The sequence below is a fragment of the Falco biarmicus genome, chromosome 12 (assembly GCF_023638135.1).
Source record: "Falco biarmicus isolate bFalBia1 chromosome 12, bFalBia1.pri, whole genome shotgun sequence".
Lineage (NCBI taxonomy): Eukaryota > Metazoa > Chordata > Aves > Falconiformes > Falconidae > Falco > Falco biarmicus.
Window position 1 is genome coordinate 30,700,112 of NC_079299.1, and position 144,179 is coordinate 30,844,290.

The window sequence follows — 144,179 nt, forward strand, 5'->3', positions numbered from 1 at the left end:
CCTTAGAAGAGACCAACAGCAGTTACTATGTAACAACTCTGTCAGCGGCCTACATGAAGGAAGTTTTCTGGTTTGGGTCCAATTCCTATCGCCCAAGTGTTCACACCACAGAAATTACCATTCTGAGTGATAATGATTAGCATCCTTGTTGGCAAGTCTCAAATAGCTATGGATTGACTGGGCATGGAGAACGAACAATGCTGTCAGCCCCATGTGGGGTTACTCTGGGTCAGGCTGGAGGCTCTGTGTATCCTTTATCAATTTACAGGTAAATGGAGGTCATCAGCCTCCAGGGATGTCAATCAGTGCCTTTTCTGAGTGTGGATTTCACATTTACAGCTGGTTTTCCTGACCTCTAAGAGCCCTAAACTTCAGGTATTCATATGAGCAAAATATTGCAGAGAGTAATACAGGTCCTTAAAGGGGTTTCTGTTGTAAAAGTCTTAAGTCTCTGGCTGTCATAGGGCGCAAATGATGCTGGTATTGAGACTGCTTTTACAACAAGGATGCCCTAAAGTGAATGTCATTTCAACTATAGTTTCAGAACAGCGTTTTTAACACTTCCACTTGGGAATTCATCCTTCAGATGAGTCCTTGTGCAAGTTCAGGCCCTTTAATGCATACTTGCCCCAGCCTAAGCTACTGATTTTGTTGGCATTGGTGTTGACCAAGATTCTTCTTGAAAGACACTCCACCCCCTGATCACCACTCATGCAGCCCTGAGAGTTCTCCAGTGACAGCTGAGAATCAGGGCTATTGTCTCATGGTGTTTTTTAAATTCTTTCCCAACAGCTTTCATATCAAATTAAAATGTACAATTAAAGCTATTATAATATATAGGCAGAGAATTGCATATAAGGGACCTGAAAAATGCACTGTACAAGACTATATTTAAAAAGTAGTTACATAAAGACTCATTGCTACAGCATATTTTCTTCATTATTTCTGCCTCATTGTATGTGAAACTATATTAGTATAATGAAGTGAGAAATAGTAGGATATTGGATATTATATTTCCTGCCTAGCAGTTTTAGAGAATTTAGCTCAAGGCAAGAGAAAATGCAGCCTTTCTGCCCTGAAGAATAAACAAGAACCTGTTACAGAAATAAAGGTGTCAGTAAGAAATCAGGTGGTCTCTCCACATGTATCGGTGCATATTACCACAGCTTTATAGAGAATGGCTTAGGGTTTAGTTTGGTTTGGTTTGGTTTGGTTTGGTTTGGTTTGGTTTGGTTTGGTTTGGTTTGGTTTAGAAACACTCATGCTTCTTATACCAGGGTATGTACTTTTGTATATCTTTCCTCTTTATAAAGAATGGAGACTTTTGGGATGTTGAATAATCAATCTGCCATTTATCAAACTTGAATGTCAGAGGAGTGGGGCACTGTAAAGCTCCCTGCTTCAAGACTTCAGGTCCCCTAGATCCCAATTGAGAAAAAAAAATGTTTTCCTCCCTTTTTATCCCTGATGCTTTATTTTTCTTATTCTATATGTAAGATATCTGAAGTTTCAAAATTTGATGTTACTCTTCCTCTTATCTATGTTCTCTTTGGAGTGCCATCAGTCAGTCTTCAAAGAAATAATTCTTACTCCATGTAAATAGTAAGTTCTTCACAGTCTTGCCTGTCAGCTATTTTGCTTGCTGAAGTATATGCTATCAGGAAGAGGAGAATCCCAAATCTATAGATACCAACATTTGCATTCAACAATAGAAAGATACAGGTATCCAACCTTAAACTTATGACCATTTTACGGTAACAGAGCTAGATGTCAGTTATAGAGGTTTCTGGATTTCCTGATCATTAAAGTATTCTGGTTTTACAGGAACACAATAGCAAATTTATTTAAAAGGACTTCATAATTGTTAGACAACAGGCTTATTCAAGAGCTGCTGATTTGTGATTTAGGAAATAGTCAAAGCTATCTCTATGAAGTAAACGGAACTCTTCAGGAAGACAGAGCATACAAAATAACAGAATATACATATATACACTTATATAACATATATATGGCATGAGATACAGCATCACAGACACCATAGTAGACATTCACCTGTATCATAACCAATAGGAACCAAATGGCTACATTCCCGATAATTGCACAATTCTAGAAAATTGCATACTAAGAAAAATGAAAGCCACAGAATAGCAGAGAAGCCAGTGTTTCTGGGATGAATCTTGGTGGACAGAAGTCCTGCTTCTAACAAAGACATCTTGCATTCTTTTTACATAAGCAATTTTTAATGTATAGCACTGGTGTGTACAGCAGACTTACTCACTTAATAGGTTCAGGTCAGAGAGTTACTGTATTCCAGCAGCTGGTGTTCAGAGATTTTGTAATTTATGAAGCTTATTAATTTACCAGGTATTTGTTTAAAATGGCACTTTTCCCTTTACCAGGCCTTAGCAATTAAACTGTCTTCTCAAAACAGTGGACCTTCAAAGAACTTTCCACATTATTATGCAAGAGTCCATAAAAATAGACAAAATATCTAAAAATAAAGTTATCAAAAATGTAGGACTTAAAGGTAAAAGAATGTGAAAAAATAAAAAGAGAAGCATAAGTGGAAGACTGGTGAAAAAAAGAACGACAAAAAACCACAGAAATTTTAAGACTGGATGACACTGTGTAAAACAGCAAGATGTAGTAGCAATTAGGTACCCAGCCAGCACCTCATGAGAGTGAAGCACAATATAAAGTTGCATTGCAATTTGCCTACTTGAACTTTTGGAACCAGTTGCTCCTGGTCTTACGCAAAAAGAATTGTAAAGGACTGATACTGAAATAGCCTTTGAGGACATTATATCCTAGAGGAGGCAGGAAGAGGTAACAGTTTCAACAAGGATTCTGCATCTCATGCATTGGCTTTAGAGACAAGCCTGCTGCCCTCCTTAAAAAGGTGTGACTGCCATTAGCTTAGCAAGCACAATGCTTTTCATTATAAGGATACTCACCTCCCACTTCACCCCTCAAGGCAAAGCAGCTCTGGCTGTTCCGGAGGACAGGGCTGTACCTCCCCGGAACGATCTAACACCTCTGCTGTAGCCTTGTAAAGAAGCATTATGTTGATCTGAACCTGAATGCTCTTTGTTTTAACCTTTCTTCAGGTGAGATTACTCTAATATTCTTAAATGTGCATTGCTTCCAAATCTGATTTTGGACTTTGCCAAACACACTTACTTTCTAGTAGGTCTTGGGCTTGGGTATGTCAAGGAAGTGTACCTATAGAGGTACACAGGTGTAAGTCTAGCCTTTTAATTGAAAAGTCACAGCTATAAATAAGTATACAGTACTCAGAAGTCAGTAAGGCAAGTAGCCCATGTCAGAGGTTGTAGCGAGGCAACTTCATTCCACTTCCATTGAAGGTACTGTAATCCCAGTGTGGCCTGCAAAGAGGTGTCCCTGTAGCAGCAGTGATGAAGAGCTGCTCTACAAGATCAAGTGCAATCCTTTTGCTACAACCACACATACAAAAAAACCCCACCCAAAACAGAGGAGCTACTGAGTATTGTCACAGTACTGTGACCCCCAATAGCTGGCACTGCTCAGACGGCAGAGGGCTCGATACTGTTACTCAGTGTTGCTCTGAAGTAACAGAGCCCCTCTGCTTCACCATTCCTAGCAGCCCTGCTTTCTCCAAGTGGAAAGGAACATAAAATGCTTGCAGCTTAGACAGCTTAGAGGTAGCACCATTCTTTTTTTTGTCTCTGGAAGATGATGTCCACCCAAGCTGCTTTGTGAACCTGGACTTCTTCAACATTGCCTAGTGATCTCTGGAAGTTCCTCCTTCCTTCCTCCCAGCCCTCTCTGCCCTTCAAAAAGGGAGATTCAATAGCTGCTGGAATTGGATCTCCTCTGCTTCACCTCCCTACTGCTAGGTACTTGCACCCCCCTTATTCCCATTCGGACTGCTACAGTGAGACAGGGGGGCTGACAAGAGCTCCCATTGCATGGAATTGACTACTGCTATCACTGGCATAACTTTGGGCAACTTAAGATGAAAAAGGGGCTGTTCTTGCAGCTGGAAACCACAAAGAATTAGAAGTGCTTCTGTAATGTTGCTTTCCCCCTGGCATTTCTTCTCCAGAAGCAATACCAAGATATACTCATCCAAAGACTTACCACTTATTGCTGATTGAGGACATGTTTGTGCTATTAGAGAAAAGGAAAATTACCCTAATGAAGGCCAGGTTCCAGCCCTGCATGTCTAACTTCATTAATTCACATTAAAGCAGTTGCATATCTTTCATATCAACTACCATTTGCTCTCATTTCACCCTGTTACAAACAGTTGCCTCTGTATTACACCAGAGCTAGTAGTTACTTCACTGGTTGGATCTGTCACTTGCAGTTCCTTGGTGAATTTACAACGTACCTTGTACCAAAATCACTTTATTTTACCTTAAAGCCCAAACTAAATTACTTTTAGTGAAATTTCCCAGTCTACTCCATTTTTTAATTCTGTCCAAAGGAGGATAGCACTTCAGCAGTTGTCAGCAAACTCCATGCTTTGCATACATCTCAGAAAGCAAGCTTATCCTAGGGGTCAGATGATCAGTTGCACTGGAAAAAGCGATTTAGCCTTCAGCTAAGGCTTTCTTTTCTATCGAGCTCTACTGTGAATTGTGTTTTCTTTCTGATAACTTTTCAAATTGTTTTATATGACATTTCTGTATTTTCTTCATAACACAATAATTCTATCTTTGTTTCAGGGATAAGGGCTGTAATATATTCTCATGTTTGCTACAGAGCAAGCACAGATTCATCTAAGATATGACAACCAGCATGCTTTCTTATCTACAAAGAGGGTCATCTGTTCTGCTTAAGAATATGGTGCAAATGATTGTACCAGTATATTGCTAATGCTTAAATCTACATTTCTATGTAAAATTAATTTTCTCTTTTGTCTGTAGTTGCAACTTGGAATGCTTTCCTTATATGCACTATAAAATGTTAATAGCAAAATTTACTGTGACTTTATGACTGTGGTGTCATTTTTCTCAGCTTGATCAGCTCTTTCAAATGGCATCATTATGATCAAAGTTGTTTACAGTAATAAAGCAAGAACAGTTCCAATAAAATAGTAGGTGCCTTTACAGTTAAAGAGTAGCTGGCATTTAAGAACACAGCAGCTACTCATTCTGTGGGTGCCAAATCACAGAAGTCCACAATATAATAGAGTTAATGCATGTAATTACAAGATTGCCCCCCTCAGGATTTGAGGGCATTGAAAGAGACAACAGGAAATACATTATGAATCTGAAAGGGGGGAAAGTAGCAAAATTGCATATATTGACGAGATAAGGAAAAACAACTATGCATTGAAGCTTTGAAGTCTCCAAAATTGTGGATTATTCTAATACATCACTCCTCACGAGTAATTTGTCAACAGTTATGGATTTTTGAGAATAAAATGGTGACACTTTAAATTAAAGTACATTTATAAATATTTTACTAATGTTACACGATTAATAGAAATTACTTTAAAACTAAATCATTGTAGGTATGCTTTAACATGTGGGAACACATATGGGTGATGTTTCAAAAGATGTTTAATAAATGACGTTCTAACTACCAGCTATAAACATTAATACTCTGGGACATATGAAATCATTTATAAACATGGGTCTCTATAAAATCTTTAAAGAAACTTTGTAGCAGTAAGAAAATAATCAGTGATGATGATTTACACCTACTTTACCCTGCGTAAAGCATAAAGCTGAAGCCTGGGAAAGCAGGACTCAAGGAATGTAATGTGAACGAGATCTTACAGGATCAATCGCAAACTGGCAATATCATGGTTACAGTAATAGTTAGGTGAAATTTCAGGTCAACAGTTGCAGTGAATAAGATAATAAAGAAAATAACAAAAATTTGTTTCAATGGAGCAAAGAAAAAAGATCAATGATTCTTTACTGAAGCACTACCTGGTACTTCAGAAGACACGAGATTAACGCTCACCTCTGCCACATACGATTTCTGTGACCTCAGGTGAATTACCTGTACCTCGATTGCAGAAAATGTGTGATACCATCCCTATTCACAGCAGTTTTATGCGCTGACTTCTCACAGATTTAAGCACGGGCTTAAAAGGTGAGCTAGAGCTATTTTTCTAAATCAAGACCTTCAACTCTAGGATTCAGTGTCCACTCTGTAAAATGAGATTAATAATACTTTCTCTTCTGCCTCTTTTGTTTACCTGTAGAGTATCTTAAGGCCCTGCGTGTACCAACAGTGTCTGCAACCTCTTTCCTCCATGTCCAAAGTCAGCTTTGATGCGGTGCAGCTGTGTAACCTTGTATTTGGCTGCTGGGAAAACAGCTAAGTTGTGAGAAAAACCTACAAGAAACCTCACAGGGGGCCCTGCCCTTTGGCTTGTAAGCTGCATTTAAGCTTTGACCATTTCACTTGGCCCTTCTCCAGTCTGAAAGCTCCATCAGGACAATAATAATAAGTGATATTTGCTTGGTTAACAGCGATAACTGGCAAAGTTTGGATCAAGGTTAAACAAGTGAAAACTCCCTTCAAATGTTCATACCCTGGTAATAATTTATTAGCAAAGCTTTTACCTGGGACAGTAACAAGTAAATCCTAGACTGATCATTGCTCTCCTACAATGAAATTTAGTAACAGTACTGATTCCATTTGAAGGCTGTACTTTCAAGATTGCAGGTCCCTGACAGAGAACTGAGTATGTGATTGATTTACATGACACTGTTTTAACTGAGAACACCACAAAATAATTCAAAACCCGTTTGACATCTTGGAAGACAACCTTATATTAAGAAACGTCAAGATTGTAGAGCACAGAAAGAGAAGCCCATGATATATTTTTTCAATGAATAGCAGAAGTGGTAGGGATGCATACCTATAAAACTCCTGAACAATGTGTTGCAGCACATTGTATCCTTGGAAAGGCCAATCAAGTAGCACATTATATGGTACTTGTGAAATGTTGCAAGTCTTGGAATGAGGAACAGAAATTTGAAACAGGCATATAAATCTGAGTCACACTGTTAGGGTTGAAGAATTTTCTTTTATCTGGATTACCCTGCTGCTCTTATTTGATGTTGAAAGGTGTTTATAACTGTTAAACTGGGAATGAAAAATATAGGCCAAGATAATGCGGTGCCACATTCACCCAGAAAGAAGGCTCGCTGAGGAAACCAAAGTTATCTTTGACTCACGGGATAAGAAAAAGAGACCTATGCCTGGATAAGGGCAGGTTCTTGTGTTTTCACAGGAAGAACAGCCTTTAAAAAATGATTGCCTCATGCTTTCTGTTGGTAAACTACATCCTTATTACATAATTGATTTTTTTTTTTTTAATCTACAGGACCACGTTCTCCTTGTTTCATCTTACTGAAGTTGAATGACTTTCCCTGCCTTTTAAAGCAATTTTAATTACTAGAGACTCATGTCTACAGGGTACATAACACTGGTTATAGCACACTATGCCTAGACAAACACTGCGTTATTTCTGCTTCATCTTTCCTATGCAAAGAGAGAATGAATTCAGTTCTGATCCTTTAGATGCTCATTATCAGAGAGATTTATACAAATGGTTGTCTGTACACACATTGTCGGCAGTCCCAGTGAAATCAAGAGAGTTGCAATGCAGAAAGTTAAATATATGCATGAAGCTTTGCAAGATTTGGGACATAATAACAAATGGGCTCAGTCTCTATGCATTCACTGCGGTGTTTTCTCATTTACCCTCATCTCAAAGTGACAGTGCATTTATATTGCGTGCTGCATTTTAGGAACTCTTTCCAGTATAATTTATTATACTTAAGACCAAAAATTATTTTAATTAGAATTATTTCTTTTCCATCTTCTGCTACTTTGTCAATTTAATCTGTCCAAAACATGAACATAGGATAATGTCCACTTTACAGATCAGATAGTAAAAGAAATTTTTTTGGCCCTAGGGTACACTAGGGTGTCTAAAATAGCACCAAATAAGTATGTTTATATAACTGGTCCCAAGGTTGAAGACAATTAGGGTCCCAACCATGCATCTGCTTGTGAAGCAGATGTCTTATTCCCATCCAAAGCCTTACTGAAGTCAGCGAGGAGACTCACGTTTAATTTCTGTTTTAAAATAAATCTCATTTAATTAGAAGAATTTTCTCCACAGAAAAGAACATCCATTTCATCCAGTCGTTGTCTGAGAACATTTGTTTACATCTCTTTTCCCTCATTCAGCATTATTTGGAATTGTGTTGGGGTACATTAGAGCTGCAGATGCATTCAATCCCTTCACCTTTGCCCCTAAAAAAAGCAGGTAAATTTTTTTTTTTTCTACACAGCGTCCTGATGCCCTTCTGCATCAGTCTGAAACATCAGCTGAAAGGTTTGGCAGCGGAATGATTTTTCCCTTGTCACAGAACATGCAGGACTAGTTGAAACATTATCCACCAGCAGACACGGTTAAGTGCACAAGAAAGTGTGCTTACAGCAACTGTTTGCCTATTTGTTGCTGTCACGCTCCATGGCTATACTCTTTTTACCTTTGGTTGGGTGGACTTCCCAGTTGGGACCTGATGGAGTTGAGAAACATACAGAACCAAGAGCCAGTTTTCCTTTCTCTTTGCCCTGCTGTGTTCTCTCTTTTTCTTCTCCCTCCTTCTTTCTCTTCTGGCTTGCACAAGGGTGGAGCAAAAGGGCATATCTGATTAATCCTTTTCAGACTGGAAGGCTTTGCAATTTTATTACAGGACAAAATTATTATGAACAGCTCAAGCTAGAAATACTCTTTGATACAGAGAAATGTATTTAAAAGTTTGCCTGCAATGCCTGGTAAGACCAGAGCTAGAATATTTGAATAAGCCCTTTGAAGCTTGCAGTTGCCTGAGTTCATTGTCGTCCAGAGCTATAGTCCAAGATGACTGGAGCTGCTCCAGGCTTTGTGAACTTATTACAAGCATAGGTGAGTTGCTGTCATCAAATTGGAGTGTCCATTAAAACTTCAAAGGAGAAGCTTGATCTAAGTTTTCCTTGTCATAATGTGTAATACTTATTACAGAGAGATTTATTAAGCTTCTCTCATTTTATAGGTTGAATCTAGTGTAGGGTCATGGAACATATTAAGGTTTTGACCAACAGTAAAGAGCTGAAATTTTCCTATTTTGCTATTCATGACCTTGGGACTACCTAAAATGGCAGCCACCTTTAATTCAATGCAATTCTGCCTAAGCACATCTGTACTTTCACTCTATTGATGTTTCAAGAGACAAAAAAACCATGAGAAGATGAATGTTGAGTGGGTTTAGGAGGCATTTTAAAAGCCAGGCACTATGCTAGGCCAGAAATGAGGGACCCTGCCATGTAAAATAGTCTTACACTCAGGTAGTAATGCTATAAATTGAGAAAAAAAGATACATAATTTAGTAAATTAAGTTTGAGTGCTGTGTCCTATCCTGAACTAAGTCTGTGTCACTGCTGCACATTAAAGACCTGTACTGTGTGCCTGAAAAATCACTGTTAAAACAGTTAGGTTTCACACATACTATAATATTGCATTCCTCTCTACTGTGAGTGAAATTATCAACTGGCACAGCACAGCTAATCTTATTTTTTCCTAACGGCACCGCGCAGAACTACAATGCAGATGAGAGAAGAGTTTATATTGCTTATGCTGGTGTAAATCTATAGTAGCTTCTGGAGACTGAGGAAATTTGGAAGGGCCACATTTTCCCACTGTTCCTTTATTTCTTTTGACACTGTATTTGCAGACTTGAGGGTGCGCTTCATCTGGCTAAGAACAGCCCTGACATCAACTAGACTCTCTTGGTATAGTTAGTTCAGATCTAGTCAAAGGAGCCTAAGGCTCAGTTTGTTTCACCTTGAAGTAAACTCTAAAATAGTTCAGTTATGATTTTTCTCTGTTGACCTAAAAGGGAGCTTTGTGTGCAATGGGTACCTCATTATAGTTATCTAATGCTTGTGCAACAAATATCTTCATTGCATTTAGTTTTCAGAATTTCCAGTGCTCGCTTTCATCATTTTTGGTCAGCATTTCAGACAAATGTGAAAGTAATAAAAAAAAATAATCTTAAATTGATAGAAACCCTGTAATACTGGATTCCAATTACATCATTTAGTGGATGGTGTTGTTTTCCATGTATTGTATTACTACAACTAAAAGTAAAGTTGTTAGATAACTTTCAAAATTAACTAAAAAACCCTACCCCAAACCAAACCAAACAACTGGATTTCTTTCCTTCTTAGGTTCTTCACGGTACCTAAGAAAAACCCAATAACAAGTTTGTTTCTGCTTTAAAAAACCCAAAACATTTGCAAGGGTGTAAATTCCATCAGGTTAACGGGACAACCACTCTACTTGTCTTGAGCCACTACACACAAAGCAGTTCTCAGCTATGATAACAGAAGATCGTACTTTCACTTCACATACTTTAAGATAATTCTTTTATAAACTAAGTGAAATTATCTTGTCTGGAGTTAGTCTGGAGTTACAATAATACAAGTACAATGTGAGCATGAATTTGTGTCTTATTCCATTGTTATATGCAGTTTTCACAGTTTTGTTTTTACGTAATTTGCCACACTGGGAGGGCCAGTGGTATGAATGTGGCAGGGAACAGGGAAGTATTCATTCCTCCTGATATTTGACAGTAAACTGGGAACACTGTCGTAGTGAGGAGGCTCGTCTCCCACAGCTTCCTGTATAACCCATGCAGAAAGAAAGGCTCCTCCAGAGCGTGTCCTCAGAGCACCTGAATGAGGCTTCTGCTCTGAACTGCTCTGTGGAGGGTCTTTTCACTCTCGTCATATATAGGGAGATTGCCTTCCCCCCAATATACATTGGATGCCTAAACATAAAGGAAGGTGAAGAACCTCCCTGGAGAGTCTGTTTTGTGCATGGATTTTTGTGCACAGACTACATGACTAGTGGGAGAATTATTTTTATTTTGAGGGGTTAATTTGGACTGCTGTACAACTGTATTTAAATCTTTTTGCAAAGAACAACCTTTTGCCTACTGTCCTAAAGAATTTATTTGTTTTCATGAGTTTGTCTCAACCTTCAAGTTATTGTAACAGTTTTGTGTATTTAATATACAGTGTGTGTTAATATCACAGACAGTTTTATAACAGCATTATAACATACACCATTCCCTCCAGCTTTTATGGACATCTACGCTTCTGCATTAAACTATTGTAGCTTGTGGAATTTACAGTAGAAATCAAGACTGAAGCCTGATGAAAAGCCTTTTAAATTGTGTTGTATACATCCACTGCATCCATCTTGCAAAAGGACTAAAATGAAGAGAACTCTTACATGATAATTTCTAGCATCATATCTTAGCAAGAGTACAGGATTACCATTCTGCTAGACAAACCATAAAAGAAAAAAAAGATTACAGTACGGTAGGAAGGCTAACTTCATCTTTTTATTTGAAGTCAAGTTTAATTATTTATGTTTTCTGAGGAAAATAAAAACAAAATGGTAATTATGCATTCTTAGTTTAGTAGAGGTCTCATTTTAGATTCTGCAGCATTAAAATACAACTAATATATTCTATCTAGAAAAAGAAAAGCAGAAGAGACCCAGGGGGTGGTGTGGGCGGGTGGAGATAGAGACACAGACAGACAGATAATTCGCTCCATACCTCTGCAAAACAACTGAGCTAAATAATAAGGAATTTTATAATTACAAAGTAGTCTATTTACTGTACTCTGAAGATACATTAATTTGAAATTTGAGACTTTCTGTATAATTTTTAATGTAAGCTTTATGTAAGTGATGGAAGTTCTTATTACATAATGAACAAAAAAGAGAAAGACACAACAAAACTGGACTGTTCTTTTTACCTTAGAAATGCTCTGAATTTCTACTGAAAAATGTAATGGATGACACAAGTTATACTTCACATTATCAGTAAATACTACCATAACCTCACCATGAGGCAACACAGGTTGTCATATCTAGTTACTATTTTCTCTAGGAAATAAATGACTTCTGGTTATCACAGGCCGATGTGACATGACAGTGTAAAATCATATTCCAGTCTGTGGTGAGCAAGATGATAACATATGTCACCACTCTACTAAACCTGTGAAAATCCCTTGGAATTTCTATTTATTAAACCTCATGCTCACCACACTGTACAGTATATAGCTTCTTCACTGGTTACAGTAAAGACCTGCTTACTGTTAATTGCTTCTGTGGATTCAATTTCAATAGCAATCAACCTTAAACAACCTAGTGAAAACTCTCCTTAAAGAAATACTATAAGCATTTTTCAAATGTACTTGTATGCTACTAAATTAACTCAAGGACAGCTCTTTAGCAATCTGTGTCACCCATTTGCAGTCTACTAATTCAACTAAATTTAGCTCACAATTAAAGCACAGCTGACCCATACTAGAAGTACATTACCTGCCTTTAGGTTCTATTTACATAGTAGTTCTTACCCTCTTTATCACTCTATTTCTCAATTTTCCCCTTGTTTTTCTCACTACATATTTTATTATTATATGTATTATTATATATATTATATTATATTTACTTATATTATTATTACTATATCTTAATGGGGAATTATCATCCTGAAGAAATACTCTGAGGAAAATTATGATTGAACAGTCTATATATAATAGAAGCAATTCCTGCAATTAGCTGTCATTGCAAAGCAAAGAGCAAACTGAAAAAATAAACCTCAGAGTTTAAGACCTCTGTGTTCATATAAATGTCCAATCCCTCTTTGACTTCTGCCAGACTAACATCCCACAGCAAGAAGATCCACATTGTGTGAGAAGTATGTCTTCTGCTTTAAATTTCACTGAGTGTTCTTATACATGACAAGATCCTAACCATCCTTATCAAGACATTATTTCATAGCTTTTTATCACATCTACCATGTAGCCCTTCTGTGAAGCTGGTGATGCCAATTGTTTCACTCTTTTCTCGTTATCCTCTGTCATTCTTGCCAGATAGAACTGAGCTGCTCCTAATTTTGCAAAGCTTCTGTTTGCAGCTGGTGACTAGGATTGTACACAATGTTTGAAATACAGAGGACAAGTGATTTAATGACATGAAAGAGTTTTTTATATTATTCTTCCTTCCTGTACCAAAACTTTCTACTACAGCTGCATGCCAAGTGGCAGACTGCATTGCACTCTTGACAATGCTATCTAGGGCCTTTTCCTTTGGTACAATTAATTTAGAACTCACTAAGGTGTAAAAATAGATGAAAAAGATTCCTTGTAAAGTACATTAATTTGCATATATCAACATTGAATTTAATCTGCCATCAGACTGATCATTCACCTAACTTGTTTATTTTCTTCTGAAGTTTCTTATTACCCTCTCTGGACTTGATTAACCTGAATAATTTTGTGTCACCTGCAAATTTTATCACCTCAGTGCTCATCCCTTTTTCCAGTTCATTAAAAAAATATATTAAACTATGCCACTCCTGCTGCAGAATTGCATACACTTGGATGTCAAATTCTACTATGGTGAAAACAGAATTCACTTCTCCCTCCTTTTGATATCTCCTAGTTGGATTGATCAATGACAAAAACTAAGTGAAATCTTTTTTGACTGATAGCTATGGAAGTTTCTTGGGCATGGAACTTCTACTTCAGTCCCCAGCTTTGTGACTACTTAAATTCTTTAAATTTTGTGAGGGTTTGAAAGGCTAGACTTAAATGATTAAGCAGTTTACCTTTATCCACATTTTAATGACATATCCAATGAGTTCTAATAGATAAATTGGTATGTGAATGTCCTGTTGTATAAACAAAATCAGAAAAACAGGTTTTGTTAACCAGATCAGGTTCATTTAAAAGTAGTATTTTTACTATACTAATTCTAGGGTTTATTGTTCTGAGAACTTTGGACATTTCAACATGTGTCTTTATTTAGAATATTTGTCTGAAGGGGTTAACTGAATTCCTTCAGAATGTGTGGCTTCCGATATTTGTTATTTATGTTAAGAGGACACTCAGCACACTTGAAGCCTCTTTTAGCCCTGCAAGGTTTCATTTTCAGAAGCAAGCAAGCAACCTGTTTCTCCACCTGACACGTAATTGCTCCCTAGGACAGTCTGGCAAGCAAAATCATTACCAGTACTGAGAGGCTAAGTTTCTCGTTCCTGCAAAGAAGGATTTGCAGTTGTTAGTTCAAACATAAAAATTCTCTGTATTTCTAACTAGCAGATTTCCTTGGTTTTCTGTCCCTTGAGAGTGAGTTATCAGTTCAATGAAGACCAAAGAATGGGCCATGCTACTACTCTGAAAGTAACCAGACTGTAGGCAGGTATGTCAGTGCTACCTGTCTTCCCCTTGAATGATGAAACCTGTTTAGCTGGTGTCCTCTGCCTGATGATGAAAGTGTAATGAATAGCAACACTGGAGCCTTTCACTGTCTGAAACAAGAGGACTTTTCTGAAGCCCGACAATATTTTGGAAGGTGAAAAAGGGAATGAATAACAAAGGAGAGAGGGAATTAACTGCTGACCTCCCTGAGATATCTTGGGAAAAGTTTATTGAGTTTACTAAGGATTTAGTAGAGGTAGGTGACTGGAAGCTACAGAAGTTTCACTGATGCTTCCCTAAAATTGGAAAGTAATCCTCAAAATTATATGAATATTTAATTCCACAGCTTGATGCTCTGTAATTCCTTGAAAAGGAGTCTATAGTATTTTTTTCCCAGGAACATGGTTATATGGGATTAACATATCTTTCTGGTAATTACATAATCTGCATGTAACCCACGTCACAGAATTTTTTTCTATGCATTAAATTTTCCGAGCTTTTTGAACACCTGAGAGCTCAATATGCAGATTAGAAACATTTTTACACAAAGGATTCCTTTCGCAAGAAGGAGTCCCTACTTATTTGCTGGATTATCTGTTGTATACAAGACCACTGTTAGAAAAATTCTAGTGAAAGGATGGCACACTTCAATATTTTTGGTTCTAAATTCCTTGGAAATGTATATTACTTTATGCAAACAGTTTCAAGACACGTAAGCTGATATTTTTTGGTGGTCTGATGACTTCAGATCATCTCTTCATATGAGGAGAGACTCAAGAGAACTGGGACTGCAGCCTGGAGAAGAGAAGGCTGATGGGGATCTTATCAATGTGCACAAATACCTGACTAGGGTAAGAGCGAATGCAGCATAAGACTCTTCTCGGTAGTGCCCACTGACAGGACAAAAGACAATGGACCAAACTTAAAAAGCACGAAATTCAGTCTGACACAAGAAAACTTTTTTACTGTGAAGATGGTCAAACACTAGAACAGGCTGCCCAGAGAGGTTGTGGAGTCCTTTTTGGAGATTCTCAAAACTTGACTGGAAACAGTCCTTGGCAATCAGCTCCAACTGACCCTGATTGAACCAGAGGGTTGGACTAGATGATCCCAGAGGCCCCTTCCAACCTAAACAATTCTGTGTAAATGTATAGAGAATATTTAATGATTGTTGTTTAAAATTATTTAATATTAGCTATACCTACTAACAGACAGTTTAAACACAGGAGCTAATTAACAAGTCAAACAGAATCCAAACCCAACCAAACCAAACAACAGATGAGACTAGTTCAGGTGAAGCTTGGAATTTCCAAACCACTTAACTTCTGTGATGCTTCGATACATTTACAAAATTTATTCCTACTGTCTCTTCTTTGTGGATAAAATTAGTCTAATGATACAGGTCCAGTAATGAATATAAACTGTTAGAATTTCAAAACATTATCAAATCTATGCACCTCTCTCTTGTGAAGAAGTGAGAGAAGTGAAAAATCCACCCTTTACTGATTCAGCCAGTAACAATTCAGTTTCCTGTTTCAGTGTAGTTAAATCTCCAAGACATGATTTTATGGGTGAGAATGTAAGAAATGCTTTAATAAAAACTAATGCCTCATTATTTTTTCCCCAGTAAATTCATAGAGTACTAATTAAATTATTAAACCCTTATGCTCTTTTGTAGATACTACCCTTTTTTGATAACACAAATGATGAAAATGTTTCAACAATGGTACTTAAAATATTTTCAAAGGAATCTTTATGCCATTATTGCACATTAGACATGTTTTAGGATACGTTAGTGTTTAGAGTATGAAGAAGAGACTTCTCACTTCTTCCAAAGCAATATAAGGGACATCTTGAAAACAGAACACAACAGAGACAGGAAATGTTTACGAGTTAGAGGAGCATGTGCTACCACAGCCAACTTAAATAAGAGGTATCAGGTGTTTCTGGTGATGAAAATCTTTGTGTAAGGTGAAATGGGCTACATTCGGTTTCTTTTATTCCAAAGATGAGATGGATTTGAAATACCTACCTGGCTCCTTGATGCAAGGACTCGCCACATGAGATAATCTCCAGCACATTACTATTGGCAAGCAGATCTTTCTCCCTTTTTTCTCCATGCATTACAGAAAATATTAAATCAGTTTGGTGTCCATAAAAACTTTTGATCCTAGGAATAGCCTAGGGTACTATCATTATCTTCAGGAGAACCATTTGTAGATCTTCAGTAGGTAGCACTAATTTAATTTCTTTACTAGAGAAAAAGTGGCTGATTTTCTAGATCAATATTTGATTGAATATGTTTGAAATGTCAGCAGATAAAGGCCCCTTTTTCTGGCCCAAAGAGTTTTTGAACCACAGAGGTATACTGTTCTAGCTCCCCTGGGATCTGACTGCAAGGAGGTCTCAAAGATCTGTTAGAAACATTCCTGCTGATCCTTGTGTTCTTCCAGCAAGACTTTCTAAAGGTTGAGATGAGAAGAAAGAAGATCAAGAACCAAAATGTCTTTGTATCAATTTTTTAATCTTTCCTGGTGCTTCTCTTAACTAAAAATAATCGTTTATAACACCAGTTTACAAAAAAACTCCTGTAATAGGATCATGTGAAAGAAAGAAAAAAAAGAAAGTGAGGGCCAGTCCTTCAGATTTGCTTTAAGAAGATGCTCCAACAACTTTTGCAAGCCATCGACATTTGAAGGGCTTTTTCTCTTTCATGACACTAATTAAAGCAGAATATCAATGTATCATCATCTTGAAAGTGATCTATTAAAGAGATATGCTCAAGGCTGAAAAACCAGGGCAATGGACATATGTTTTAGAACTTCAGAAGAAAAGTTGCCCAGTTATGTTAGATAACTATAGAAAAGCATAAAAGTGAAAAGATATTCTTAAACAATGATAAGAGATGCTGTTGAAAAATGTCATGATGTGACACCGTGCGTCAATATGTTCCATATAAATTCATGCGAAATACATGCACACACAGACATCCCCCTCCCTCAGCCCCATACATAACAGTGCTCATGTTCATACTGTTCAAAGGTTTAAATCTTCAGGACCTAGACGTACATTTCTCAGAATGAGACAATGAAATATTATGGATGGAAACTTCTTGTAAAATTGATATAAGAAATGCATCTAAAGAGTAAACCACATTGCCTACTTTGACTACATATATAGCTTGATGTTACATGATTAACAGTATATACTTCTATATAATAAGATCCATTCATCTTAACATTAACAACTAACGTAAATAAGAGAAAACTGATGGTGATTTGCTTCATAATATTCTACACTTTGATTTTATTTTTAAAAGTAAGCATGTTTAACTTGCTAATAATGTCTTTGCATGCTTTTTCAATATACAAATTAGAAAGAAAACTACCAAAGCTAGCGAAAGCATGTGGTACCCTATCAGTGCTGATGACAGCAGTTGTTACTCATCCACTGCAGTGTCTAATATCAGTTTTCTGCCATCTTTATAAATATTATATTATTTTCAGGGATCCAAAGTCCCCTGCTTTAAAAATGCCTTTTCAATTAACAAGGATTTGAGCAACAGAGTATACTACTTTGATGTATTTAATTGTGAAGTAAAACATATTCCTATAAACCAAAACCATGTAAGATACACCATTGGCTGGTTTCTATGTCATTTCAGTGACCCTGGGAAAGACTTTCAGTCTTTTTGTTTCTTTTAGAAGCATCAAAAATGCATGAATATTTTTGTTAATCTCTTGGGAAATACAAGATAAAAAAAACCCCACTACCACTCTTGCATCTACCACATAATTTAGAAAGACGCTCTAGTAACTCCAGTGCCTTGTATGCAAACAGAATGTTGGTTGCTCATTACTACGTAAAAAAAAATAATAAAAAAATTAGCAGCTTTGCCACCCACTATTTCTGCATCATACCTAAATGACTAGATTATATCAAAAACACCTCATCCAGTTGCTGTACCAGGTTCTGTTAACCGAAACCATAAGCCTCCAGCAGCGAAGTCAGATACCCAATAGTCTCTGCATGGATCAAAGTAAGCCAAACAAAATCTATGTTTTGTACCTGCTTCCAATATGTTTGGGAAGCACTGTTAATGAAAAATGAGGTTGATGTACCTATTGCACACTTTTGGATTATTGTTCACTACCATCAATCTGAAACCTAATGAAACAGAGACCACCTACAGTGGAGGGATATTGTGTCCATCTGACAAACTGTATCCAATTTACTAACTGATGGGATGGCATAAGCTGCCACTGGTCATATGATTTTCAGCTTCTGATTGGTCATACATTAAGCATTAGTAATGGGGCAATGCCGTTTCCACTATCATTCTCTGGCAAGAGTAAAAGTATCACACAGTACACTATAATTCTGTGATAATGATAGCATGCAATGTGCTGTTTTCTCCCCACTGCGGACACAAAAATTGTAGGAGACTTGGCTTCTCCAGACTGTCTTTATGGAATTAACAAAGAAATACGCTTGCCATGACATATATTGAACCTTTTCAGTGCATTTCTGGGTAACTTTATGGGCACATGTGTTATGTATGTCACAACCACACTCTGCAGGAAGAGATAAAATAGTGCACATATCACACAATGGGTATAAACAATGGGCAACCTAGGCTCCAACCTGCACAGTACAAAGAGTTTTTTTCGAAGAAAAATGCTGACTCTAAATGGAAGATGCTTTTGTTTCTGCACCTGTTTTGCTCAGTATCTTGTTAGGCTGCTTCTGCGTCTACTATATGTCATACTAATAGGGAGAAGCAAAACAGGGAGAAATTATGATGGATATTAGTTGATCCTCTTGTTATTGCTAGATGTGATTATTGCTTTTTCCTGCTTGGGCTCACTCAGTGTACTTCTAACAGAGTGCAGCTTATTAAAAAGCTCTGCTGTTTAAGTTTTACTAGCATAATAACCAGTTCTCTCTTTATGGTTGTTCTGAAGTCAATTCACTGGCCACCTGTCAGTTTGTGAAATAAATGTTAGGCTTTCCTAATGACTATTAAGGTTTTTCATGAATTTTTCTCCCATCGTATCTCTCTGAACTTGTCCAGTGCTGTGTTCATGCTTGTGATTTATGCTTAGCAGGTGCTTGTTTGCTATGGGTTTCTAAATGTTGGCTTCCTACCGTAAGAAAGGCATGGGAAGGTGGGAATGGGTTTATTGTATTCTGTATATTGTTCCACAACTATGAAATGGATTTCCAGCTGACACTCTATGTGCTGCTACGTATTAAGCCACAAAACCCTATCTATATCAGCAATATACCAGCTAATGCAAGGGAATTCACAGTTAAGACTGAAGCTCCATTATTAACTCACTATGTTGTGCCTAGGTATTGCTGTACATATTGTTTTGAAATATACCATGAACACTGCAATAGGTAAACAAAAGCAGGTGAGCTCACAATACAACTTCAGTCCTCACTATGGGATTCTGTGCTGTTTTAACCAGACCTTTTATATTTCCTGAATTTTATCGTTTGCTATTTCGGGTTTTCAACTTTAAAATGGCTGTGTGATCCAATAGAAAAAGATCCTTAGAGCTCTCTTGCATAAAAACATAAAATGTTTAGCTAAATTCTTTTAAAAGACATTATTCACGTAATAGTTTGGAGCTACAATGCTAAAAACAACTGCCATTAGCTAGATTAGAACAACCTGATTTTAAAATGTGTATTACTTACCTGATAAATTGTAAAAGCTCTTGTCAGTGATTACAGGGTTTGTTATCAATACTTGTTTGCCACTAATTCTCACAGACATTATTCACTTTAAAGAGGATAACTGCTGCTGTGAAGTTGTGGATTGTTAAACATTACTAACAGCATTGAGACTGTTTTCAATACTGTACCTATATAAATGGTGGAATACTGCAGAAATCATACCTTTCCTTAGTCTGCAAAAGCTTCTGAGGCTACTTCTGTCACCTGCAGGACCATTATCCAAAGCCTCCCACGTCAGCAGTAAAAAAATATTATTCCCTTCAGTGGGCTTTGGATTAGTCTACATTTTAATATACCTTTCAAAGATGGGGTTTATACATGCACAGCTTCTCTCTTTCCCCAAAGGTAGATCCTACTTAGCCTGTGAGTCATAATTTACTTATGTCCTCAATGGGCTCCATTGCATTTTGGTTAGCTTTTTCCCCCAAGTTGGGTCTTCTTTTTTCCAGTGCTGCTGGCTGAGCATGATTTGGGGCTTCCTTTTATTTTACATTCTCATCTTGTCATTCAAGTCACCCAAGTAGTCACTGACATAATCTGTACTAGATTCTTACAGTTTTATAAAGTTTTGACTTTTTTCCTGGTGACTTATGACACCGGTATGCCATCAAGGGGAAAGAAGATATAGCTCAGCTTTCTCGAAAAAAATATGAACCACCCAGTTCAAGATACTGCAAAAACCCACAACTGGTTATCAAACTCAGTACTGCAGGTAGGCTTTGATTCACCTTAAAATTATTATTATAGAGGTTAATATCAGCATTTCACTTGAAATTAGAGCCTACAATAAATAATGAAATCTTAACAACAAAACCACTATACTTCAGGGTGTTTGTAGGACTCTACAAGAAATCTACATTTCAACTAAACCTGGTATCTATCCTTTGGAGGAATTTAGTTACTGGTCTTTATTCTTCAATCATTCAGTGTGCTTGGGAAGTAGTAATGCATACAATTTTATTTATCGTATAACTTTCCTTCATATCATTGAGATATACACTAGAGCTAAGATTGGCTGTCATTTGCCAACAAAAGGTTGTTATTTTTGTTCTTAAGTGTCTGCATGCTGTTTTGACAATAACTCTTCTGCTTCCTTGTCTCCTCTGCTTAAACTTCATAGCACACACTAGATAATTTAGAAGATCTTCTGAAGACTGCTACTTATCAATACGTTAGCTCCATTTTGTAACTTTCATTTGAGGAAGGTGTCATTTGATTTATTTCTTTATTTGGATCTTTCCTACTCTATAGTAAGAGTACCCAGTCAATGCCCTGGGCTCTACTGACAACCTTTTAAAAATATGCACATAAATAAGCAGAATTTCCATTTGTCACAAGATCCATCAGAGAGTCCAGCAAGAAAATAGATATAACAAAAATAATTCGTCCCTACAAAGTGACTGATAGTTCCAATGACCTCACTGGAACAGAAGCTGTATATCATTACCACAGTACCATAATGACATCACCAATCCTTTCTGCCTGTATTCTTACGGGACAGGGAGAATGAATGGGCCAAAGATGAGAAAACGTAAGTTTTTTTTAAAATGAGGGAAGGCACCTTGTAACAGTTCTAAGAGGAACACTTCTAATACTTGTAAGACAACTTAAGAGAAAGGAATCTGGATGTAAAAGATCCTGAGTATATTAATTTAATCATTAGTCTTAATCTGGTACATCAATTTCTGTGGATTTTTCCATAATTTTATTGGCTTAAAAAGAACACAGCCAAGCTTATAATAGGCCTAGTTAGCATTACAAGAATGCTAACACAAACTACCTGCCAAATGGAATCACATATACATGTGTGTTTTTGTAATACCTGAATTCCGGTATTGTACCGCAGTGGAATCCTATTTTTCTCATCAATTCTGCAACAATGCTGTATAGCTTTTGAGAGAGGAACTTTTTTATATAGTGTTTGAATCACCTTCCCTTTAAAATGCTGCTAAGTGTGAAATTAGTGTTGTCCCTCAAAGTGCATGAGAATAATTGTCAGTAATTGAACACAGTTTGGGGGCTAATTATATAAAAATTGATATTAAAAGAATACTACAGGATTGATTGAATTTTGTAGTTCGTATTTAGTTTTCAAATTACTAGAGTTGAAAGGCTGTGGTAAGAAACAATAAAAATCCATTCAAAGCTGCTAAAGCAAATTAAGGTTTACTAGTCCTTTGAAAGACAAATGATCCAAGCGAGGTAATGTAGGGAGGGCAGTAAAAATATTCTTGACATTTACCATAGATTTAAAATATCAGGTGTTTGGGGATGCCATATGTTGAACACATTTAATTTTTTCACTGAATTTCTGCTTAAATGGTTGGGATTTCTGTTTTGGTTTGTGTTTAAAAAGGGGAAAACTCACAATGTTGTGGGAGAAATGCCTTCTTTAGGTGTATAAACTCCAGAATTTTGTTGAGGATCCATTAGAATCAGTACACGCTGAGATGTAAGAGGAGCATAGCCTGTCATGACCTTGATCTATACTTTTGAATGGGAGCAGTGAATCAGTTCTGGGGAGAATTTTTAACCACTACTTGTTCTAATTATGTAGTGTCAGAAATAAATGGGATCTTGACAAAAGTAGAGCAAATGAACTTACCAGTGTTCCTCGTGATGAAAGGAATTTGCAATCCCAGAAGGAGCTGAAGCACTCCCAGATTTTCCTGGAAGAACTGTAAAAAAGTAAGACAGAAGGGGGAGAAATCATGTACACTGTTGCATGTCATACACCCAGAGTGTTTCAAGACTTAGTGTATATTTCTTTGCAACCAGCAATAGCTGGAAATCACTGAACAATTAAGAAAAAAATGTCAAATAAACATTGATCTGTACCAAAAAGTTATTGGTACAGAAACATTTCCTTTTTAAACCACTGGAGATATTTTGAACATACTTGTGACAGTGTAGAATGTTTTAGATGTGAATACTACTCATGGAACATTCAAGACTGGATCAAGACTATTTAATTCAGGGGGTTTTCTAATGAAAGTTTGTAAGTATTGTGAGGAAAATGATACCCTTTTCAGATTTGTTTATTTTATTATTAAACTGTCATTCCCTCTTTATCAAAAAAATCTAGAGGTTTGTAAGAATGATCGCTGATTTTTTCTCTTAATGAAAAATGGTAACATTACAAATAAAAAGTATTACAATAACATTTTAAATAAATACATGCTAGCTAAGTATAATATAAATATATTTGTAAAATATTTTTAAAAAATTGATAAATTTCAGTTTCCATTTAATTGTTTGGATGGTGACTATCTTGCTAGAAGTAGTTATTTTACTGGATTATTTTTTCAAATAATTTGGATACTAAAAAACCCAGTGACTATTTAGATTGATAACAAAACCACCTCTAAATGAAATAGCAAGTTTTAGAAAAATAACTGAAATGTATCTGAGTAAAAAAATCTATTTCTCTCATAAAAGCACAGTTCAGGGCTGAACAATTAAAAAAAAAAAATCCAAAGAAAAGGAATCACACCAGGATGAAGAGATATGAGGAAAGACTTGCAGCCTCTAAAGATCATAAATAAGGAATCAGCCCCTGATGAATCGTAAGATTATCATTAAAGTCATTGCTTTAAGGAAAAAACTTATTTTTTACTGTTAGTCTAGAGAACACAAAATTTGTGCTTCCACAACTCTGCTTACAGCCACAATGCCATCGACTTAAGCTGCTCTAAGCCTTTTAAAAATAGTCATGGTATCTAGAGTGACATCTCAAAAATTCACGGCTTTGGCTGGATACTAGGTATACCATGAGAGCATCCATTCTGCAAAACTGTTTTATGTCCAGCAAAAACTTAATATTCACAAAATCAAATTACATACCTGGGCATACACTCAGAGAGCAAACCTTAGAGGGTCATGAAGAAACTTGAATTAATTATTCTGTTTCTATACAAACATTCAGAACCAGACCCTTTCACTAATAGTTTGTCACACTAGAAATAAAGGCAACATGCTGTAGTTCTGGAGGTTGTGTGAAATGTAAAAGTGGAAAACATATGCAGAAAAACTAACAGCCATCCAATACTCAAATACTAAAGTACTAAATATGATTCATTAGCGAGCAATTAAAATGTTAAGGAGATGAAGCCAGACTGTTCCTTCTACAGAGGAGATGCCACTGGCTAAAGTTACAAGCAGTGGAAGAGGAAACATGCTTAGCTGTAACAGCCAACTGCAAATGCATATTATCAAACAAATTTGTCTACTGAAATGGATGTAGAAACTACAGGTAATAAATCTGATGAAGTTTTTAATGGATTGGGATGCATTAAATCTATAATATATCACATTGCTATAGGCCCCAATGTGTTTTCTGAAGTAGATGTGCCACATAAAACCCAATTAACTCTCAGGGACAGAATACAAACTGAACTGCACCAGATGGCTCAATCGTTTGGAGTTCATTCAGACAGTACTGACTGGGTTAATAGTATGGTCACTGTACTAAAACAACCAAAAAGTTATGAGAACTTTGGAGATAAGAAAAGACTTGAATAAAGCAATCAACCTGAAGTAGTTTTCTGGAAGAGTAGGTGAAGAGGTCACAACTAGACTTCAAAATGCCAGAGAGCTTTTAGTTTGGGATGTCAGACAAGGAGCCTGGCAAGTCTAACTCTATAAAGAATTTGTTCCTTTGACTCTTTTCAGAAGACGTCTGCAAGAATGAGTATGTTTCACAATTTCTTCAGCACCTGATTTTTAAGAGTATCTTGTCACAGATTTTGAAGGGTGTGGACACCATGGAATCAAGTAATTACTACTGACCTGCTGGGAAGTGAAGATCACCTCCCAAATCAGAATGTTTAATTCTATAAAGGAGAAAGAACATTAGACTGAACAGAAATGCACTTCTTGTTCAGCCAGGAAGAATTTGGTTACGTAGAAGAAAACAGTGACAAAGAACCAGACTTGACCCTGTAAAAATGGATTTAACTGTGTGAATGGAATATCCCAGAGAAGGGGGGCTGACATACATTCATGGGCTTCTTCCTGTACCTGAACTAATTCATCCATAACTTTTTATGGTTAAGTACTTCCTTCAAACAATACATAATGACAGTAGGTTGAATGGCAGAAGTAAAGCCTTTGAAATACATAAGACATTATTCTACAAGTACTGGAACTATTTTGAGATTAAGCAAGGTCCACAATCTCAACTGTGTTATAGACCATTTTAGTATTTACTCACATGTGCTTCTAGCCCTATAAAACATAACAGGGCACTCACACTTCTTTTAGTTCAGAAAAAGTCTCATCTAATGCCTAAGAAATCAGCATCATTTAAAAATAAAAAAATCCCATATACAAAACATTGTTTTCAAAAAGCCTGCTGTCCTTGCTGAAGCCTTATTTTATGCTAACACCTCTGTTTTGAAAAATAGGTGAATTATTTTAATTTTTCTACCTATCACTATCGCTGCCATTTCAAGACATGTTTAATTGAGATTTCAATGTTACATAGCTGGCAGGAATCTTCACTGCTGTGAATATTCCCTTCTCTTTAGCTGCCTTAAAAATGCAAGTCCAAGGTCAATCTCAAAACAGATTTTCCTTAAAAATAATTCTTCCTTACAAACAGCTCACACATATTACTGAGTAATACAACATAAACAAAACATTACCCAGTTTCACCAGAAAAATCATTCAAGCTTTCAATGGCTTCAAGGCTATATAGTTTGAAAAAGGAAACTTCAAAGCTCAGCCTCAAATTCTAGTCCTTCTATATGACTGCAGTCTTAGTAAAGCCCCTCCCTGTACTCTTTGTGATCTTTCATGATTTAATTAGAAACATCTTTAAAAGGCGCTTTCTTTTTTTTTTTACTATAGTAGTATAACATCTGCATTTTCAGCAGTATGCTATTTAATCACATTGGGTTATAAAGTGAAATTCTTAGTACTTAGTGTAATACCATGTAGAACCCATGCATTTGGTCTTTTAGTGTCCCTGACTCATCATCTTATATTCTTTCATCAACATCTTAATAGCCACTCTTAAAAATGTAATTTGATGGATAATTCTCTAAACCTGTTTCAGTTTTGTTATTTCTTTAAAAAGTTATGTCTCTGCACATGTTGGGGTTTTTTTTTTCTGTGATTACTGCACCTGAAACTAACTCCAAGCATTCAAGCACACAGGCTTAAACCCAGGGCTAGCATAAACTCAGAAGCCGAAAGAGCTGTGCTAGATTGTGTTATGCAAGACTCTGATTCCCAGGTAAGAAAATTTTGTCAGTATTAAGAATTTTACTTTTAGTGTTAATTGAGACATGTTTATCTACTATATATCTAATGTATGGTATGCAGTGTAGTTTGAGTTTAAACACCTGAATTCTGTTTTAAGCCTGTGTTTAGTCCCCATGATGCTTTATTGGCTCTAGCACTTACTGTCTACAGTTAGTCCTCTGCTCCAGTGTAATTTAGTCAGTGACTCCAAAAGTCAACTATCTGCAGCTATTTTGCAGCAGACTAACTGGGTAGAGCGTTTATTCACTTAACTTCTTCCTTGTTAATTTGATGAAAATAAAACCCCATACAGTAAAGTGGGCTATGAATTTCAGGGAATTTTGGATCAAAGCTTCCCTGAGGATAGTATCTACTTAAAACCATACCTGATCTGCACAGCTCTGAAATAAATATTTATGTTAAATATTTACTTAAATATTTTTTAAATGACCCATCTTTCTTGAATATGGAGGGTGAATAGTCATACTTATTTCCACTGGACTATTTAACTTAAGCAAGTTACCTATGAGAGTATCTGTTCCTTTCTTCCCTAGCAATTCACAAGTAGTTATCACAGAAAACAGGGGACTATGCTGACTGTAAAAGCCCAAAAGAGAGTTCCACTGCCATATTTTTTCTTTGACAGATTTCTGCTGTTCTTTAAAGTACTGGGTAACAGCAAAATTCAAACTACTCCCTGGACTCTCTGAAAAAAGCCAATAAGGATAAAAAAAGAAAGAAAGAAAAAGACAACACAGAACTGGTATTGAATTATTGGCAAGATCTAACATAACTGAACTGCATAAAGTTAAAAAAAAAACCAAAAAAACCAAACAAAAAACCAAACCTACCAAGCAAAAACCTTTAAGGTATCTGCCGTTGTTAAGGAAATTCCAGGAAGATAAATAGCTTATAAAAAAACAGAGGAAAGAAGATGTGGATGCTAAATATCTGATGGGGTATCCTCACCTAAAACCTGAAAACGTACTTTAAGTTCTGGTTTGAAAAATGACTATGCAGTACTGATACTTGCTTATTCAATGGCTGTGTGCACTATGGAAGTCATAGGTACCTACTTAGCTTTCTTAAACCACATTCTGCAAAGTGCACAAAAATGATACAGCATTTTCCTCCTATGTGTTTATAAAAAAAAACAAGAAACCTGTATAAAAATCTCTACTACATGTTTTATAACACACCCAGAAAACTACTATGTTTCTATAGGAATAAGTGAATGCACTGGAAAAAAAAAAATCTAGATTTTGTCTATGGAGGTTTGCCTCACTAAACTGCATTAGTTGTTACCCATAGACAAACTTCCCTAGGGAATAACACAGAGCAAAAGCCTAATTTTAAGTGCTTTGAATTGCTTTTGGAAGGGTTGGGTTCTTGCTATACAGCTATTGCTTGACAATGCTAAAGTCAGCATATGTGGACAGCCCCTAAAGAACAGGATGGAAGCACTGAAACTCCAGGGCAATATCTCTGCTCTCAATCTGGTTATTGAAAATAATCAAGTCTGCAGAAATGTGACCTTTGCAGATTCTGTATAGTGTACCTCCCCTCTGGAGAATTCCACCAAACCTTGTAAACTGAAACCCATAAAAATTCTTAATACTTCTACAGCATGCCCACAGAAAGAAAGTTAACCTTACCAGTTACTTGGGATAAACAAAATCTTTTTTGTATTTATGTAGGTATACGTTATACCACGTGACCAGTCCTTACTTCCAGGCAGTGTTGCTGAAGTCTTCATGTCTCGATATGCCTACCTCTCATGTTCTTAAGGAAAATCTTTAAAGCCCTTCAGTCCTTGAAGCAACACTGGATTGAATATATGCTTTTGACCCACAAGTGATAATTATGAAGCCTTGTTTCAAAGGTGGAAGTACTCTGTATTGCAACTTACATTACTAGTTAGTCCTTTAAAAAGTAATAATCGGAGCCATTGTCTGAATTCAATTTCATTACACCTGAGCAAATCTGGAATAAAGCTACTGCAGTCAGGTTAAAGTCAATGAACTATATCAGATTTATATTGGCTCAACTGAGATCATAAATTGGTCCCATAATTGGATCTTTAGTTTTAAATATAACATTTACAACTGGCTTGTCTGCTCAGGGAACGGACAACTAACTGTATTTTAACAGAGTTCTGAACCTATCAGAATGAGCTGGGAGATGGTGACTACATGATGAACATCTAATTCTATAGAAAAGAATAAGTAAAACTAGAAATATGGAGGTGCTGAATTTGAAGTAGATTGTCTTTAAAAGTTGTGTCTGCATTAGCACTCTTTATACAGCAGTAGGAGTGTTAAAAGCAAAATAGGTGGCAATTAAGGTGTGATGTCCGTGCGATTTTTTTTTTTTTCTATTTAGTTTAAAAAAGCTGTAGTTTGGTTCAGTTGACTGAATGCTCATTTGCAGCTGGAGTGCATTAGATGCATTCCAGCACTTTCCACTTCAGTTTAAACCAAAAGGAACTCAGTTCACGTGCCTCAATACCACATCATGATCCAAATCAAAGCACAGAACATCGGAACAGTAACAGATTCACTTCAAAAGCACAGTGCTCATCTGAACTAAAATGACACTAAAAATATAAGAACTTCCAGGTACAGAAAGGTATTTGTAGGCTTCGCTGAAGACTGTTTATACACTTGGTGGAAAGAGTCTTACAAAAAGGACCTGACTGAATCCTATCCGTGTTCTTTCCTGAAGTGGGAAGACAGGGCAAGAAGGTCTGTGAATGAATTGCTTTTTAAACAATGAGATAAAATGATCTTGTCAAGATCAAACTATGTTTGCTGTTTTTTAGCCAGGTAAAACTAATCACGTCATATAAAAATAAAATATAAGAAATCTCTTAGGACTGAATTGTTCCTAAGAGCAACTGTCTGGAAAGGAGCAGGGACTTACTGAGATAACATTAACTCTTCTGCTGACCTTTAAGAGAAAACATCAGTTGCAGCATACTTTTAGCCCAAACCAGCTAACCTGGCTAAGTTAAAGGCTGAAATACAGGCGCGCTCACTTTCATGGAACATCTTTCAGTGCAGATGAAAACCCTCATGTGTTGATAGTCCCTTTATGCCCTTTCCACAGCTCACCCTCATGGGCCAAAAAGGTGTCTTGCAAGTCAACTTGCAGAAGAATCCCATGTTACTTGACAACAGGTCACGTTCAGGGGAAGGCAGAAACTGTGAGGAATCCATCATACAGATAAGGCCTGACAGCAAGGATGCTCACATGATGACTAGACCGTCTTGCTTATGCACCTGCAGCAGCCATCTCCGCTCTGGATTTCTGCTTCTAGAGCTCTTCTGGAAAAGGCAACATAATCTGCCTCAGCTGCCTTCATCAAATAGTTATATCAACCTGGAAGGCTTTTCTAGAAGCAGAAGGATACACTACATTCCCTCACTCGGACTGATCAGCTGAAGAAGCATTTTTTGGCATGGAAGGAACAGTCAGGTCAACAGTGTCTTCAGCATCCTCAACCAACAGAGTTACTCATGAAAGGAGTATCTGTTCATGGCCTGACACTGGGGTACAAATCTGCAAGTCAACTGTACACTGCAGGCACAGCCCATTTGTAATTGGTTCTTTTGTTTAAGAATAAACTGACTCTAACCACTTTTTGGGCATGTGGTTCCTTCAAGACAAAAAGGCAAATAACTCAGTTACATTTAGAAAAATGGCTTTAATGAACAGGAAAATGGCATTTAATCTTTTGGTGCATCCTGCATTTTATGAGTAAATTCCGTGGGAAACTGTGTAAATGGAACATAATTATTTTTAAAATAGAATCCTTTGTTATTAGCTACATAACTGTCATGTGTACATAAAGCACCCTGCTGTACAGACAAAAGACTGGAAAAGTTTCCTGGAGAGTTTCTGCTATTGAAAGAATAAAAATTGAAGCAGTGGGGTGAACTTTTGGTTCACAGACTCAAATACTGAATGTTAAACCTGGCTGAGAGAAAATCACTTTATTCTGATAACCGGATTACTTAGAACAAAAATAGAGAAAATTAAGAACTGAAGAGCAGAAAATTAAGGTGGAATGCAATTTAAAGAGTAAGTAGATGATGTAGGCTTTCATTTTCATCCCCCCCAGTGTCCAGCTAATTAAAATTACAATCAAAATGAAAGTCTAAACTTGTAAATATCTTTAGCTAATGATTTTGTCTTTTTAATCATCTTCACATTCAAAGACTTTATTTTATTCATTTAGAGCTTTACAATAAAATGAAATTGTTTTTCTCTAGTAAAATCCTTTTAATTTTCGTTATCTGTTTCTTTTTACATCATACATTATGTATTTTTCTTTTTTCTTTCTAATTTCTGCACAGTATTCTCTACTTTTGTAGTCTGTGCTCCTCTTACACATTTACTTAAAACTATTATGAAGTTAAATGTCATAGAGTTCTAGAATGTAAACTTTTTGCTTAGCATAAAATCACTAGGGTTGCATCTACTGGCTTGAAAAGTAATCTAGAGAAACACCAGCTTTCTTCATAAGGTGCATATGCAGATACAATGAATTTTTAAGGCACTGATCACATGCAACTTTAAATGTAGACAGAACAGTAAGTGTTCATCTTCTTTGTTTCTAAGACAAAGAATGGATATGCCCCAATTTATGGCCTGCTATTCATGAATAATGGCTGTTTTTTTCTGTGAGTTTCGAGGCCACTCTTTTAAGTGGTTCAAGAGTTAGAAATAAGTAGAGGCATTTATTAATGTACTGTGCAGCAATGACCCACCTTTCTGACCTCAGTGTTCTAAAGATTAGCATTGGCTGTGAGTATACTTTGTACTTCCCAACAAGCTGGGAATACGGAGTAATTTTATCATGTAAAAATGCATACAAACTTAGATCCTTCTTGTTTTATGTGCTTATGTCCCCATGACATTTATAAAAGAACATACTTAGTTTTGCTTAAAAATTTGCTTTTATTATGTAACTTTTCTAAACTGTGGTGAGGAAAAATTGATAATGCAGGGAAAATGATGCTCAGTGATATGTCTTTGTCTAATGACTTCCCTCCTTTTGGATAATTCAGGCATTTTATTTTATTTTGCTAGACAATATTGAATTACAATGGACACTAAGGTTGGAACTTAGCTAGTCATAACAATATACTTTAACACCATACAAATACAAGATTTATTTAGTAACCTAGTTCATTTCAACCTCAGCGTTACTTGCATGATCCAGCTACACTGTGAAATCTGAAGATTCTGAACTGGATCCTGGGAGTCAGGCTGTGGATTCCAAGCTATGCTTGAGAGATGGTTTTGTATTCCTACGGTATTTACGGAATGCCACAAAAAGGCAGTGCCAGCACTCAACTGAAATACCATAGGTTCAAAATACTTGGATTCAGTGGCTTGCTGATGGACAAAAATTCAGTGTGAACACATCTAAAGGTGCTAAGCCTTTAACTTCACAAAAAGATATTTCTCAAGTTCCACATCTGTAACGACTGGCCTGGATGCTACACATTTTGTGTATATAGGAGATCCTATTCACATGCTAGCACAGACCATGGGTGCACTTGCAACTTTTTAGGTTTTCAACCTACCTGGGAAGATTTATACTGTTAATCATCACTCATATCTGAATTATCTCCAGGCAAAACTTATTAGCAGCACAAAAGACCCTCAAAGCTATCACAGAATGGTTTTGGTTGTAAGGGACCTTAAAGCTCATCTAGTTTCAACCCCCTCTGCCATGGACAGGGACACCTTCCACCAGACCATGTTGCTCAAAGCTCTGTCCAACCTAGCCTTAAACACTTCTAGGGGTGGGGCATCCACAACTTCTCAAGTTGTGAATTGTCATCAAGTATCTGACAAATGTTTTGGGAGTTATACAACTTCTAGCTGGAACAAGACAGTATTTTTATTTGTCTGTGATATTTGCTTCAGTTTTCTTAGGAATTAACAGGAAAGAGGATGTTAGTATTACAATCTATCTTGCAAGATAATGATCAATTTTATATGGGTGTACATATACGTATCTTCACTGAAATAGTCTCACTTTGGTAAAAGCAGTGCCAGATTTTGGCCCAGCATGTTTTGGAATCTCTAGCAATATACATTTCCTGGTTCTGAAAGGCAACTTTCATCTGGCTGCTTGGAAGATCTCCAAGATTTTGTGCTCTGCAAGGTTTGAAAGGGATTAACTGCGTACTCTTGTGCCTTTAGAATCAATATAACATATGGATTGGCCTCATCTTCTTGAGTTGCCGCTGACTGCAAAGGGAGTATTTGTACAATTCTGGGAGATGTAATTGGGCTTAAAGCCTCTGTGTTTTTTATGTGCAGAAGTTAATTTATGTGAATGCATTAATGTTCATACATCAGTCATTTTACTGGGTCATCTGCCAAAAAGAGTGCCAAGATTTTGCCTATATGTACAAAGATGAACATGAGCTTCGAGAGCCCTCTAGACCCAAGACATTTTAAAATATCCAATGCTGACTTAATCATTTTATGCTGTTAATAGATCAATCAGTGTTCTTGGTTTTGGTACCAGCATATGTTTTCTAATATTAAAGTTCTTAAATACAAAAGAATGATTGCATTAAAAATCATCAGAACAGATGCATTTGCTGCTTCTGACACTTTTGTTAACAGCTGCACTGCTTGGTACTGAGGTATTATAATGGAGATGTCCAGAGTCTCCAGCTGAGTTTGTGAACTGTTAATGATGCAAAATGGCTTTCAAATAGCCAGAAATAAAAGTACAGTGTAAGACAATTTAATGGAAATCACTAGAAGTATTTTGTAGCAAAAATGTCTTGGGTAAAACAAAGGAAGGAGTATACATGAAAACTGTGCCAGTAACAGGCTGTGGTGTGGGGGATTGCAGTAGAAGGGGAAGTGTGGTGATTCTCATCTGCGTGCTCTTCCAGTGTCTGGTCTGACATCTAGCTGTTTCCAAAAAGAGTGGTTTGGCTGGGGGGCGTGCCCTCCTGGTGCTTTCTTCTTGTCAGCTCCAGTGCTTGTGTCACAGCTTCAGCAAGACCGGCCAACCTAAAACTAATTCTTCAGAAAAGCAATTAGTTTTTGGTCAGTGAACAAACTGGCTCAGTTTACAAGGGGATAGATCGGAACCAGAGCTGGCATAAGTGAGAAGATGGGTCTGCAGAGCCAGGAGCAGGGAGAAGGGAAGAGCACAATGGTTCTTCACAACAACAGTGAGCCAATGAGTGGGAGCAGTAGTACAATAAAACCTCTTTCAGATGATAACCATAGCGTGCTGGTTTAGTCACGTAACACTATCTAGTCCCAAAAGCTGTTGGTGTGTCTGAGCTGTGCTTTCAAACAGTGGAAAACTGAACCTCAAGAGGGAAGCTCCCTAATTAGCTGAGGACAAGGTTAAAGCGTTATCTTTTGTCTGGGACCTTAGTTTAAGTTTGCCAGGTTTTCAGTATGTACACCTCTGGTGTAGCTTTGAGGCATAAGCAAACAAATTTACCTTTAGAAAATAAAGGTACAACTGCATACTATCCAAAGTATTATTTTCCTATATTTAATTATGAGTCCTTTAACATGCTTTTACCTTTAAGAATTCATTAGGGCTGGAATTCTTAAACTGTGGTCTATGGTGTATTTTGCAGAGGCCGGTGAAGTTGTTCTGTGTTTTTACATCTGCTTAAAAGACAGCTAAAATATACTCAATATTTTTCTAGTGTTGTTTTTCCTTACAAACAACTACTGCTTTTATCACCAGATTTTGTGATCACTACGTAGATGAGAAACCACCTCAAAAGAGAGAAATAAAATGTTCTGTATTAAAAATTTTAAAAATAACAAACTATGAAAGTTTAAAAAACACTTGATCAATGGCTTTGCACTCTTAGTAACATTGACCTTCAATGGCTTTAAGTACTATTGTAATTTTTCAATTTGCTATTACAAAACCCAGATTTCATAAACATATTATTATCTTTCCATTATGATTACTTACTCCCTCTAAGGTCTACAATGCTTTTCTATAACATCTAAATGGAAATGGGATTAGGATGAGATTCTGTCACTCAGGGGATTTGTAGAAAAAGGTAGGGATACACACAGAAAAGGTCACTTCTTAGGAGCGAGACAAATAAAATGACACTGAGTTATGAAGGAGGACAGCAATAACAGTATTAGCAATTTTGCATGGTTTTAAATTGATTTTCTTACGTTGGAGATATTGATGTTGGAGAACAATGCAGTTATTTTCTTGCCTTTCATTAATACCTTAAAAAAAAAAAAATCAAGCTCTTAAGAAATCTACATTATTTCAATGATATTTTTTTTTTTTTAGGTTACCGAGTAGTTTTATGTGATTTCTGTCTTCTGTGAAAGTATTTGCTGTCCGACTGTTTGTGGGATAATTTTACTAACAAAATCCAGCCTGGAAATTGTCACTTTCAAGTGTTTAGTTTGCATAATGGTTGTTTTGTCACCGAAGTCATGATTATTTTTTTTTTGATTGCTTAACTGGCTAAATATATTTGGATGGACGAATAATTAATAACAAACTCCATTATGATTCTTCTGGTAAACAGTGATTTTAATTAAATTAGTAAAGGTGGCCTGTGGCTGAAAGATCAGATCAGGACTCCTTTAACTTAAGAAGTACACCTACCAAACCTCTTTCTGGCTTTTATTTTGTTACTTTCCTGTTTTAAAGATACTGAAGTTTGTGTACCAAATCAAAATAACATGATGTTTCAAGTAATTGCATTTTTATACAAAGTTTAAAAGTGTGCAGAATATACAGTGTAAGATAATGATTAACATTCTGTGGGTCACAGTACTGAAATATTGTAGGGTTCTGATGTTACAGTATCATTATTCAGATCCATTACTCCTTCACTGCAGTTGACTAAAGTAACTTGACATTTCTTTTATTGTCAGAGACTTGAGGTAAACATGGCCAAAAGATGACGGAAAAAACCCACCTGTTTTCAGTTGTGCATTTAATGTAATTGAGAGAATCTCTGTAACTGGTGAAGTACAGAGATACTTCACAACTCAATAAGGTAATTTCTAGTGTAATTTCTATTGAGGGAAAATAGGTCAAGAAAAGAAAAGTTTTGATCAAAATGAAATTAATAGATAATATGAAGGACCCAATTTACCATGAAGCATTAGATTAATTGCTCAAGGTGAGCCATGCCGGAAATTGGAATGCACATGAACAGGTTTAGGGGAGCAAACCATGGGCATACAGGTTAAACACAGTAGTATTTAAAACCTGTTTGTGTATATATTTAGAAAATGTTTCTTGAATTGGTAACTGAGTCTTTCATTGTCCAAAGTTCTGTGGAGCAAAAAAGAGTGACGCTACGCTCCCACAAAGAATTGAAATGCCAGAACATGTCTTTCACAGGTACATTGATAATTGTCTAGAAATCATCAGTGACACTTGCAAAGTGTAAAAAAAATATGTTATTCAGCACTGAGGATATATTTTCATTCCTGAAGATCTTACTGTGATGAATTTAAATGGCAAACCTTTGGACTCTTTCACATCTCTAGTCACTCTTGGGGCATTGTACGCCTGATGCTTGGACAAACCATTGGCAGAATTTGGACAGAAGACAGAGGAACTCTGGCAGTATACAGAAAGAACACAGAATGCAACAGACTTCAACATCTAGCTCAAATGAGCGAACAAGGCTTCACGTTCATTCCCTCACATAGTAGCTGTATTTCTAGTAGCCACTAGAACAATATAAAACTGCAAAGGGTTAGACCCCGTTAGACTCCTCATGCTATCCTCATGTACAGGTCTCCCAAGCTAAGGGAACAAGATCTAGCTACAGGTGTAAACATTTTTGTTGTTTTCTTTGCTTCTCTTTCAATTCTCTCTTGTCCTGCAGGTATTGAGCTGCTGCAAGCAATCAGAGGCTGTGGTTCTCTGACTGCCATAAAAACTTGCAGCCACTTCCTAGTTTCCTGGCCTGAAGCAGCTGAGGTCCCGCTAATACTGCCTTTTCTACATTTTGCTGAGCCTTCTGTACTCACTTCCATGTGAGAAGCACTGGTTTAAAGATACGAACAATTAAACATGTTGGGAGAAATAACCTCCTCTATAACACGAGGTAAGTAACTAGATAATTTGACAAGATTTAGCTACTTTAGTCATTCATACCATGTCCAACAGTGGAGGGCTTATCAGCTGGCCAGTAAATAGGGCCTTCTACAAATTTCAACAATATATTGCATGCTAATCAGGTCTAATTGTGGGATTGAACACAAATGTAGCCTCAGGGATTCTCAAGATTCAGTCCCAAGTTCTGCAACACACCTCTTAGATGTCCTTAAGTTGTCTACCCCTTTGTAAAACCATGTTTTCTTTCTCAAATGTGTCTATTTAGGCAAAAACTTCCTCTTCTGTGTTTTGCTGAATGCTCAGCCTTAGTGATATGCAAGGTCTTAAGGCCTCCCAAAACACACATAATAAACGCTAAAATTTTAAGTCTCTCTTCTCAGGCTTTCCCAAACATGGTGACTGTCAGGTCCTTGAGACAGCCCACCCAGAAAAACGAGGAAGATGTTTATCCTAACACCTGCCTGAAAGGGAAGCGCTTTTATCACCCTAAACGTGCTATGGAAAGAAACACTATGATTCCCAGAAAAGCAAAGTGTGAATATAGCCAGAAGTAACCTCTTGCCTTGGGTGGCACCGCAGTCTGCTTGGTGCAGCCGGCTGCATATGAAGAAGCTTGCTCGACGATTCTTCGTAGTCAAGAGCGCTTGTTCCTTCAGGACGTGCTAAAGGGTGAGGAAACGCCGGGGCTGGCCCGCGGTGCCGCTCCCGGGAAGCTGTACTCCTCAGAGTTCCAGGAGCGGCTCCCGGCCGCGGGACTCTCCTCACAACTTCCCGCCTCAGCGGCCAGCACTTTCCCGCCCTCGCGGCCGCCCCGCGCGCCCCTCCCTTCACCTCAGGCGCGTGCGCCCGGCGCGGGTGGGGGCGGTGCCTCAGCGGATTCGAACGGCGGTGCCGGGCGGGCGGGAAAGAGTGACGCGGCATGGCGGGCTCGGCGGCCTTGCTCCGCCACTGCCCGCTGCTGCTGCCTCAGAACCGGCAGGGGACGGCCTACGAGGGCTTCGTCACCGCGCAGGTATCGGGGTCCCTGCGCCACTTGGCCGGCGGCCGTTACTCCGCGTCACCGTCACGCACGCCCCCACAGCCCGCCGCGCTTACGTGCGGCCCCGGGGCCGGGTCCGTGAGGGGCAGCGCTTCCCGCCTCGCCGCTTACGGGGCTGGCAGCTTCCCGGCCGCGCGCGAGCCGCCGGCTTTGCGAAGCGGGAGGTGGCGGGGGGCGTAGCGGGGCCCGCAGCTGGCGGTGCCGCCCCCGGCCGTGAGGGTGCTGGGGGGGGGCGCCCGCGGCGCGGGCCCGTGGCTTTGCGTTGCTTGTGCACGCGGAATTGCGCTTCTGTTGGCGGCGCGGGCTTGCTGGTGGCCTGAGGGCTGGATTTGTTCTGCTGGCAAATGTGGGTGGATTTTTTTGTTTTGTTTTGTTGTGGGGTTTTGTTCTTGGTGGTTTTTCTTTTTTTTTTTTTTTTTTTTTTTGGGGGGGGGCGGTGTACACTCCTGTCCTAAGGTACAGGTTGAAGCAAATGACTTAATCGTGGGCGTTTTCCTTTCACGTACTGTATTTGTGAGGTTTCAGCTTAAGTAGCTGCACCGTCTGTCAGAGGATGTGGTGAACTGCTGTGCAGGGAGAAGAGCAGCACCTGACAGGCTGAGAGTGGGTGCTCTTAAGCCAGCTTTGCCATCAGAGGCACTGTGCAGTGATGCTGCAGCCATAGTTCGTTAAAACGTCACATATGCATGTGCACACAGACTACAGGAACAGCTCTCAAGAGGTGTATTTTCCTTTAGAAATAGCGGTGGGATTTTCCTCCTATAAAATTAAGTAAAAGTCAGAAGACACAGGCTGTGTCACACTTGCTTTTTCAAAAAGGTATTTTTGCAGTCAAAATTCAGAAAGTTTTTTGGGTGACTTTCATATTAAACTTTCACAAGATATTTGCATGTGTATATTTATATTTGCATAACTCTTAATAGCTGCAACTTTTGAAATGCTGTGCGTGTTAGAGCACATCCTGGAGGTAATGGGAACGTTAAGATGTGAGTGTGAGCATCTGTTCTCAGATACGACTTTTTGATTAGAGCTAAGGCCATAATGTAGCTAAGTCTGGGGTTATGCGCTTAATTTAAGCGTATGATAAACATCAGCTTTGGAGGCATTTGGAAGCAACTGACGTGACAATGGGCTATATTCAGCTCTGGAACAGGTATCTTATTGTCACTTGTGAGCATCACAGACATATACAGGTTGAAAGTAACCTCTGGAGGCCCTCTAGCAGGGTCAGCTGGAGCAGGTTGCTCAGGACCTTGTCCAGTCGGGTTTTGACTATTTCCAAGCACAGAGACACTGTAACCTCTTGGATAGCTTGCTACAGGTTTGACCACCCTCACTGTTACTGAGTTTTTTTCATTGCATTTAGGTGAAATTGCCTGTATTTCAACTTTGCTTCTTGTCCTGTCAGTGTGTGTCACTTTCTTTAGTTCTTTTCCATCAGGTATTTATACACACTGGCAAGATCCCTCATGAGCCTTCTTTTCTCCATGGTAACCAGTCCCAGCTCTCTCAGTCTCTCCTCGTATGAGAGGTACTTCAAGATCTTGGTCAGCTTCATAGCTGGACTAACTCCAGCACTTCCATACCTTTCTTATACTGTGGACCCAGCACTCCAGGTGTGCCTCACCAGTGCTGACCAAATGGGAAGGATCAGCCCCCCTGACCTGTTGGAAATGTTCTGCGGAATCCAGCACATGAGGCAGCTGGCCTCCTTTGCTGCAAGGATGCATTGCTGGCTCAGGGTGAACTTCATGTCCATGAGGACCACTGGATCCTTTTCTACAGAGCTGCTGTCTAGCTGGTCAGGCACCAGCATGTGCTGGTGCATGGGGTAAAACCTCTCCTGGTGCAAGATTTTGCACTTCTTTAAGTTTGTCAAGTTCCTGTCAGCGCATTTCCTCAGCCTGTTGAGCCACTGAATGGTGGCACAATTGCACAGCCTGTCAACCATTCCTCCGAGTTTTGTATCCTCTGCCAACTTACTGAGTGAGGGTGCATCCTGTCCTGTCATCCAGATCGCTAATGAGGGTCAGATAGTGTTGGCCCCAGGACTGACCGTGGCATGCACCAGTAGTCGGGGACCTCCTGCTGGACTTCATCCTGCTGATCACAACCCTTTCAGCCCAGCAGTTCTGCAAGTTTCCAGCCCACCTCTCTGTCAGCTTATCTAATTCATCCTTCTTCAGTTTGGCTATGAGGATGTTAAGGGAGACAGTATTAAACACTTTTCTGAAATTGAGATAAAGCATCCACTCCTATCAGTCACCTAATCACAGGAGGAAATTGGGTTTTGTTCTGAACTTCCTGCTGAAGTAATCTCAGAATTTGTGGACAGAATTTGAGGTATGCCAAGCTGGAACACAGTCAGGAGTAAAAGTTTTGAGATTAGTTAGCTGCCCTTTTTACTTCAGGGAGGAGTTATACCTTCTTGCAAATCTTCTTTATTTCAGTTTCATTTTGATAGTCCCATAAGAAAGTAGAAGGACCACAATTTGGGACAATTACTGAAAATACAAGTAGGTGGCATTTAGGAACTACCCCATATGGATTGCACTAAAAGGAAAAAAAAAGTGCATTTGTTTTATTTGGGACCATTTCTGTTCACAGTTTCTAAAACATTGCTGAAATGTGTTCTGGATCAGTGCCCAAGTTGCTTTTTAGTATAATAGTTTTGTGAGTCTGTTTTAACTTCTACTTGAATTAAAGACAGACTTCAATGTACTTCAGCGTGACTTGGATTAAATTCTATTTCTTGGTTTTATCTGGATTTGGATAATGTTTTTTTTCTTATAGAAGGTGTTATTTTTGCTTTATGAAATGTGATGCACTAAGGAGTTTTTACTGAATACTGTACGTTAGAGGTCAAGAATCTTTCAACTTCAGCATTATTTCTACCTGCCACTCATGCTGCTTTTTTTTCCTAAATAAAGAAGTTCTGAAAAATAATCCTGAAAGTTGTAGGACAAACTTTCTTTTTCAGTAGCTGATCTTATGGGGAATATTCCCACAAGTGTAGTATTTTTCTTTGCTGACCTTCCTATTAAATAAATGTTTATTTATTTTCAAGGGTAGAGACTTCCATATCAGGATACTGTTACCAATGGATTTTCAACTGAAAAATGCAAGGTAAGATAGGTTTATGAAAGCAATTTGTGAGTCCATGTGACAGAAGTTTGTTTTGATAAAGGCAATGATGGATATGCATACGATTTTTTTCTGATATCAGTGTTGGTAATTAATTCTCACTGATTTAAACTTAACCTTGCAAATAAATTGTACAGCATCAGTGTTAATAAATGCTGACAATAAACATTGCCTATATCAAAATATTTTGTTGTTAATTAACTTTGAAACCAGTTTTAGTTAATTGGTTGTATTTATATATAAATCAATGTACTTGGAAAAAGATGATAATTTAAATCAGATTATTTATATGTCAACATTTGGGAAACAGAAAATTCAGTGCGAAGTTGTAAATTTAAGCAATTACGTACTTGATGGTTAGCATAGCTTTTTTTTTTAACTTCATTTTCTCTTTCCTGTTAATTCGTATTAATTTGCATTACCCAACTTTTCTTTAAAAGCTCTGTTCCTATTACTGTGATTGTTTATCATAGTAATATGTGTGGGTGTGGGTGTATTCTGTGTATTCTATACTTCTGCCTAGGCCAGCCTGCTCTGAACTGTGAACAGAGATGGTATTCGATAGCTTTATTACATTCTGGTTTGGATACTTAAAACTGCATTATAGGTAACTGACATTTTCAGGATATAATTTTTAAATACTGATATATTTTATGAAGTCGTACTGGCTTGCAAGAATTATGTTGTTGTTTTCAGCAAAGAATGGGCTTTTGTAGGTAAATGCTTCATTTTTAATGGGCTCTGGGATAGTGACATTTGGAAGTTTTAAATAACTGATGTGAAAATCAAAGAAACTTTGAAGTGTTGTTTACTTTTTTTCTGAAGAAAAACTTATATTGTTGTGTAGCAGACTGATCTTCTAAAAATCATGCACTGTGAATTTAAAATTTATACAAAATATTGTTTGTCTAGGATAGAGTGTAGCTGGCATCTTAAGAAAATACTGCATGGATATCAGCATATTTTAAAGCAGGTATACAACTTCTAAAACCATTTCCGTTAAATGTATGCTTACAGTAATTCTGAAAAGCTTATACTCATGCATCTATTCTAAAAGTGTTAAAGAACTCACCTTTCATTGTATAGCTAAGATTTACTTTGAAATGCTTGAGGATTTGAAGGTCAATATAAAGACATGGATAGAATTTTGTAAATAATTCTCTTTAGTCAGGCTTTATTTTTTTGAAGATTGAGGTGGAACAGTTTTTAATAAATGATTGCTGACACATTACTAGAATTTTCTTTTAATCTTTCAATTAGAAACAGATTTTGGTTTTCCTTTTTTAAATTTACTTTTTTGCAAGCTGTTCATAATGCAAGGAAGAGAATGCACATTAATTAGTGCCAGAAGTAGCTCATTCTGTGTTGTCAGCAGTCAAAGAATCAAAGTTAAACCTTCCGATCCAGAAGAAACTTTGGAGCAAGTGTACAACATCCCTGCAGTCATGAAGAATGTTTTGTTTCTAAGGTGGAGTCTTTGCCAGGTGTGCTAGCTGAGACACCATATCTCGGGGACTGTGCACCCCTTTGTAGAGCAAGGGTTGTGACTTGGGAGTAACCAAAAATACAGAGCTGAGGAAATGGAGATGTAAATACGTGCCACATCTGAAGGTAGTCAGGGATCCTTAGTCATGTACAGCATCTAAAAGCAGACTGGTCAGGAGAGTTTCTAAAGAAAAAGTAACCAATTAAGAAATGCTTTTGAGTGATTGATCTCATTGGCAAAGACTAAAGCCTTTGTAAATATCTTCGTAAATACATAAAGTGTAAAGTCTTCTTAAACTATATAAATGTGCAGTGTGACATGATGTGACAAAGGTGATGGTTAATTTTCAGTAAAGTTTCCTGTACTCTTGGAGACTTGTTCTGTAACTGAAATATTTAAACATGTGGTATACGCTTGGGGTTCGTTTATCTTACTTGGTTTGACAATACTAGAAAAAAAGACTGAAATTGTTTACTGCTGAAAGTTATGAGTTGAAGACAACGAACTGATACTGCGTTTCCTCCAGAGGTTGCACAGTTGTCTGGATCTTGTCAGTTTTATGGTGGAGCTGAAAACTATTTTGGTAAGTTACAGAATATATATGTGGAAGATGGAATGTTCATATAGCTTTGGTTTTCACTTTGTTTTTTACAGTTTGCTGTTTGATAGATGGATTTATTTTTTGTTTGAGAAGAGGTGATTTCATCTGTGTGATGTTTGTGTAATTGTCTAAATATCCTTTAGGATTTTAAGTGACTGTACTCTTTGGAAATTGGAGTGTTACAGAAAAATTAAAATCCCAGCAAGGGATTTCAGTATAGAGCCATCCCCTTTATGACTATTTTCTTGGAATTCCTGGTATTGTCCAGATGGCTTGCAGTCATACAAAGGATTATACAGTCAGTGGACTGCTGAAAGTGCTTTCACCTGTGTGACAGCTTGATCAGTAAATGCAGAAACCTTTTTTTATAGTTTGGAAATTGCTGTTTGTTCTTTTTTAAAAAGCTTTTTCTGATGTGGGATTGAAGAGGAGCAAAGTCTTTAGTTGACGTGAAACTGACAATTTCTTGTCTGTTAGTAAAACAGTTTTTCATGAGCATTCTTGGCGAGGGATACTTGTGTGTAACCTACTTAGAAATCAAACACCGTATTTATTCTTCAAAACAATTAAAAAAGTACCCTCCTGATGTTGCAGTACTGCTCGACACCAGGAATGCCTTTGCTCAGTACTGTTTTAATCCTTGCCAAGCCAGATTACACTAAACCAGTCAAAGGCACTTGGAGTAGGACTGAGTAAGAATGTCTACATGTGGCTATTTTGGAATATGACACAGTAGTTATTCCAGTCTATTTGCCTAGATACGCAAGCACTCAGAAAATGAGAATGCAATGAAAGTATAATTTATTCAAAATAGTAAAATATTGATCCTCAGTGCAGATAGTAAAAGCAACAGAAGAAGCTGCAGGAGAACTAGGCAGAGATCACCGTTATACTGATTTTATTAATTATATTTATTATTTCATTTAGTTAAAAATACTTTAAATTATTAATAATTTTATTGTAAATGTAACTTATTTAATTATTTGTCCTGTAAGCATAATTTTGACTTAAATACACTTTTAAAGAACCAGTAGCATAACACAAATGTGGGATGTATGGTTTGGTTTTGTTTCTCTCTGTATTGTGGCATCAATCTTTTTGATAAAAATTTGTTTTTGAGGCATTACAACGTACTTGATGACTGCCTGTGCCAAAACTTACTCTCTGGGATCCTATGATGTTAAAACTGAGAAACTGATTTTTATTTTTATTTTTATTTTTTTATTGCTATATAAAGTTGTATATAGCTACTTAAAAATAATATGGGCGATTTCATATATGTCTTTTGTGGCTGTGGAGCCCAGGAGACAGCTGTGGGCTTAATAGAACCTTCTTTTCAAATGTTCTTTCTATCAAGATGCTTGACTTCAAATTTATTAGCTGAAAAACATGCACATTTGATATTTGCATCTGAAGACTATGTTGTCAACATCTGTGGGGTTTTTTTTAATTGCAGATGTTTTCATTACTAGTTTCTGAAGTAATTTAGCAAACAGCTTCTTTGTCTGCTTTAACTGGAGGCTATAACAAAACAAATGCAGTGTACAGTTAATTTTACATAAGCTTAATATTTTTGAATGAATTGCAAAAATCACATGACTAAATAGATGCAAAAATATTGAAATCTTTCTTAATGATGTTTTTAATGTTCTTTTAAACAGGAAATTGCTTTAAAGAACACGCAAGACCTGCATCTACCACGGCCGCCAGAATACTACTCCTGTCTTGTCAGACATCTAGAAATGCTGGGTTGGAATAAGTATGTTTATTTTATTTCTTAACAGACATTACCTTCAGAATATCTGTTCTTTTTTATTTGTGAGTTGAACATAGCAAATGTTCTGTGAATTTACCCTGTTCAGAAACTGATTTTGGTTTAAAAACTCTACTGCTTTTTCCTTATAAAAAACCCAACAAACCTGCATCAACTGAAGGTATATTTTCAGTCTCAAATAACTGAGCTGAAGGGTGAGATGCTACTACTGAGAAATCAATTCTTTGACCTATAAACTGCTGGATAGTAAACATATTTAATACAGCTTTTTATAGTTCTCAGTTTTCTTCCTTCTTTTCCCTACTTCATACAGCTTTTTTTGACTATTCCTGTATTCTGTGGTTGATCATAGTGTACCTTTATGCTTTCATGAAAACAGTTCATACATTAGTTTTTAGAACTATAATAATTATTTTTAAAGAACAGTTCTATCTTACTCTCCATAGCACAAGGATCTCCTTAGACAAAGGAATAACACAGTCCACGAAAAGGTAGATCTTTGGATTTGGAAAGCTGTAAATCCAAAATTTCAAAACAGCCAGCTCTTTGCAACGCCTGCAGAAACTTACGTGTATTTTTTGTGACCCAAGTGGGCTCAAATAGAGATGAGGGCTGTTGAAAAGCATTCCTTAGTCTCCAAAACCTGCAAGCACAGCATGTTTGGGAGAGCAGGGGGGTATTTCCAAGTGGGAAAAATACTGGTTACTGCACAAGGAGAGTATAAGCTTGTCTCACCTGAGGATGGGGGCTGAGTGCACCCAAGAACATGGTTTCATGTATATCCTGTGCTATAAATTGAGTATCTGTGGAACAAGAAGTGACGGTTCAGGTGGTCTTCTGGGGGAAAGAGAACTAGAAGTGAATCTTTACACCCCAACTAAAATGGGTGGTTTAATAACATGGGAAAGAATGGCACGTTAGGAAAGGATACTCAACTTTGAGGAAAGAAATGTACCCATTGCTGCCTCTCGGTACCTTCTTGTTAGAGTCTTGAACGAGTGCAAACGGATTGTTATTCATAGTCCCGTACACTCTCAGATGAGCTCACAGAACAAATTTAATTTCACCCTCCTAATGAGGAAAACAAGGTTGTTCTCATACCTCCTATAGAAACCTGAAGGAACAGAGAGTTGTGATCAAGTGTGCAAGGTCCATGTAGAAATTTTTCAGGAACCTGTAAAGCTTCCTGTTTTGCAGACTTACTTGAAAGGCTTTAATTGCCATCACGTGTGCCACCACTGTCAAGTTTTCTGATACGGGGTCTTTTACTCCTCCAGCAGAGAGCCTGGAATGGGCTGATTTCTATCCTTTCTGCTAGAACCTTCAGGAGATCTCTGTGGAGTTGAAGAAGGTAGTTGTTTTTGTGTAGGGAGGAATTAAGGAAATGTGTTTGAAGGCTGTCTTTAATAATTCACAATCTCACGGTACCTTCTTTCAAGGGGTTAAGACGAAAGGTTTTATAGGATGCTGAAGAGTTCTGAATAAGAAGCTACGTTTTAGTTTAAAAAAAAAAAAGTTAAAAAAATGTCTGTTGGTGGTTTTCAACAAGGCAAATCTGTTTTTACCTTAGTCTTGGATGGTAACTTAACTTTAGCGAGTGTTTATTTTGGTAAATGAAATAAAGAAGCCTTGGGTTTAAAACCAGTTTTGAGTTCTCACCTGATTTGTATGTCAATAAATAACGCGATTAATATTAAGTAGGAATTAGCTTTGAAGGCCCACTTTTATTTAAAGATGTAAAACATCCTTGTTAAATCAACTGAAGTTTTTTCAGTGATTTCCATTATTAAGTATGTAGTTGTGTCAGCTGATGACAGACTCTAGTCAAATTTCTCAGACTTAAGTCTGAGAATATTAGTTAAAATTTCTGAAACACATGGGAAATAAGCTTTGAATCATGGTTGCTCTCCAAAAATGGAAAAAAACCCCAACAACAAAAGCAAAAACCTTCAAAAAGCCCATACCAACAAAACTGACACAGACATACAATAAATATATTCTAAAGATATAAATCTTTAAATTGTACTATATTTATAATTTGATATATAAATATAGTATGTAGCTGAATTTAATAAAAACACACTTTAAGAATGCAATTTAGCAGCTTATCTCAGAACTGATAGTTCTTCTGACTTGATATGCATACAAAACATCCAGTGGTTTTATTAAAAAGCACATCAGTGTTTTATCAGGGAGCGTGCTTCTAGAGCAGAATTTGACCTGGTTTCTAGGCAAAGATGGTCTTCATATAGACATACGACATATGCTGTGCTCTTGCCCAGTGTAGTCATGTAGTTCAGTAAACATGCACCTCTAGAGTGACATACGTTACAGATAAGGTATATATTTGGTAGAGGTTTTTTGGTTGGCAAAGTCAATCGTTAATCAAAGGGCTAGGCTGTACATAGGGGATCATATCTGGTTTACTGTGAGTTGGACGGAGAATAACCTACAGTGGCAATTCGAAGTACATTAGTAAGTTACACCTCTAATTTTAGTGTGTTTTTAACAATATAATGAACTACTAAGAAGGCCTCTTCACATAGACTGTTTTTGAGTTGGAGGTGATGCATATTTGTATGTTAGTTATAAACATCCTGGTATAGTCTTTCAGCACTAAACTATGTATTTAGTACTAGTAGTAAGGATCAATAACTTGAAAAGCCTCCAGCTGTACTTACCAGTATTTTTTTAGAAAAGAACTGCCTGTTGTGGACCCTAGATTTACTTTTTCCTAGTGGGTTTTGGTCATGCTGGAAGCTGACTGCATCCAAATCCAACTGAAGAACTGAGGGGTATTTTGTTTGAAAGAGAATCAAAGCAATAGGCTGTGGTTCCTTTACCTCTGAAGTAAGTTAAGCAGCTCTCAGGTATGGCACAAATCTAGTGTGTTCTCATGGCTTTTATCTAAGGAATATGTGAAGTTTCTTAGAAGCAAACTGCAGACGTTATCTGCAATGATCTTGTACCTCTCCTAAAGCACTGAAAGTACAAACAGTAATGAGGATTGCAAATGGTCAGGCTGCTGCGATTAGATATAATCACTTTCTCCATGATACAGAAGACTTGATTCTTTGACCTAATTTACGTGTGGGAGAGGGTGCATATGCTTTCATATTCAAATACTTGTACACAGAAGTCGCAGTTCAACAAGTTAAAAATTGTACTGAATTTCCAACACAGTGCTGTACTAATGGCTGAGCAGTTCAAAGGAGGATACTTCCTTCATTTTAAGAACATGGAACCAGCTCAAATCTAATCAGCTGAGGTGGGAGATAGTACATGTATAGTATTAAGCTATAGGAAAGGCTCTTCTAATATTATCTCATAATCTGGCGAGTTGATTCAATTGCAGTGTCTTGGGAATGTAAATTATTGACTATAAAACATTTGTAGGGCTCTTACCAGCCTCATGTGGATTCATAAAGGTTGGTAGTATCTCTGAAGTCCGTGGTGTGTCATGATCTCTCAAGTCTCAATGCGTTTCTGCTTGATACTTGCAAAGTTTTTCATAGAAAGCATCTTCTCTTGCCTTCTCCATTTCCAAGGGAATCCTGCCTTGTCATGTGCTCTCAATCATTTGTGTGTTATGCTGAATTACGGTACTTCAGAGGTTTAACTGAAGCTTTCCATCTTGATGGTCATTCCATTTTTTTCTGTGTGATAAGATGTTGGAGCCTACAGAGGAATAAAGGTTTATATAACTGAAATACCACCTATGAAAACAATTCCTTATTTGATTATACAGGTTTATGAAGAAGCTCATGCAACTTTTACAGTATTGTCCAACTTTCTTTAGTCCTGTGGAACTGACTGTTCCATCTCTTCTTATCCAAAGAAAGATAAGAGTGATGTTAAGAACTGGTAGCCATGAAGCTACTGAGTTCCTTTGTTCTATCCTAAATGAAAAATTGGATCCTCCCTCATTCCTGGAGGCAGCTTACTGTTTTTACATTCTGTAGAGAAGAGGGAAGGCTAGCTGTGAATTTTCATTCTGGGCATTCTTCAGCCCTGTATGCCCCTTGTCTGAGGAATTCCTTATTCCTTGGTGTTCTGTTTGTGAAAAAGCTTGAAAGGGAAGAGAACATTTTACTAGAAAACCTCTCAAGTATGCATTTTTTAATACTTCAAAGGTATTGTGTTGCCTAGCTTGAATACTTGTTGAAGTCAAAATTAAATAAAAGTCATAAGAATCTCCAGGTTGGTCTGGATTGTAGTGGTGTTTTGTAGCAGTTGACGATCTACGGTTTTTTATAGTTTTTTTTCTGTTGTCTCCAAGCTCAGTGCAAATTGCATTTTAAACTGCTTTGGAAAGATGTTGTAAAGATTCTAAAACTAAAAATGTTTAAAATTGAGTAACAGACAGAACTTGAAAATTATTTAATCATGTATCCCTCTCTATGTAATTAAGCAGGTAATTATTATTAGTAGTTTTTCCAAATGCTTATTTTTTTAAAAAAAAAGTTTGTCCAATTTATGCTGTCAATAATACTGAGTGTGAAGGTTCTTTACAAATATGATGGGATATAATTGTATCGTCACTATATTTTTAATATAATGGTGTGCATATACTTACATTTTAAATATATAAATGGGCATGCGCATGTGTATATGTTTATTTTAGAGGCTATCGGGTTGTTAAATGAATTGTAAAAGGACTTGACCCTTAATGATTTCAGAAATAAATTTTAAGATATGTACATCTATTGCTATCTAAGAAATAAAAACAATATTTTAATCTTGTTCCCTACCATCCAATATAGTGTAAAGAACTGCAAAAATGTTAGCATTTAAACTGAAATAATCTGTACACCTTTCTGGCACCTCAAGACTGAAGTTGAAAGATAACCATTTTTCCTAGCGTGCTGGCTTGAGAGTGGCTGGGCTGATATGCAATGCTTTAAAAAAAATAGAATTGTTATTTTGGACAGCAAGCAGATGCCTTCTTTGAATTCTGATAGGTCTTTCCATCAGCCTAGGTGATAAGTTGTACAATGATCTTGGACTGCTTTTTATTTTTGCACAAGAATGACATTGTAAAAATGCCAAAATTTTCTCATACCCAGCTTACTGGTAAATATATGGAGAAGTCTGAACTTTTTTGGCAGTTGTTGAAGCTACTCAGCAGAACATATTTCTATAGAACAATGTATTTTACAATTGTATTCATCTTCATTGTTGTGGGAAGCACAAATCAGTGACATCTTAAGCAAAGAGTCAGTGATTATGTCAGAAGTATTAAAACTTATTTGCATTTAGTATGTACTTGTTACTTGCTTGGGTGCGTGTATGCTGTGTAAAAATGTCATGAAACGAAGGCAAATCATCATAAATAACTCATTTTGTACTAGTTTGGGTACTATTTTCTGCAGAAAATCAATTTCAGAATATGAACCAATATCCACTGAATTTTCCATGATATTAGTATTGATAATAAAAGAGAACTTCATTGAAGAGAAAAGCAAATCAAGAGCATAAAAGTCTCATACAGTAAGAAACTGCAGAAATGGATCAAAGATTTGACAGGAAGTTTAATGTGTACATAAGTAGAGGCTGACAGGAACATGCTGTGTGTGTCAAAGGTTCCAGTGATGGAAAACTGAAACACAGTGCTCACTGACCACAGCGTGAGCCTTGACACACATTGTAAATAACCCAAAGATATATGACTGCATTAAGCAGTAGACTGGTGTATTAACAGCAGTAAATCTAGAACAGCAGAAATGGTTGGCATATAGGACTTTCTCTGATTAATATTTGTAACAGACTAATAAGAGTATTGCAGATGTTTCAAACTGTACTTCTTACAATGCTGTTAAAAGTTTTCTCTTCCTCTTCCAGAGTCGTGTATGTGGATACTGGGCTTGCCACAATCAAGCTAAAAGCTGAAGATTCTTGTGGGCGACAGCATCTCATCACTCTGAAGTTAAATGCAAAGGTGAATTAATGTGGGAGAAAATACCTTAAGGCTTCCTTGAAATAAATGGATTTTTCTTAATTCATAAAGATTTTAGAGAGTTGGTTTGTTTGTTAGTATGTCTGTTCTGCAAGATAATTGTGGGGTTGTTTTTTTGAGATATGTTTTTTAAGTTAAAGTTTGAAACCTATATATTTAAAATTAATATTACATTATGGCTATCTGTAAGAATCTTTTCATACAATACTGCATCACATGAAAAACACTTTATGATATTGCAGTTATTTTACTAGATTACAAACAAAGCCATCTGGGAGATGTTTCATTTATTATTGCTCTCGCCAGTGACTATGCATATAACAAGAATTAGAGGATGTTGAGTTACTTCTTTAACAAGTCTTACTGTTAAAGTTATAGATAGAAAGATTTTTGAAAGACTGACTACAGAAGTGAGTTCCTTATGTTAAAAAAAAATTCTTTTTAGTCTAAATAATTGGGTGGTTTTGACAGTGCTTGCAAAGCGAATCCATGGCATGTGCAGAAGGAGAAAAATTATAATTCTGCCTCATACTTAGAACTGAACTCGAATGGTGGTATTTCTTCATAGAATTTCTCATTTCAAGGCATAAATCTCTTGAGAAACTATGAAATGTCCAGGCTGTGTGGTGACAATTGTATGGTAATAGCTGTTGTTTTCAGAAAATCAGTCTAGTGGGGAAAAGTGGATCTGAAGGTGTCTAAATGTTGTTTGGGACTATCCTTGGTCGAGGCTCTGGAATAATAATCTTTAAGAGATGAGGAGTCGGCACGGTGTTGTAAGAATAAGTTTCACCTTTACAGACATCGTACATTCCTGTAAATACTGGGAGTTTTTAGTTTTACATCAGACAAACTGATTTTACCTTAGGTGCCAAAAAAGAGCTTGTGGAAAAAGTGCTGTTTGGGAATTGAGGTTGCTACAGTAGATTTTAAAAAAGAATAATGCTATCCTACATGCACAGAGTAATGAATGCATAATTAATTTGCTAGTCAGTCCATTACTAAATACATCGATGGAAAAAATTGTTTATAAGGAGGCTGCTATCCTGTACTTAGCATGACACTGAAAATTAAGTGCAGCCTCTTGCCCCTAAGTATTTTTTTCTGGATTTTCGTGGTGACTGAAGTATTGTAACTATTTGGAAGTATAAAAGTGCAGAAAAAAAAATATTAAGTGCAATATCCATTTTTACCAAGCAGCTGCCATGGTCAAACCCTATTACACTTATGCATTGGCTGTTTCTGGTTAGGCCTTAACTTTTCATTGTTCTAAAAGGGGAATCGAGCTTATTGGGTTTGGTTCTTTTTAAAACTAGTGTATTTTCTTTATAAAATATCTGAAGGTGAGACTCCTAATAGCAGAAGAAAGCACTGTCTAACAAGTAAAGATATAGCATAATAAACGGACTAGATTATCCAACTTGTCTGTTGTAACAAGTAATCATCAATTTTATTTTTTTTCCCAAGTGATTTTAATGATGAAGGATCAATTGCTTGTCCTTTTTAAACCATGTGTGCATTTATACTTGCCACAAGAAAAAAATTATATGTGAAACATTGTTTTAGTGACATGTGGATTTGATTTTTCTTCATATGTATGTATCTACTACATTTGAAAAGACTTTGCTGAAGTATTTTTTGAAGGCATTTCTTTTGATAACCTGCTTTAATAAAAGTTTACCTTTGTTATGCTGTTTCTGTGATTAAGGTTAGTATGTGAGCTAAACCTCCTCCCCAACATACTGCTGGCTCTTACCTGTATTCTAGCGGATGGCTTTGTTCAGCCTTGTCCTCATGAATGCTCTACATAAGGCTGCCAAAAATGTTTTTGGGAAGAAACTCTTCAACAATTGATTTGGGAAATTCTTTTTCATGAGATTATCATGTGTATTCAGATAATCCCCTAAATGTTCCTCTGCTATCATTCTTAAAGTTTTGTGTGTATTTTGAGGACTTTTCCTTAACGCTGTCAATGTTGTCGAATGTTTCCGCTTGTTATCCTTGTCTTAATGTGCTTTGTGTTAGGAACTGTCCTTTCAAAACACTGGGTGTCTCTAAACGGCATTTGTGAAGTGTCTAGGAAACTTGGGGTGATCAATTTACACCTGGAAGAACTGAAACTAGTTAAGGCATAGTTAGGTTTGTTAGCCAAATCACGTGCTACACAGTTTTGACTTTGGTAAATGATAAAGTTTAAACTTCATAAAAGGATACATTGTTCAATGCTCACATTAAATTTTGTGAAATAGTTTTCCAGTTTATTTGGTTGAAAATGCCTGGTCCAGAGATCTTTATCCGTTCTTTGTTTAAACAAACAACTAGAGAAGTTTTCTGAAAACAAAGCATGCATCTTTGCAAGTATAACAAACACAATGGGTTTCATTTATCAGATTTCATTTTGTATTGCATGTGAAATGGGTTGGGTGCTTGTCATTTCAGATCCCAAGAATTCAAATAGGCCACTGCAAGAATTTGCATGCCATGTAGTAGTAATCAAGGTGCTATTATCTGAATGATTTGGCAAGGGTTATGAAAATATTTTTTCTAGGTAAAGATAGCTGCATGCGCAAAGATACAAATATTTCGTTTAATGCTTGCTTAAATTGTTCTAAATAATAGGATAATGTATTGCATATACATTTGAATGTAACTAATAACACGTGATATCATTGATATGCTCTGGAATAGTGTTTTAAAATACTGTCTCCTGGGGAATCACTCACCTTTTATTTGTATAGGATTTCACTGCGCAAGGTCTAAAAACATTACGTACATATGTATAGAATCATTGTTGCATAGTTCTTGGCAATTATCTGGTGCACAGTACAATACTGGGGTCTAAAGAAAATTTGACTAAAAATGAAGGGGAAAAGTGCTGTAGGTTTTTTGGTTTGGGGGTGGGGATGGGGGTTAAGTAATACAAAGTTAGTAGAATCTGTTTGCAAGCACTTATTCCAAGGCATTCTACAAAAGGCTGCATAAAATGAATTTACTTACCAAGAAAGTAAACATATAATTGGCTAGTGCTGTTGGGATTTAAATGAGGTAGTCCTAAAACCAGTCCTATGGAAAAATTGTTCTGACTTAGTTTGTTCTAGGCATACTTTTATACACTGAAAACAGGTTTGCGTCTATGCAAGCATTGAAGTATTTAATGAAAAATAATACTGACAATACAAAACCAATAGCACTACAATGCCTACAGTACACGAACAGTAACACTATAATAAAAGAAATCATAACAGCTTTTGTGGATGTACATTTGTAAGTTGTAACTGCCTCCTGTCCAAATTAGTTGCTTCCCTTCTCTTGGTCTGTCACTGTTACTTGTCTTCCACCAAATTGATAAAATGGTGAAGCACAAGATACTCAAGTTGTAGGAGTTGCCTTCAGAAATTGGATACCTACAGAAACCACAAATGAAAGCAAATTAAAAGGCAAGTTGAAACAAATTTATGTGAAATCCATTAATCCACTAGATCATTATTAAAATCAGAGCAATGAAGAATGGGTACGCTAGGGAAGCTGTATCTCTTTTTTGCTCTTTGCCATAGAGAACAATTTGAAACTAATTACTGTAGAATTACATTTTACATAAATAAAGACACATTTCAAAAATTCTTATCAATTGGTTGACAGACATTTGATAGGTAGGGACAGTGTCTGTGTCTTCTGTGTCTAGAGGTTTACATTGGATGGAGAATGGTTATGGGAAGCAGCACAGCTAAACTTCTACTTTGTCTATAGCTCTTTTTAATTCTGTGAGGAAGCTGGGACTTTTTTTTGTATGTCTCCCCAAATAAGACTGTGTGTAACATTTTCTTGTGTTGGCAGTTGATACAATAATAATATAATTTCTATAACTGCTGTGTACATCACTGTTAGAATTTGAAAGGTTGCATAGGACTAAAGGAGGCAGATTCTCAGGTGAATAAAATTTTGGATAGGTGCTCTTAAAAAACATACAGTTCATTTGTAATTAGATGTTTCTTTCCGTTTCTACTTTATTTTTCAGAAAATACAGTTTTTTTCCACAGATCTCATATTGGGTGCTAAACAGCAAAAGATTTACAAGTGTAATGAATAGTCAGTGGTTATCTTTTGAGTTCTCAAACTTTTATAACTTCAGTTTCCTTAATACAGCTGGTTTTTTCTTTTCCTTGTTGGTACCTTTTCATTCGGGGCAGGGAGTTGTTTTAATTTTGCGCGTGTGTTCATTCATCTCTTTCTAAATAGTTATGTACTTTGATTACTTCCTCTTTCAAAAAACAAAAAAATGTTGCCAATCAGAGCAAATAGTCTGGTTTAAATGAAAATTAGTTCTTGACTCATGAAGGGTTTATTGGAATTTTTTTTGTTTTTAATAGTTTTTAAACTTTCCTATTCAGTACAGGTAACTGAGGAGAAATAGTTTTAAAATATTTGTTGGTTTTTTGTCTTAAGTTCTTTTTTAATGTGTCTTTGTTAACACTGAACACAGAAAACTGATTTTCTTGCCTTTACTAAAATTTGATATATAAGAACTCTTTACAGTAGATTTCTTCTTTAAATGATAATTAACATTCATAACTATTTATGAAAATGCTTTACATAGTGTTTCCTCTAAGAGCCAAGTTCTCAAGATGCTTGAAGTGCTCGTATTTCGTTATCAAATTTGGCAGCTGAGTATTGGTCTGATTTCAAATTATTTAAAAAAAATAAAAAGAAAAGAAAAACTGTATTTCCTTTCTTTTTCTCAGTATCCATCAGAACCACCGGATTGCCTTGTGGATTTTCCTGTTCAGTTTGCTATTTCTTGGATGCCACAGGTAAACTGCTGTACTATACATCTTTTTTTAATAACTAGAGATACCTGTGCAATACGAAGGTGGTAATGAGGGGTTGGACTTCTATTTATTAACTCCAACTTTTTTCCCCTCTGTGCATTTTACTGTTACACGTGCTTAAGTAAATGTTATGATGAAGTTTTAAATATTTTCCTTCACATATAGATAGACTTTGCGTGTTGTATGCTTTGCAGTCATACTGGCTGTTTTTTTCTTAAGCTGTTCATACAGCTGAAATATCTTTTAGAATTATATTGGGAAAATAAATGCATGAGAAATGATTATCTAACAGAAAAGAAGCACTCTCTAAAGTTGACAGACACAAAAAAAAAAAGAGGTCTCCCCTAGATGGTTATCATGTATAGTTTTCATAACAAAACTTCTGTGGTTACAATTAAAAGAACAACAGGAAAGAATGTAATTCTGATTTTCTAGTTTAACTGGTATTGTTAATAGAAAGAACTAAGAGCCGTTGTCTTTTTTTCAGTCTCTTGCATTATTTCATGTATCTTTTTTTTTTCCTTAATAGAGCATGTGTACTTGATTAAATGGATTTAAATGTGACCACTTAGATGTAAGTTAATTTGAATTGTCTCTAGAAAATAGTTGATGTTTAATTTCATTTAATTCAGGAAAATAGATTTTACATAAATGATTGCATTTCATAATTCTAACTCTCGCGAGGATTTCTACCCATCAATAAAGCCTGTCTTTGCGATACTAAATTTACATAGGGAACGTGGCTGAAAGGTTGCAGCAGAAGGATTTTAAGACAGACGCATGATTTTGACTGCAAAGCTCAGGGTTCTGTGTGTCACCCTAGATCCTATAATATGAGATCATGAGGAAATAACTGCAAGAATGGACCACTGGAAATGAAAAATATATTTAGTATCACATGAAATTTTCAGTTTTGATCCTCTGGTATGGTTTGGAACAATTTGAACAGATACTGTTTCTCCCTTAAATTAACTGGTTTCCATATACTACAGTCAGGATTTCAAGTACTGTTTCTAACCTCAAACTTTATGCATAATTTTAATAGTATTTTCTTAATTTTACAGCCTTGCAATTTCTGTTGCCTCAAATTAACAACATTTCAAATATCCTTGACAGTCATTGCTTTTCTGTGTTTACTGTTAGTAATTTTATAGCTACTAGCTGGACTTATGTTTTAATAAAACGTTCTTGAAAAACATGCTGTGAATCAGCTGCCTTTGACAAGTTAAAGATGGGAGCGAATTTATTAATATTGACACTACAACCAAGTTAAAAAATTACTATTAAAAATATGACATTCTTAAAACATTTTTACATTTAGAATTACCTATGGACTGTTTGAAAACATGAACAATAGACATTTGGTTGTAACGGAAAACCTTGTTTTGAAATCATGTGATACTAATTCTAGCTGTAATACTGAACCAAATACCAGCAACTTGTGTGTTGTGCTCACAGAAACGCTTTAGTTGTACAGTCTTTTTTGAAAATGGACCTTATCTGTGTGGGTGACATGAACCTAACACTTCTGGGTAAAACTGTGTGTAGTGATTCTGCAAATTGTGTTTATTATGAAAATGCATGGAAAGCACTGCAGTGAGCAGCCTTCATGCCGTGGTAAAATAGGGGTTAAGCTTCGATCATGCTGAAGCACCACTGGTAGCGGAATTTAGCAGGTCCTAAAGTGGTTGAAAATTTTGGTTCATAAAAGGGAAAAAGAACATGCTGTACCTATTTTCTAGTAAAATAACATGAAGTTTTCATACTGACAGGTCTTTAATTTTAATATTTGCTGGTCATTGTTAGTGTAGAAACTGACAAGGCTTAACTAAATGTGCACAGTTGCACTATTAGAATATAAAATCCTATGCAAGAAAATATGAATAGATTTCAGGTGATTGTATTTTTTTTATTTCCCCCACCCCCATGTGTGTGCTGTTGCCTATTTCAGTGCTCATGGACTTTAAACTTGAGGGGTTGTTGGGCTGTTGTGTTGGTTCCCCCCCTTCCCCCCCCACCCCCCCCGGTATAATAATAGACATGGCTTTATGGCATCCATATTAAAAATGGGTAATTTTCCTTATGGTCCCTGTCTTCCTGCTGGGTTGATAATGTTTTGATGTATTTTTCTTTTGCTCTGATGAGAGGTCTGCTGCTGCTGCTCTGACATATTCATTTGGATGAATAATTATAACTTGCACAATGTCAAGCTGAAGATGGTAGGGTTTTGTGCGTCATGACAAGCCTAGTAGCCAGTGCAGGTGTCTCACAGCATGATCAGCAACAGCCAGTGTATTCTGGCTCAGAGGAGACATTTTAGAGTAGTAAGAAATCAGCACCAAGGGCAATGCTGCTGCTGCTGCTGCTACTGTTACAAGTGCCAAATAAATGCAGAGTGCTTCTCAATGACAAGTGCAAGAACATCTACTTATTTCGGTTATATTCTTTTTCTAAATAACCAGATAAATGTGCTGTCTCCACATTTTAGCATACACTGTAAGTATAGTTCTGTCGTTTCAGTGCATCTATTCTGCTGCCCTCGCATCAGGGTATTGTTTCTGTGCTGACCACTGCCCACCTGGTTGGCTACATGAAGGTCATGAGAGTGGAAATTAATGACTAATGAGGTCATGCAGCCAGCCAACAATGAAACAGTAGTACAAGATTTAGAAGATACAGTGGTATGAATGAGATTATTCTTTAGTTATTTTGATGAAAACACAATAAAATGCATCATAATTGTGCTTTTTCTTAGAGCTTCACAGACACCAGCTTTATATGCATCTATAAATACAAAAAATGGAGGTGGTTGACAAGACACTTTATAAAGATTTCAGAGTGTTGTGTCTCAGTTTGATTTGTGCTAAGGAGGGGGAGAATTGTTAGAGTACTCTTCATGACAAATAAACAGTTTCTAAACAAATCTAAAGAATCATAAATTATTTAGGTGATACAGGTGATCCATTTTCCATCTTAACAACTATACGCTTTATTAAATTGTGTTCTGTCTACAAATTCATAAAGGGCAAGCACATAACTGCACCTAGAATTTAGGCTGCTGTACCTTTTCCATTAGGATGCTTTTCAGTTGTGTTAAGTTGGGTTAAGCAAATTCTTTGTTTTTTTTTTAAAGGAAAAAAACCTGATCTTTCATCAGTTGTGCTGTATTTACCTTAATTAGAACTTTCTTACTACTGTTCAATTAATATTTAGTTCATCCAGGATTTAGGGCAGGTGTTTGAAATTTGGCAGAACAGCAATATAGGCATGTAGCACTTCTTCAAAGTAACTGGAAGGTTTCATGGATTTTATGGCAGGCACCGACAGACTTAGGACTTCATTCTTCCCAGCCTCTATGGCTCTAGAAATAAGAACCAGGAGTAGAGTGACTTTTTTTTTCCATTCCTTCTTATATCTTTAATTGAAGGAAAGAGTGTATGGGTAATAGGGCTGAAATCGGGGAAAGTGTTTGAACTAGAATAAAGTAAAAAAAAAAAAGGGGGGGAAGAATTGGCCTGAGGAGCTACCAGTGATGAGACAGAGATGAGGGTGTGGAGGATAGAAATGGAAACACAAGTTGCAAAACTACACGAGAGTCTTTCCTGGTAGAAGAGAAGGTATGTGCCACTAGGAAATGGGTAGGTCCAGAATATCTGATTTTCACAGACTGAAGTGTGTGCTTCATCTCCTACCAGTGTTGAAATGAATGGAGGATACATAGTCTGGTAGCACAAAGGTAATGTTCGGGTCAAAGTTTTCTAAAACTTCCGGAGAATCACCGAAGTTGATATGTTTACATGTCTGTCATGTCTGTTTCCTGTAAAATAACCAATTTAACCCAGTCTCTACACACACCTGTTTCGGAAGTTAAGATCACAGAATCATGCCCTGCAAATTAACATTTCCTTGCTGTTCAGTCCAAAGGAGACTGTTGGTATAGCTTGTATCAGTGTATGTCAGGTGTTTGCCACATAGAGCCTTGAACAACTAGGACTTTGAGGCTGAATATATGCTTTGTTGAGAGAGAGAACAGTGCCAGAAGTCACTTACAGTGACTTTCACAAGTCATTCCTAAGTAGTCTGTTTTCTACACTCACAACTTGAAATCTGAAAGATCTGGAGAAGTGTTTAGTGTTTAAAGCTTTAACTATGGTCACAGGAGGTGATGCTCTGATAAAAACAGTCCTCTAGCCAGATGAAAGGATCGCAAGCTGAGTATCCCAAACTAACATTTTCTCTTGTTTTTCCATATGAAAACTCAGAGTGAGGCCATCTATTCTGAAAATATATTTTGATGATAAGCTCAATAATATTTTTGGGCTGCTCAGTTGCGGTGGTGGTCATTATAGAGAGCTGAAGGGAATGGGATCATTAAATCATGCAGCGTAGCTCTGTCAAAAACTTACCAAGCTCCCACTTGCAAGTAGTGAGGTGACCGGGCAGTGTCAGGTGTTCTCGGACCTCAGGCTGTAAGGGACAGCAAGTGAGCTCCAACTGCTGACTTTGTAGGAACTCAGATTTGATGGGTCCTTTAACGAGCCTGAGCTCTAGGTCTAATCTCCTACGGCTGCTGTAGTGTAGATAATAGTAGTTAAGAATCACATCTCCTCTTACACTGCTTTGCTAGTCTAAACCAGTAAAAGTTTTTTGGCCTTGTCTAATGGTAGACTCCCCATTCCTCATCTTAGAAGCTTCTGTCGCAGCTGTGGTTGGTCTGCTTGAGGAGGTCTGGTCAGAATCATGCGCAGTGTTTCAGGTCGGACCGCGCCCTCCCTGCTGCCTCCTGCACAAGATCAAGTTAGAAAAGACGGTGGTTCCCAGCTCAAAACCCCCGCGTTAAAGTGCTGTGACTACTCTAGTCCTAGCATTTCCTTACCTCGTTACTACTCGTATGGGCAGCTGATGTCGCGGTCTTCAGTAGTCGGAAATAAAATGCAAGGTTCATATTATATGTTAAAAACACCTTCATTTTGTTTTAGGTTGTTGTGAAGGATTAAATGGACACAGTGGTCTTTGGTTTTATAATGTGTGGTTTTTTCTGATGAGCATGGAAACCTAACGGATACAGAGGATGGAGTAACCGGTTTGGTTTTGCAAGTGCTGTTTAGAGTCAAGGCAGCCAGCGATAAGATCCAGGACTACGAACATCTTCTTTTCCAAAGAATCATTGGCATATTTCATGCAAATTCTAACGCATTTGTACCAAAGTGATCAAGAAACAAAGAGTTTGTGCTGTTTGACATTGTTAGCAACTATCTGGGTGTAGCGTAGACAAACAAAAAAAGCATGACGGCAGTCTTTTAGAGAAGTGTTGGGCAATGACCAAAAATTAGTTGGTTATTAAAATAAAAAAGGATGTTATAGTTTCCATGGTTTGCATGACAAGCACGCGGTGTATGTAAATAGCTAGAGATGCATTTATGTATATAGCAGGAGACAGCTGGCAACATCAGTGAAGCATGCAAATAAGATCAAATGAACAGTACGTTTAAAAAAAAAAAAGATTTAACTACCTTTTTAAGGAACATCATTGAAAAATTACAATTAGTATTAAAATTAATTGGATTTTAAAACTTATCTGTGGGTTATAATCCCTTGATGTTTCTTTTTTCTAGTGAAACCCTTTGAATTCCCGGAAGATAAAGATAAAAATGATTATTAGAGGATTTATCTGTATGTGATATAGAAAAATGTAAAAAATCAAAATGGAAAGCAACTGTTGCAAGTACCAGAAAATTATGCTATTAATTTAAGTGTCATCAGAGCACAAAAGATCACATTTCAGGACTGTGTGGAAATTATTAAAATACTGGAAATAATAGTACTTAAGATGAAGATATTATACTCTAAGATGTGGTTAAGTGACTGACACTATTATATCACTTCAGGTATTATGAAAGTAACAAAATGCTTTTAAAGATAATAAGCGTTACATTTTGAGATTGGCAGTATTCACACTTTTCTGCTTAAGTGCTTTCCTACTTTAATATAATCTAATAACAGCGGGGAAAAGGTAGCATTTTATTTCTGAGCTACACTGTTTCTTTCTAAAATACGTATGTGTAAAATGTAAAAACTTATTACATGTAAAAATCATGTTTCTTCATCTGAGAATGTTAATGTAATTTGCTTCTTTTTGTCCAGGTGAGGAGGAAGGAACATAATTACTAAACATTAGAGGAAACCATTCCACATGTATTTCGTGTTATTTACAGAAAAATGCCTCTTTAAGAAGTGAACCTTCTTAAGGAAGGTTTTTCTTTTCGATCCCAAGAACTTGTTCCTGGGCCAAAAGATACCTGAAACCTGGCCCGTGTTACATCTTTCTTTGTTTTTCAAAGCGTACTTCACAATCTCTTTATCCGAACTGAAGTCTGGTTAGTTCTCTCCTGTTTGTCCTGCTTTTGACTCATGCATTTAATTATTCAGTTGTGTTCTGCGGAAATGATTTCAGAGTACCCTTTGGTGCTCCCAAATGATTCCTCTTCTTCCACTCGTGAGTTTCCTGTTGCTGAACAATTTGAGCAAGCAAGTTATGAGAAAGTCTCCAAAACTCTTCCCCCCCGGCCCCCTTTGGTCTCCCTTCGCTGCCGCCTTTGTGGTTTCTTCACACCTTCACTTTTTTCCTGCCATAGATCACTCCTCCCCACGAAGCCCTGTTCTGACTGCTCCGTATTCTCCTACTTGGCTGTTCATGACACTTCCCAGTTCCTCCACCGATTCCCTCTTGGGTCAGGCCCAAAGCCCCTGTGGGGCGCTACTCCAGACAGAACTGGCCTCTCTCCTTTTCGTGCATTCTCCATTTGCTTTTGGTTCCCTACATTTGTGTTTTGTACCCTCTGGACATCTGCATGTGGAAGGGCTTTAACTTGACTGCTGACTCTTTTCTCTACTTGAACTAGTCTTTCCCTGTAGAACTAGTAACTTATATTGTGCTCACAGATGATTTTAAAAAGACTTCTTTTGCGTTGCTGTTCTGTATGTTGTCCTGTATAATGAAAGATTTTTTCTGATTCCATCTAATCCACTCTCAAATACTGAAATCCCTTGAGTGTAATCCTCTGATTATTAGATGGCTTCTCCTTCTCTTGCGGTATTTGCATGGTTTGAAATCTAATGTTAAGTACCTGTTTTTATACTGCTCAATTTTGAGATAATTATGGCATGTGGTAGGCTATCTTTCTTTAGAGTTGTTAAAAAATAAATAAGCTACTTTAGTTATGTGGATATTTCTGTGTATTTGTATTTGGTGCCACTGCCGCGGGGCTCAGCCAAAGTAGAGACAAAATCTTAAAATGTTAGAAGTTTGATAGTAGATAAATGATTTTTCCTTTCATTTTACAGTAGTTGTTACAAGTTACAATGCAGGTTAATAATTGTTACCAGTTTTCAGGGAAGTTTTCTGAAAAGGAGTATATAAAACACCATCAAACGCAGGTATGATGTACGTATATCACAACATGTTAGAACTATCAGGATTAAGAGTACTTATTTGTACTCTGCGTGTAGCTATTCTCTCGTTGGGTTGCTTCAGTGGAAAACCCCTGAGGTTCAATGTTTTAAGCTACTGTGATGCAATCGGATACTAGATTTTAACGCTGCCTATATCACATTGTATCACCTAGTTTGTTTTTTAAATATTCTGTGTGTCTGTAGGTGGAAACTATATGAAATTTGTTTAAACTTCTTCTTTTCTTAGAACTCCTTAGTAGACATTTATAATCAATTCCTGGTGGCATTAGAATCGCTGAAAGAATTCTGGGATGCCATGGATGAAATTGATGAGAAGACATGGGTGCTTGAGCCAGAAAATCCCACCCGGAGCGCTACAAAAAGAAGAATCGCAATAGGTATGAAGAGATTTGAAGGAACACCGTGGATTTGAGAAGCAGAACCAAGGGTGCTGTTTTGCTTTGCTTATCTAATCAGATGGTGCTTGTTGCAGTTAGGAAAACGAAAGGTAGCACTGAAAACCAACAAGACGCAACTCTCTTACTTCGTGTATTTATTTTATTTTTTTTGCGTATATTTTGTGTATCCTCAGAATACTCAGCCTGTTTAGAAAATCAGTTACAACTTTGTGGTGTTCCAGAAAATTGAAGTTGCTGCAGGCAGTTTTTGTGTATTTCTGAACATGTGACTGTCATGAGGACTTGCATAGTAACTCTAGAGAGAAGATCAGTATTTGTAAGAACTCAGCTTAGATGAAGCACTTATCTCCTTCACAAATTCCGGATTTTTTAACAGAGTATTGCTTTAGATTGATCCGGTCCTGGAAGAGTGAAAGGAATGTTAGAGTACAGTCAAAAGTGAGAAGAAAAGGGGGTTAAAAGAGGCAGGTGGAAAGGACAGAGAAATTAAGAGAAGAGAGGAAATTAGAGGCTTACAGTGTCAACCATCTGAAAAAGTACCTAATTCATACGCTGACGTCTGGCATTTTAAGGTCTTAATATATGTAGGGTGAGGAGTCTTGTAATGGTAAAGGAGCAGCTTGCCCCTGTCAGAGGTCAGAAATGCGGGGAACTGTTATCTTTGAGAGAGGAGTTCTGATTTGTAGCTTAAATCCTAAATACCAACAGCGTAATTGCAGAAGTGGGCAAATGTGCAGGGGACCAAAGCAGAGCAGTTGTCCCCAAAACCTGCGGAAGGGCTGATCACCTGCAGAGGGAGGCAGGAAAGGAGCTGGTGGTGCTGAGGCTGCTCCCTCTGCCCCCTTGGCTGGGGTGGAGGGAGGGACAGGACAGAAAAGGTTCAGCAACTGGCTAAAATGCCGTGGGTTGGACAACGCTGCTTTTGTGTGTGTGTCTGCAGTCAGGATGGCTTTGTCTTGGTCCTGCTGCACTTTGACACAGGCCAATGAAAAGGAAAGAAAAGCCTCAAAAAGCGCCTCACATTAGTTCAGGGGAGGGCAGCCCTGGGCTTTGAGCCCTTTGTTGTCGGTCACAGACAATCTTCGGTTATGACAAAACTTTGATTTCATTCATTCCAGTTTCTTCGAGGAGGGAAAGCCTAACGTACCTCTTAATTACAAAAAGTGTTGGGTATCGCCTGGTTTTGCTGCCAGGTTTTTAACGTACATCCAGAGCAGTTTTGAGCTGTTTACCCCTGATGAAGAGCAGACTTTAGGGGGATGATGGGATGCTTTGCAGAAGGAAATTATTTGCTATTTCAAGAATAATGCCACTGCTCGCTCAGTCCGGGAGCATGCTGTGGAGGGGACTTTGACTTCTTAATATTGTCTTTATGCTTCTCTTTTTGACTGCAAAAGGCAATGAGGAATTAGTAACAATTGATCTCTACTACCTTTAAAATTTTGCTAGGATTTCAAATGGATTACATCATCTAGCTTGAGTTTGATTGTTCAGAAATAAGTGTTAAGGTTAAGACTAGTCTAAAAGGAAACTCAAGACTGGCAGGTTTTTTAAATCAGTTGCTATTTGTAATTACAGTCCATTGAAATTTGAGTATTTAATCTATACTGATACTTTGTACAATTTATTTGGGTACCTACCAACTTTTTATTATTTATCATAATGAAAACCAGCCTCGATTAACCAATTTAAAAGTGCTTGTAAAAAAAGGTTGATGCTTCCGTTCTCAAATAACTGAGTGCGACAAAAAGCTTCCCCTGTGGCTTAGTTGCTTTCTTGTTGTAGGGAACAATGTCTCGGTGAACGTAGAGGTAGATCCTCGGCATCCAAACATGTTCCCTGAGTGTTATTTTCTTGGAGCAGATCACGGTAAGGCAGCAGACATGCACCGTTTGTTTCTCTTCTAGAATCTGAGCTGTGGTGAGCGTGTGCTGGTGTCAGCGCTGTCAGCTCCTGGGGTACACTTCACTTAGGCAGAGCCAGGAATTCGGCTGAATACATGTGTAGGAGAGTTTTACACAGTAGATGCTGGGGGTTTAACAACCTAAATCCATAGCATGCTGTTTCCCTGTCTGAGTGATGCTATTTTCCAGTGCTTTCCTAGCATAGTTTAGAGGGAACCCTGTGTCCTACAGATGGTAACCCAATCGTGTTTATATTTTTATGTAATTTTCTTTTGAAAAAATAAGAATTTACTACATATGTCCTAATAGCAGGTGGAAATATTTTTTACTCCATGTTCTACAGCTTCTTACCAGTTTTTTAAGGTAACTACGATCACTCTTCAACAGAATAATATTTTAAATATTAGCGTAATGAACTCCTCACAGCTAAAAACCAAGAGCAGTCACTGACTTAAGTACTGTAAATAATTAAAAACTCCCAGCCCATGCCTCCTCCTTGAGTGCTGAAATCTGAGAGGTTGAATTGGGTGGGGAGGATCCTAAGGATGATGTAATTATTGATGTACTTTGTTTGCAGTGGTTAACCCTTTGAGAGTTAAGCTGAACGGCAATATACACTTATGGTAAGCATCCTACAGGCCTGAAACTGAAATGGTATTTGCCGTTCCCAGTGTTGACTTTTTTTCTCCCTCTCTCCCATCTGCAGGGATCCAGAAATCAGTTTATTACAGAATTTGAAAGACCTCTTGGAAATTGATTTTCCACCTCGTGCTGCGTTAGAAAAAAGTGTAAGTTGCTTTTTGTTAATGATCAGTCCTTATTTCTGAATACGTAAAACTTAAATGGTCGCTTTATAACTGCCAGCAGAAATAAGAGACTTGGAAGAGAGGTAATTGGATTAATATATTGTCATAGGGACTTCTGAACTTCAAGCAACAATTGTCAGAGCTTGTTAACCTTTGATTAGAGGTGCACACTTTCCTGTGGCCTTCATAGCAGTAAGGCGATTAATAACAGGCTTCACTATTAAAAGGGAAGGAGGAAGTTCCAGAGTAGCTAATGAGATGTGGAAAATCCAAACATTCTGTTATGGATGTTGATGACTTAAGTTCTAATTAGGTAGAGCTGCTTAGAGGGGACAAGAGGCCATCCAAATACTGATGCATTTCAAACAAACTCGGAATTAATTTTTGACAATGCTGTAACACTGGATTACTAGCTTCGCTTTCACTTGTGAAATTTTTAAATTAATATCTGACGGAGGTCTTGCGTCTAATGTCCAACTGTAATGACAAATCATTGTGTTTAATAAAAAGGAAACAATGGGGCCCAAGAGCATGAAAATGCTTGTCAAACCAGATGCAATTTGGTGAGAGGATAAAATATAACAGAGTGTAAAGCCTGGAACATCTGGCAACTAATCTCACTCTTTATGCCATAATGGCATAAACATATATATTGAAGGCAAAAATATTTAGTAACTCCAAGTAACAAAAAATGCAAAAGCAAAGACAAATAGTTGAACGTGGTTTCTGTGCTACCAGCCCTGCCGCGCTGTAAGCTAAACCGTGTTGTGTTTTAAGGATTTTGCTAAGGACTGTGGAATCTGCTACGCCTATCGCCTCAACGGCAGCGCTCCCGATCAAGTGTGTGATGATCCCCGATGTGGACAACCCTTTCACCAGGCTTGCCTGTTTGAGGTAAAGTCATTAGCAGGGCCAACTTTGGTTTTTCCAGAAAATCAGCGTTGCCCGCTTAAATTGCAGATGAAGCAAAATCCTTTAAGGGTGCTGCAGCAGTCACTGTGCTTCCTCTTGTCTTCTGACCCCAATTCACACAGAAGCTCGCAGTGGAAGGGAACCCACCTCCCTCTGTGTGTACACAGACTGATGTGACCCACGCCACTGCCAGATGTTGATCTTTTGAAAACCACCTGGGAGAACAGATTGTTCTTAAATTCAATACGAAATGAATGTGAATTTTAATCCACTTCCTTCTATTCCAGTGGCTACAAGGTCTTCCTTCAAGCAGACAGAGTTTTAACGTCATCTTTGGTGAATGCCCGTATTGTAACAAGGTAAGGAAAGCCAGCGACAATGATTGTAACAGTTTTTTTAAAAAAAAAACAGAATTTGAGGCTACTATCTTCCCTTTAAATGTTGGAATTAAAAAGAGGAAGACTTTAAATTCCCATGCATTTAATGCATCAGTATTTAACTAAAGTTTTCTGAAACAGTGTAAAGATGGCTGCATGCCAGTTATCCACGTACTGGTGTCCATGTAACTAAATTATACTTTTTTAATATTGTAGCAAAGGTCCAGTTAAAAAAAAATAAAAATGAATCCAAACATTTGTAATACAAAACTGCCTTGTACAAATAGCTTACTCAATGCTTATGTATGCACTACACATCTGGGAAATTTAAGAGAACTTGCCTGTAAGAGATAGGTATTGACAGTCTTGTTTACAAAAAAAATAATCATCTTTTTCAAGCCCCTGACACTGAAATCTTCAACGAAGAAACTCTGAGAAAAAACCTGCGTGCTGGGAACACCGCTGCACTTACACTGAAGGCGTGGACACAGTGACATCAAAGCAAATACAAGGAAAGTAGTATTAGTGGCAGAAGTACAAGTATAGCTATACTGTAGTGGTATGTTTCATCAGTAAATGCAAGCCTAAATAGGAGAGCGAGAGAAGGACGGATGATGTCAGAACTGGTTTCTTCTAATGATCCTGGATGATCTGTAGCTAAGGGTTGATCTTGTTTCTTTTGGGGTTCTAAGAATGTTCCTGGGGGGTTGAATGGTGGTGGTTCTCTTGCAGCGTCTTTCTGCAGGGGAAAAAAAATAGTAATAATGAACTTAATATTGAATAACTAAGATGTGAATTGGAAAAACAGAGATATCAGAGATGACATCTAGGTATTTAAGTTATCCTAGAGAGAAAGCAATACAAAACTTACCAAGTCTTAGCTCTGGCATGTGTGTGTGTACATACCTCTCCCTCTCTGGGATAAGCAGGTATAAGTATATTGTACACAGTAAGTGTATAACATTAGGTATGATTAAACACCTAAAGAGACATACTCTTCATTGCTGAAGTCAACAGCTGAAATTCTTCTATAACTTGTTTCAAAAAATGTTAATTTTAGAAGTCTTTATGTGTTCTTGCCAGTAAAGTTTCAGCCTGGAAACCCTAGACATTACTCTGGAGTTTGATTTGCCATTTTAGTTTGTACAAGTTTTTGCATTTCACCGTGATTGATCACAGACAGCAGCAATGTGCTAGTAGCCGGGGTTTGTTGTGGCTGGAGGGGGCGGGTGTAGGGCTCCAGCAGCACTGTCATCCTCACCTTACCTTGCTGGTCTCCATCTCTGAAAGGAATCCCCAAACACTGCCAATCTGTTTCTCATATATTCAGGGCTTGACCGTATTTTCCACTGTCTCTTAGAAAAAAATGTCACTTTTGGCTTCCTTTCTGTGCCCCCATTCACAGGCTGTTACGCTTTACAGTATGTCCCACTCAATTTCAACCCTAGTAGTATCGTTTTCTTGGAGAAAACTAATAACCTAAATTGTAGTTCCTTGTCTGTCTTCCTGTTTTATTCCTCTTTCAAATTAGTGACAGGCATGCCTGTTTCTTTGCTCTTGATTACATATGGGCCCCATCTGATAGAAAGGTGCTGTTCTGTCCGCCACAAAGGCAGCTCAGAGGGTTTTCTTCTCTGCTTTTTGTTGTTTCGATATTATTTTCTAGATGTTACTTCTTTCTCTCTTCCCAGTTTATTAGCTGTCCTGTCTCTCACACACATCCTGCTCCCATCAGCCAGGTGTTCCCCTTTCAGCATAAAAATGTTTCTCCTTTTAATTTATACCTGAAGTGTAACTGCTTTCCAGGAGCATCTCACTGCGCCAGCCCGCTCGTTCGTTCATTGTCCCAGCCAATTGGATGTTTTTTCTGAATTTACTTCCCCAAAAGACAAACCAAGGAGCAAGAACCTTCCCTCCTAGTTCTGTATTCAGACCCTTAACGGCCTCTTCTGTTAACAACAACAGGGTGGCCATCCCGGCCAGGTGACGGGGAGGTGACCACAGTTAACTGCTCCAGGCAGCTGCCTAACCACAGTGCTTGGAACCGCGCTCGGGAGAACGCGTGGCAGTCTCACACCACTCCAGTTCCCCCCCAAACCGCTGGGGTTTTTCCCCGCTTTTGTGCCTGAAGAATCCTCCCGAATTTTCATAACCTTAGTACTCTAAAATTTCCAAGTTATAGTTTGTGTGTGTATATATATAAATACATATAATAATAATTTCTAAAATATACAGCTTTCCTTTACCAGTCTCCTAAATTATGTGAAAGGGAGTGAGAGGAAGTCTGCAAAATGGAACGAATACAATCCTGCCTTTTTTCCTTCTCTGGTTTCTCGTTTGAGTATCTTAAATGTTATCTGACACCTGTTTTAGCTCTCCCCTGTTAACACAGGATACTCCACCAAACTAACAGTGCTGCAGCTATGCAGAATAATCATATTGGAATAGCAGCTCTTTCTTTAAAAGAGACCAAATGAAAACACAAATATAATCTAAATACCAGACCGGTAATTGGTCCCTGTTTTATAAAAATGTAATTTTCCTTTCCTCCTCCAAAAAGGAAGTAAACACAGATCCCCAAGTTACTCTCTGGTGTCAAGATCTATACTCCACCCTGTGCACTTGCTGTTCACGTGAACAGGGGAAGTTACTCCAGCATGATTCCTCCCCTCCCCCCCCCCCCCCCCCTCATGTTGGAAACCTAAATGTGGCTCTCTTTCCATAGCTACTTCTTTCTTAGGACTGCAGTTGCTTTTACACAAAATACAGAGGAAGGAGGTGATTTACTGTTCAGTGGTTTGTGGGGGGTTTTTTTGCTAATATATTTTAAATTTTACATTTGAGGACTAGGAAGTGGTGCTGGAATATCTTCATGTTGCAAAGCTGCATTTGCTACTTAGAGTCACTGAGGACTCCCGAGACGCATCAGAAGCTGTCTACCTTGCCGTCAGCCAAACATCACCAAAAATTGTTCTGCTCACCACTTTACTGCCTGATGCTCTCAGGTACAGCTGTGCTTTTTCTGCTTTACTCTCCTAGCTTGTACCGGAGTCTCCAGGCAGTGATCAGCAGACTGCTTGAATCAAAGAATTTTGGATTAATTATAAAGCTGTCTTTAAAGTTGCGTTTTTGTGTTTATTAGAAATTGTCCTCATTTACAGAGTTATTTTTTTATATGAAAGAAAAACGGTAGAATCTCTTTGTTGAAACACACTTAAAACTCCACAGAAAAGGAGCACAGAGTGATTACTAAGATGTATTTTATTCTGCATTATTTTTACTAAAACCTTGATTAATTTTTTCATCAATTTTTTAATGTACAGTTGAAGAGTAAGACTGAATACATTCATTCAACCCTTTTATGCAGTAAATTACCAATAATATTTGAAATGATTTAACTATTGAAATCCTCAGATTAAAAGGTGAGAATTTAAGAACTTTATAATTAAAGAGTGCTATTTCCCACTATGTAGAAAAGGAAACTACTGAAGTTAAGTTTCTACCAGGAAAACAGTGGGGTCCACAAAGGGAGTTGTCATTTCCCAACACTGATCTGCCCACCTGTGCCGTACTCAAAACGCAGGGCTTTACTGCTAAACCGTAAAGAACCTGAAGTGCTGGTTTGCTAAGACCATGAGCAGGCAAGCATCTAGTCTGCATACACTTAGTTCAGGCTTTGTTTTATTTTAAAGACTTCTTTTTGGGAAAGCTGATGCTTTCAGAGGGTGCCAGGACTCTTCTCATGTAACACCAGCCTCACCTTTTGTGGGCGGTCGGGCTCCTGAACCGCAGTGTAAAAGTCAACGGGCTTCTCTTGTGGCTGGAGCTGCCGGCGGGTTACCCGAGTGTGGGGCCTGCTGAGGCAGGTGTGTCCTTCCTCTTCCACCTTGCTTGGCTTCTGTTGCAGCGGTTTCGGTGAAGGCTTCGGGAAGTGAACCTGTTAATGGAGAGACAGTAAGCTGGGATGCTGCAGAGAAACCAGTAACGTTCAAGATAATCACAGGTACCGTCGCGATAGGTGGGCCTGTCAGGTCTGAGGCAGGAAAGGGCAGTGCCCTCTTTGCACTTGCTCCCTGCCCTTACAAGAAACTCGTAGAGTTTTATGTTTGGAGTAATAGGAGCCTGTAAGCACATGCCAGCTTTGGAGTTTGTGAGGTAGTGTTTGCTTTTTTCAAAAGGCAGACGGTGAGCTAAGAGAGCAAACTCCCAGGAGGTGCCATGCGTTCCTGCAGTGCCCGGCCCTCACCTGCTGAGGCTCTGTGTGGGGAAGCATCCTGTTTAATTTACTTGGCTTTTCTTCATCTTGGAGTTGTTTGCCTGTGGCCCTGGTACAGGCGTTGTTGTGACAGATGTATTCTTCACCTTCTGCCGCCTTTTGCTTCTGCTGAACTGGTTTTGGCATAGGCTTTGGTATGCAAACCTGTTGATGTACAATGAGCAATTTTGTTAGTTAAAAAAAGTATTTCAAAAAGAAAAATGTTCCATCTCCAGTACAGAGAGCAGAGAATGAGAGTAAGCTTTTATGTTTCTCAAAAGAATTGTTTTCAGCATTTTAATTACTAATAAATGTCATCTTCAAACAGTACAAAGTTAGAGCTGTGCTGTATTTGGGAAGTATCCTATAAAATTAACTTCAGTTATACATTTCAAAACGTTCACTAATAACCTGTAGCGGGAACGATGCCAGTAAGTCACTGTTCGTTTCATTACAAGTAGAGCCGAGTGCATTTTGTATCACTGGACCGAGTCAAATGCCAAACTCTCAAGGAAGATAATCACCGAGTCTTGTGACTCTGGTAGTCTAATGTAAGTGTTAAGGCTTATATTCTTTTACAGTCTTCTAAAAGGTAAACAGGCAATACACGGGGAGTAGTTGCATGAGTTAATGCAAGTTTTTTTCAGCGCTGCTCCAAGCACTATGTATCAAATGATGTCTGGGTTTGGCTTTTGTAACTTGGAAGACAAATGTAGCCCAAACACAGGCTGTATGCCACATGCCTTTGGTACTTCTGGCACACTAATAACTCTGTAACTGTAATGTTTGCATATGGTCCTCTACGCAGCAGCTGCATCTGAATATAGCAGCTAAAAAAGAAATAATGGGCTGCTTTTTTATACTGCAAATTAAATACAGGAGATAGAAACTGCACAAACTAAATACCGCTGAAATTGCCAGGAGGCACTCCGTACATTGTTTAAACCAAAACACCTTTTAAGAATGTAATCCATAGTTAAGTTCTGTGAAAATTACTAATGCTTAGAAAGGTAAAGGTGTATCTGTTCTGAACAGCAACGCCAAGTAGTTTCAGTCAGTCTGCCTCAGGACGTAACACTCTCGAGAGCCCCGAGAAGTGGAGCTGCACAGGGGAGGCTCAGTGCTTACCCCAGTGCGGGGGCCCGAGCTGTTTTCTCTGCACCACAGCACCGCACAGCGCCACGCAGCGAACTCTGCCATCTGCACAACATACGCGTGCCTTAACTGACTGCATCGCTTTCAAAACCGGACTTAGCAGCACTTGTGAAAATACTTACTTTTATGCCTAACAATTACCATACTCCATACGATGAAAAAACTACAGTGATGTAATTATTTAATATAAAATCTACAAAGCCTAGCAAGTCATCAGCTAGCCTCGCCATACTTCACTTGGCCCTACCACTAGCACTTTGGCTGTAGTGTAGGTGAAAAAGCTGAAAATAGTTATCCAGTGCTAAAAACTGGGGTGAGCAAATTTGAGAATCAACACAATATTTTATCACCTCTGTTAGTTGTGGAATTGAAACAAAGAACCAGGATGTTCAATTCAAAGCCACTGTTACGCTTTTTATGTCATTGCAAGATTAGTACTATGCAGGGACCCACATCTTCAAATTCACATTCCGTAGCAATTCCTCTTCACATCACGAAGCTTCAAGGAGCTAGCGTTACAGGAGCCCCTGGCTGGTACTTACGGGTGTCCACTGGTCTTCAGTAGTAGTTCAGAAGTAGTTAATTCAGAAAGGAATTAACCCAAACCCCCCTCTTTCCTGTGTACCAAACTGGTACAGGTGGAATCAAACAGGTCACGTGGAGTCAGATTCTGCTTATAAGCAAGAAGTGAGGAGACAGTGGCTTGTGTGTAGTGGCTCCCACTATTCTCAGGTTGCCTCTTTAATGGGAGGAGTGTTTGGTGAATAAAAGGAGAGGTGGAAAGGGAATACAGAGATGAAAAGATCCAGACCTAGGATAACTACTGACAGTGCCGTGAAGAGATGCAGTGGGAAGTGCCTGTCTGTCATCGAACACTTTGTCAGGACTGTAACACCAAAGTGCACCAGGCCTTGAATGTCCTCCACAGCTGCTAACCACGGGCTGAAAAATCAGATTTTTCTGAAAATAGCAGTACATTTACAGAAAGTTCCATTACCTGCTCTCTCTACTTCTATTTAAGTACTCCTTAACTCCTTTGAATAACCCTAGAAATTTCCTTTCTGCAGCTGTTTTGCAGCGATTATTACAGGGAACGTGTGCGCATAAGCAGCAGAACTGGCTGAAGAAACATAAGTAAAAAATAGGTGATCATGGGAGCAGTGCTCGTATTCTTACTGTTCAAGAAGCAAGACACTCAACGCTAAAAATTTCTCTGAAAAAGTGATGACAGGTGCCAAGATTTAGTAATATGCAGACATGCTCTCTCTCTCTCTGATCTTGTTCTTGGCCATCAAAACCAATTCTGCTTAGTCCTACGGCACGAGAGTGGCGATAACTGACACTCCTCATTCATGGATTTTTCAGTGGGGTTGTGCACTTGCAAATAGCAAGTGCTACAGCAGCTTTTACAGCTTGGAAGGTCAGGATCATCTTTTATGCCAGTATACTGTCAAGTCTTAGGCCAGGCAAGAAGAAGAAGAAAATAGATTTACTATTCAGTATCTGAGTCTAAGAAATCAAAGACTCTTGTCAACCAGAGATCCAACAAGATCAGCTGGAGATGAGTTAACAGCTAACTCGTATTTCAATTCAGTTCAGAAAACAGTACAAAGTTAAAAAAAGCTGTTCAAATTAGTGAGGAAAAAGCGGTCACCATCATAGCAAAATAAGTACTGTCACTGAAATAGCTTTTGGGCTGGTTAGAAGAAAAAAGTGTGATAAAAACAGTAAAGTCAATAAAATTGCTAAAATAAGTATCTGTAATTACCAAGATCAAAACCCAGCGCCTTTTTATTAAACATGAACTTTTGTTCTGCCTTCCATAATACGTAAATAGTGCTGACAATTGGTTTGTGAGGCACTTGCTACAATAAAATGTAATTGTATCATGAGAGAAAGGTGACAATCAGGAGATCATGAAAAAATTACATATTCTCACTGGTGGTTAATTAGCCATGCAAAACCCCCTCAAACAGATATTCTCTTCTATTAGGAATGATTACTATGCAGGCCTACAGATGTCAATACCACAGTCATTCAAATACTTCTTTCCCTACTAATTGAAGGTTGTAAAGCTCTGGTGCCAAGGTTTTGCTTCCAAAGAGCTAATTTATGACTAGAAGGATATTTTATGTCTTCAGTTGCAGCAGCTACAAAACTCAGCAAATCAGAACCATCTGTGCACTGATACTTGAATCACCATTCATCTAGCAGCCTATCAGTCACATTAGTTTGCATCCTGCATTCTTGGCTCACGTACACTTACGATGGTCCAAAGTTCACCAGAAATATTAAAAATGAATGGTACCCTGACCCTGCCTTATTGCACAGGCACCAGGGACAGAAACGGGGCTTTTGCATACGGGGAGTTTCGAGGCAGAGCTGTGGGAGGACTGACATTTCACAGCGAGTCCAGTAAGACTGCTAACTGCCTCAATCTCCACTTATCAAAACATGGGTTTATTAGCTGTATAGTTTCAGACTTAAAAGTGAAATAGGAAAATACAACACGATCGCTGTCACTTTTAAAATTCTGTGTTAGCGCATCACATAGCACCGTGTGCCAGTAACACTGATAAATCCCAGAATAACAACTCCTCCACATTAGTGGCTGCAGGAGTATAAAGGCAAATGACAAAGAACAGTTTGAAAGCGAGAAAATGAATTAAATGCTTTCACTAATAAAGGTAACTTTGCTTTTAATCTGGAACGAAGGAAAAACCTGGCATTCAGGCTCGTCTTCAAGATGTTAGTGAACAAAGTCCTTGACTTCCCCATTATTCCTGAAAGTAAATCATTCTCCTCAGACCTACCACTTTGAAGTGAGAGGCTGTAGGTCAAAAGGACTCATGACAGTTCTTCCTCCTTAAGGGTTGACATCCCACTTTTTTGCAAAGGCAGGGGAAACAGGAATTAAACATGGTGTATTTAAGGCAAAAGAACTGCTGTGTCAGTCTCATTTTGAGATCTAAAACTATTTCCTCTTCTACAAAAGAAAAGGCAACAACCAAGCAGAAGATGTCAGAAATAAAATCAGAACTGTCTGTCTTACTTTTGACGTTTTGGCAGCACGGTGGTTTCGTGTGCACGCTGCAGCGGAAAATTCCAGAGGGCCATCGTAGCGAGTTCCACTTGACTCCAGTCCATCCAGCAGGATTTTCTTGAGCACTTGATACTTTGGCTTCTCATCATAAGCTAAGCCACACACACATGCCAAAAACTTGGATACTTCACCTGTAGAGCATATTTTAATGCAAATTTCACTTGGTGTAGACCTAGAACTTCAGAAAGAATTTAATTCCAAAATGGATGCCAATACAACATTGCCAGACGAGATGACACAATTTCAGCTGAAGACACACTCAAAACACAGAACTGACAATATCTTGTCCTTTTGAGATGAGAAAAGGAAAAGATTGACTTGGATAAACAAGCAAACCCTTAAGTGCTGTCTCTCATTACAGACATGCACTAATTCGTGCAGTACCAAAAGCTAGCTAAGTATAAAAATTAATCAAAATGCTTTATCAACAAATACTGATAGCTCTGTGCAAGACAGAAGTATTTTCTATTTGACAGATCATAATACCCCTTTAAATACTAACTACTCTCAACAACACTATTTTAATCTGCACAGATGTTATATTTTCAATGCTTTGGGAAAAAGCATCTTTTTTTTTTTTCTTTTTCACCTGTAATACTTGGGCAAATACTGGTTTTGAGATTGCATCCTAAACCAGTCTTAAGAGCAGTATTATTTTGCTATCATTATTCATTGGTTCTAGAAGCAGGGAAACCACTGAATGGGCAGAAATAATGCTGTTAGGAAAAACATGAGGGGGATAAAACTTTTCAGTTGAAGACCCAAGTGCATCCTAAAACTGGAGTACTACACCAGATTAGCATCTGGTAAAATCCCAGGAGTAAATATTTATTAAATATGTATACACATCACGAATATATTCTATGTAATACATAATGCATTCCAATAATTCCAATACCTAAATGCTATGAAAATAAGTGAATAAATCAGAAATAGATACTGACCTTTGAAGGAAGTTTGGTGTTTTCCCTGGCTTACTTTTGTATTTCGGTGAAGAAACATACATATGACAAGACAAACCGTCCATTCATTTGCTTTTTTAAAGTCCGAATACTAAGCACTAAACCTCTTGTAGGCAGTTGCCTACTGTTGCCATACTAACAGCCACTTCTGTTGCTAAGATAGGCACTGCTTCCTAACACCTTGGATTACATACGGCTAAGATCCCTTATGTCACTATGTGGCATACATCACAGATGAGACCGATCAAGATTTTTATGCTACCACACACCAGGGTTGGAAATTTAGCCCTCAATGTCTGTTTCATCTACTTAGTGCTTGTTTATGGGATAATGCAGGAAAGCAGCAGAAAAAGAGTTCCTGCAATAAAAGCATGAAGTATCCCGAGTATCCTGTATCGGTGAGCATCAAGAATCATTTATTACAGAGTGACCAGCATCCGACAGCATCCAGAAGTTTACTTTCTGCCCTTGCAGCAAACAAGCCTTTGAGCTAAAAGTGATGAAAATATAATAAGCTTGTACATGAAGGGCCTGATCCAGTTCCACTGAAGTCAGAAATATTAGTTCAATTAAATCGCACCCTGAATTAACGAGCGTGACGTATCACCTAATGGTGAGTATTACAGAACTACTGCATTATCAGCTAAATGCAGATATTGCAGATTGAATTATTCTGTGGGATAGGTATGCATAAGGGTATTATCCACTGTATTTTCACACAGGCTTGACTTCAAGGGGTTAATTCAAAGATGACTTCTGTTTGCACACTATAGTTTGCCCTTAGACCTGAGCCCCATCACACTGCATGGACTCAGGCCCGGTGAAGGCATCTGCCTTAAGGTGCAAAACTTAGCAGTTGCATTTAATTCTTAACGACTTTGTTAAATTTGTGTTACTTTTACTTATCTTCTGCTTCCCCAAACAGAGTGAGACATTAAGTATTTTTTGTTAACAGGCTGAACAGCTATGCGTTACATAGTGCAAGTACACTTACTACAGCTGCTTCCAGAAGAATCCCATTCCATCACTGAATCTGGGAGCTCATCCATAAGTCTGAAAAAACATGAGAGTGCAACAATTTAATGTGGTTTTGGAGCAGGTGATTCTTCAACTGGGATTTAGGAAGACAGCAAGTCTCAATTCCAAAGGGAGTGGACCTCCGGGATAGCTAATGATTCACAGGACTGCTTTTAAAACAAAATCTTTTCTTACCAGCTACATTTTTAACTCTTTGGAGACTGCCAATTGCACCAAGACCAGGCTTTCAGCTAAGACTGCACTTTAAGTTTTTCTTTGCAAAAAAAAAAGAAAAATCCTTTGAAATGAAATGGCTTGTTCTGATTTCAGCTTAATGATTAATATTTGTATTTCGGAATTTATGAAGCAGTTCTGGCCTGCCTACTAGTAGCTTAGCATCAGGTTCTTTTTGCCATGTAGCTCACGGGCAGCTGGGTGATGGCTGTCAAAATTACAAGCAGGCACAGCAGGATCAAAAGGGGAGAGGGAGGTTAAATGACCTAAAGTCCCATGCACTTCATAAACTGAAAGGCAGGGGCCACAGGTGTACTTTCTGTCTATCCAGACACATAAATACCAAAGGACGCTGGAGCTCAGAACTGATGACACCCTAAAATCAGATGAAGTAAGGCCGGCTCTGATCTTCATGCAGGCATGAACCAGGATGATTTCCTAGCACCTGTAGGAACCTGCAGCTGCACAAGCCCCCTTGCCCTGAGTAAGTGAAATCCATTAGTTCAGTCTAGCTGTTAATATTGTTAAAGAATCAATTTTTTGTTTTTTTTGTTTAAAGGACCCATAAAGCTCCACCAGTAATAGGATATGTTCTCAAATGCATAAAGTTAGGGTACGCAAACGAATAACCTTCAATTCAGTGATTTGTTGTTTAGTATCAGAAATAAGGGAAATGAAACATATACACATAAACATTCCTGTAATCTATCTTCAATTCCAATTCTGATGGAGTCTCTCCTCCAGTTATGGCATGGCACAAACATTTCAAAATTAAAACATACCAGCAGTCCTTCAGCATCCCCTTACCAGTGGCCAGAGCTTTGGCAGAGTTGCCTCATTGCCCCAGCATTACTGGGCATGAAAGGCTATAAGCTGGTAGTGAAGAGATGAGAGGATGAGGGTTGGAGTTTCTGCTCCAGCTGCTGCCTTCCAGCTGCACCCCACCTTCCGGGGCCAGCTCCTTCTTCCTCACCATCACAGGCTGCAGCCAAGGACTGGCACACTCACAAGCGATTCAGCTCTGCTGCTTAACATACTTATTAACTTACAAGCAACTGGATACACACATATACGCAGATGTCTATTTCTGGCCTTTGAAAACAGTATAGGCACTGAAAATTAAGATAAATAAAAGGGGGTGACCTGAGCGAGTTATCCAATATCAAGAACGTAATTCCTTAGACTAATAGGATATTTCTGATAAATGGAATCTGTATCATTTTCTGTGCATTTCCTTGAAGCATCTGTTTGCTCGGCATCCTGAAAATGCTAGCAATCTAAGGGTTAACCACAAGAGAAGAATTAGTGAAGCAGCTTGATTGATTAAATTGATTTAACATTGAATTGTATAAGTGTTACCTTGCAGGGGGTTGTGTAATGATCAGAACTTCTAAAGGAGAAATATTAAACATAACATACGATGTCAACATTTACAGATGCAATCTGTATTATCCACAGTCTGCAGGCTAACCTTTTTCTCTGTTGAGAGCCGATGCCACACTGCATTTGCAGATTGATTTCTGCGGATCAGGTATCCCTATTGTGTACCTCTGTTGTGACTTGCCCTACTTAAAAGTTTGCTGCCTTCTCCAATTGTGATGTTACATTTATGGGTAACTACTCTTCTGTATAGGCTTCTACAGGCTACACTGTACCACATGCAATTAACTCTCTCAAGTCCCAACTGTGAAAGCAGAGAAAGAAAACACTAATACACTCTGTTGCTTTAGTAAGCTCTTAATGAGTCATGCTGGGAAAAAGGAAAGATTTTAATCAAGTTCCTTAATATTTTGGTATTTAATTGTTTGTAATGGCAGTAGGCTTATATAACATTAAAAACCTACAGAAAAACATCTGAAAAATAGGATCATACAGAAAGTTAAATAAATTGAATGCACGTGTGGAAAAACTTTCAAGAGATATTTGCACTATAGTCTCTACAAAGCCCCCATGAAGTTTAATGGACACACAGAGCAACCTTATGTATGTGCAGTAAGGCCTGCACTTATTCACAAATGTTTTCTTTAAGAAAAAAGAAAGTTTAAAAAATACACAGCACAAAAATGTGCGTACTGTGCGTTTGAATTTATCATCTCTGTACAGCAGTACATACATAAACATGTGGAAGAAGGTATACATGCACATAAGAGGTCACATTTTAAACCGCTTCTAACATCCCTGTTAATTAAGGAAAATTGTTTTAGTTTTCTCAAAAGATGCTATTCTACAGCATGTGAAGCTGTCATTTTCAGACCTGTTTTGTAAAGTGATGAGGACGTTGCAGGGTTCTAGGGTGGTATACATGTGCAGAGGTGTACATGTGTGTGGTGTCATATTTTTTACTTTGTTTTCGCAGCCTGGACAGCCTCAGGGTCCTTCAGGTTCTGTTCCCAGGGCAGCTTCCCACATAACCATTGCAGCATGCAGTAGCCAAGGATTTCAAGGTCACCTCGTCTGGATGGGGCTAAAATGGGGGGAGGGAGTGGGGAAGAGAAAAAAAAGAAAAAGATGAAGAATAAGAACCTCTTCTTAGGAAATAGAAAAGACTTTGATTGAACTAGTGTTGATGAAATATGAAAAAGCCAAATGGGCAAAGTGTTTTGTTTATTCAGCTGTATTAGACCTAAAACGCCCCGGCATTTGGCCACAGTCCACAGACAGGCAGTGACTTGTTACTGTTGAAGTAAGGGTCAGTTTCCTCACCTCCTCCAACTTCATCCTTCCTCAGTCTGGCCTGTCACATGGACTTGATCCCCATGGCCTCTGACATGATCCAGACAGCCCATAACTGAGTACCAACACTTTCTCAAAGAGCCAAGCAGTAAAACAAAGAAATAAATGTCTGCTGCTAAATTGCTAACACATGTTCCAGGAAGTCCATGGGGTCCACATTGGTCATGCAGGGACCCTGTGAGTGCAGACTAAACACTGATGGCCTTTCCTGTTCTCCTACAGAGCTATTTGAACTTGGAAGATATGACAAAACTGCCATCTAGTGTACATTTATACACCAAAACCATCTGCTTAGCGGTACCACAAACTGTTTGTTTAGAGAGTCGTAGCACAAGCTAAAATACACTTGCCGTTTAGCAAGTCCTGTGTAAACTTACCACTACTGCTTCCAGAAAGGAAGTTATTTCACAGATTTACTCTCACTCTGTGTACCTCAAACAGATATACCAGCAACAGAATACAAATACAATAGATATAACTCCATCAAAAATTAACCCCATCTCCAAACATCATATATGGAGAAAACCAGGAAACTGAAGTTCATCTATAGATTGACTGTTCCAAAAGAAAGAGGGGAAAAAAGCGCAATACTAAGAGAGCTGCTATGGCTTGCTGCTCTTCAGAGGAAACCAAACTTGAAAAAACTGAACAAGCAGGACTGCTGCAATACTTCTTCACATGCTTTTGACTTGCAGCCTATAGTTTGCAAGTCAAGATCACATGGAATCTGCAGAAACAGAAATTGTCAATCATGATTAAAGATGGGCAGATGTAGAAGTTGAATTTATGCTTTTCCAAAATGATTTTGCACTTTCCAGAAAGGAAAGAAGATTGCAGGTTTTGTACTTTTTGTCTAGCATAAAGAGTAGTAGTTGAGCGTAGTGCTGTTAATTCAGCTGTAAACAGATATCATATTTTATGGGCCTTCATTAAATAAATTCCAGGAAGTCACTCAGCAAACTTATCTTTTAATTTAAAAAGTCATCTGCTAAAAGCTACGGTGCCAACACATCATAACTGTTTCTTGTTACCGTACACACATTATTGTAAAAGCAGAAGATTAGTTCTTATACATTCTTTATCTTAACTGCTATTAGACTACGGGATTATTGAAGGCCCTCCAATCTAACAGAATGCTACACTATCCCTTGGGTGTCATTTATTTTCTGCACTAGATTCAGCAACGTCCTAATGCAAGACTTGGCTCTCATGTTAAAATAAAAACACAATCTCTACCACTTGCTGTTCTGTAGTGATTTCTTCAGCCATAAATCTCCTGTTAACTGTGGAACAACTCCATTCATACACATGTGTTCTCAACTCCTTTTTTCCATTCTGGCAATTCCAGATTATAACCATATAATTCAGCACTTTTGATTGCAGATCCTCCAGTTTTCACACAATGCTTTTCTGGCACCTGCTTGTGTAAGATGGGCTACAGAAAGTGGCATTCTGAGAAAAATTGTCAAAATAACAATGGACCACTTTTTTCCACTGAGGGACTAATTGATATGAATCTGTAAACTATGCTAAGTCAAACAGATTTCAGAAGCTCACCTAGGACAACTCATTTTCTGACAAAACTGTCCCCCCAGAGAGTAGAGTTTACTTTGCAGTTAACAGTTTGACCATCACTAATTACCCTCTCACACACATGCAGATATCTTCCAGCCATTTCCTGACTAATACTAGAGCAATGCCTTCAAAAATAGGGAGATAGGTGCAAGTAAGACTTTACTGTAACAAGTAGTCAGCTAGGGAATAAAAAAAAAAAAAAATAAAAAGTACATGTAACGAAGCCATACATCACTAAAAAATAAAAGGGGAAATGTTTTACAGAGAGATGGTAAACTCCCATATCACTTTATCTCCCAGGTCACTGCAAGCGTTACTACATAAAGACATTTACATGTGTTTTTCATAGAACCACATGAAAATGTCAGCGTTTGATTATTTGACTGTACTAGCCTATACTTTCTGTCTGCTCTTTTGCCAGCTTTGTATTAGAGATGCTAACCTAAATCATTTACATTCTTATTAAAAAAGTATTCAACTAACTAATCTTTAATGAATTAATATTATCTATGAACAATGGAATAATTAATTTTCACCCCAAAGAAAGCACCAATACATAAGTTTCTGCTATATGTTTACTTGTAAAAATAAATCTGCTAATACAATTGACGTTTACAAGAATTCTTGATAAACATCAACTGAGAGAAGTCAATCTGGCTTCATTTTAAATGTGATAGCCATGAAAAAATAAAACAATTCTGCTTGATAACTTGTCACTGCTACAAGAGCATACATTCAAAATAGTACTTATTTAAATCAAATTCTCTTTACTTCTCTGTAGACTAAAAACTTTTTTTTTTTTTCTGTAATAGATATTTGGGTTCTGCGTTTCTATTCACCAGGATTTTTTTTATTATTATCTTAGTCTCAGATGAAATACTATTTAATGAGAACATGTTGGTGACATTTTATTTCACAGTATTTTTATAGTTTCATTTTTTAATTTGAAGATTTAAGGCCTGATTCTGTCCTCAGTCCTGCCAAGATAAATCAGGAACGACTCCACTGAAGTTAATGAATTAACAACCTGTCAATGAAATCAGTCAGGCCACAACAAGTTTTATATACACCACAACCATATACTCAACACGCAGGCACAGGATTCAACGATAACTCAGAACAACATAACTGAAGCAATTCACTCTGAGAAGAAAATACATTATGTATCACTGTATACTGGATTTGGCAGCTATCTGAGCCCTAATTTATATTCAGATTACTATTTCAAAATAGATCATAAATGACATCACACTGGCCACAATATGCTCTCAAAACTACACCGCTCCCAGGAACTCATCTGAAACTCATGTAAAAATGGGAGTTTTCCTTTATGGCCCTTGTTAAGCTAACTTTCTCAAGCCTTTGCAAAGATCTAGGAGACTAACGAGTGACATATGAAATGTTCTTCTATTATTTTTAATTAGCACTGTTACATTATAATTTCACCATTAGTGTTTCTTTAGATTGGAAGCTTTTCATTAAAAGGATCATTTTAGTTGCTCATATTGCATCTACATGCAGTAGAACCTCCAATTCTCACTGGCATTACAGCATACAAATTAATGTTAATTCACAAACAAATATAACTCATACCACAGTCATTAATCCAAAAGCCCATAAAGGAAAGGAGTGTTAACATGACCATGGAGAAATATAATTATGTTAAAAATATATCATCACAATGTTTTAATAGATGAACTAAAAGTGATAGAACTTCTTAGTTCAAGATTGAGATGATAAAAAAAACAGGCAAATACAAGACTTGTCAAAAATCAGTGCCTCTATTAAAGGCAGGGGAAAGGAAAAGACAAAAAAAAAAGGCTGCTAATGAAGCATTGCTTCCCCAAGATACTGGTCAGTCTGAGAGTTCACCGCAGCAGGATAGCGACTAACTGAATAGAGCGGGTGGCTACGGGGAAAAGGTTAGACAAATAGAGTTACATTTACAATGAATGTTAATGCTTGGAGGCCATTCTGTACAGAGTTATCCAGTCTCAGGCAGGGCAACTGTCAGCAGGGGCCAGGAACAACCTCCCCTCCCCTCACACACAGTTCTGCACCATTAGCTTGGCATGTTGCTGACGTACTCACTGACAATAACCACCACCACAGAACGCTGGAAGGAAAAACCCAGTGCAAACACGGTCTCACCACAACTGTACTACAGCTCTTCCAGAGAACTCAGTCTGGGACATGGCGACAAGCCACTTGTCCGGTGCCAGCTATGGGCTCTCTTCTAAACTTGGACCTTACAGCTATACTCAACTGCTCATACAGCTGCTCGGCACGAAACATACTGCAGCACTGGCAGAAGTTCCCGCAGTTGTTCCCAGGGGGGATACAACTGTCACTCTCCAGCACTGACCTCGCCTTGGGCAGTCACAGAGGTGCCGTGCTGACAATACTGGCCTCACAGTCCTGAGGACTCGCACCCTCTCAAAGGCAGCATCAAAGCTGGCAACCAGCCCAAACATCAGCATGGCTCTTGTCAGTCATGGGATGCAGTCCCAGCACAGCAGCTGGATAACTCGTTTCAAAGCCCACAAAAACAGCAACGCTACTGCTGCTGTCCTGATGCAGCCAAACTCACAAGCACACAGTGAGCCAGCAGGTCTTAAAGGCCAGAAGTTCCCAAACTGTGATCCTCAAACCTCTTCACAACAGCAGAGCTTTCCTGGACAATCACAACCGCCTAATGTGCGGGTGCAGGCACGTGCACAGCAGCCTGCAAACAAGCAGTTACATGCACCCACGGACCAGCAGGGTGTAACTGCAGAGCCTCCCTGTTTCCCCACTTGCTCTGCTGCAGCCATAATCGAAGAGTACAGCCAGCTGCAGGATTCTCCTCTAAACATGAAGAGAGAATGAATAATCATCAGGATGGTGGAATGGGATGTGCTGAAAGGAAGAGGGCTGGGGTCCTGATTTGGTGGGGAGACGTTTATGCAGTGGGAAGTTTAGAAGATGCAAGGGAACTTCACCACAAGATCTGAGTGGGAGATAAAATAGTGGTGGCAAGAGGTGCAGATACCTGGTTGGAAGTAAAATGTTCCAAGCTTGCAGCGAGGAGAACGTGTGGCAGGAGAGTGGGGACAGGAAGTTTTACTCTTCTTTCACATCTGTGTGGCAGAAAAAAAATCACAGAGGTAAGGGGCTGACAGGTAGGGGCTGACAAGCAGCTGTGAGATTCACTAACTTTTTGAACTCATGGCGTAGAGAACAACAACAGCCAAAATTAAACAGCCAATTCCCAGCCACACTCATCAGTTCTGCTAGAAAGTTGTGAGGCTCATCATCTTATTTTGCCACTTCTGGACATTCTTGGCAGGACCCAATAAGCTTACAGAGGTGGTTATAGGAACCTGTTCAATCTTATCTTCACAAAAGCCCCTCTTCTTTCACTTACAATGACCTCCTGCTCCATCTTCTGCTGGGCGCATATTTCTAATCAAACACTCAGAAACGAAAATATCTTTTTATTTATTTTACACTGCAAAGTTCCACCCATTTTTTGCCAGACCAGTTATATTTTCCTTTTATTTTTAGGATTTACAGTTTGTCCTGCACACAGTCTTTGGGAAAGACATACCAAACTACAGCAAATCAATAATTCATTTGACCAACAAAAAAATCCAGCAGGCTCCCTCTGAATCCTAACTATACATGGACAGATGCCAAATAAACCTCTTGATCCAGAGCCATTTAGAGCTCTGTTCTCTGGAAGCCATGCAGGCTTAGAAAGGGCGTGTTTCCAGGCATTGGTGTTTGTATTCTTGCACATCCTTCCTCACAAAAGGAACTCCGTGTATATTCTAGTCAACTCCCGCATATAAAAGAAAAAGAAAAACGGACAAGCATCGAGCTATGTTCTTAATAGCAAACTGCAACAGTTTTGTCAGACCAGTGGGGAAAATAAGAAAAAGAACTGCAGAGCCTTCCCTACAATCAGCCCAATGCCTGCATTGCCCTGTACAAACAGTGTACAAGCATTTGGCTGGACCTCCAGGAGCACATGTTGCAATGACCCAGTGTGAGGGGCACAAAGAACTGGCTGAAAAAAAGACATCAAACATAGCTGGAACTGCCTTCCCCTAATACTGAAAATGAAAACAGGCACACACTCTTTTGCTTGATGAAACCAGCTCAGACAAAACATATTCACCAGCTACCAAAAAGTGACAACCAGTAGGAGGCAAGCATCATCAGATATTCTACTTCTCTTTAAGGCTGTCAGAAGTCCCACCGCTGTCTTAAGCAGCCTTTACTATTCTAGATGTAAATAGAAGACCTGCAAGGATTTTGGTAGGCCCTCTATCCAATGCGAGAGATGGCAAAACTGCTAATAGTTACTGTGAACCATCGTTAAAAGGAAGAGGAGAGTCATCTTGAAATCGATGGCAAACACAAATATATGCTGGAGGGAATTCAACATAGACAGTTCATATTCTTATGTTCATCAATGATAGCAAATTAAAACTGGTCTTATGCACTCAATGCACAGGACTGGAGTATTTAAAAAAAACTCAATATGTTAAGCGCAGTATATCTCCAGAGAAATTAGGTATTGACTGCATGCCTCAGTGAGTAGAAAATCTACAAAAATCCATAGGAGACATTGATCCAAATATTACTTTTTAACACTAACTATGTAACAATTTTTTAAATGTACACTGGGTGCAGATATAATTCTCTTTAATTATCAATCAACAAACAAAAATGTAATACTGTTTATACAGTATGGTCTTTAAAAATGAATACAATGAATACACTCAAATACTACACTAAAACTAACAGTGCAGCTGTGCTACATGAAATTTGCTGCAAGATAGAAAGGTTTTAAATTTAAAAACCCCACATGCTGGTTGCAGTGAGATCCAGCCACCACATACAGAAAAGCTGATGGTGTGGGTCAGATCACGTGGCAAAGGCCAACTCGGGTATCAACTTGGTTCAAAGTGAACCCAAGACACAGACAGGGGATGTAACTGTCTGGTTGTGATGAATACTTGCAGACACCCGACAAGTCTGGAAGCCTCCGGGCAGCACTACAGCACAGAAGAGCCAGCCTGTGGGGCCCACATGCGCTGGGCAGAGCACAGGTGAGCCACACAAAACTAAAGCCAGAACCAACACAAAATGCTGAGGCATGAGGCAAGGGAGCTGCTCCCATCATTTTCCAGCACAGGGATAATTCCTTTTCAGTTCCAGCACAAGGTCAAAGCCACCAGCACCACCAGCATACACTGGCACATGCTAAAGTACGTTGTTTGAAGGCAGTGATTCGTCATCAGCTGCCACAGAAACGGCACACTCAACTCAGCCCTTATCAGCTGTCAGAAGAATATGGACTAATTCAACCACCCAGAAGTGTCACCACACAGTGGCCGCTAGTAGGAAACTTTCTGGATCTCTGTGGACTGCATAATCTCTACACCTGATGAACTCCATAGATAGCTTGGGGAATAAATAGGCATGCAGCTGGGTTAAACTCTCGATTCAACTAGGGAAACACCAGTGTTGATTTAAATTAATGGGAAGCGGTTGCATTTGATTGGCTTTATGCAAGGGGGTTATCAGCTTCAAGTATTGCCAAGAGCCACTTTTGAAAGCAACAAATTTGTAATTTTGTTGTAAGTTTCAGCATGTACCTCCAATAGGTGTATATATTGAGGCAGCTCCTTTATGAGCAAGTCAAAATGTTCTCATTTGTCTAGCTCAATACAGTGACTGGTATAGTCAAGGTTTCTGAGATTGGAGATATTTATGTTGCCATGTATATTCAGGAAATGACCTCTGGAAAGGACCTCATTTATATAAAATAACATTTAACAATTAGAACTATATTCCAAGAGTATTTAAATAAAAAAATACTCTACCGGAATGAATGCTGTCTATGCAGCTTTTATTTGCCAACAGTGAAGCTAGTCTTCAAACACTTTTCGTAAGCACACCCCACCTCACTTGGTACATGGGATTGTGCCGAGACTCAATCACGAGTTGGGAGCACAGAGATTGTTGAGCAAAGCAGCCCTTTGCTCCAGCTGTTGGAAGTCTTTCAGTATCCCGAAACATCTCCACAAATCTAAATCTCACAAGAGATGAGATGAGGGAAACCAGTCACTGTGTTCTGCCATCCAGACCTGTGCAATCTCCAACAGAAGTCGCTGCAGATGCATATTTTCCCTGGGATGCTGAGAGACCTGCTGCAAATGGGAAACACTGGTGACTTGACCTTAGTGGATTCAGGCTGTTACAAAGTCAGAGCTGAGGCATTCAATGTGAATAGCTTGGATTGTCTGCAACATACCAGATACCACATCGTGTTCTGCAGGCTTTTCCAGCAGAAGCATCAGAAAAATCCATGGATTTTCTGTTTGCAGCTACTAACAAGCAAAAAATTTTCTAGTGTAAGATGGGGGTAAGCTCACCCAAGCTATCCTTCTGAATATTTTGTTTTCTGGAGTCCTCTGCTTTTCGCCCATTCTGTCATGGCTTTAGCTACTTGACCGGGTGATCTATCCCACAGATTGCAGAAGACAACAACTTAATTAACACTTGCATTGTGCACACCTTTTGCACAATGTTGAAAGTTGAAATATTTCCCTAGACTTTCAAATAAAAGGAATTATCTGTCCTGTAATCACATGCCCATCAACAGATACCTGCCCACGAGAAACAAGCTGCTGTAACTATCCAACTGTCAAATCGCAAATACTCCAGCTTCTACCTGTTCTTCAAACACCATCCACATCAAACACTAGTACACAGCCACATTGCTCACGCTACCAGGGAAAGCAGCCAGCCAGATCTCCAGAAAACACACTGTATGCTTGGGAGGGCTAGAAGAGTCTGAAACAGATGCCCTCTTCACCACAGAATATTTTTTAGCAGGTGAAATTGTGCAATTGTCTTAGTAGCAAATACTTGACAGTCTTATTTCATTTTTCCTAATGACCAAAGTTAAACGACTGCAGGTTTTAACAGCGCCGGCAAATTATCAAGACCCTCTACATTACATGGTCAATGGTCCTTTTAATAGAAAAAGCAATAATATACAGTTGTTTGTGCCAACTAAAACTCATTAGAAAGTATTAGTTTAAGGTAACAGTTCAGCAGCTATTAACAAGCACAAATTTCCACAGTTATCGCTTGTGACACTATGATACTATCAAAGCTGGCAGCAGAAAACCATTCCTTTTGTTTTAGAAGATCTTGGTAGGGGGGAGAGAGGGGGGAATACGGGAAAGAAAAGTTAACAAAAACACTGTTTCATAGCAAGAGTCGAAGTTTTTCAATAATCACCATTTTTTTCACTAGCATAACATTAGAATTGACTTTTAGTCTTGCTGACATAGCAACTAAGAAAGTTGTGTTGCATTGACCATATTGATTGTGAACAATGCAGCCATCAGTGGGACTTTGCACCATATATTTTCAATATTGACCTCCCATTCCCTTTTCCATGGCTCTATGGGTCTGCTATTGGATTTGAACTGCAGTGTAATAAACAGCTAAGGTTTAATTAATGGTAAATGAATACAAGACATAGGTTATGACTTTAACTAATTAGGGAATTGTTGAATTAAGTCTGCCTTGGAATGCAAGGCAGTACAATCAATATCCAATAAAAGGACTATGTATGTAATTTACCTGCAAATGTGTTTCCAATACCATCAAAGTGAGTTTAAATAAGTAAGATATATGAAAGGTTACTGGAAAAAAGATTTCAAAAAGTTAACACTTTATGGCTTCCAAAAAGGTTTTTCTCCTTGCAGAAGGAATGTCATCTTGAAATATCCTCTCATAACACAGATGGTGACACTCAGGCACAGCTCTCCCTAAAGGACAGTGCAGACTCAAAACATTTTTCCTTGACAATGCAACATTAGTAAATATTGCCTCTGCCTCTACAGAGTATAGCAAACACAAACCACTACTCCCAACACGAACCAATTAAGTTTAATGGCAAGCTCTTCTTAGGGTCCACCTTCCAGCACCATACATGCAGCAGCCTTTCAGTTTTAATCAAGCTGGCCCCCTTCCCCCACCAGCCCCGGAGAAGCATTCCCAGGTACAAGAAGAGGTCATCACACAAGGGTCTGATCAACCCTGAGCAATACCCAAGACTACTACTATTGTATACATCAGCTCACACAGCCTGATTACTCATTCTGTAATCACTCCTCTGAAATAAAAAAAAAAAAAAAAAAAAAACAAAAAAGAAACCTACCTACTCCCTTGTGGGCATCTACGCTGGTAAACTCTATTGTCCCATTATGGCCCTTCCTAGGATTTTCCTGATACTGTTTGTGGTTCCCATTGGGACAATATCTGTAGGAAAGTCCATAATCTGCAAGATAAACCTGGAAGACATGAACAGACAAATGAATAATGCTTTTGTCCTTTGAAAGTATAACCTTTATAATTAAGTCTTAAGAAACTGATGGGTTAAGGACAGCCTTAGATCTAAATTTTATTAAACCAAATGGTGCCTCAGGATAAAATATGTACAACTGGGGGCTATAACAGCTGCCCTCCCCATTTAAATCCTTCCACTACTATACTCTTACCTTATTTCAGAGTTGAGGAGAATTTCAGTCTTTTTATTTTGTTCCTAAGCTCTCTCCTCTCCAGGTGGGCACCCTAGACATCATAAACTGCAATATGCCTTTTATGTATCCTCACGTTGCTTTTGGGACCCCTTCCCCTACTTACTTAAACAGGCACATACACACCTCTGTTCAAATTTTCCATCGGCTGAGACTGTGCAATTTCATAACAGCAGTGCAACTCAAAAGCCAACCAGAGGAAGTGAGAGGCAGCAGCTTGCAGCAAGACTGGACACAGAGCTCTAGCGCTAACAGGGACCATGCCCACAGGGCTGCTGGGCATTAGCCTAACTATAGTCTCATTGTTTTGAATGTCAGTCAGTAACTTCACACTGGCAATGACTATTTAAACATAAAGTGTAAGATAAAGCAAAGCAAAATAAATTGCCTCCTCCCCACCCAGAAAGCAATCTTAGGAAATCACTCCTGAATTTACAATACATTTTGAAAAGGCACAGAGCCAGATTTCACTCTCAGTTACTCTGAAGCATGGAGCTAAATCAGTGTAAGAGAAAAAAATTGGGTCCCTACTTGAGCAGCAAGCTCATGCATTCTGCCACATTTACCCTTCCATCCTGGCACAGGTGATTTTTTTTTTCTTTCCCCAAGATGCTTCAGTATAGCTACCTAAAGAACCACAGTTCTGAATGACATATCTGGAATACGCACTTGCATAATCTTGGGACTTAACTGCAAAAGTATTAAGTGACTTTAAAACTTAGTCTTGCAAACTTTTATGGTATTTTGAAACTGAAAACAGAACAGCTCAGGACAGCTGAATTTTACTTTCTGTTCTTCTGCTTCCTGTCAAGACAAACCTGAACATGCAATCTGGCTCCTACCCCTCTACTTCTCTATAGACAGTGCATGCAGTACTGCATCCGTGTCAGTTCTGCCACCCACATAATTTAGATTAAGGGCACAAGTCCACTCCATGAAGTTCAGATTAACACGTTCTACCCTCCAACAGGGGTAGACTTACTACATTCACATGGTCAATTACTGCATTGCAGCCGACGAGCAGTAACTTGTTGAAAGCAGTGGAATCTAATCACTCTGTCCATTCCACAATATCCCACAGGTTATTTTCTCACTTCAGCCTGGCCTTTGCCCCTTACATTGACCAGTTCTCACATCAGGTAATTGGCCTTTTTTTTTATAAATATCCAAGTATGGTACTTCCACTTTAAAAAGAAAACAAAGAAAAAGCTACAGATTGCTCCTATATTGCCAAAGGAACTGATCTCTGGGACAAAAGCTACATCATACTATATTAAAAAGAAAAACTTCTTCTTATTCAAACCTTAGTTTTGTCTCCTGTCACTAAAAAACAGCTTATCTTATAAAAGTCTAACATAAACTCTGCTGGCACTTACTTGTAATTTAATTATGTCACTCCTGGTAGAGGAAACAAACAAAAAATCCTCAAGAAAATTTAACGCATTATTTTGTAGCACATTCTGTTGAACTACTGATTCCTGTTTGTGCTCCAGGCAGCTTCAAATCCTGGGATGGCTGGTCTCTTGGTTTTACTGTTTCTGCTGCAGGATCTGTGCTTATTTGGAGCGTGTAAGCTGGGATGCAGCCCTCACTTCCTGCAGGGTGATGGCTTTTAAGATTACCGATGAGGTTTTTCACCTGACAGACTATACAAACTGTGAGACAAGATTAAAGACTGTAGGCACATTTAGAAAATCTGGAACGAGGCAAAAACTTTGTTGGGTTGACTGATTTGATTTTCTCCTGCATCTGTTCTCCAATGTATTCCTGATGCTCTGGTACCTGTCCTAATTGAGCCCACAGTCAGTGTGATAGAACTAAGTTGAACTACCCTAATACCAAGTTTTCAAGTCTTCTGCATCCTTTGTGGGCTGGGAAGGACAGAGCAGGCTAGAAGGTGTATTCTTCCCATGCTAAGTGGTGCATTTTGGATTTTGCTTGACTATAGATTTCTGACGTACAGTTGACCAGAGTAAGACGAAAATCAGAGCGGATTTCAACCTTTAAAAATTGAGGCTATGCCTTATATTAAAATGAGGTTTTTAACTGTTAGAAAAAACAATACAACAAAAGCTTCTCTGCCAGCTCTCTGGTTCTGCCTGGGCTGGGAACGCTAGCTAATGTGATAGACACTCCCATATGGCAGCCCAGCCTTGGGGGTCTTTCAAACTATATTAACAACAGGATATCTAGAAAGTAGCTACAAATATTTGCTAGTCAAACTTGAACTATGTAAAAAAGTTACCAGTTATCCTGCAGATGAATCATAGTAACTAGGTACTCTTAATCCATTGTTAAGCAACAGATTTGCTTAAAATACTTTCTGTAGTAGTATCAGCAGAGCAGTTTTAAATTTATACTGAAAAAAAACTTTTAAAAGCAAGAGGTAGCTTTAGGTTATCCTGCCTTGACTGATGGTGGCAAGACCTGTAAACCAAGAATCAACCACTTCTTAAAGCCACTTACATGCAATTGTAATAACATCTATGACTGCACCACAGTTTGCTCCCAAAGTTGGTCATGAGTGTCACTGTTCAGCTTACTTCTGGCTGTGCCATTTATCATTTCCACAACTTTTGCATCAAATTTTTTCCACAAACATGCAACTGATGGTAGCCTCCCAAAGAAAAGCCTCTTGGCTACCAACAAAAGTCAATCCCCTTCAGCTTGTACAAAAGCAGCAATGCACTATTACAACCTTGTCACAATCATTATCAGAATGACTACATTATTTTAAATTACCATTAATTTCATTTCATCAATTCTCATTATAACCCTTTCATCATTAAAAAGATATATAGTTCTTTATAGCTAATTGTCACTTTTTGATAATGTAACATAGTATGCCCTTCCAAATTTGCTCAGAACCAGTGGGTAGGGGTAGTTAATGAATTTGTAGGTAGGTGGTTGCACGTTTTTTAAGGGTATAGGGAGGGGAAAGAAGATGAATATTAAAGAATATTGAAAAAAATTAAGTCAGCATTAGTCTGTTTTTCCATACCATAAATATTTTTCATCTGCATGCTTTTTTTTGGAACAACAAAACAAATAAGAACAAAAAGAGAACAAAACACACCCGGAGCAAGATAAACAAAGACACTTGAAAAAAGAAATGGTAACATGGATGATGAAGGTGCAAGGGCAAGGCAAGCCTAAAACAGCTGGGTTTAGCTGTGTTACATTGTACATCCCTTTCCACACACCTACTTAACACTTGTTTTTGCTCGTTTTCTCTTTTTTTACACACCCCTGTCCGACTAAGCAGTTCTTAGCACAGTGAGTTATTAATAGATTTTGTTATAGATTAGGAGCCAGATTTCTTGCCTTCACACTTAATTTCATGCAAACATGAATGTGCCCATCTTATTCAACCCAACAGCCACACAGGCGCAAATAATTATGTGCACAATCAACCAGCTGTAGATTCAGCAGTCCTTGTCCTTTCTGTGCAAGCCTCCCTCGCTGTGCTTTGTATCTGAAATGCTAAATATCTGCTAAACATATAAAATTCTTACAACCTGTAATACATTATAATATATAAGTGCACTGATCTGGGAAGTTGTAAGCCTGGCACTTTGGATTCTCACAGTATTTTCTTTATCTCGAAGTACACATAGCAGGAGTTATCGCTGAAAGGGTAACAATACAGTGATTTTCTTTGTACATTTTCTTTCCAGTGGTTCTGTTACTAGGCTTATGTAATGCACGATAAATAAGTAGACACCTTCTAATAAGAGGCAGATTGGTTGCTAATGGCCATAGTGCTGTCAACTTCAGCTGCACACTACACTTAGAAAAGGCTAAAGGTAAACTGAAGTCCATCTTGGGATACGAAGTCCAAAATGTAGTGTTTGGGACAAAAATAGCATCTTTCACAAAATAGAAGCCAAGGTAGAAGGAAAGCAGGTTAAAACAAAGGACAGAGAGGAAGAAATCTTGTGTGACTTTGGTGGCAAGTCCCAATGCTGGAACCAATTGAACCCCAAGGTATTTGGGCCATTACTACAGGAAGAAATTAAACCAGTGTAAACAGTTCTATCCACACAGAGCAGTAGGACTGATGAAAGAAAACTAAGGCCATCTGATTGAGAAGTTACATCTCACATCAAGGGGCTAGGCAGCATCCGTAAGTTAAAACTCAACTGTTTCTGTATAGTATCTCTGCATGCTGCATCCTTCCTAAAAACATGCAAAGGAGAACAGAAAAGATTTTCACTTCTCTAGATTCATCTGCTCTTTAGCTAATCTGTCATACAGGACTAATGAGCAGGAATCACAATGATTCACCTCGCAATTAAAAATGGCTTAAAGTTGGAATTTTTTTCATGCATGTTTTTCCCACATGATCAGTGTGTGAGCTTTGTATCTTCTATACTGGTCCACTGAAAGCTGGTCTTAAAAATGTAACAATTTGAAACATTTTTGTATTCTTATTTTTTCCTTTTCACAGTCAGGGCTATCTATGATAATCAAGTCTGAGTTTTATTCTATGACTACCTTTTCTAAGGAACACTTAAAATCTAAATCAGAACTGAAGTGCAAATGCAATGAAAATCTACAGCTTAAAAACCCAAATCGTCCACTTCTGGTGCAGACTTGAGTCTGCAATATTGCAGCATGTCTGCCCATATATTCCATGGGGGAAAAAGAAAATACTACAAAGTAATTGTTTTGAAGAGGCATTCTTCCAAGCCTCATTTCATTTATTAAAAACTCTGATTTTAAGCTTTTGTCTGATGACCGCTTGCCTCTTTTAATAGTAACACAATTTAAAAGGGTTTAATGGATTTGAATTTCTTTTTTAGAGTCTGTATCAATAATGTTTCTTCTGCTTTATCATACAGTTGCTACTATGCACCAAATTATCTTTAACTTGCTGCAATACAGTGCTTCACTTGTTCTGTAATTTATAGGTATGATCACTTCAAGTTTTCTTTCAGGCCTCTCCGAGATTCATGGGCTATGTACTTCCCTCAGTACATCACTCCTATTCTGTCAGTCATTGTGCTGGGCCCATGTTCAGAAACATATTGACTAGAGAATTGATCTTTTGACCTGTAACTCACTGAATGGCCTCGCTCCCTTCTATTGAATAGATCTGCAGCAAGCTGCTCTTTGAGGTCAGTTGATTCTGATCTTCTAACCATTTCTAAACATCATTTGAAGGTCACAGAGTGACAGGACCTTTACTTTATTTGTTTCTCTGCCTTGCCACAGAAGGTAGGGGATAGCAGTATGGATTTCACATGTTCTTTCAAAAAGGGGACTACGATATTTATTGGCTGTTGTGTGAATTTACCAGGTTAATTTACAGAAGGCAGAGAGTAGCAGCAGAAAGTCTAAGATAGAAAAATGATCTTTTTTGAAACTGCAGGAAGTCAGCCACAAATTTACACATAAGAGTATACATGAACAGCCATTAAATGACAAAAAAAGAAGTAAAGTTGAGTATAAAGGTACAAACGCTTATGTCTCTTCACCAAAACATAATATGGAAATATATTTTGAACATATACCTATATATAGTTTTTAAGAGATTCGCAATGGGTTTCTTTAAAAAGAACATTTCTTATTTATTTTCTCTTAAAATCATAGATCCTAAAGAACAAGAACCCACTAGCATCAAATTCTTAAAAAAACCTCACCACAGAAATCGTTAGGTCAGACAGCTTTATTATGCCAACTCCCAGTGGAGCTACAGGTCTCTCAGCTTGCATTCCTGAGCCTGAGTTTGCCACTGGCTAGATGCTCTCACTCCCTATTTATGAGATTAGTTGGATCACTTTACCTCCTTGTCCGTTGATTTAACAAAAAACAAGAGCAAGGCAATCTAGCCATCCACCATTTCAGCAGAGAGAGAAGGCTGGACAAAACACCTCACAGGCATTTGGTAGCAATAACAGTGTCTGAGGTTTTATCTAAAGTGTTTAAGCTTACTAGAAGATTGTCAAATTAAAATACAGCATCTCCAACAACAGTTTAGAGGATACAGGACAGAATATTCCATATTATGGTCTAAATATTTAGTCAGTGGTAATGCTCCACAGCTTCCCAAAATACCGTTCTGGTAAATACATAATACTTTCAGCTCACCAGCATGTTATAAAGACAGCCTGATTTGTAGAAAAGGCTGTTGCAGCATCACCAAGCCTTACATAGGAACTGGACACATTTGGAATAGGAAGAAGCAACTTTCACGGCAAAATTACATGCAAATTGATGGCACATGCAAATAGCTAAGACATGATAAATGCAAAATTGTCTGTGCAAGTACACATTTACAGTTCTGAATACCTGAATCTAAGCACGAATATTGTCTAGTACTGCTCCTAAGCCAGGTAAAGAACATTTATTGAAGTATAAGGGCAGATGGCACATCAGAGGCAACAATTCCAGGGGAATTAGTGGCATATGTAGAGCCGCCAATTTAGAAGTTTTAGCTGTGGTGTTGGTAAGATCATCCTTTCTTTTCATGCCCCAAAAGACACAAAGCATACATGTTTCAAGATATTGTGCAACCTGTGTCCAGAAAATATTTTTTTATTGAGCCAGAAACAGTCCCACTAAGCCATCTACCCTGCTGCGTAACCTAAATATAGTACACATTACCTTTAAAATATATTTAGAAATAATCACCACTGTCTACGTGATTGTAGACTGGTATGGTATAGTTATCACAGCTTCACTGAAATCAGCAGACCTGTGGCCACTTGCAGAATTTCTGAGGTCCGTGACCAGGAAGTTTATCTGATCAGCTCTAAGTATTCTTAAGCATAATAGAGAAATGAAAGTTTAATTCATACCTTACAAATATTAGACATTCTCTTCTGTTAGCTCTTCAGAATTAGAATGTGAACTTTTAAAAAAGTTTTATAGAATACTTTCAGTGGAGAAGGAATTTTGCTGAAAGAAAATTCTACACAAAACCTCTCAACAGTAACATACACTTCGTACATATTTGTTTGTACTTCCTTTGTAAGTAGCTCCTAGCTACTGGATACAATGGAATATCTATTGATTTCTTTTATTTAATAAATATAATTTAAATTATATTTCCACCTAAAGCCTCTGTCCAGTAACTCACCTTATTTTTAATCTGGCAATGAATTTACTACTCACGAAAACCAAATACTAGTATAGCATGATCTTCATGCAGACAACATGAAAAACAAAACAGAAAACCACCCTACAGTCTGGCTAGTTCAAAAGCAGCTGATCAAAGTCAGCTACATGTCTTAAAATTTTATGATTACTGTAAATGGACACTTCCAAAATGATTTCAATGTGAAAAACAGCAGCATATCTTGCTGTCATAAAAATACACAATAGCCAAGACAAAAACAGTCATTTGAGTTATGTTAAGGGGTTTGGGTAGCATATCATTTTGCCTGTAAACAGCTTCCCTCTTTGGATTCAGCAGGCTGGTAAACACCATAAACTGAGATTATGTACTGGCTGCTACCACTGTCTAAAACCGTCGTTGTTTTAAACAGCCATAATAGTTTTTAAACTATGTGTTCTAGTTCATATTCGACTCAACCATTTAACTTGAAACTTGTAAAAAAGCAAATATAGTTCAACAGTTCAACTTCCAATGGCAGTGAGCTGTTTTGCAAGACCTGTTTCTTCATCACTGCAGCAGAAAAACAAAAATTGAAGAAAAGAAGTACTGCTTAGAGCTAATTATAGTTAAGTGAAGTTAAAGATGTCCTTTTTTTCTAATTTTTTTTTTCCAAGAAAAAAGCATACTTAGATTTTATCAACTGAAGAAAAAAGACATCATTAGAGTATGTGAAGCGTGACAGAATCAAAAGGTTTATTTCAAAATGTTTCACCAAAACACCTCCATTTCAAGGCTAGTTTTAGGCTTTAGAGTGTTAGAGAGCAGCAACCTTAATCCTACTTACCTGTTATATCCCCTACAACGAGCAGGACGTAAGAGTTAGTGGCATGGAAACACAATTCATTACTACCTTTGAAAGCCAGAACTCCCCAAGAATAAAAATACAACAGGCCACATCCTTAAACTCTACTGATACACTTAAACTGGCATAACCTAGAACAGCAATTATGTCCTCCAACTTAGCCTCTTGATTAGTTTACCCTTTATTAATGCAGAATATAAATAACTTAAAACAATTAAACAGTTATAAACACATTAGAGTAACAGTGTAGAAAAGTTGTAAACATGCTTACCTCGTGTGGATTGGTGTAGCCCAAAAGTAGATTTGCTGCTTTAATGTCACCATGAACATACTCATTTTCATGTATATATTCCAAAGTATCCAACTAGGAAAGGATTTAGAACAGTAAAGAAAACATCATCATCTCCTCCACTCTGCTCCTAACCCTACCACCAAATATTTCTCACTTATACAGTGAAATCAAGGGCTACACAGACTGAGCTGACAAATTTGTTTGGAGTTAGAGCACTAGGATTACTCATTCTGTCCACAGGGTCTGTTCCCACCAGGCACATAGCTGATGGGAAATCATAAACAAGCCATACATTGCCATGAGTTATCTCTGTGTAACTGCCTGCGAGTATCAGCTTCTAAGGTCACAAAGCAAGAACGAAACTAGTACTTTATGCTAGAGGAAATGCTGAGAACACCAAGCTCTTACAAAGAACATACTCAATCAGCCCTGATTTATAATACATTTGATCCTGCCAGTTATTATATGACCTGCATTTCATATCACCAACCCCTTGCATCATCCTCCTTCTTCAGCTCCTTACTGAGTTACTAGAGCTCTAACTTACTAAAAAACACGGTTGCACTCAGCAACTCATAAAAAGGACAATCTAATCCTGGCTTTTGGAGTGTATGAACACGCTTACAAGTCTGTCAATTATGTGAATACAAAAGACCTTCACTTTTTTTTAATTATTAATATTTACATTAAAAGGAAACTTTGGAGGTGTCCAGTCTAAACCCCCTGCTTCAAGCAGGACTAATGTAAGTTAGATCACGTTGTACAATATATTGAATGGTCAGGTTTTAGAACTCCCCAAGGATGCATGTTTCACAGCCTCTGAGAAGCATGTTCGAGTGCTAAGGTACTCTGCAAAAATTTTTCCTTTATACTCAGAGTTCCTCTTCCTGCAACTTATGACCATTGTCTCTACTCCATTTGCTGTGCACCTCTGCTCAGTAACAGCAGTTTTTCACAACACAAATGATACTACAGAGGAGCACATATACAGTCTTCTGTTATGTGCCAGTCTACACACACTTGAAAACAAACCAGATAGTTTCAGAGTAGCCTAATCCTGGTCTGTACAACCAGTGCACTCAGCAAACACACTGAAAATTTTGCATTCAGGCATGCAATTGTGAACTTTGACAAATATGGATGTCTAATACAATACCCTTCAGACAGTGGGGAAAGAAGTAAAAATCAATACAAGTTGAAGTATATGAGAATAGGCTTACACATCTCAGTCTAGACACATTTTTAAGTGTATGGTTTATGTTTTTACCTATTAGAAAAAAAATTGGCTTGAGCCCACCATCTTCCAGTCTGCAGGGGTGGTCTTGGTTTTCTACTTAATACTCATCTGATGTAACAAAAAAAAAAAAAAAAAAAAAAAAACCCACACCAAAAACCCACAAACAAAAAAAACCCCATAGCATTCATATGTTTAATTCTAAACTCAAGAACTCAAGAGCTATCTAAAGGAACTATATTAGAAAGGTAATTTTCTAGTTTAACTCGGCAAGTTTGAGACATAGCAATCTCCTCTCTCTCTCTGTACATACCATTCGTGCCCCAAGTTGCAGAACAGTCTCCTTCTTAAATCTGCTTCCACAATCTTCAAAGATTCTTTGAAGGTCTTCTCCTAGTCTCTCCATGACCATGAATCTATAGCTACCAGGAAATATATGAGGGATGAATCCTTTAAGACAAGACTGAAAGTTTGTGTCAAATTGAAAGGACTTATCTCCATTTTGTTGAAAAATGGATCTTCAATCAATTTGAGGCTTAATTACAATTAATCTTAGTACCTTTTCCCCTTGTACTCAGCCAAGCCTGATCCCCAAAACACTGGAATTCCTAAACATCTTATTTTCTTGAGATTCATCCATTTTCTTACTGTTAACGATAAGAAAAAGATAACATTGGTTTAAAGGTAGCTAAAGAATTTCAGGTTTGGTGTGGAGGTTTTTTGTTGGCTTTGTTTCAGATATCAAGCCAAGACTTTGAATGAAACAATGAAACAAATAAGACCTGTTTGGCAGTTTGTCTAGCAAACAATTCAGATTGTAACTTTAGAATAGAGTTCTTGGCATTCTGCAAATCAAGCAGCAGTGTTTTGTTCTAGCGATGTAGCACTTTGTTCCCTTAGAAGGCAGGTAAGAAATTATCAATAGCTGAAGAAATAATTCCTTTAGAACAGGGGTCCTCAAACTTTTTAAACAGGGGGCCGCGTGCGTGGATGAAGTGGCAGGCAGCCATCTGTGGCTGCTTGGTTTCCCCTCTCAACCACTGGGGGGGGGCGGGGGGGTCTGTAAATACCGGGGGCCGGATTGAGGCCCCCAGACCGTAGTTTGAGGACCCCTGTTTTAGAAGCTCTACTTTATTTGAGACAGAATGCTTCAAGCCATCAAAAGCGCTCAAGTCTACCAGCAATATAAGCCATCTGAAATTACCATGAATAAATCACACCCATGCTTAAGTGTCTACAGAATCAAGTGCCTTGATTACTATTAAGTCTTGTGTTGATTACACACTTTTGGCTCTGCACATGGAAACAGTTACTAGCAGAAATACTGTCACCAATTAGTCCATGCAGTACCTCTGTTCTAAGGCTGGCCTCTCTCTGGAGCCCTTTCATTGTTGTGCACTCTGAAGTGTGCATGTAACAAATCTGGCATGCTTCTGTTCTCCCTTCTGATCAGAAAGGACAAGCAAAGAAACCTATAGCAATCTAAATATACTACAGCACCAACCAGGACTCTTTCAGTGTACATGAAATGAGTCAGCTATCAAGCTCTAAAGCAACAGTTTTTATTAGCAGTAGTTAAACCCAAACTTGTTCTTAAATCTCCCTGAATCAGAACTGGTATATTACTTACTATGCTCTTGTTTTGCAGCCCTCTGGTAAAATTTCAGTTCGGAAAATAAGGGGCCGTTTTCAAGATACTCCTGTTGAGAAATAAATAAACTTAGTATCATTAAATGCATTAGAAACACAACAGTTTCTAAGGAAAATTGTATGAGACATTTTTTCCCCACCCCCCATATATCATGACATCTGAAATGTAATTTTAATAAGTAGGTAAAAATGAAAATGTGTTGCCAAACAACTTTTCTAAACGACACAGATTCTTTCAGGAATTATTTAAGATACTATTTTCAGAAAAATTGTAGATCATGTATGTTTAAGTTCACAGTCTGATTTTCCTTACCAAACTGCTGAGGGCAGTAATCAAGGAAAGGAAAGAATCAAGTCAAGAAAATACTGCGTGTCATGGAAATGCCAAATGTACTCCCTAGAGGGAAACTGTATCAAGATATCAAAAATAGGGAAAAAACCAAAAGCCACAAGCCTGCAATACAGACCCAAGGCTCAAAATAAGGATAGATAATTAAGAGAAAGAACTGCATACAAGTTAACAATTTAGAAATGAGATTACACATTACCACTTTAACTACATGCGCTGCATCATCTTCTACAGGAACATGAGTTTGAGGGGAAGCTGCAAAAAGAGAAAGAGATGGGGATCAAGCCATATGCAACAAAATGTAATTGCAAAGACCAAGATAACACTGCATAAAGTGACCAAAAAAAATACATGACAGAGATACACAACATTTTGTCTGAATTCTTGTTTTTTAAAGGTCAGAGTTTTGCCAAGTTCACAGGAAAACAAAATGAAAACACTACACACAAACAGAAGTTTCAATCAACAAGTACAGAAGCAGTTTTAACCCACATTTTCAGAACTCTGTCAATGCTAATTAAGGAGTAAGCAGGATGTCCCCATTGCACGTTTGCACCACAATGAGGTATTCCATTATAGCAGACTATGTTAAAGTCTTTCCAGTCAATTGGATAACCTCTGTATTTGGTTGCTGTCAATCCACTGTCGTGACAAAGACACCACTTAAAAGTTATGACCTACATTATGCCTCTAGACAGGACTGTCTGCTTTCCTCTATTACAAACTAATTTGGCCCCAGAACCTTGATCTCTATTCTGACATTATTTAGACACTGGCCTAAGTTAGGGGATAGCACAGCCACCACGTGCCTAAAGCGGAGATGAGGGATTGTGCTTAGTGCAAGTAGAGATTTCAAAACAATAATTGACCACATGTGCCAATTACAGCCCAGGAGACAGAACCTCTCTGCACAGACAATGCAATCCTATTTTCTTCTGACCCTGAGAGAACTATCAGTTCTCTCTGATACTACTGAAGCTACATGGAGCTACGCTGGGATTAAAATTTAATGAGACTAAATCATCTTTTAGAATCATCACTGAAAAAAGCTAAAAAGAATACAGTTCCTAGGAAATAAGTGTCCCTTTCAAACTTCTTATAATGATCAAATACCAACAACAGTCCAGGTGTGAAACACTTCAACTATCAGCACAGACAAAAATAGACTACTTTTATCCACATAATAAAAATCAAGGAAACTTGGATCTAATCAAACCATCCAAGCCTACATTTTTTGATGGTAAAGGCATAAAAATATTTTTACAACGAAGAGACTCCTTCAGCTGCCATCGTCCTTCAATTCTATTTGGGATCTGGGTTGAATCTGGCAGCATACACACCCCAAAGACTTGCAGGGTCCCCACTGCCTTCTGCCTGACATTTCCCTATGTGAATGTTTCTGTGCTAATAACACATTAAGATAAAATTAATGTATCCTAAAACAATAGCTCTGGAAGGTGTGAACTATCCATAGACTCTAATGAGCAGCAGCCACATTCAGAATACAATTTAAAACTACAGTACAACCAGTAAGGAAAGTTTGGTAAACTTTGCTCTTACCATATTATTGTACCAAACTGGGAATTAAGACACAGGTGCTTAAGTCTTTTTCTTTCTCTGCCACATGTAGACTATGTGTTAATAGTTGAAGACACTAGTTTAAAGGAACATATCCCATGTGTTTTCATCATATTCAACAACGTCACATTACCCTAACAGAATTAGACGTGCTCCCTTACTGACACAGATCAGAAAAGAACCTGTGTATCAGAAAATGTATTTCAATATCAAGTTATTTTAAAAAGGTTTGATCAGTATGGAGAAGTATCATATTTAAATGTATTTGAAAGAGTCTGATCTAACTTCCCTGTAGACATCTTGACATTTTATAAAGAGAGGCCTCATACACGGTAATCTGGAACAGACAGTAACAGCTGTCAGGGTAATGAAGAAGAGCAATTAACGGGAGGTAACCCAGCAAAAGGGCCTAACCCCCATGGTTCTTACACTATGCCGGTGTGGATGCGTTTTGGAGTCACACTGAAAACACATCCTGAAGAAAAATAAAACCAAAACTATCAGGCAACTGTTACAATGTGAAAAGGGAGAAAAGTCAGATAAAGCTTAACAAGATACAGAAACAGACTCTCCACAAAACGAGTAACCTGACATTCAAATCTCCAAGAGGAGAAATGGTATTACTGTTTTTACCACACATACATGAAACAAGGGATAATATTCACAATAAATAACACTAAACTTCTTACACAGACAACGCCTAGAAAATTATTCTCACACCGATAAGCAGAAGTTGCATGTGTACCTACTGTTACATCATTTTAATTAACCATTCATATATCAGGCAGCAATACTTCAGCTGCAGCTCAGAAAAAGACAGACTATTTTTTGTCCATAAATAAACATAAATGGTTTTTTAAAAATTGTCTCATTACTATGTATAGTTACTTAACAGACTGGAAAGGCTCCCAAGGTTTAACAAACAGTCTGATTACATACCTCATAGACCACCACCACATACTCTCCTGCGAGTTTAGCTCATAGTTAATTACTGTATACTTGTAATTAGCCATGTGCTAGCCTCGTTCTGTGTGGTAGCACATGGCTATTTATAATATTACAATCAGTTAAATGCTAGACTGTAGGACAGTAAGCAGAGACTCTGCAGGAGAGCAATGCTGATAGGCAGGAGGTCTCTGATGGCATATAAGTACACACATAGTGCTCCTGGTACTCTATATGGCCAGATTATGTTTGCAAAGGGTATCTTAAAATAGCATAACAAGTGTGAGAGTTCCCAGTTTACAGTTTATGTTGCTTTTCTCAACTAGAGATGCACAATCTCCTTACATTTGGGGGGAGGGGTGTTGATGTATGCACACAATCAAAACCATTGTCTGCATAATTGTTAACTGGGAACACTGGCACAAGATGAAGCTGTGTAAGGGGCTGTGACTGTTTCTATCTCATGCCAAGATGAGTCTCACAAAACATTTGCAAAGGCCACAGCTCTATCTTCCCTTCCTCCCCTTCATCCCACAATTGCAGCTACCATGCTAGTGAAAAGCATACACATTTAAAACACACTCTGAAATAAAGCAGTGCAGTAAGATTCACATTCTTTGCCAGAATTTCCAACTGTTGTGCCTATCCAACAGAGCAAATAACTTACCTCAAATTATCCCATGTCCAGAATTCCCTAGTTTCACCCAGGCACAGTAGTTATGGTCTTATCATCCACTTTAATCGTGAATTTCATCTGTTTTGTTGCTGAGTGCCACAACCTTAATTAATGTAGCTTTCTAAATGTTAATAAGACACAGTAACAAAAGGGTGTTTCTAGATGAACTGCGATTTCCTACAACCACACAGCACAATTGCATGCAGTCTGACAAAGAAACGTGCCAATTCTATTTGCCAGTTCAAACGTGCTTGTTGTAGTTTTAGCAGTTAATTTGTGGCAGTCACATTTGGAATATGGTGAAATATTTTCAATGGCTCTCACAGAACCAGTTTTGTTGACAAAGTTTACACAGTGGAAAAGAAAACAACATTGATTTGGCAGTTTGGAAAAAACATCCCTGCTCCTGTCCACAGCTGGTGTCTTTGCTACTGCTGGATATTTTCAGGATATATTTGTTTGGGAAACATGAATAAAATTATTTTCAGAAGTTCTTGGGTTGCTGGTATTTTAGTTTTGCTTTTTTTCATTGGTTAACTAATCCTGAAGAGTAACACTGTCAGCTTAGGGTTTTTTTCAGAAATAAAAACTAACCTCAAAAATACCACACTTCCAAGTTACCAGTACCTATAAAAAAAGCTGGAAAAGTTCTGAACCCATTTAAGTCAAGCCAGGAGCTGTTAAATTCAATGGCTAAAAACCAGAGGCGAGTGTTGCTCAGAGCATCTAACAATAAAAAAAGATCCAAATTACAGGAATATAGTTACTCAAAGCAAAATGCGCACAAATAAATAAAAAAAAAGTAGCATCTGCTATTTAACACACAGCTTCAATTTTTTTCTACGTACAGAGGGTACTAAGGCAAATATTTAAAGGTGAACAAAGCACATTGCTTCGCAATATCCAATATTTCCCAAGAACCCAAACATTCAGCACTTGGAGGGTGTTTACAGTTCAATTCTAAAATAGCCTAAGGACGACCTGCTTCTCCGCTCATGTTGTTACTATCAGGGCACATCAGCATTTCCTGGACAGACTTTTCTGCGCAGTCTTTATGAATAGTTTTCTTCTTCTAGGTTCTTCTTCCAGGTAGCTTCATGAACGTATGGTGTTATTATACAAATTACAAACACATAGCCCTCTGTACCATGCTTGTGAAACCATCTTCCACAATACCTAACTAAACTGGTTTTGGTTGAAAATTGTGCTTAACTGCTAAACTGTTTTGTAGATAACTGCAAATGCCTCCAAGTTAATGACATTAAGTACTGGTAGGAAGTTTCATTATGTTTCTTACTCATCTTTCTATGAAACCTTGATCTTGATTCACTAGAGCCAAAGTTTTGTATTCCACAGCAATGGAAGCCACTGTTTGACTTTCAAAGTTAATTACTCTAAGCTGGAATAGGTACTACACATCCTTTAACCCCAGGCAGAAAAGCTATGCATGGTCTGCTCTTACAGCACTCTCAGATGGAAGTCCAGGCCTCTAATATTTAAAACTTCATGCACAAACTGTTTTCTGGCAAGATTCTGCTCCAAGCCATCTGCTAGTCTGATGTGGTGCCCACTCAGAAGATACTATGCCAGTTTCAGTAGGGTACAGGTGCCAAAGACGGCTGAAGGGGGTGCCCTCTATAAGGCAACAGGTACCCTATCTTTTGTCCAAAGCTCTTCCTTATTACCGTATAACACTGCTCAGAAATACATCCCCTCACTGCAAAACAAAAAAATAAAAATCAAGCCTGCTCTTTTGACTTTCTAGTTTTATTTAGCATGGCACGGTCTCAGTCCCTGACCAGAACTCTCACAAGTTAGATGAATCAAAAGCACAACAACGGCTCCCAAATCACAAGTCCGTAAGCATGGGAAAAAAACCCCAACCACCCAACACATTATGTGGCAGAACACTACAGTGTAATAGTAATGATCTCTGCAGACTTTGTAACAGGCTTTAGTCTACTGTGTAAAAATGAGTTATGCTTTCAAAGTTAAGACTTCTAGCCTAGAGGGGACCACAAAAAGAAGAAATAGGGAAGATTTCAAGAGGAAGCAGTAATCAGCAAGAACTAGATAAAGATAAAGAATATCTCCTCTTTAACAGATGGTGCAGGCTGATCTTGTACCATGCAGCCAGCCCTTAATAACCACCAAGTAGCAAAATCAAGCTAAATTTTTTATTTAGTTTGCCTATAGACAGGGTGAAAAATTAGGTAATCTGCTTGCTATGTCTATATTTATACAGTTTAATATTTGTAACTACTTAAAAATACTCTTTCCTGAAGTAGTGTTTCTCTGCCAACAAATTTATTTTCACACTGAAGTTCACACCTGCAGGTACAATGAGACCTTTGCTGAAAAGCATTTTAACATCTGAAGGTTAAGAAAAAATCCAGCCTTAATCAGACAGCTACTTGCTAGTGCTATTATTTACAGGGGTTTGCTATTAATATTCTTCTTTCCTTTGAGTTTCTAAAAATCATGCTGAACATGTATCTTTTGGTATAATTTTTACTGCATTTTTAATTAGGTTGCTACACTACAGTAAATATTTTCAGTGAAGTTAATTTAACCAACTGTTACAAGTACTTCGTTTCTCTAGAACCAATTGCTAAAGCCAGCTTCCTAACACAAACCAAGGAATGAACAGTATGACCACTGAACGTGCTTTCATCAACAGTTGTCTTCCTTTACAGGTGTATACCTTTGTTGACAGCTATACAAATTATCCACAGATATTACTCTTTCTGAAAACAGAAAGATACTTTGTTTCACACCTCAGCCTGGTTCACAGAACACCAGGACTCAGAATATCAACGGCAGAGTATACTATGGTCCAAGCTCAGAATCAGTAAGGGCCACAACCAGAACTTTTCCCTACCTCCACCAGCAGCAGACCTCCCTGAGCTGCTAGTATTAACAGACAATATTCAACCATTTAATAACAGTTTACTACACAAGCAGATATTCTTTGCATTTGATTATGACTTTACCAATACGTGCTTCCCATATTGTAATAATGCATGCAAAAATAGCAAATGGCAACATATAAACACATGCTGCAAAGCCAGCTATGAAAAAGTTTCACAATTCTTAGTTTTCACCTATCACTTCCAAAGTTCCAATACAATACCCATGCATAACACAATTAAAATACATTTAGCATAATAAGTTCTACTTTAAAAGACGCCATCTAACAAATATGTGTGTATATAAATACAAAACCTCAAATATTTTGCAGAAACACCAGTTTCCACAAGGAAGAAGCCTGCAAGTAGATAGTGCTGTGTACAGCAGACTTGACTGTGACAGTGGAATCTTAGCAAAACATTGCGTGACCTTTCTACATTTAAATTTCAAGTCCAAATTGTGGATTAATAGAGTGCTTGCAGCAGGACTAGAGAATGATTTATAAAAAAACTGGTGTTAATTACTGACTGTGATCAGGAAGATAAATGAGAGATTGTAAGGCTCTCAGTAGCTACCTCTTCAACTCAATTTTCCAACGTACTGCCATTGTTCTCCACAGGGCTACAAACTAGTCATGAGACCACCAATATGCCATGTTCTTCCTCAGTTGCTGTCCATTCTGCTCCCCCTTACCAAAGGGATAACAGTTCCATCTGAAGTGCCTGACAGCAAATCAGCACCAGTAACAAAAATAAAATAAAACAAAACTTCTAACATACAATGGCATGGTTAATTCTCACTTATGATCCATCTTGCCCTCACTATGACAAAGACAACACTTGAGAGAACATCTCTAGATAGTTTCTATTGCTTCTGGCAGCAGAGGAAGCTCTCCTCTTCAGGACCATTGACAGGAATCAGTATTTGTAAGCTGCCTGCTGCTGGATTTGCTCTGGTCAAGATTAAAATGCAAAGGGAATCCAAGGGAAGGAACAAATCAACAAAGAAATAGACAAGATGTCACAGATGGGAAGAAGACAGACTAATCACAAAACCACGGAAAATGTTTGTGAGGCAGAACAGAACTTATAGGTAGTGGTAACTTTCATGTACATAATGAGAAGTTTAGAGGCCCTGCACCTTTAGAGACTATTTGCATCCCAGGACTCAGGATCAGTAAATGGCTCTCAGCAGTTTGATTTAGTGAACAGAACTTTCCACAGAATGCATCCCTTGTAAATATATTTTGCAGAGATACTGTAAAATTTCTCAAGAACGTTGTTACAGATTAATGGAGTATGGAGTACCCTTAATGGGAAATTAAGCTATAACAACGCACATCAAAATCTTTACACTGCTACTGTAAAAATACTTATTAAAAGATATAGCCGGTAAAGTTAACCTTTACTTTTATAAAAGGGCTGTGCTGTTCATATCTGGCGGGCAGTCAAACCTGTCTCCACTCTCTTTCTGGGTTAGTTTCTCACTGAAAGTTTAGTGATCCTCTCACATCTTGCTGTATATGCACTAAAAACTAGCCTAAACAGCACAAAGAAAGAAGGTGCCTCTCAGCACCACGGATCCATATCTTACTCTCAAGGTTTCTCATTTAATTTACTCCCCTTGACTTTCAAAAACAGCTGAACTCTTGTAGGACCAAACCCCAAAAAAGCTACTAAATGGTATACTTTACATAATATAAACACATATCAGAGATAAAGAGGTAGATAAAACAAGGAAACTTCAGTCAGTGTCAATACTTAAGAGTTAAATCTTGCCTGTTTCCTCTTTTACTTGTAGGATGAGCTACAAGGGCAACTAAGCCTTCAGTTCAGTGCTATGTGTAACATTCACCACCCCTCTTGAAAAAGATTAAACACAAATACAATTATGAAAGTGGCAGGTGTATTTCTTCAGCCATGCTGTCACTTACAAAAAACCACAGAATAGTAATACCAAGGGTCCAAGACTGTATTCTTAATCTCAACTAATACGCTGACTGCTTTCCACCTCAGTTCGATGGGAGCTAAACTGCAACAAACACAATATATGAAATCACCTCAGTGGTCTGCGTGATCAGGCAGAAAACTAATCAAATCTGCATGAAACTGACTCAATCCCAGGTGCTATACCACTCGCAAGGTCCGGTGTATCCGAGTAAAACAGAAAATGATAAAGCTGTATTCTGAGTGATTCAGCAACACTACACAAGGTCATAATAAGCAATCAGATATATCAAAATTAAAAAGAATGTAAATATACTGAAAGTACGCTAGCATTTGACTCCTCTATAAACCGCAGTTGAAGCGCCTATCATCCCCACTGGTTCAGTCTGCAGAGCAGTTCGTCATGTGTGAACTGTGTGAATTCCAGAAGAAATCAAACCAGAAACTCCACTACAGGAACCTATCAGATGCACTCCAAACTACTAACAGCAACATAAGGATTGAAATTAGTTCCTTCACCAAGCCTCAAACCACATACTTGGTGAGGAAATTCAGCGCAGCAGACCACACCAAATCTAGCTCAAAGTAAAACAAACCCTCAATTTAAATAAAGGGTAGATGTAGGGCCATATCTACCAACTGTTGCCATTTACTAATTACACCAAACTACTTGTAAACATACACAGCCTTAGTTTTCTCCAGGTTTTTCAGTGACTTGTGTTTACTTTTCGGAAAAGCAGAAGCAGTGGCATTTAGGTTGTCACTGAAATCTTTTTGCTTCATTTACCCAGGCATTCAGTGGAACAAAGTGCCAGTTTACACCATCCCCCACCCCGCAAATTTCTCCACTGAAACCTGAAGTTTACATACAAATTAAGACCAGGTGCACAAGCAAGACTGTCCACCCTCCTGTAGTTTACAGCCACACATTAACTGCTGGAAGAACAGTACAACTGGGCAACCACTTCAGAGAAGCAACATCTGACCACATATGGGACTATCACACCATGAAATAAAATATGAGTCTTTAGTTGCCATTCAGTTCTTTGTGATTAACCATAATGGACATGAGGAGGAAAAGAAGAGGGAGAGGAAGAACACTTCAGTGCAATAGAAAATGTTCCTGAACAGCTGAAAGCAGACAAGCACCATGAGATAGCCAGACAGATGTAACAAAAATCACAGTATATCTGTCACCAAGAGACCAGTAGCACACAAGTGCTACATTTATGTCTGCAAATACGAAAAGAGCAAACATACTAACCCTTCAATAGAAAAAGCACCTTTTCTTTATACAGTAGGTGCCTGATGCTACAGTTTGACACTGATGGACAACTCCTTCAGTCACATGAAACCACACTGAATCTAGCACAGCTCTGTGTATTTGAAAGGAGTTATTAAAGACAGGACTAAGAAGGTGCATGACATATGATATCTGTTCTAATAAAAACTTGTCTCATAAAAATCTGGAGATCACACTAAGTGGAAAGCTCATGCTGTATAAGAGTATATTAACAGATTATTTTCCAACAATTCACTCAATATGAATGAAACATCATTAAGAGATCAACTGAAAAAAATCAAGAGTGGGAAATAATCACAAAAACTGTTTTCCATGGCAGAAACACAAACAAATAGTAAAAGCTTAAAAAAAGAAGGTACAGCTGATTTATGCATAAAAGGAAGTAAATTTATGTATAGGAGTCACTTGCTTATCAAGTTTTAAACATTAATTCTCCAAACAGAGAGTTAACATACCTCTAACTTAAAAAAATCATGTCTGGCTCCTGGGAGGATATACTAAACTGCTTCTGGATAATTCTTTACTGCTGTCTTAATACAAGCTCAATTTAGTCCCTAACAGTCACTGTGGACTAGTTGCCTGTATATGTTTGCCATGCAAAAAAACCCAAACCCTAAACTCAATAGTATTGCCTTGAAAACAGGATTGCTCTTTCACAAAGACCAGCAACAGTAACATACATTATATCCTCTCCAGTGACCTAGAATGCTTTACAAGTCTTTCAGAACTATTCAGTCCTTATAAGTGAACTGCAGCAGCTTTTTTCAGAAGAAAGCACAGAAACACATCTAGGCTAGAGCAAACAACGAAAAGCATTTCCAGCACTGGTGAAAGTTTTTAATTCAGAGGCAACACCCAGCTAACTATTGTTACTGTTAACATTTCTTGGATGAAAACTGATTTAGTATTGTCCAAAAGATAACATTTCCAATAAATGGAAATCCAAAGAGCACTCCAGAGCACATGACTGGCATAAGTCCAAAGCAGCGGCTAACGAAAGCATCACCATTACTTTTAAGAGCATTGCCTGGCAGTGCTCTTTGGTGGTCTTTGACAGCAGCAGCACCTTGCCTACACCATCCAAGCTCCATAGAAAAGTGTACTCGGAGCCAGCAAACCGGTCTGGACACCCTCTAGAGAACACGCTGCACCACCAGCAACGCTTTCAACAACAAGGCCATCTACCAGGGTGCTGCAAACATCAGAAAACCACACTTTACAGATGACCACCAGCATGTAAACAACAGTAACTTCTCAAACCTATTCTGTCTTATTAATGTCAAAACGGTACAAAGACAATTACAAGTCACCCTCTTCATTACCACCAGTATTTTACCTAAATAGATCAAGCCAAATCCTCCCTGGCCGATTTGACTGCCCAGCCTCCAGACTTTTCCTTCGGTGTCTTTCAGGATCATGTCTCTTGGGAGAGGAACTGGCAGCTTGCCTCTGCCGCGACCCCTAGGCGGCATCGCGGCTTGAGAAGGGAAAAAAAAAAATTAAAGACAAAAGTTGACTTTCGTCAGAAAAAAGCAATATCCCTCGATGTCCTTTGCCTAACAGGCACCGAGCAGGGCCCAAGCTCTCCGCGGCCTCCCTCAGGACAGCGGCCGGGTGGAAGGCCGGGGCGGCTCGTCCGCAGCGGCCTCCTTTTCCAGCGGCCGACGGGACCGGACAGCAATGGGCCGCGGTCGGGACGGCCGCCCGCTCCCCCGACACCCACCTCCGCAGGGCCACGGCCGCCTCCCCTCGCCGCCGGCCGCAAACTTCCCTGCCGGCAACTTCCCGTAGGCCAGGCCCAGGCGGCGAGCGCCCGGCCGCAACAGGCACAGCCGGCAGGCTGCCGTGCTCCCGCAGGAAACCCCGGGGAGGGGAACGGCCGGGCCGGCCCCGCTGGGGACGCGGGCTCTGCCGGCCCCGCCTGGCCGCCGGCGGGGCGGGACTCCCTCGGCGGGCCGGCTCCCCTCAGCCAGGCGGCGCGCGGCGGTGGCGCGCGCGGTTTCCCGCCTCCCCGAGCCCGCCGGCCGCTCGCGCAGCGCTCCCTCATGGCTCCCTCGTGAGGCGCCGGCGCTCGGCTTCAGGGGGAGCGGAGAGATTCGGTGAGAGCCTGAGCCGTCGCGCCTCGCACTCTTTCAAAGTGGCACTTCGCAAGCGAGGAATTACTCCCCCCTCTTCAAGCGCTTTGGTGCATATAGAAGTAGTTGATCAGACTGTTTGCCGGCTGGGATAAAAAAAAAAATACCTTACAGAACTTTTGGGGTGCAGGGAGAACACAGAAGCTGTAACGAAGTCACAGAACTGTCATGGTGCAACCACTCAGAAGCCTTTTTTTACCTCAGAATCTTCCTGGCATAGGTTGAGGATCACTTCTATGGATAGCTACTCATCCAGAACAGCAAGAGACACCTCATGTGTTCACCGCAGGTGAGGCAACAGAAGCTCATGCTACCAGGAATGCTGCGAGCCATCAGGAGCCCCACAGGAGAGTGAAAAGAGGTAACAGCCACCTCACAGGCTGGTCAGCCATTGCAGGTAGAGGGCAGATGAAGCTGACCGAAGGGTAGATCAGCCCCATCACCACCATGAGCTTGTCAGTGGGTAATGAAGGACACAATGAGATTTTTTTTTTAATTCCCCAAATTCACAGGGCATACCCCTGATCACAAGCCACCATCTTCTGCAAGATCTGCTTTATTAGGGACCTCACTGGGGACTACCATGTCTTCCAAGCAATGACTATAAATCCTTTACCAAAAAAAAAGAGGTTTGAGAATAACCAAAATCCAGACCATCTTCTGCAACTAAATAATTTGCAAGTGACCTTAGAAATAGTAACACAAATTATAACTGCAAAATGTATATTGCTATCAGTAGAGTAGGCCTTAACAACCCTTTCTGTTTCATCAGTCTTGGAGGCTTTATGGTTTCATCCTTACTGAAAGGGCCAGCTAAAGAATTGCCAATAGAAAGATCAGCCATAAAGCAAGTAAATTCAAGATTGCCATAAAGCATTTCATAGGGCTTCCCTCCTTTGCAACAACTGTTAAAATAGGCAGTGGAAGCATGGTGTTGAGAATGGGGGATTTTGTTCAAAAACAGCCGATGCCCAGCACTGCTTCAACTGGAAAGAGCTAGCACCTCTATTCACAGAGACCATTTGTACAATGCTCTTGAGATTATTTGTTACTTGGGATGAGAGCCACTATTCTGACATGGTGAAAGATCATTTCAGAAGAAAGTTATCTTCAAATAGTTGCCTGGGAATCAGAGAACCAGCCTCTGTTTAAGGAGAAGGCTTTTTTGCTCGGCTGTTGCAAAGAGGTATTCACATAACTAAACTGAAACAAAAGCATGTATTAGAGGGCTTACTGCTTCTGAACTACCTTTCCCTGCTCACAAAAGTATATTAGGATAAGAGAGTGAAGCAAATCAGAGGAATTTGCATCTGTCTTCTAAACATTTAGCAAATATTACTGATAGCATTATATGCTAGACTGCTAAACATAACCTACATTGTTACATAGTTTAAGGCTTGCTTATTTTTTTTAATTTTTTTTTTTACAACCAGGAGGAACCCCCATAAATTAAGACTCAAAATTTGTAGAAATCATGTGGAGAAAAGAACACATTAAATATGAGTTAGTAGAAATATACATGTTCCTAAAAAACCTAAAACTGATTAGATATTCCTATTTTTATTTTAAGTACATAAGAAATGGAGTTGATTTCCCTTTTGTTCCCACAAAACCATTGAGAACTCTGTAACATCAGGCAATTAGCAGAATACACTGATTTATGAAAGGTCAGGGTACAATGCAAAACTTTACAGTTTAGAAATATAAGTTGTTTTGAACTTAGTGGTTTTTATTCATCAGCTAGTATAAGATCACAAAAAGAACATAAGTTCATGCAGTTCTGAGGGACAATGAAGTCATCAGAAAAGGCTATTTCAAAAAAAAAGTCATTATAAGCTAATAGTAAAACTAAAAGTAGAAAGATATACACAGAGGTCTATATAATTGTTTATTAATACAGTAGCATAATACAAATCTGTTACTGGTTTTGAAAACTTATGTCAGGATACAAAACATCCCTTTGAGCTCATACAACACATTTACCTACATAAGTAACCAAGGTTTAAGGTCTTCAGCTTTCAAATTAAAATTCATATTTCAAAATAAACAAAAAAATTCCTTATACTACTCAAGGAAAAAAAGTTGCAAGTTTATAGAATCCATCCAAATAGAAAAGTACCTGAAGTCTTAGCCATCTTTAATATCATGCAGTTCTTTCAACATCACCATACAATGTAAAAAAGTTCATTACATATATATACCCTACAAGTCACCAGAAACAGTTGTGGGTTTGTTCGTGACAAAGTTAAAAATTTTAAAGTTTTTATTATTTGTTACATGAATTAAAAAAAAAACTCAAACCCAAATGCACAGGAACAATGTAATAGAGATTAATAATATAAATTATATAATATAATTATATATAATACAAATTATAAATATAATAAACTCAAACAAAAAGTTTACTAAGAAAAGAATTTCCCTGTACATACTAAGCTACTCCTGAAAAATGAGTTCATTTGTCATTTAAATCCAGAACTTTATTAATAAACGACAAAAAAACTTATGCAAATGTCACTAGCAATTTTTTCATACAATTCTGTTTTAGACAGTACAAAAAAATACTAGCACATAAATGTCTTTAAAAATCAAGCAGAACCAAAGACTTTACATGAGAAAAACTCTCGTCAGATTAAGACTTCATACTAAGGCCTTTGGCCCTATAAATAGCACAGGCCTGTGTTGTGTGGGTGGGAAACTTCTTTTCCTGGTGGGCTGAACTAGAGACAAAGGTGCTTTTTGGTTTTTGACCTCTTCCCCGCCCCGCCCCGCCCCGCCCCGCCCCTCCCCCCCCCCGCCCCGCCCCGCCCCGCCCCGCCCCTCCCCCCCCCCCGCCCCGCCCCGCCCCTCCCCCCCCCCCCCGCCCCGCCCCGCCCCTCCCCCCCCCCCCGCCCCGCCCCGCCCCGCCCCTCCCCCCCCCCCCCCCCCCCCCCCCCCGCGCTTATCCTCAGCCAGTTTTCAACCCTCCCAGGAAACATGAGCTTCATTTAGTCAGGATAAAACCTCCATTGCCTCTCCACATTTGCTTCAAATTGACATTTTGGGGATAAGATGTAAGGGGGATGAATGGACAAAATAATTATAGATATAAGGTGGGGGTTTTTGTTTGTTGTCTGATGGGTTGTTTCATTTTTTTCAGGAAATCCTAGTTATGATGGAAGCAATTTTCCTTTGTGGTGATATAGCCACAATTCCTGCCAAATTCAAGAATTCTTATAGGAGAAAGATGTGTATATATATAAATATACAAATCCTGCCAGGATACAACTGAAAATGCTACCAAATCACTGATTTTAATTCCTAATGGCACAGTGCTGCAAGCAACTGAAGGCCATGCCACAGGGCCTTCTCATGAAGAATCTATCCCTCATGCAGTTCAGGTGGGCATTTTCTCATTAGTCAGAATTATATATTGGAAGTGATGGAAGAAACTCTGTTTGGATGTTTGTTTTAGTGCTCCTGGTTATCTTCAGGGGTTTATTCATTTGTTTTGCTTCATATATACTTATTGACACACAGCATGTGAGGAAATCAGAGTTTCTCTGCAGAGTTGGTACAGGTATGTTTGCTATTGTATTACTGAAAAATAGAATGGCGGTGCTATACTTTTTTAGGGTTTCCTTGGTTCTGGTTATCCTGGGCAGGTTCTTCTGGAAGGTAAATATAGTGATCTGGTTTGGGGGTGAAGATATGAGTGGGTTTTATATATAAATATATATATATATATACACACCACTATTTTACATAGTGGTATAAACTTACATATCCAAGTAACTTTTGAATGTATGGTTCTGTTATTTAGCTATGTGTTAAGGTGTCTAGTGCTATTTAATACCTGTCTTTTGGGACATGTAGGTGCCCAAGAGGAACTCCAAAAGTTGGAAGTGAACCTGTAAAGTACAAGCTTTGGAAGTTTTATCCTGATTTGTGGATCAGAAGCAGTACCTTACTCCTAATCCTCTTTCTAGAACAAATTTTAGATGATACAAAAAAGCTATGCTGTGTTGTCATGGATTGCATTTTAAAAGTGTAATGAGATTCTCAGGGAGTGAGCATTTTCTTTAAGTGTTTAATAATAAAGCAAACCATTTTTATTTCTGTCTTGAGGTAGTATTTTTTTCTGTCTTTGTTTTAAAGCACTGTACATTAAACACTTGGTCTGTTTTCTATTTATTTCAATCCTTCTTGCTCAAACATAAGCTTGAGTATTAAAGATTTTAGTCAATTATATGAATCTTGCAGTATCACATACATAAAGCCTCTTAAATTTGCTATAGTAGGTGAGCAACTTGTAGCTTTTCTTACGGTTGCATTGTGATGCCTTTGTGGTATTTAACACTGACATTTTAGCGCTTCCACATTTAACTCCCCCCTCCTACTCCAGATCTCCTTTTTGCTTAAAATATCATGGCTAAATTTACCCTAGAGATGTAACATCTCTGTATTTAAGACCATTGACAACAAAGCATCAAGTTTCAGACTGCTTCCTGGTTTCTGCTGAGAAATCTATTCGTATTCATGCATCTTTGCAGAGCCCCATGCGCTTGCTGTGCTTACTCAGTTGTCACCGTGCTTGCTGTCAGTTTCTTGGAACTTTTCAAGTAATTACTTTTTGCAGTATCAAGGGATCCCCAACATCCAGAGGGCATGTTGCTCAACTCAGTCATTGTCTAGGTGCACTGACACCCATTTTAAAGACTCTTGACTCTATTTTGTGTGACTGGCCCCATGATTGAGATCACATAATTACAATAATTAGGAAGCTCACCTCAGGATATTATCAGAGCAACCCACCCAAACCTAAGTCCATATGGTTTGAAATAGCTAATGAGTCAGTTAATGTGCTATGTCCAGGAGTAATGGACACTCAATATGGATGGCACAAAGACATCATTTACAAACTTCCTGACTGATTAAGGTTTTCCATGTAGACAGTTCTTGTATTTTGCATCTCACAATAAGTTCAAAGTATTAAAGGCTTTTGTGTTAAACAGAGCAGAAGAAAACAGCTGAGACTTTTAAAAGGCAGGCAAGACATTAGCTCTCTTTTTAAAGAAAATACAAAAAAATCTGAGATCTTGGAACTTTCATCTTAAATATAGTACTGCAAACAAATTATTTGGAAAGCTCTGTTAAAGTACAGGAGATGACAATGGTGATAGGTGACATTTGCTATAATGCCAAGTAGCCTGAATGAATGAATGACTCCCATACTTCTACAAGGGGCTACTTCGGCCTCTGTAACTTGTCTACACAGTCTCCCTTTAATATTCACTTTGCTACCAAGGCCATGGAAATCCATAACCAGTTCTACATCCTGAATTAACCAGAATAGGGTATTAATACAATGAGGTCAAACTGTCTGGCAACAAAAGCCCTGAAACCAGGAAGAAGTGATGTCTGGTTTTTGAATGAGCTACAGAAACTGTCTGTCCAGTAAGGGTTAGGAATCCTCTCACCAAATCTGTTCCCACTCTCACATCATTTTAATGGCTGTTGGGATGAGATCTTACTCCCAGTTCCTATCGCTACAACTGAAAAGACAGTCAGATCCCACATGTGTTCCTTACGTATTGTATGTCGTTTTATTTCTCACATCTTTAGAAAGCAATTGTTTGTGAGCACTGAAGAAAAAAGTGTTTTCTTATCCATGTTTATTCACTTTCAGAAATGTGCAAAGATATAATGTAAGCTTATTGTTGTTGTAGGAATGGATTGTATTTACAGGGAGAGCAGTATATGTAGTGGTTAGAGCAGAGAAGGGGATCAGGAATGTTTTTCTTTATGGGAGTAATTCCTGAAATCCTAGTCCTGGCTCTGCTACTAACTGACCTTATACAAATAATTTCATATTTCTTCCATTTTATCCATGTGAAGCAGTTTGGGTGGCTTGTTTTAAGGCACTGAGATTCTCAGGTGAGAGTTGCTGTGTATGTATTATTGCCATGGCTATTATCTGATGGTGAACATTAGCACTACCTTATCATAGGACATGTGACATATTAGAACTGTTTTCCCATATAGTATAGACAGCTCAAATGTATGTTCTTTGTTCTGTCATTGTTTCAAGCTTTTTCTTCAAGCTTCTCTCCTCTAAAACCAAACACACATGGATCACACAAATTTTGCATGAAGTTAAAGATATTGTGGCCTTGCAAAGAAAATAAGTAGTTTGCCTCCACTGGTACTCTTGTACATGTTACCTTAGGCATAAAAGTAAAGAAATGTTAGTCCAAAAAGCAGGAGGAAGGCTGCTAAGCTTTTGTGGTGGTTATTACTTAGACATGAGGTCTCTACAAAGGGTATCTAGGAATGGAAATGAAGAAATTGCAGGAGCACACCAGTGTTCTTGGTTTGCATGCAACAGTGACTTTTTTCCCTAAAGAACGGTATATGTGATAAGGTTTAGAGAAACAAAGAGGAAATTGGCAAAAGCATTCAGGGAGAAGATACATATAATCATTTAAGTCTTTCCATTTTTGAGATTATCCATAAAGGTGTTTGAGAAGGGAAACTCACCTGTCACAGCATTCATTATTCACATATCAATGCTACTTTTTATGTATAAACTTAATTATGATGATAGAATCTATTAAATGTGACTCATTTTAGTGCAAGATTGATTCCCCCCCCCCCCCCAACCTCAGAATAAATATTGATCTTCATGATCTTTAAATGTAGTGCAAAGGTCATTATATTAATGGCATATTAATAGAAAGTAGCCCTGACCATGCAATATTAATATATTTGCATTGTTATTTCTTAGACCCCATTGAGAAGGAAAGAGGCAGGGTGCCAATGCCTTCTTTTCCTGGAGAAATTGGGAAGCTGTTGATTTTTATGACTCTTCAGGCTGCTTTCAATTTGTTGTGCTTTGGCTTTTTGTTATAATTTTTTTTTTTTTTTGGGGGGGGGGGAGTAATTCAAAACAGTGGTGAAGTGGCAAAGAGATTGTATAACACATCTAATAAGATAGTGATGTGTTGGTTTTCCAGCATGTCCAGGAAACCAAGGCACTGCCCTTGCCTGATAGTGCTCTGCTACCCATTGCCGTGCAGTCAATTCCGTGAGCAGAATCACAGCTGTGAAAGGAGACTGATGGGATAATTTGATGGTGTTGGATTCAGTATCTGGGGCTCTGATTTCTCCAGTAATCATGCTAGTGATTTTCCTAACAGCTGATTTCTAAAAGCATAACAAGCTAATGCTTGTTCAAGCGAGGCTTTGCCCTGCTTGTGTAACTTCCCCCCCACATCTCTACTTTTTTTTTATTTATAGTGACTCTTGAAAATCCAGGCTTAGAACTGCTGTTCTAATAGTTGGTTGAACCAAGGCAGATCCGTAGTTTTAAAAATATTCCTCATAGAGTAATTGTTCATGACTTTTCTATAAAGAACAGGGATAAGAGATCATGCATTGAAATAACCTTTAAATAATACTGTATAGTTTCTGGAGCTCCTGAGAAAACAATGCCCATTTAGATAGAAGAGCAATACTTTCATGCCTTTTATAAACAGTGTTTTATGAGCAGTATTTCTGTTTAATACAGGTTTTGAGTGTTTTGTCAGGTGATACAAGTCAAGAGGGAAGGTGACAACTTCCACAGTTTACAGACAGCTAGGAAAATAAATGTCTAGTATGACATATTGCTGTATAGAAAATACTTACAATTAAGAAAGTGATTTAGGCAACTAAAAATCTGGTAGCCTGACTTCAACTGTTTGCAGCTTTAGAACTAATTTTGAAAGAGAAAATAGTAACGGTCCATGACAATAAATGGAAAATGGAATAAAACGCAGTATTGCTTTGCATCATGCCACACTAACTTAACTATCTTTGCAAAGATGACTGATTAGCTAGTTAGGTGTGATGGAAGCAATTCACTTGGACTTTGATGGCATATGATGCAGAATCACCTGCAAAATTATTAATTGAGCTGGAGAATGTGAAGCGCAAAAAGTGTGAGACAGTGTAGAAATGGTCAAGGAGCAATAAACTGAAAGGGGAAATGGTCAAGGAGCAATAAACTGAAAGGGGAAATAGTAAATGATGAAGTTGTTACTGGTTTCCTAAGGCTTTACCTCAGAACATGTTTAATTCAGTATCACTAATTTAATGAGCAACAAAAACAAAGTAGGAATTTCATAATACCATTTGCTGATGAATACACAGTTTTGAGGTAACTGGAGTATTGGTGTAAGAGAAACAGAAGAGACTTTCATAATACAAAATTTTAGGCTACGCTGTTTGAGACTGCTGTTTTGGAGGAGAAAGAGGGGAATCACAGAATGGTCGTGGGCTGGTTATGTGATTTAATCAGGCCTGACTTTTATTCAGACTTCTTCTAGATTGTGTCAGATCAAGTACTTTTATTATGAAATTCAGAATACATATTTGGTAGTCTTTCACTGAGAATTCATCTTTACTGTCATGTATGTTCCTTAAGTGTTGTCATGGAAGTTAACTCAAACACCAACAATTATATTCAGTTCTGCTGTGGAAAGCAGAGCTAGGTTATGACTGTGAATTGAGTTGTAAGAGGACCTCTACCGCTGGAAAGCATTTCCTTTAAGAAACAGATTTGAAAAGAAGTTGAAATTTGAAATTTCTTTCCAGAGATAGAGTAAGCAAAATTATACAGTTTTTCAGATGTTAGGTGTGTTAAGGGGTAGGAACACACAAACTCTTTTTCATAAACAGTAAGTGGTAGGGAATTAATTAACTTGATAGATGGATTAGGAGCTGGGCAGAAGGCAGAAAGGGGATATTTGTTTTGTAACTTGAGAAATAACATCAGAAATACCATGAAAGCTAATAGGGAGGCTGAGGGTAATACAATGTGAATTATTTTAGGATATGCAGGGCTAGATTTTTGAATCAACCTATCCTTTTCTTTCTCTACTTCATGATTTGAAGACCTATTACTTCGGTATACTTTCACCCCTTGCACAGGAAAAAAGAACTGCTGATTTTTGAGATAATTTTTTTCTTTCCCATGGGGTTTTCTAGAAAGAGGAGAGATTTCAGCCCATGTAAGCACCATTATTAGTTTGGCACTTCTAAAGTATAGAGATACAATAATGGTTGAGCACTAGTCAAGTAAATTAAAACAGTAACTAGGTAGTCCTGGGCTTACTTTGTCCCAGAAGTTTTCTAGACAAAACCAGACCCGTTTACTGGTTGACTTAATATTGTGATGAAAATGTATTTTTTTTCATTTTTCTGTGATTTTAAAGATCAGTGACTACACTTATACATTAGGGATCTCAACAGAAACAGTTAATGTATATTACTGAATACACAGTGTAGTGCATATGGTACTGTTAATTTGCTTATTCGTATGTCTGTCGGCTCTTTGCTTATCTGCTTCTGTGTGTGATATTTTATTGGAGCACACATGATTTGAAGTAGCTGATTGCCTGGTGTTGTATTTATCCTATATAAATTCTACATTAAGTGACAAATTTTAGACCCATCAGAGACAGAAGAGTAAGTCCATCCATTGAATTCCTATTTGTATTATTACTTTCTAATGAATTCTGTACTACAGCAGGTGTCAAATCGTATCTGTTGTTTTGCAATCGAGTATGAATAGAAGATGTATTGCTATTGCAAATGAATCTAATATGAATCTAATGAGCAGTAATGAGCAACTGTTTTGTCATTATTGAGGCAACCACTGTGATGCTAATAAACTCTTATTTCTGCTTTTTAGAAAAAAGCACTGACCAGGATTTATAACATGGCCTTAATGTCCCAAAAGCCTGAGGCAAAAGAGAAAAGTGGAACCCCTAAACTAAGCATAATTCAGTCATTTTCTTTGTGGCAGGCTTCTTATTTTCTCTTATTAAACTAAAACTGGTTTAAGTTTTTCAAGCTTTCTTACATTTGAAAGGAAAAAGATGAAGAATGAGTGTCTATTAAGGGAACATAAAGTTAAGAAGATGGGCATTCTGCCTTAATTTTCTTTAATGTAACTACACTAATTCCATACTTCTGCACTTGACAGTGCTTTTGTAATAATAGAGGCAACTATGTGCAACTGTTTTAAAAGCAGTCACTTTAAAAGTAACAGGCCATTAAATCAATATAGAACGATAATATATTTTGGAGGAAATACCACAACTTTCTTTTAATTGGAACTTCATTTTTAATTTTTTTTAATTTATTTTTGTTGGCTGTGGATCATAAGACTGCTGAATAAACAAAAATACCTTTGACACAATAGCATCAATAGCTTAGTACATAACTGATACGTAAATGAGTTCTGACTCCTGTGTGGCTCTGCCTTTTCCAAGTATAAATAATACATAGAATGATACATAAAGCTGTGTAAAAGGGACAGCTGGGTACATGGTACTTACAAGTGGAGCACAGGAAAACCAGTCAGCAATGCTTTTCTAAAAGCTAAGTACTATACTTCCATCAAAAAATAATGCTTCTGTGTATATAGTCTTCATGGACTCATCTCTCTGTGCAATAAAGCTAGATGCACTGTAGAGATTCATTTCAGTATTTCATTTGGAGGTCTGAACTGTTCTGTGTAGGGTACAGCTGTTTGTTTTACTACAGTACACTCCATACTTGCTTTAACTGCTGAATGGAGACTATATTGCCAATATTTAAGGTATTATATGGAGACAGCACTGAAACTGTGAATTTGTGAGCAAGCCAGGGGATGGTCATTAGGACAAATTACAGCAGTCATCTCTCAAAGTTGCAAATAGGGCGTCAAAGGTTGTATAAAAGCTATAAACTCTTCCTTCCATGCTTGGGCATTAAAAGGACTTTTGGCCCGCTGAGCAGTAGCTTGCAATAGTTGTCATTTACTGACATTTCAATTCCATCTCTATGCCTAAGAAAGGAGGAGAGCAGGAAGTCGGGATGCTGCTGGCTCTCTATCAGTTGCTCTGCCAATACTGTGTTGTTAGCTGGCTAGGCTATTACATTCAGCTTCCCTTCCCACCATCAGTAATATATGGATCATATTTACTCACCCTTTAGGTATATCACAGGATTAGTTTTTAGTAATTTTTGATGTGCAGAGTTGAAAAAGGCAACTGAGTTTAACAGCATCAGGATCTTCGAACTCACTAGGCAATACCTTTCTAGGTATATTCACATAGCTTCGTTCACTCCAAATGAGTCAGTTCTCATACTCCACAGCTGTTCTGTAACACGAACCAAAGCATGACAAGGGAAGACAATCAGGAGCTTTGCCTCAGAAGTATAACCCTAAAACACAGGTGGAAATGTATCCTTAGTTTAGAAGAAAAGGTGAAGCAAAACCATGTCCAGGTCTCAAGCATTACTATTAAAGCACCATGTTTAGACAGGAGAGTCTGCAAGTTGTTCATGATGATAAAAAGACTGTGGTTATAGAAAGATTTTGTATGAAATATCTGATTTATCTTTGTGTATTATGGTGTAATGTACAGTATTAATTTATCGGGGATTTGATTCCTTAGATGATACATAAATTCTTGTGATGCATCGCATCTAATGAAGGCTTTTAGGTTACTCATGGAATTAATTGTACCATACATACAAGTTACAGTTTGAAGGTATAAATTAATATTGTGTAAAAGTTCAAGACTATTCATATTTTGCTTTGGTAACTATAATTTCACAAAATCATGGAATTTAGGCCAAAAAGGACCTTTTGATGTCATCTGGTCCAATGCCAGCACACAAGGCAGGACCAATTCTGAAATTTGATCAAATTGCTCAGGGCCAGAACTTTCCTGTCATTTGAAAGCTGTAATAGTTTGTTATTGAATGTATGACAGTTTTATTACAATTTACATTTTTTTCTGATTGTTTTCATTTGCACTAATAACAGCTGTATACTACAGTGGCATCCACAGGCCTTTGTTAGGACTGCATCTTTCCCATAGAAAACATGGTAGAAATAGAGGTGGAAGTGGTTACTCTCTGTAATGTAGCTTATGATCACAAGGTAAAAATGTGTTGTAGTAGTATAAGCCATCTTTCTGTTGCTTTGTTTGTACAGAATCTTATAGAAAATGTCTGGATTCATGACTCAGGCTCATCTGTGCATGCTATGTGAACAGTAAGAACATGTGGGGTAAATTTTCCTGTTCCCAAACAAATCTATCACAGTGGAACACATTCAGGATTTTATCCAACCAAAACCAACAAGCTTTTACTGGCTACCTTTAAGAAAAATATGCGTAAGTACTCCTTCAAGTCTATATATGGTAACCTAGCAATGCATGTATTATACATCTTGTATACATCAGTTTGAAGTATTGTATGATTTAATTAATGAATATCATGTGTGTTTCAGTAGTGGTCCATAGCTCTTTATATTGAGATACCTATAGCCTCTAAAAATACCATTTAACTTATTTCTGTAATGTCTGCACTTCAGCATCATTGGGGAAAATGGACTCAAGTTATTAAAAGTTATAAATTTGTTGGAGAAACAACAACCTGGAGGTAGCTAATGAAGGGATTACAGAATTTTATGCCAGAGGCAGTTAAATGTTGAGAGTCTGTTCATCTGGCTGTCTGGGGGTTTTTTTTGTACTTATAAATTTTGCTCTCATAGAAAGGCAAAGTAGTTATTAACTCTGAAACCACCTTGTCATGGAATTGCTGAGTAGCAGAAAGCTGAGCTGAATGTTTCCTTAGACACTGTTGCATGTTTGCAGGGTCAGTTTCATTTTGCAGTAAGTAGTTGTGCAGCGGCCATTCTTGTGCTTTCTGGCCACAATTCTGGAAGCTCTGGACAATTCTTTGAGATCCTCTGTACCTTCTGTAGTACTGAAACAGAGCAGAGCTGTTCCGTGTGTGAGGCTACAGTGGTCCAAGGGAACTTGAGCAACTGAGTACTCAAAAGAAAGGGTTTTGCTCGGTTAGAGTCCAAGTGGCAGGAGCATTCCCAAAGATTAGATAAGAATGTAGAAGAAGTTGGCAGAAAGGGAGAAAAGGAGAGCTCATTTTTGCAGCATTATGCATAAATCACAAGAGACTCACATGGCATCCTCACTGGTATGTAAATTACAAGAATCTCCCTTTGTTGGGGGCATAAGGTAGAGAGCAGATGTTCAAGGTTTTGTCTCATCGATCTTGCAGCCAGTATTCTGGAATGGCCTGGGGGTGTAGTGGCTTGGGTAGGAAGGAGATTGCTACTGAAATCTGGGGCAGACAGGTTTGCGAAGCAGTTGTTGTTTAGACCATCTTTTAATTCTTTAGTTGTGCAGGGAACTTTCCAGCAGTACACAGACTTTGTTGTGCTGAGTGTACCGTTTGCAAGCTGTGTCAAGCCCCACTTGGAAATTGTACCAAGAGGATAAAAGCAACTCCAAAACAAACCATCATAACTGAAGTCACTAGAAATTCAGCTGAGATGACTACAATTTTTCTGCTTGTATAAGATAAAAATGCCTTACTGCCTTGTATAGGTGTCTGTCCCTGACATTGTCATTATATCACTACGGTGACCTACCATAGTTGAGTGGCTCATCAGATTGAGGATTTATGGAAAGTAGATTGTCACGGGAAGGCATGTGGTGAAATCCCTTAAGGATATAAATATCGCTTGCAGGAATCCAGAGGCACGTCTTTAGGAAAAGAAAAAAGATTTCCTTCCAAGAATCCTAGTCTTCATATGCTACTACTTTTTACATAAATAATAAAATGACTGTTTAGCATAACCATTGAAAGCATGTACTAACTTTGTTTACATACATATCAAATGCTAGACAATCTCCAGAGACATCTTTCCATTTGCTTATGGCTCTCTCCTCTGTTCTGCTGCCCCTTCTGACTAAATGTCAACAACAAATTAATCAAGGGGTCATTAAGCTCTAATAATCTATCCTATTCCATCCCCTTGTTCACGTAGAATAGGATAGTAGAACAGAATTATAGACTCATTTAGGTTGGAAAAGACCCTTGAGGTAGAGTCCAACCGTAAACTTAGCACTGCCAAGTCCAGCACTAAACCATATCCCTAACCACCACATCTACACTCCATTTAAATACCTCCAGGGATGGTGACTCAACCACTTCCCTGGGCAGCCTCTTCCAGTGCTTGACAGCCCTTTTGGTGAAGAAATTTCTTCCTAACATCCAATCTAAAACTCCCCTGGTGCAACTTGAGGCTGTTTCCTTTTGTCCTATCACTTCTTACCTGGGAAAAAAGATCCACATACACATGGCACTCTTCTTGTCTTGGTGAAGCTGGAGCAGAGAAAAAACTCCACACCACCTGTTCTCCTCGTATTACCCCACTGCCTGTGTACACACACAGTAAGTGTGTAAATCTTTTCTGTTGTATCCTTTAAGTCAATGGGGATCAGTTCAGCACCTGATGGAGTTAATTCTTGGGGAAAGGGTGATAGAAACTAGCTGACATCCTAGCAGGTTTGGTGAGAGTTTTTGGTGTGAGTGTGACTACATTTCTGGAAGAGGTGGTATGAAACACTGTAAGGAGGAAGTAGTAGCTTTAGCTATACAACAATTGTATTCAGCGTAGCTTTATGAAGTTGAATTGTATTTGCATTCTTATGAAACAGTTATAAACACTACCAGAGCCATGTGTAAACCAGCAGCAGTATCACTATATAGATAGCATCCTGTTCAGATAGAGGAATACAATCTTGCACTTTTATTTCTGTTAAAGAGCTGACCCTACTCTGAAGGAGTGAAGGGCACTTGAATCCAAATGAGAGAAACAATATGCATGAAGAAAATGGAATTACATTCCCTATTCTAATAGGTGGCAGAAAAATCTATAAAGAAGCTCTTTATAAATTTGTTCACAAGGCATGTAAAAAAGCAATAATGTGTCCAAGGTAAATGTAACCCATACAGAAAATGAACCTACTGTGTACTAACATTATAAAAGGGCTGTACATACTGTACAGTATGGTATGAACATATACATAATGAGCACCACAACCAAAAGGTGATTGCCTCCAGGGAATCCTTGCTATCAGCTTTAGTCCAACATCAATCCAAGCCTCAAAACCTCTGCTCTGCTGCTAAGCCTTCTTCACGAACTCTGTAGCTGCAGATTTTAAAACATAGTCTGTGGAGAATATTTTCCCATTGCATCAACTGTATATGCATACCTTGCCATGGGCCCTCCTTCCTTTTCCAGGGAGGGAAAGATGGCCAGTCACCAAGTATGAATGTTCTCAAACGTATGGCTACACACAATGCATGCTGACAATTACATTATTTTTCTCTGCAGTATGCAGCCAGATTATTTTAAAGAGGTTTGATGACATAAAGCCAAAAGCTCCCAGCCAACACTGGTAAGATGAAGTTAATGGTCAAGTCACAGGACTGGGAGAGAGGAAGCAAATCCATACCTCAGCTTTCCAAAACTGGGGTTACTTTAAAATGTATAGAAAGCATTTTGGTTTACCTTTTGTACTGACTGCAAAATATGAAGTACGGAAGAGAGGAAAGATTTGCAGGTGTCTCGTGAGATTAATTTCTTGCTTACAGGCCATAAAAGTAATCTTTCAGGGTAAATCTCTATCAGCTCTTCCAACCTATGAAGTTATGACAAGCCACAGATTTGGCCCCATTAACTAGGTTGGGTGTGGAAATTACAGGGTGATGTTTTATATTTTTTGATATTTGAACATGTGATCGCAGTGGCTGTCACAGCCTTTGTATCTGAAATTTCTAGACCTTTCAACTGTATATGCACTGTCAGGTGGATTTGTAACCACTGGATATTTGTAACCCTGGTTGCCACTCCCATTTCTTTAAAAGGAAGCTCTGTTCCCTACCTCTGTATAGTGGCTCCTAACTTGAAAATAGATGCCATCATCCAGTGACTTGAACAATGTAGCCATAGCACATGGTTAATCAGATATATGCATTATTTCTGGTTTCATAGCAATTGTGCTCAGTACTTGAACATAATTTTGTAATCCAAATAGAAATCTGTTCAGTCTGTTTTACTGCCCTGCAGAAGGTATTTGTTCCCTACAATTAGATGAATTGGGATTGCTTAATTTTCACAACACTTTCTTTCTGTTTCTAAATTCTCAAAGTTTTCCCTCAAGCTATCAGTGATCTTGTCATTCTCTAGGTCTTATGTGCTTTGTTCCTTGACTCTATAGCAGAGTTTCACTGTGACTTTTAAATCTGTTTTTTAATAGCTAAATGCGCAAGGGAGTGAGGTTCATTTTTAGTTCCTGGGAGATATTTCTTGTCCCCAGTTCTTCTGTACTATTACAGGCTTATTTTTTGCAAAAAGAAGAGTAAGATAATTCCAAACACACTCTCTGGGCACTACCCTGTATTTCTTGACTCCTTGATACTGTGATGTTTTTGTATTTGTCTAATGCAAGGTTTTATTTTCTTCAGAGTTCTTATGCAGGCATCCTGATTAAATAAGAGTGTATGTTTGGTAACTGCCAAGAACACCTTTGATCTGTTTTGAGAATGGCCTCTCTAGAGGGTCTTAGTAACACTGAGCAAAAATTTGGTGTCAGTCCTTGGCAGAAAAGGCACCTTGCCCTATGGAAACCCTCCTGCTCTTGTGATTTTGTTCATCTTTAGAAAGCAGTTGCTGTCATGAGCAGCCTACTGCTTAGTGCAAAGAGCCTTAATGCAGCTGTGCCTGTGATTCCTGATGAGCTTCACATGGGACTACACTGCAGCCCTCGGAGGAATTCACTTCTCCAGTTGTGCTCAATCCTTCTGAGCCATGCTGCCCTACATGACACCATGTTGCTGATGCCGAATGTTGCTGTAATGCCACTGTGAGGCAGGTTCTGCCTTTTCTAACTGAAAATTAAGCAAGTGTTCAAGTGTTAAAAGATTTATATTATTTTCATCAACTAGTCTGGGATGTTTTGCATAAGGCCATTTGGTAAAGTTCAAAGATAATTTGATTTTTAAAGTTTTGTTGTTATAGCAAGGAGAGATTTTTTTTTTTTCTGATAAAAGAAAAATTGCTGACATAATATAGCTCTTCTAAAAAATATTTAAGGAAAGAAGTAGGAGGTTTATGGATTAGATAGAGGTAATTTCTAAACAGAGGAAGCATAAAAACCATCTCCCTATTGAGCTCTGTAGTTGGGGACAAAACAGTTTTATAAGACTGTTGCAAACAACGATTTTGACAGACATGGGCTCAGCCTCAGCAGAATGGTTCTAGTAATAGTCATTCAGCTTCTGATTCATGTGGTGAAATCCAGAGAAAAGAAGGCAAAGAGTGTCCAAGTGTAGTAAGTGGAAAAATGGTAATAGATATTTTACATTCCAGGTTTAAAGAGATTATAAAAAGAGAACTGAAGAATAGGGAAATAAACTAGGGGACTGAGGATTTTTACAGGGCTGGAATGTTGGAGGCTTCTGTAACTTCAAGGAGTTTTGTTTTCAACGTCTGAAATGATTTTTCATTGATTTTCCTGAAGGTTCCCAAAGATGTATTTCTAAGGTGCAGTGGATAAACAAAATATTATTTGCACCTTCTCTTTCCAGCTTTACAGTGAAAACATTGTAATAAATGCAGCATGCATGCAAAACTTCTGCCAGAACCTGACATGATTTCCTCTTTATAGCTCAGAGTGATTTTTCATTAATTGGTCATAAAATGAAAATATCAAAAAGCTTTTTCAAAATGCACAGTAAAAACCATAAATGCTTACGGGGCTGTGTTTATAAGTGTGATTTTCATGCTGACATTTGAATGAGTCAAGAAACACAAGTAAATGAAACAGAAACATAGACAAAGTTTTGAAAAGTCCAAGAATTCAGTGTGTTATTCCTCTATTTTACTAGTTACTGTTAAGGCATTCAACATGCTTTCAAGGTTTTTTATTGAAAAAAACCCCTCATTATCTTATAATGTGCTATGAGCTAGTATGTGTGATGGACTGTCCCAAGAGACATATGATGTTCATATGCGAGGTCATTTGAGGATTTTGCAGTTTTGCAAAGAAAGCAAAAGCTTTGTAGTTTATGCATCAAACTCCTAACTTACAAGTGTGAGTCTTTTGTCTGCACCAAGCTTGAGACTATGGACTGTCATAAAATGGAGGGGGGAAAAGTCTGTTTAAGAACTTTAGCTGCTTTGAAAGGGGAAGCAATTGAAAGTATAAGCACATGCTTTTACTGGTGTGATCACAGTATTGAAGTTGCTCCTAGGATTTAAATGGAATCCAAACAAATCTCAGGTCTCTGCTTCAGTGAGGTACAACAATGAGTCTGATGACATAATTCAAGGATATTTGGCAGAAGTGCGAGGTATCAAAGGGAACAAAACTCACCTTTATCAGTGTTTAGATTTCCATGAAACTTGCATCTGTTTTGCAGATGCCCATCCGAGGTGTATAACAAGCATTCATAAGAATTTGGATATTTTTTTTTTCCCAGAAAACATCTGTATCTGTGTCTAGTTTTGTTGCTTTGTGGTGGTTGAGGTTTTTTAACACATGGACTTCTAAGGAAAGTAGCAACTAGCAAGCTTGTTAAAGTGCATTGCTTAGTATTTTTGAAGTCAGCTGGACTTCAATATAGTATTGTTTGGAGGTCAGCACAGGAAAAAAAGGGTAAATTAATTATGTGGTGACTCATCAATAGAGTGAATAAGATACCTTTCCCAAAAATACCATTTTTTTCTTGCTGATAATTGGACGAAAATCTTTGTGAACCTACTTAAGTCAAGGTGATAAGAAGCCACTCAATGTATTTCATATCTTTTTTTTTTTTTCTGCAAATGTTTAGAATTCTTCAGATATAAATGTGAATGTTTGAAAAGTTTTGGTAAGCATTTATGCAAAACCCATAATAAACAGAAATTCAGAAGTCTTCTTGGAAGCCATGTTGCTTAAAGTATATTTGGCAGTCTTTAGCATTGTGGCACGTTATGGGGAACATTTGCTCCCTATGCTCTCTCACGTTTTCCTAATAGATTGCATTGCCAGACTCAACCGACTGCTTTGTACTTACCAGTTGCTACTCTATTCTCCAGTTATCTCCTGTAAATACGGCCCCCAAAATTATTTTTGTTGATTTGACATTTATCCCAGTCTTTCAGGAGATTCTTCCAAGCAAATCTGTCAGTAAGACCTCTGTCATTATATATAAACATCATAAAATATGTGTTTTCACCTTGTAGTGTTTGGCCCTTCAGATGCGTTCAGAACAAACCTCATTGAGTCTTGGACACAATTTTCTTTAACAGGATTATCTTCCCTGGAATAGGTATATTTTCAGTCTGCTTCAGTTTTCCTTTGAGGCTCTGCAGGATTGCAGAATTTTCATTCCTGGAAACTGCTGTGGTGATGGTAGATCTATTTAGCTGTCTAATGGCAGCTAAAATTGAATCCAAATTTCTGTATTTTTCACCTGGCTTTAGCAGGTGTTTGCAGGCCAGTTTCCTGCTATCCTTCCCTACATGGTGGTGTAGACACTGGGCATGCAGTATGTCATGCATCTGTAGAGCAATCCATTGACTGATTTCACTGAAGGTACATGGCAGAACCTTGCACTTAGTGATTAGATACAAGAGCCTTTTTTTAACCATTTAACTTTTTGACCTAGAAAGTTAACAAGATATCTATGATCTAATAAAAAGATATTCTCCTATTTGGAAATATACAGAATTTCTAAGTTCCTGTAAGTACTTACAGCAACCTCTTCATTTTTATTTTAAGGGCTATGTCTGTGGCAATTTTTGGTGGTGATTTTGGTGTTGGTGGTTTGGTTGTTGTTTTTAGGTTGTTTTTTTTTTTTTTTGGGGGGGGGGGATTGTTTTGTTTTGTTTTGTTTTTCTTTAAAGAGAAGTTAATTTCTGAAAGCAATTTACCCTTTAGTACTTCTTAATATTTCACATGATAGGCAGTCACCCACAATTGAAGGTTTGAAAATTAGGATTTTTGAATTTTAATCCTGACAGAATATAGGCTGAAGGTATCTGCATCTTCTTGCTATATTAAATTATCTTATTATATTTTCTAGTTTAAATAAGATCTTCTATAAAGAACCATGTTGTAAGACTTATTACCTATATTGTAGACTTATGGTAAAGTGGTGAAATTTACATTTCAGCTAGGTAGAGTTTAAAATTATTGTAGCTTTCTGACAGTCATGGACAGAGCTTCTACATGTGTGGAATTGTTTTTGCTGGGAAGTAGCTGTAAGTCTCTAATACATTATATAAATTCTATGTAACTTAAAAATTTGGTTTTTAAACCTGTGGAATTGTCAGTTTTAAGTGTTCAAAATCACATATCCACCTCTGCAAAGTTTTAGCTTTGACTTGAAGTAATTAAGTAAAATTTTTGTCAGTTTTTTTCATCTCCTGTGCTTTTCTATGATTTCATGTTTTCCAACTTGTCTTTTTAATGACAGGGTTTACAATCTGTTAGAATAATAGCTGAAATGTGTATTTACTCACGAGACCCCAAGAAACCTAGACCTTTATGAGATACAGCAATGAAAGAATAAAAAAGATCCTTGATGCGATACAACTTTGATATTACAGAATTTGCTCATTTTTGAGGGAGGCTAATATCATGAACAACTACAGGTGGTGAGTCTAGGAATTGTCCCACCATCTAAGGCTTCAGAAGGGGCAAAAGTTTAAGTTTTGATCTAAATCTGACACACCAAATATCAGTCTGTTAAAAGTAAACAGAAGTGAGGACAAGTAGTACCACGATGTATTTCCAGGGACTGATACGCCTACTACATTAACAAGCAGAACTAACAGAATGTGTGTATCTGCATTTCTGAACATAGGAGAGAGAAGAAAAAGAAGGCCAAGTGTTTGGGTCAGAATAATCTCTGGGAGGAAGACTCACAGACTTAGGCACTGACTGAGAAGGGGTCTTGGAATTTGAGCAAAAAAGTGCTTCTTGTTGAGTCCTGCCATCTTCAGGGAAATAGAGCTTCGTATGCTCTTGACAGATAAACAGAATTGTTTGGAGGGGGATACTCAGCTCCATTGCCAGTTCTGCCTTCTAACTAGAATAAGCTCTTCAGACTTTGGAGTTTTTGGATAACTACTTGTAGAAGAAAAGATAGGATTTTGTGTATTTTTCCTCAGCTTGGCTTTCCACAATAAACTATTTTAAGATTTTGCATTGATTACTTTCACTGCCTGGCTTTAACACAAAAACTTTAGTAGTTGTTCTGGTATAGAACTATAGGTATAGCCTATAGAAGCAGCAGTCTTTCCTTTCAAGTAGGTGAAAGAGCTGCCACTTTCATTTGGGGTGGAAATGTCTCTATCTTCACTTTACATATCCACATGAAAAAGTCATGCCTTTTCTCAGGCCCCACAGGGAATAGTATCAAAGACTGAAATAGATAATAGATGTGTACGTATACACATAAATGTGGAGCTGAAAGTCATTTCCCTCCTTGTCTGTCATTCTGCTAGCATGTTCACCCTGTTCTTCCTATTGATTCCTCTGCTTTTTACCTTGTTTTTCCCTTCCCATTGCACTCCCCTCTTCTTGGAAAAGCCCCACATTACCCCTCAGTTCTTCCTTTCTAGATGACTCCATGCTCCTTTCTTTCACTTCATCACAGAAAATCCTTCTCATGCTGAGCATTAGTTCTTCTGTACAGTTGTAATGCCGCTTTATTGCAATGTGAGATCCAGCTGGGGTGCGGAGGATAAGGGACAGCTACGTTGCTTCTCTTCTGTTCAGAAACGCAGATCTAGATGTAAATGCAACTCCTGTTGCTGGAGTAGAGCTGTGGGGGAAACACAATCAGTGCACACAGCTCAGGCTTAGGAGCCTTGCATCAGCAGCAGAAATGGAAGTGACAGCAGTGGCAAGTGTCAGCTCTTGCCAGGTATGACAATGCAGAGTGAAGGTTTTAAATGTAAAAACAGCAATGAGTATGCCTGAGTTTGGGGCTTCTCTTTTGTTAATTAAAAAGCAAGACACAAATGAAAACTGAGCTGAATAAAAACTGAGCATATAAGAGAAGTGTTAGTTTCAGGTTCTGTAAAAAGAAGCTGCTTTGGAATAAATCTGACCTGACAGTGACCTTCAGAAAAGGCTGATCTTCCCAAAGGAGCTTCCTAATTTGTACGTATAATGAACATATCGTCTATATAACCAATTCCTGTGTTTGAACTACACCATGTTTGTTCCATTATATGATGAAATACAGATGTATTTCCAGACACACCAGGAAGCTATGTCTAAATCATCTTTTGCCCCACTGCTTACTAAATAAAGTGATTCCAGGCTTTCAGGATTTAAAACAGGTTCCTATCTAAACAGTTGTTGAGGGTTGCTTTATAGTCCTTGTAACCGTGGAAAGAGTCCTGCTATTTCACCAGATACTTGCTCAGCACATGTAGAAAATTACAGACTTAATAGCTTACACTAACCATTTTCTCCCACAGTTTTCAGAAGCTTTATTCTGTACTGTAGTGTGCACAGTCCTCATGCTGACAAAGAAACTGAAGCATGTCCCTTTCTGACCATATAGTCCTTATGTTCTTTCTCACAAGGCAAGAAACCTCTTATATATGCTTGCTTCCCAGGATGGCCCTTAAAAATCTCAGAGAATGGAGCCACAACACCTCTAAAGAGAAAACTGGGACTAACTTTACCTGTTGGTAGTTACCTAAAGCAACGGATTTCAATGGTTAGTACACTTCTGTCTTTGTGAGCTGTTGTGTCTATACAGTAATGTGTCGGTATCCTGACTTCCTTAGCCATCACATTAGGGGCTGACCATTGATTATCCCATTATTATTCTTCCTTCCTTCACCCTTCTGGCAGAGACTGCCCAGAGCCACCCAGTTGCACTGAAGTTGTGCCTGATGAGAACTACGTTATGGTAAAATAAGAGATACAATAGTCTTCAGTATTTCTACTATTTAAGTAATATTTATGTATCATATCAATGCTGATAGAAATGCGCAGAGTATCACCTGTGTGGCTACACAGTAGCTTGCCTCATCTGCGTTCCCACCATTTAGATCTTGCTTTTATGAGCAGTGTTGCTAGGATAATTGGAAAGATCTGTTTCACCATGTTGAGCTTCTGCATTTAAATGGTATGTATTTTTGAAGTCCCTGAATCCATCAGTCTTCTAATACATTATTTCTTTTGGGAAAATCTTTTTGCTATCTGTAAAATCACTAACGATTACACTTCTTGGGAATGTGGCTGGACATTGGTATACCTTGGCTAGATTTGAAAAGCAAATTAGTACTCCTGGAGTGTTTAGGCCAGGTGTCTTAAACTGCTGCAAAAGGCAGTTGTTTCTGTCAAAAATAGCAAGATTCTCTTCTCTATCTTTCTGGCAGCAATAGGGAGCAGTAGGATGATTTTTCTTGACCTGATTCTGTCCTGATTCTGTACCAGTCCTGTATGGCTCCCGGTGCTGGGGTAGAGCAATGGCTGTCAGTTTTCATGGCTCTGATGATCTTTTCTGATGAAGAAACTGAACCTTATGTTCCAGTTCTTGGGCCACCTTGCTCAATCTAATTCTATCATGATCTCTTTGGTCTTGGAGTAAATACAGCTATTGGTTTACATAGTGAATTCAACTCTGTATTAAGAGTGTGTAATTATGAGAAGCTAAGACTTTCTTCATGATAGGCAGCATGCTGCTCACCCAGGAGTGTCAGGTACACTTCTGGCTGTCACTTGGGTTTGCATTGACTGTCTTTATGCCACCTGCTTCCCCTTCTCACTCCCTTTGCACCAGCCTGGAGCAGCAGTTCTGACCTCTGGCATATTTGGCAATATGCTCTGGACATCTACAGTTTTAGCTGTCTGCTGTTACAGGGGCATGATTTGTGCTTGTGTTAGCAAGACAGGCTTCTGCAGTGCTGTTTCTCCAGCTTCTATAAGCATTCTTCTTGTGTATATTGAATTAGATGTACCTGCAGACTCACATGCCTGAATGCTGTAGCAGGTGTATGTATGTCAAACAACAAAGAGGACTCTAAAAAACCAGCAACCAGCTTCCTTGTAATGTGATCAGAAGGGGACAATGCATGTTTCAGAGCACACTGGGCACATTCTGAAGGGTGGCAATAGCTTGGGGTCTTTTTAGGCAACTTTGATATGTTGTAACTGCATTTCCTCTTTTTACTTCTCAAGGCTTAGGTCTTGGCTAAAAAGGTTCCTGGCTCAGCACCCCCAGGAAACCCTAATCCAGCACCTTTGTGAATCTGACACTGTTAGATACGGTGCCAGGAAGTGTATGTGTTTCAGCAACAGATGGGCAAGCAGCTCTGCTGTAGCATTCTTACAGGAGACTGAGCAAAAATTTCTTATATTGCAGCCTTACAAAAGGCTCTTCCTACCTCTTGTTGATGTAGTTTTATCCATCCTTCATGGAGCACTTTTTATAAGATTTATATAATGCCTTTTGGATTTTCGAAATCATCTGGCCTTATGTGGGTGATAGTGATGAAAGAAAGGTTAAAAAAGTTAAGTCACTGAATTTAAAAAAGACAAAATGTAAAAAGAATGTATTTATGGCTTGATAAGCTTGAATTTTGCATGATTGTTATGTGTTATGTCAGGGGAAATATGAATGAAATATTAAAAATCTAATTAGAACAAATCCAAAAGGTTATATACTAATTTAAAAAATTTGTTCTCTAAAACAATGACAGGAAAAGTCATACTTACAGTAAATAATACCACTGTCAAGAGTTTTTTAGACTAATTTTTTTTCAAACGCAACCCCAAATGACCCATTTTTTTATGCTTTCTTGGAAATTTCCTATCCAGGTACTTTTTCTTCACATACTCTTTTCACCTGGAGCTTCACTTAATTCAGCCTGACTACAATAACAGTTTGGGGATGTTTTAAACCACATTGATTAGTGAGAGAACTACTATTCAGAACATTTATTGATTAATTTAAAACAGCAGCACATACATAGATGTCCTGTTCCACATATATAAGGTTGTACAAACTGCATTTGTTTGTTGGTGGTAGCATTATTCCCCCTCAAAAAATTTATAGGCTTCTTAAAGTAGAAAAGGAAGAGCTGGTGGTACAGAACTGTGTATGACTCTTTCAAACTGCCAATATCAAAGCTCTCAGTAAAAACAAATGGATCAGATTGCATGGACTGTGAATGACACATGCATTTTTATATACATGGGGCCATGCATGAGTTAAAGACTTTTTGAGCTTAAACAGCATTAGAGCTCAACTTTAGTTTCTCCTGATAAGGCTGACACCACATGCCCTTAGCTGAGACAGCCCCCTTAACAAATTTTTGCAGGGAAGTAACTAAGCGTATGGTCATCAGCTCATGCCATATTTTCCTTACAACACTATCAGCAAGCAGATGTTTTATGTAATCAGATATTCCTGCTTACTAACAGAGAAATCACAAATATGACACATTGCCCAACATTTGGGCTTTTTTTTTTTTTATTATGGGATGACTACAGGAATTTTAAATATGTGGTATAAAAGTAGTGAGTAAGTCTGTCTTATATAATTTCCCTGGAAATTTAGAGCCTCCCTAGTCACCATTTCCGGGCTCTTTCTTCTGTCTCATTAAGCCAATGTCCCTTAGAAATAAGGTCATAAGATTATTTTTTTTTCAACCTGATGATTTCTTATTAGCTCACCTCTGTGTCCTTTTTCCTGTGCCTTTGTCCAAGTCATCTGTGAGGGCTGGCCTGTTCCACTGTTCCACCTCTACAGAGATGTGGCAGGTATCTTCTTTTGAATGTCGCAGTTTTTACAGATTTAAGATGCCGTTCCCTGCATGTGGACAGGGCATGCATTTGGACACCCATCCTTTCTTCCAAGAGGAACAGGGTTTCCCCAGGACCTGACACAAATGTGGAGGAGCCTCTGAAATACACATGAAAGGGGAGAAAAGGAGCATGAGTTGCTCATCCTCTTCCTTCTTGGTATCCTCAAGTTCTTTGCATAGTCTTGTAACCTTCCTGTCTGGCTCTCCACTGCTCTTAAAATGCTCTTCCTTCCTTGCTCTCTTCACTGTTCGTTACTTACCCTGTCCTCCAAAGCAAGAATTCATATGCCTAACTTACTTTCTTTGTCAAAAATATTTTAACTGTATTTACCCCCAATAATAAAATGTGTTTGTCAAATGTTTTTGCATTACTAATAGCATCTCCTTAGTTGGTTTTCAGAATTCCTTTTGAGGATCCAATGCAAACTGCCACTAGGTATGGAGTAAGTTAATATTGCACATCCTCTGGTACCACCCAGCTCATTTTAAAGTTAGTCAGTAAGGTGGAAGCTGTTCTTGATTTCAGAATTCTAATATGTTCTGTAGTCTCTTAGGATCAGGAATTTAGACACCTATTCAGGGTGCCAAATGTTGAATGTTAAGGACATTTGGAGCGTTGTGGAAAGCTGTGATTTGATCCACTAAGGATATGAAAGAACAGAAAAAACAGTTTATCAGAGTTTTATCACTTAGGAAAAGCTGTTTTTTCAGGCCATATCTTGAAAAGCACAGGCAAACGTGACCCTAAGTTTATGACTCTAACCTTGCTTTGGATCCCCATGAGGCACACCAAATTTCAAGGCAATTTGAGCAAGTATGTGGATTTTAGAGTACTTAAAGTGTCGACCTTTAAACAGAAATAGGTACTCAACCTTGGAGTGCCTGCACTCTGTAATAATTACAGGAGGATTTAGTTTTTAAACTGTATTGTGGGGAATGTAAAAGCTCTTTGTTGATATTATTAAAATGGAGGTTTTGAACTATGACAGATTTAGATTTTTCTCTTACAGATTTTAATGAATAACACTGCTTAGAATATGTCCGAGCAGAGTGCTCCTTAAGGATCTTTACCTGCTATATTCTAGAACTGTCATAAAATGCTAAAATGCACTTCACTGTGCATCTTCAGAAACCATTTGTTTTTCTTGAAGAAAATGCTTGCAAAACATTTGGCTTTTTTTTTTTTTTTTTTTTTTCTCTGAAGTAAATTGCAAGCAGTGGCAAATGAAATCAAGCTGTCTAACCAGCATGGACACAATAGCATGCTTCTCCACAGTTCTGGAACATGACATGTCGCAATACTTAATTTGCACTAGAGCATATTGTGACATTAACTAGAAATTTTGTGATTGTTCTCACCCACACACCAGCTGGTCAGATGTTGCTGTGTTTTATGGTAGCACCAAACAGTTCTAGTAGATGTCAGGTCCTTATGGTGGTAAATATTGCAAAAACCCACCACCACCACCCAACCCCAAAACAGTAAAAACAAAACTAAAGGTGCGGATAAAGACAAAAAAGATACAGTGGCAGGACAAACGGAAACAGCAAGGGGATCAGTGGCAGAGGTAGAAAGAGAATTCAGCTCTCTTTTTTTCCATACCTGTTTTACCTCATTGTCTTTCCATGGACATGAATGTGTACTCCAGAGTCAAAAAGGTTCACTTATTTAATTGATATACTAGCAATCATCATAAATCTTTCCCTTAGTACCGTCTTATTAGATGTGTATTCTTCAGTCCCGCATCAAGCTTTCCTAAGAAGTGGAACAACATGTTTAGCAATGCTTCTTTTATCCTTCTTGATATCACAAATCTCAGCTAACCATTTGGATTCTGTGGTCTTTTCAAGCATGTTCTGGTTGTAGTTTAAACTGTAAGTAAAGGCTTCAAAACAGTAAGATGTTTTCTCAAATTCTGGAGACAGACTTACAGTTGGTATAAGCGGCCATAAAACTTTTCTGTTGCCTACTCATCTGTAAAACCCTCTCATGGAGAGTACCATGTGCTTGTATTCAAGATGGTTTTGCTCATGTGAAACTGAGTAAATCAAAGTTCTCCATCCAAAATGTATCTTCTGTATTTACATGCCTATGCTGGGCACAGCCCAGCCCTTTCTCACCTCTGCATTTGTCATTTAACTGCTGGGGTTTTTTTTCTTGCCTGTCATTAATACAAATGTCAAATGAGCGTGAGCCTACCTCAGAACCTTCTGGCTCACCAGTAGGTAGCAATATACCAGGTTGAAATGTGTCAAGTATCTATCATTACCCTTTGCTTGCAGACCTTCAAGCAGCATCTTTCACTGCCTCTGGCAGACTATCTCCTACAAGCTATCCTGAAAAATTAATATCTAGTTGCTTGGATAGAGGGACTGTGACATAGATGTATTAAATAGTTCTATCAAGTGCTTTTTGTGTGCTGTTTTTGTGAGTGTGTCAAGACAAGAATCATGGATATAGTGTCTGGCCTGCTTTGGCTTTTTTTTTTTTTTTTTTAATTCCTCATTGCTTATTCTTCAGTATTTCTGTATTTCATCAGAATTTCCCATGCCTTTAATGGTTATTGAAGATGAAAATGTGGATTCAAAGTTGCATAGTTAATGCCACAAGTCTGCAGTATATGTGTGAGTCTATATGGTGATATGTGCGCACACATGTAAAAAAAATCTTTCTAATTTAACTGTATCTACTTCATCCTCTTCATTCACATAGTCTTACCATCAGAAATCATGACAAGCCAGTGGAACGAAAGGGTTATCTACCTTGCTTATTCAAGTTAGTTCACTGTTCTGTAACAAAAGCAGCATGTTTGAATTCACTAAAGGAAATAAATATAAACTGAACAAAATACTTTTACATTATTTAATTGAAATTATACAAATTAAAATATAACTAATAGAAGTGTAAATAGTTAGTATTTTAAATAATTTAACCAAATTCACAGGCAGATTTATATGTTAAAATTACTAAGCCTTGGTAACCTGGCTATTTTTTTCTTTCTTAGTTGATCTATGCATGTCTTAGAAGATTTCCTTAGCTTGAAAAGAGCTGTGGAAGGAAAAACCTTTTGGCCTGTTGGCCTGATGTTGGAGACACAAATTTGAATATCACATCAGACAAGCTAACTTCTTACCGGTCTGTCACCCCTGGCAAATTCTTTGTCTTCTAAAATGTAGGTGTTTTGGGATGTGGAAAATTACCTTGTCTGTACTTTTCATGGCCATGTGGTATTAAAAGACAGTAAAAATAGACAACTAACAAGGGAGCATCTTTACAAGAGGGCAAAGAAGCATTTAGACCTGTGGGAGATGACTCTTTCCCCCTCTCTCTTTTTCTCTCTCACACACATGCACATACTCGGATGCACACACACACACAACCCAAGATGTGAGTGATCAATGCACCTGCTGGGCCAGCCTCCTGCTGAAATCACAAGTGAGTTCTAGCAAAACATCTGCCTTCCTGGCCTTCTGTAGCATGCTCTTCAGGACAAGGCAAACACATCCACCTAAAATCATGTTTTGTTTGCATCCTAACTGAAACAGCATTAAAGGGGGAAATGGGAATTCAGAGCTGCCAGCTACGGTATCTCTGCTATCAGTTCACCAATAAGGCCTAGTACAGACCCGCAGAGCCTCTGGATAAATTGTATTTTCCAAGGGTTAATTAAGCTGTCTTGAGCTTCTGCATGAAGGGGAACAAACTGGCACTTGCAGCGTTTTCTGAAACCTGCTGTCGACATTACAGTCCCTGCTGCTTTTAGCTGTATCGATCCGATGCCTGACCTGTGAAATCCTTGATGGCTGCTAACACTGGAAGCTTACTGGAGCTTTCCAAGGGAGCTTCAGGACAGCTTGTGTAGTCAAGTACAATTACCTGTCCCTCCAGGAGAGCCAATTAGTTCACAAAGAGCTGGAGCAGAACAAATGTTTTGTGTGAGATTTAGAATCTTTTAAAAAAAGCTTTGTTCTGTCTGATTCTTTTGTTTCTAATTTTATGATTATTGCTCCGTTCATGACAATCCACACTGCATTTCCTTACATGTCTCATAAAGGACTACTTGGGCATGAGAATACAGATTTAGAGTTCTTATTTTTTTAACAGAAAATAGCCTCATGTGCAGTGCAAAAGCCAGCCTTAGTGATTTTAAATATCAAGGACCTAAAAGTAGAGTGCTCATATATTGCATATTTTCAGAGCCTTAGATTAATGTGTTTAAAACTGACAGCATATGTAGGTATTTGTGCTGTAATTTTTATAGCATGTAGATGTATATATAGTTATACACAGATCTCACTTTAAATTCTGGGTCTTGATTTTCTGAAAGTGACAAGTCAGCAACTGTTGTAGGAAAAAAAAACCATAAAAAGAGTGGAAATTAAGGAGATCACTATGTATATTATAACCTAGTTAATGCAGTATTTATAACTTTTTGAAGTAGAAATAAAAGACAGTGAACCAAAATTTAATCTCTGTTATTCCAAACTACTTTACTACTTGGCTCAGGGGGAACAGAGCAGCATTGGCTCAGTAATAAACCTCTTCAATTAATCTGAACTAATAATTAAGGAGCCAATAATTTAAGTGGTCAGTTACAGTGGACTGAGTCCAAAATATGCAGTGCTCTACATATAAATCAGACTATTGCAAAGGTGGTTGCAAGAGGAAAGTGTTGGATGGTTATTAGCTGGTGGTGAGAGATGTCCTAGGGTCAGCAATTAGGAGTTTCATAGGCATTGCACAGCTCATAGCCAGATGCTGGAAATGGAATCCTTGTGTTTT

At 38.1% G+C, this 144,179-nt stretch overlaps 2 protein-coding genes and 1 long non-coding RNA gene across 5 annotated transcripts; 2 read left to right on the plus strand and 1 right to left on the minus strand.

The window, feature by feature from the left end:
- Nucleotides 1-37,260: 37,260 nt before the first annotated feature.
- FANCL (FA complementation group L) lies at nucleotides 37,261-68,203 on the plus strand. The gene is made up of 14 exons (XM_056356764.1): nucleotides 37,261-37,412; nucleotides 40,507-40,565; nucleotides 41,496-41,556; nucleotides 42,596-42,652; nucleotides 44,332-44,429; nucleotides 50,286-50,382; nucleotides 55,140-55,208; nucleotides 62,926-63,076; nucleotides 64,883-64,966; nucleotides 65,579-65,624; nucleotides 65,708-65,789; nucleotides 66,585-66,701; nucleotides 67,007-67,078; nucleotides 67,496-68,203. Exons 1-14 carry the CDS (start codon nucleotides 37,320-37,322, stop codon nucleotides 67,529-67,531), a joined length of 1,122 nt encoding a protein of 373 aa, XP_056212739.1. The 5' UTR covers nucleotides 37,261-37,319; the 3' UTR covers nucleotides 67,532-68,203.
- Nucleotides 67,141-113,505, minus strand: VRK2 (VRK serine/threonine kinase 2). Of its 3 annotated transcripts, XM_056356762.1 has the most exons (14): nucleotides 113,271-113,505; nucleotides 112,884-113,024; nucleotides 102,389-102,444; nucleotides 101,821-101,890; nucleotides 100,750-100,837; nucleotides 100,504-100,612; nucleotides 98,936-99,028; nucleotides 90,361-90,493; nucleotides 80,166-80,286; nucleotides 77,566-77,624; nucleotides 75,559-75,740; nucleotides 71,343-71,516; nucleotides 70,857-71,033; nucleotides 67,141-67,835 (listed from the first exon to the last, which is right to left on the minus strand). In XM_056356762.1, exons 2-14 carry the CDS (start codon nucleotides 113,017-113,019, stop codon nucleotides 67,593-67,595), a joined length of 1,641 nt encoding a protein of 546 aa, XP_056212737.1. In that variant the 5' UTR covers nucleotides 113,020-113,024; nucleotides 113,271-113,505; the 3' UTR covers nucleotides 67,141-67,592. The 3 variants fall into 3 exon arrangements, with proteins under 3 accessions (XP_056212737.1, XP_056212738.1, XP_056212736.1); XM_056356763.1 differs by lacking the exon at nucleotides 112,884-113,024 and having other exon boundaries at nucleotides 113,271-113,499; XM_056356761.1 differs by lacking the exon at nucleotides 71,343-71,516 and having other exon boundaries at nucleotides 113,271-113,403.
- Nucleotides 70,982-77,675, plus strand: LOC130157349 (uncharacterized). Its single transcript, XR_008824816.1, has 4 exons — nucleotides 70,982-71,099; nucleotides 71,810-71,902; nucleotides 76,908-77,184; nucleotides 77,527-77,675. It is a non-coding gene; the product is annotated as an uncharacterized LOC130157349 (long non-coding RNA).
- Nucleotides 113,506-144,179: the final 30,674 nt, after the last annotated feature.

What these genes read in the sequence shown, in the direction of transcription:
- FANCL (XM_056356764.1), top strand. Translation starts at nt 37,320, where the DNA reads ATGGCGGGCTCGGCGGCCTTGCTCCGCCACTGCCCGCTGCTGCTGCCT. An exon ending in ATCAGCATATTTTAAAGCAG is followed by an intron (nt 41,557 to 42,595) that starts GTATACAACTTC and finishes CGTTTCCTCCAG; the next exon opens with AGGTTGCACAGTTGTCTGGA. An exon ending in CTCTGAAGTTAAATGCAAAG is followed by an intron (nt 50,383 to 55,139) that starts GTGAATTAATGT and finishes TCTTTTTCTCAG; the next exon opens with TATCCATCAGAACCACCGGA.
- VRK2 (XM_056356762.1), bottom strand. Translation starts at nt 113,019, where the DNA reads ATGCCGCCTAGGGGTCGCGGCAGAGGCAAGCTGCCAGTTCCTCTCCCA. An exon ending in GGCTGCAAAACAAGAGCATA is followed by an intron (nt 100,838 to 101,820) that starts GTAAGTAATATA and finishes TATCGTTAACAG; the next exon opens with TAAGAAAATGGATGAATCTC. An exon ending in TGCAACTTGGGGCACGAATG is followed by an intron (nt 99,029 to 100,503) that starts GTATGTACAGAG and finishes ATCCTTTCCTAG; the next exon opens with TTGGATACTTTGGAATATAT.